Source organism: Schistosoma haematobium, chromosome ZW (assembly GCF_000699445.3).
Source record: "Schistosoma haematobium chromosome ZW, whole genome shotgun sequence".
Classification (NCBI taxonomy): domain Eukaryota; kingdom Metazoa; phylum Platyhelminthes; class Trematoda; order Strigeidida; family Schistosomatidae; genus Schistosoma; species Schistosoma haematobium.
In genome coordinates this window covers 35,013,420-35,157,598 of record NC_067195.1, presented here as the reverse complement: position 1 = coordinate 35,157,598, position 144,179 = coordinate 35,013,420, and the positions used below count along the sequence as shown (strand labels likewise).

General features: G+C 34.3%; 4 protein-coding genes across 7 annotated transcripts; 2 read left to right on the top strand and 2 right to left on the bottom strand.

Annotated features, from left to right (window-relative positions):
• The first annotated feature begins 584 nt into the window (after positions 1 to 584).
• MS3_00003394 (uncharacterized protein) lies at positions 585 to 2,783 on the top strand. Its single transcript, XM_051211172.1, has one exon. The coding sequence runs from the start codon at positions 1,323 to 1,325 to the stop codon at positions 1,956 to 1,958; it is 636 nt and encodes a 211-aa protein (XP_051071210.1). The 5' UTR covers positions 585 to 1,322; the 3' UTR covers positions 1,959 to 2,783.
• An 18,732-nt stretch (positions 2,784 to 21,515) lies between these two features.
• RUFY1_1 (RUN and FYVE domain-containing protein 1) lies at positions 21,516 to 49,099 on the bottom strand. 2 transcript variants are annotated; one of them, XM_051211171.1, is made up of 11 exons: positions 48,910 to 49,099; positions 46,458 to 47,303; positions 40,653 to 40,913; positions 39,535 to 39,608; positions 36,295 to 36,369; positions 35,079 to 35,247; positions 33,189 to 33,335; positions 29,773 to 29,870; positions 27,988 to 28,204; positions 25,496 to 25,717; positions 21,516 to 22,520 (listed from the first exon to the last, which is right to left on the bottom strand). In XM_051211171.1, the coding sequence occupies exons 2-11, from the start codon at positions 46,962 to 46,964 to the stop codon at positions 22,383 to 22,385; spliced, it is 1,908 nt and encodes a 635-aa protein (XP_051071209.1). In that variant the 5' UTR covers positions 46,965 to 47,303; positions 48,910 to 49,099; the 3' UTR covers positions 21,516 to 22,382. The 2 variants fall into 2 exon arrangements, with proteins under 2 accessions (XP_051071209.1, XP_051071208.1); XM_051211170.1 differs by having other exon boundaries at positions 21,516 to 27,950.
• Positions 49,100 to 81,405: 32,306 nt separating this feature from the next.
• B9D1_2 (B9 domain-containing protein 1) lies at positions 81,406 to 143,694 on the bottom strand. 3 transcript variants are annotated; one of them, XM_051211168.1, is made up of 15 exons: positions 141,462 to 142,370; positions 115,561 to 115,756; positions 102,358 to 102,553; positions 101,690 to 101,847; positions 101,241 to 101,394; positions 95,849 to 96,016; positions 94,946 to 95,037; positions 94,342 to 94,391; positions 92,852 to 92,979; positions 91,637 to 91,903; positions 87,047 to 87,117; positions 85,998 to 86,058; positions 84,374 to 84,522; positions 83,073 to 83,109; positions 81,406 to 81,632 (listed from the first exon to the last, which is right to left on the bottom strand). In XM_051211168.1, the coding sequence occupies exons 3-14, from the start codon at positions 102,481 to 102,483 to the stop codon at positions 83,088 to 83,090; spliced, it is 1,446 nt and encodes a 481-aa protein (XP_051071206.1). In that variant the 5' UTR covers positions 102,484 to 102,553; positions 115,561 to 115,756; positions 141,462 to 142,370; the 3' UTR covers positions 81,406 to 81,632; positions 83,073 to 83,087. The 3 variants fall into 3 exon arrangements, with proteins under 3 accessions (XP_051071206.1, XP_051071207.1, XP_051071205.1); XM_051211169.1 differs by lacking the exon at positions 83,073 to 83,109; XM_051211167.1 differs by lacking the exons at positions 81,406 to 81,632; positions 83,073 to 83,109; positions 84,374 to 84,522; ... (9 more) ...; positions 102,358 to 102,553; positions 115,561 to 115,756 and adding exons at positions 137,609 to 137,874; positions 143,225 to 143,694 and having other exon boundaries at positions 141,462 to 141,592.
• MS3_00003392 (uncharacterized protein) lies at positions 112,233 to 126,778 on the top strand (the record flags this gene model as incomplete). Its single annotated transcript, XM_012944050.2, has 2 exons — positions 112,233 to 112,606; positions 122,830 to 126,778. Exon 2 carries the CDS (start codon positions 123,053 to 123,055, stop codon positions 126,776 to 126,778), a length of 3,726 nt encoding a protein of 1,241 aa, XP_012799504.2. The 5' UTR covers positions 112,233 to 112,606; positions 122,830 to 123,052.
• Positions 143,695 to 144,179: the final 485 nt, after the last annotated feature.

Sequence of the window (144,179 nt, the reverse complement as noted above, 5' to 3'; positions counted from 1 at the left end):
CATCTTCTGATGACACAACAAATTCTGTTACATTTGTGTCTCTGAAAAGTGTAAACCTATAGATTCCGATTGTTCCATCAGCGCTAAATCCCGATATTCCAATGAACTAAGGTTGTTTACAAATAAAAGTAATCGTTAAGTGGTGATATGTACCCTGTAAAATGCATGCTTTATCGAATAAAATTACAAAACCATGAAACGTTTGAAAAAGTGACGATTACTGTACTATCGGCACATAAATATACTATGCAACATGCGCGTCATATACAAAAGTTAGAAACTATCATACACAGTCATTTTTTAGCGAACAATTTAAATGTGCTATGATTACAAACTACTGGACTTGAGGTAAAAATGTTAAGATGCAGTATGCTTTGCTGAAAGCCTCAAGTGTTAAGTTAAGATATGAACACACAGACAGCTTCTCCAATATACAATTGTAGTGACTCACATTTATCACGAGAACACGACTGGTTTAATAAAAACAATTATTATTATAACCAACTGTACCAGTGTTTGTTTTAATGTGCTTTTGTTTGACTGTGCTAATGACAGCTATTTTGTGCTTCCATTCTTATACTGACACTTCGATTGTAACTTCGCGCGAATTCCGTTACCTTCTGTAACCAAGGTTGTATCCTGGCACGATCTCGGTATCCTTTCGATGCCACGAGATCGCCAGCAAATATAACTCGACTTGGTCCATTAATTGCCTTCTGATATTTGGCTTCTCGGAGATTTTATGGAGTCATTTGGAACGAGCTTCTTACGCCTTCTGATCTATTTGGCACGTGTTTCTTGGTAGCGGTGTTCATGGTTAATCTCAATTCGACGCCACGCTACAATTGGTGACCCGTATTTTGGAACACGCTTCTGCTTCTGGTCAAATCTTCCAAAGAAGCCAATTCGGTGAGTCTATGATTTATCTATCCACGTCTGTCGTATATTTTCATATTTAATATATAATATACTCGACATGACGGATAACGATAAGAATAGTATTAATATAATAGACTCACATGTATGTGTACTGAATCCTTGTTACTTTTTTATTCGCGTGACGATGAATTCCACGCTTTATTCGAGAAATTTTCCCCTATTATTTATTCTCCTCGCTGACCCGGCTGCTTGGTACGGAATGCATTCGCATACGCATTAACGTCTACCTCCCAGTATCAAATGGTTAAGTTGAACGGTTTCATTGCCAACTTAAAAGTGCTCTATGAGCACACGAGAACGACAACTGGTACGAAACCTTATCGCTCGTCCCCTTAGGTATTCGAACGAGCTTGAAGGCAGATATACAATGTTCCGCCGCTGAAATGGTATACGGCACGACATTGCGTCTGCCCGGAGAATTCTTCACACCACGGAGTAGACCTAATTTCGGTAAATCAGACTACGTCCGTCGACTGTCTGCATTTATGCGAACGCTGTCTCCGGTGTCAACTCGAATACAACATCGACAGGTCGCTCTCCCTCGAGAGTTATCTACCTGTTCACATGTTTTCATACGAGTAGATTTGGTACTCAAACCTTGGCAACAACCTTACGAAGCCCTTTTTCACGTGATCGCTCGTCACGAAAAGACCTTCAAGGTTGATCGATATGGACGCGTCGAGATCGTCAGCGTTGATCGTCTCAAACCAGCACACGTCGATGACAGTGCCCTATCTGGTAACCTGAGATTCAATGCTAGACCTAGCAAACCTACTAGCGGGATCCTCAAACCATCTTCAGGTCCCACGCTAGATACATCTGAGACCTCATTCTCACGTCCCAGTCAACAGCACGCGTCATCTGCACCGTCTACGGACGAGACGATAGTCTCACGTCCAGATCAGCAGACTACGCCGCCTCTGACCTCGGATGAGATTACAGGCTCACGCGATACGAACGAGACTGCCGTCTCACGTTCCAGTCGCCGAGTACGGTTGCCCGTACGCTTCCGCGACTAGTCGCACAGTCAACAACCGATACGGTGTAGTGTTATTCCTATGCTACATGCATGCTACACTCTTCTCTTTTTTGGTTTTCTTTTTGTTTCCGGAGCCCACGCCTTCGACCACCTCCGTTTGGTTCCGTCGACTTCAGTCAACTTTGGCGAAAGCTGGACTGGCCACCCATGCTCTTGTCAACGCACTCAGTCGATATTTTGGTTTCGAATGCTTGGCATACGCTTGGTCTCGAACTTGGTCGTTACGGTCGCTTCTGGTCTTTTGGCTCAACGTGGTTTCGTCCTACGTCTGCAGCGTTTCTGGTCCGGACCCCTACGAACGCCCTCTTCAGATTCTGGATACAAACCACTCTGGTGTGGCATGCCAACTCAAGCAATAAATACAACACATCGCTCCTGGTACCGTTCTCCGAAAACGACCTTCGTTGGCAACTCGACGATCAACGATCGCTTTCCTGTTTGCCAATTCTTCCGTCCTACAATCGCTCGTCAGCCGATCAGTCCCACGATTCAAACCACTATTTATCGAAAGTATAAACCGTTTCTAGCAGAGGGCTCCTGTAGTGACTCACATTTATCACGAGAACACGACTGGTTTAATAAAAACAATTATTATTATAACCAACTGTACCAGTGTTTGTTTTAATGTGCTTTTGTTTGACTGTGCTAATGACAGCTATTTTGTGCTTCCATTCTTATACTGACACTTCGATTGTAACTTCGCGCGAATTCCGTTACCTTCTGTAACCAAGGTTGTATCCTGGCACGATCTCGGTATCCTTTCGATGCCACGAGATCGCCAGCAAATATAACTCGACTTGGTCCATTAATTGCCTTCTGATATTTGGCTTCTCGGAGATTTTATGGAGTCATTTGGAACGAGCTTCTTACGCCTTCTGATCTATTTGGCACGTGTTTCTTGGTAGCGGTGTTCATGGTTAATCTCAACTCGACGCCACGCTACACAATAATGACGCGGATGCTCACAAATACTCGCTTTATCAAAAATGAACCTAAATGTAAAATACACAACCCCCTTGAACACACGCATGCGTTACTGAGCATTCGTTTTAATCCCAGAAAATATTAGTGATACCTTTGATGTTTCTAATGAAAACATTGATTCGTAAAAACAGTTGCGAAATGGCATTTAGTTTCTTTTACAAATATGAATTTTGCATATTAAGGTGTTTATAAATACACTCCACTCACTCTAATAGCTCAAGTTTTTCGGACTCACAGTTCCAAATATACTTTAACTTTTTGTGAATGATATACTGGTGTTTGTTCTGGTCCTCAAGAAAAGCGTCCGTTGTTGAACTATCACACTGTGGCGTTGATTGAAAAAAAATATAGGTTGTTTTTACTTATGACAGAGCTCACAATTTGCAACAACAATATGAATCAAAGTAAACTTAACCTTGACTTCTCCTTTGTAGGATAATGAACTTTATGGATATAGATACCAGAAATATCCTTTAAATCTCAGAGTGTATTTGAAAATAATTTTACTCAAACCTTTATCATGACCTTATCCGCCTCTTTAAAACCACAGGTTTTGTGTGTACACCAAAGCATCCAATGAGGAAACCAGTGAAACAGTAACCGTAGAAGTCCGGCCGTTAGAACGCAACCAATAATCACACATATATACCGTACATATGAGAATTTGTAGCCTTCTATGTCCTTTGAATAGAAATTAAACCCAATATATAACATTTACTGATCTCGATCCTTCACACACTATTTCACTTGCATGTAATTTATTGGTACTTTTACAAGGCAATAATACCATACCCGCTTAGCGCAGTAACAAAAAGTGCGTTTAAATCTCTGTCTTTTTCTAGGTGAAATAGAACATCCAATGTCTAATACCATGTTGACAGATCGATAAACTCAAACTGTAGCCGTCTGGTGAATAAAAAGATTTTTTGTAATCAAGTAGGTAACTAATATAGTAAGTCAAACTTCTGAAGGCAAAACAATATTCCTCCAATATATCTGTTAAACATTTCTGAGAGTTTAATTCTAATAAAAATACAGTAAGATTGTCACAGTTAGAATTATTATTGATTGTCTGATCAGCGTACGCAACCGAGAGATTCTTGTCCACTGAAAGCTCATTTCTAATTTTTAATGAGCCTAAACCAAGAACGAGTAACCCGACTGATCCGTCTAAATCTCACACATGAAACGTAGAAATTTGAAATGAAGCCTAACCATTTCCAAATGATTCTTTATCTTAAACGAAGGAAACTCCAAGATGCTACAGGCATTCGGAGTTTGACAACGCCTTTACATGTAACACCTTTATGATCGAAGCATACCAACTCAGAAAGCTATCGATATATCGAGAGGCGTTTATTCTAAGCTGACCAACATTTACAAGAGCTGGGTAGTGCGGCGAAGCCACTCGCGATCCGGTGTGAATTTGTCACCGGGCGTCTTCAGCTAAGGTTTATCCAGTGAAACTTATGAGATCACCGTTTGTGTCGAAGACCCAAATGCAATGGTATGGCCGAGAGCGGGGTGGGCTCGCCCCCTCTCAAAATGCTCTCACACGGCCACGCGTATACAGCCTCTGCCAGGGAAGTCCTGATCACTGCCTTCTCGTGGCGGTGGTGTTGTTTACGAAAATGAGAGGACGAAAAGCGAATGTCCGGCGCTTTAACCGGATCCCAAACCAATGGTGCACATGGGCTCCAGTATCCTGCGAGAACAAATGGCGTATGGACCAATTTTTGGTCACCGGCTACCATGGGACTGCATCTCCTCACAATGCTCCACTGCCTTGTGGGTTAGACGTTTAGGCTAAAGACTCGGGGTGTGGCCCCCTAAGCAAACCATCTGCTTCGGTCCGGGCACCCGGGCAGTATCACAACCCACACACACACAAATATGGTGTGGCGCATATATATTTGGTGCCCTCTTGTACCAGTAATAATGTGTTCAAAGAAATAAATAATAACAGAACGATTTATATTACGGATTTACCGCTACAAATCAATGCAATGCAACATGAGATTGGTGGAATGGACAACACATCATGGCTCGAGTGGTTTTACCGATACTGTGATCTTTCTCTGCTCCGATTTTCTTCTGGAAAGATGCCATTCATTCCCCCAAAGAATCTCGGAATGTAGGATCTTCTGGACGTCATAATAGTGTATATCATTATGAAGAAACCATAATTTCTGTGATATGGACTTGCGATTTCGTGAGGTAAGTAGTCACATCAATTCACCTAAATACCAGTGAATTCAGTGTATAATAAAAGTTCTATGACAATATTTGCATTTTGAAAATCTACTTATTAACTTTTCAACCACTCAAAAAATCTTATTCACAGATAAATATTGCTAGGAAGCGTCACACATCCAATTAAACATAATAGTTGCAACAACATCTATATATCTTTAAGGATACATTGAATGATCTTGCAAAAGATAGATGAGTGTTGTGACGAAATTGATGATGTCACAGGTATTCAGTGTTTGACAACGCTTTTACCAGTAACACCTAATATAATTCGTCAACACCCAGAGAAATCAAAAGACAGAGTCGAGGAGATCGGAAGAGTATATTTGGCGATGACCAATATATCGGAATTCTCTGATCTAATCTGGCTAGCGAATGAGGTTGATGTTGAGCACAGCGTTACCACACGTGATCTGGTGCGGATGCCTGACCGAGCGCCTTCAGCTAGATGAGTCCACTAAAACATATGGTCAGCATCCAATGTCGAAAACTTAGTGCTATTCATTTTGGGGATTTATTTACCGCTACAGATCACTCCACCCCTAGTGGGGCAGTGACGACCCTAAGACGTGGCCAACCAGAAGTTTAAACCCAACGAGTTTCTCGTTGGTAAACACTCTTCTGATAGCTTGCTAGGTTTAGCAGCGTCTGGTCGTCTTTCCTTACTACATCGGACCGAGGTACAACTGTAATGGCATTGGACAATAGCCACACAATCCACAAAGCTGTGAACATGAGACTACTCAGAAAATAGATATTCAATATTTAACTCGGGGAAATACCTAACAATGGAGAAGGCGCGAAGAATGGATTGAATGGTCTGGAGTTGATCGAGTGGCATGGCTCGGCCATGCAGACGTGGTCTCTGCTGAATGTTACCTTATATCTTCTATTCATATTAAATATATTGTTATTTCTCTAGCCTAACCTTGTTCTACATCATGTATTGGTAATTGATGCGATACAGTGAGTTGGTGTAGTCGATGGTGTGACTTCCACGTAAGATCTTATAGATTAGGCAGTTATATCACGACAAATCTACAAATTTAGGATTAGGTCTATTATTAGAGCAGTACTAATATCATAGTAGACCATAATTCTACATTGGTGAGCCCAACTAAAGAAACGCAACCTATTATTGTTAATCTTTATTTCCACCTTAACCTTCTCAATCGGTTTTTATTTTTGTAAACCCAGTATTCTAATAGTCCTTTGATTAATGGTCACATATATTGTCGTAATGTTATATCTATTAGTTCACATAAGTTACTAGCCCAATCGATAATAAAAGTTGATCATCTATATCAACTAATTAGCTTTGATGGTTCGTTAACAAGCTTTAATAGCATTTACCTGCTTCAGCGACATAGACTTGTTTAAACATCAAGCTCTAGCAAATATGACCTGTAAATAGCGTAAATATACATTGACTAACAATGCAATCAAGGATTGAATAGTTATCTGGATCTAATTCTTAGTGTTCCTTCGCTTAACACCTCATCCTGTTTTAAACTATGCACTATCCTGTAATATCTTTTCTTCCGACCACTGCCTGCCTAATTTCATATTCTCGAGTTCCATTGCCAAACAACAAGGATGACACTTCTCCAAAAACATACGGTGAGTTCCAGCTATAAGTTTTCTGCAATCATAAGGTCATTTTTAGATGGTTCGTTCAATGACAACCACACAATTATCTGGGTTCATTCGATTGTTCTGATCCGAGCGAGTGGCAAAAACCTCAACAGCATCAAGCACCCTGGAATTAATTGCCATACTGCATGTTTTATTCTGGATGCTTTTGGATCAATACTACTCACGAATGGCGTTATATATGTCGTCCACTGAATAATCTAATTTTCAAAAATAATCAAGGCGAGTTCAACTATTTTACTGGATGATTTTTTTTGTACTTAAGATGTATATGTTTTTCAGTTGCTTTTGCCATATATTTGTAAGTGTCACTAAGCTAAATGCAGTAACTTCTTATGGAAGGTTTATAACGCATCATATTCCTGCCTGAAGTTTCATAAGCAGTCTTAACTTTAAAATTATTTATCTGGTCATGTTCATTATTTTTAAATCGTCATATACGTCAACAACCTGCTTGTTAACCTGGCCCGCACATACGTTACACTATATCTTCATGTCTCCTAAATTTAGGAATCATCTGAATCGCCTTTAACATTTATCAATAAACCCATCATAGTCGTTGTTGCTAATCGTATTTGGGTTTATGGATTGGTTTATCATATTAGCAGCCTAAAATGCGAACATAGTTTAGATAATAAGATTAAAAATTTAGGTACTATCAACTGCACTAGTAAAATAACTAAATCCCTAGGTAGCTGTTAGCTAAACAAACGTTTAAAATCAAAACTCCGTAGCCTACTAGAATTAACACTAAACGAATCTTTCTGAATTAAAATTTATAATTAAATTAGGCGTCTCGGATTCTTTAACGTTATAAATTTCTGATAATTTCGAATCACCTAAAGCAACAATACCTATTTTTCTACTGACTAATCCTCAATCAACACTATAACTAGTTAAACGTAATAGTTTCAGGATATCGTCATAAAGCATTGTCATGACTTGACAATCACGTAATATGATTGATAAAATTAATGAAACTATTAACAAAATCGGTCAGCAAATTGATTTACAATTGTCACTAGTGTTGTTTTTCTTTTATCTTCATTCACTACAGATGATTACAGTATGTTTCTCTATCGGTTGCTTATTCAGTAAATATCTCAAAACCTTGTCAGTCTAATTGATGGTTTAGCGACACAATCATGCATGCAAATAATCAGTATAAGCAGTCGAGCAAATCTCCTGCAAACTGAAAACATTAATGTCGAATTTACCCCAACACTGACTAAGGTTCAAGCCATTATCATAGACATGAGTTGGGAGTGTACTCCCTTGGTTACAACTTATGTACTCCCTGATAATCACATGAGCATCACTCACGGTTAATCATCTTGTAAAAACGTATTTGGCCGAGAACATCTTATAGCACCACATCACTTAGTAATGTGACACAGGCTTAACTGATTTCAGTAACTTATAATCACCATATCTCATTTAAATCGTATTCTGCCCGCATACGTGCAACTAACTTGTATGCCCATCAGCCGGCAAGTATAAATATAAATAAATAGTCTATCGCAGATCAGAACATTGAGTCTAGAGCATGTCTCTTACGAACACACTCATGTTTAACGATTTTTCCTAGCTATCTGTCCAAAATCCATATAATTATCACTCATGTATTTAAATTTTATTTTGATAACCATTCATGTGTATTAGTAGTATTACTAAATTCTATCACGGTCAAGTAAAAATGAGGTTGAGAAAATCTCCCCGTAACTAAATAAACCGTATCAAACTAACTGGAACACTAGTTGGAATTCTTCCCCACGGTATACTTTTGTTCCTTCAGTTAGCCTACTAATACAGATGCAATTGGAATTCAACTCTTATGGACAACTTACCGGCATAATCGTTATCTGATTTCATAATTTAAACCAAAACTAATACCAATATTAACATTTCTACAATATTCATTATTTTAATATTTCTAAACACAAAATAATTACTGCCTATAAGTTAAGTTATTAACACGCATCGTTTTATTATTATTATTGTAATCCCATTTTTTATAGTTCAAATAATCTTCAACCAAATTTTCATTTTAAGCGTGTTAATCATGAAAGCAGATATTTTAAGATTATTACATGTATTTCCCGACCAGATGCTGCCGTCTTTTTGATTTATCTTTCAGCTTATCAATACACGGAGGATCCTTATTATCCTTGGTAACCTCCGGCGCACGACGATCCCATCCAATTTGGTATCGAACCAACATCACGTTGATTCTGGTGGGAGAGTAGTGTAGTGGCATTGGAAAATAGCCACACAATCCACAAAGCTGTGAACATGAGACTACTCAGAAAATAGATATTCAATATTTAACTCGGGGAAATACCTAACAATGGAGAAGGCGCGAAGAATGGATTGAATGGTCTGGAGTTGATCGAGTGGCATGGCTCGGCCATGCAGACGTGGTCTCTGCTGAATGTTACCTTATATCTTCTATTCATATTAAATATATTGTTATTTCTCTAGCCTAACCTTGTTCTACATCATGTATTGGTAATTGATGCGATACAGTGAGTTGGTGTAGTCGATGGTGTGACTTCCACGTAAGATCTTATAGATTAGGCAGTTATATCATGACAAATCTACAAATTTAGGATTAGGTCTATTATTAGAGCAGTACTAATATCATAGTATACCATAATTCTACACAACATAGTAAAAAAAGAAAGAGTTACAGCGAAAATTTCGACTCCTTGTTAACTGCATCGTTCTTTTCCAGCCGTCCTGGAAAAGAAAAAGAAAGTGTAAGTGCATGTCGAAATACACTCGTATGTGCGTAGAAACACAATGTCGGCGAAAAAATGGAAAATAAACTCAAGCACACGTAACAGCGTTAAAAAAATTTTCGGTTTTTGTTTTGTTTTTTTAAATAAAAATATAAGTATATAAGCATATTAAGATTGTTTTTTAAAAAAATATTATATATCGTAAAAAGGAAGATCGAGATAATATAAAATGTCGAGTAGTGTCTTGCGTGCAGTAGTCGTTTCAATGTTCTGGAAATCTTACTCTTCTTCCAGAACGCGTCGTTTTAGGTTTATTTTCAGACACATTCGGAGTGTCATCGCTAGTGTTGGTTGTCGGTTGAGGAACTATGAGTGTAGGAGTCGCGTTTTGCGATTGTACCGAAGGAAAGCCGACGTGAATAGGATTTCCTTCTAAATACGCTGCTTTTAAGCGATCGATGCTGATGCTATCGTTGGTTCCGTTCTTATCGACTATATAGTACTTAGATTCACGTTGAAGAACTTTGAAGGGTCCTTCGTATGCTGATTCGAATGGTCGTCGATGCGAGTCTCGACGAACGAAAACGTGTGTACTATATCGTAAGTCAGGTTGAACGAAAACATCAGTTGATTGAGGTCGAGTGGAAGCAGGTTTAACTGAACGCATTGCGTTTGTAAGCCTGTTCGTGTAGGAGGTTAGATCCATGTTCACTGAAGAGAATGAAGGATCCACGAATTCTCCTGGAAGTCGAAGTGTCGTTCCACAGTGTATCCAATGTCAGCTTTCACTGCATTGTGAATACCTAGTAAGACAAGTGGAAGAGCGTCGGTCCACTGTGAAACGTTTGCAGCTGATAGTGAAGCTTTTAGTTGTCGGTGAAAACGTTCTACCAACCCGTTTGCTTGTGGATGGTAGGCGGTCGTTCGGAAGCGAGTGATTCCTAAAAGTGTGGTCAGACGACGGAAAAGTTCAGATTCAAACTGACGTCCGCGGTCTGTGGTGATGGTTGAAGGGCAACCGAAGTTTGCTACCCATCGTTCGACGAAGGTGTGGGCCACTGTTTCAGCAGTGATGTCCTTAATAGGTACTGCTTCTGGCCATCGAGTGAAACGGTCTACGCAGGTTAAGAGGTAAGAGTATCCATTTGAATCTGGTAAATGTCCTACCAAATCCAGATGAACATGGTCGAAACGAGCATCGGGAGTTTTAAACGAGCCTAGGGGACATTTATTGTGTCTGATAACCTTAGATTTTTGGCAGCTTACACAGGAGCGTGCCCACTCCCTCACGTCTTTATTCATGCCAGGCCAGCAAAACCGTTCTGCTATAAGCTTGATGGTTGCACGAACGCCTGGATGAGAAAGTTTGTGCAATGTATTGAAGACATTGCGTCGATAATGTTTCGGCACGATTGGGCGATCCCTACCTGTAGATGTGTCACAAAGTAAGGTTTCCTTACCTGTTCCCATCTGTTTGATGCGTAGTTTAAGTGTTGTGGACGATAACTCGTGCTGAAGATTACTGTCTTCTTTTTGAAGCCCGGCGAGTTTAAGAAGGTCGATTCCTTGGAAACTGTTCAAGGAAGTTATGCGAGATAAGGCGTCTGCAACTACATTGTTTGCTCCAGAGATGTGTTGTATATCTGAAGTAAACTGCGAAATGTAGTCCAGTTGTCGAGACTCACGGGGAGAGTACTTGTCAGAAGGAGAGCTTAACGAGAAAGTAAGCGGTTTATGATCCGTGAAAAGAGTGAATTCACGGCCTTCGAAATAGTGTTGGAAATGCCGTACAGCACAATACATAGCTAGGAGTTCCCTACCGAATGTGCTGTACCTCGATTCGGTGTCTAGCAACCGTCTAGAGAAAAATGCCAATGGTTTCCAGGAGTTGTTAACTCATTGTTGTAAGACGCCACCGATTGCCGAGTCCGATGCGTCTACTGCGATACTAATGGGTGCTTCGGTGTCCTGATGTGCGAGCATTGTTGCTTTAGCGATCAGTTTTTTAATTGTGGAGAATGCTTTTCGTGCGGTGTCGTCCAAATTGATGGATTTCGCATTTCCACGAAGTTGGTCGGTCAGAGGTTTCATAAGTAATGCGCATTTCGGTATGAAACGTCTATAGAAACTTACGAGGCCGTTAAACGTGCGTAATTGCTTGACGGTGGTCGGTTCTGGGTAATCCAGAATGGCCGCCACTTTGGTTCTAAGGGGTCGGATACCTTGAGCATCGATAGTGTGTCCCAGAAAGTCTAATGAGTCGGTTCCGAATTGGCATTTCTGAACGTTTACAGTAATGCCATGTTTTTGTAGTCGTTCGAAAACAAGATCCAGATGCTTGAGATGTGTTTCTCTGTCCGGACTTGCGATTAGACAGTCATCAACATACGCGTGTACGAAGTTGAGACCTCGAAAAACGTCGTCTATGAATCTTTGGAATGTTTGATCAGCATTCCTTAGACCGAAAGGCATTCGCAAAAATTCATAGAGTCCGAAGGGAGTTATGATAGCTGTTTTCTGTATGTCGTCAGTAGCCATAAGGATTTGGTTATACGCTTTAACCAAGTCGATTTTCGAAAAGACAGTTGTACCTTTCAAAGTAGCTGTCAAATCGTGAATGTGAGGCAACGGGTAACGATCGGGAATGGTTTTCGCATCCGATCGCCGATAGTCACCAGTTGGACGCCAATCGTTGCTGTCCTTTTTAGGGACCATGTGCAACGTGAATGCATATGGGCTACTTGACGGTCGTATGATTCCTAAGTCCATCATGTGATCGAATTCGTTTTTCGCTAACCTTAGCTTTTCAGGAGCTAGTCGTCGTGCTTTAGAGAATACAGGTGGTCCTGTAGTCGTGATGTGATGTGTAACAATGCTGGTTACACACGGTAGTTTCAGTTGAGTTTGTTGTATCCCAGGGTACTTATCGAGAAGTGGCTGATAGAGTGGGTCTATCATATGTTTAACTGTGACTGGGGATAATTTGCAACCAGTAAAAGAAGTTACGCAAACGGATAAATTAGTGTTTCCGTCTACTAGCCTCCGTTTGCGCGTGTCGATGATCAGATTATGGTGTTGTAGAAGATCCATACCAATGATTAGCATAGAAACATCTGCAACAATGAAAATCCAGTGAATGGGTTTGCGTAAACCCACGTTAAGGTAAACGTACCTTTTGCCATACGTAGCGATCGGTTTTCCATTTGCCGCCTGTCAGTTTAGGGTCGATTCGTGTAGTCGGTCGTTAGGATTTGCTGGGAGAACGCTAACTTCTGCGCCAGTGTCGACGAGGTAGCGAACTCTCGTTGTCACATCTGTGACGAATAACAGACGGCTATGTTCGCCGGCTACGGTTGCCGTTAACGCGTGCCGGCTTGGAAGTTTCCCGAATCGCTTTTCGAATCAGTCGGTTTCGTGTTGGGAAAATTGCAGGGTTTTCTGCAATTTCTGGAAAACTTTCCATACTGGTTATGATACCAGCACCAGTCGGGGTTATCTGTCTCTCGTGGTCTAGAGACAGATCGCTTACGAGAAATGCTTCTACGTGGTGTGCGCGATCTCTTACGGTCGGTACGAAGACTAAGATAACACGTGAGTGTGTGACATAAGTCGTTTATATCGTTCTGAGTCGTTTGAGGTTTTTCTTTGACTGAAAGTACCTCGGTAGTAGATTTCGTAATTTCTAAAATGCGGTCGGCAGATGCAGCTAGCTCGTCTAAGGCGTTGTTCTGGAACGAGACCAGAACTGCTTGCACCTGTTGGGGAAGTTTTGATAAGAAGAGTTGTTTGAATAGACCTTCGTCGAAAGTTCTTGGGCCTATTACCTCTCTCATCCGTTGCAACATGTCCGTCGCAGAACCGTGTTGCAGGTCGATGTTATTGAAGAGTTGATCTAACCTTTGTCGATCGGTTAGGTCTCCTCATTTAAGAATCGAGCGTTTTAAGATTTCGTAAGGATCGGAAACATCACTAGTAAACATACTAGGTGTTACGTACCTGTTGAATTCGCGCGGTAGTGCCTTGACTACTGCGAGGAATTGTGCACGTGTATCGATCACGCCGTGCTCGGAGAAGTCGGCTTCTGCGTAGCAAAACCAGGCTTCGATGTTGTCGGGCCAGAAAGGCATCAGTTGAAACGAAGGCGGGGACAAAGTCTTAAGCTTGAGTACTTTAGGTGTCAGTTCAGTCATGATGAAGTATGAAGTACGATAATGAACGAGGGGAAAAAATATATATATCCAAGAAAAAACACGAAAAAAAATCACAATGTTTAAAAAAAATAAAAAAATAAGGCAATGATATATAGAAATCCCAAAAAGGAACAGACTCACAGTTGCAATTAGGTGTACCAGATCACGTCGGTCTCACCAATGATGATGTCACAGGTATTCAGTGTTTGACAACGCTTCTACCAGTAACACCTTCTAATATATTTCGTTCCCACCCAGAGAAATCAAAAGACAGAGTCGAGGAGATCGGAAGAGTATATTTGGCGATGACCAATATATCGGAATTCTCTGATCTAATCTGGCTAGCGAATGAGGTTGATGTTGAGCACAGCGTTACCACACGTGATCTGGTGCGGATGCCTGACCGAGCGCCTTCAGCTAGATGAGTCCACTAAAACATATGGTCAGCATCCAATGTCGAAAACTTACAGTGCTATTTATTTTGGGGATTTATTTACCGCTACAAAATCATGGAGTAACTGAAAATATTCTTGTGATTTCGAGACGAAACGAAAATAAACAGCGTCTTATGTATAAATCACAAAATTCGCAGTTAATCGCCACTGTAGATATGATTAATAAAATTAAAGTAGGAAAGAAAGAACTAAGAATTTGCCAAAGCCCATGGAACAATACTGAGTCTTTACGTAGGTTGGTTGGACAGAGATGGCATCTGCCTACACAAATCCCTACGATGATCATCAGCAAAATAAGAACACTAGTTACTGAAAATAATTTATGGCAGAAGAGATTCTATAGCGAACCAAATGTATTTATTTGGCAACAATAACCAGAAAGTGGATAAAACTCGCAAGTAACATCATTTAGTGTGTTAGACGTTAAAGATGCTCAAATGCAATAAATAAAGACTCTCTTAACCACTTAATTATACATTTTTACCATCTCGACCAGAATGCACATCGACTCTTATAAAATAATATCGTCCTCGTGAACAAAAATTCGCTGCTGCATAAATGGAATAGAATATAATCAAATTAATTTATGGTACCAATAGAAGATAAACTTCGACACTGCCCATCGAATTTGTAGTCGCACTGAACCCTAGTCACACGACCTTTCAAGCCCATCATAAAATAATGAAAAGGATTATATTTGTAGCGTGGTGTCGAGTTGAGAATAACTATGAACACCGCTACCAATAAACACGTGCCAAGTAAGTCAGAAGGCGAAGGTTGAACGTAACCAAATAAATCCATAAAATCCCCGAGAAGCCAAATATCAGAAGGCAGTTAATGGACCAAGTCGAGTTATATTTGCTGGCGATCTCGTGGTATCGAAAGGATACCGAGATCGTGCTAGGATACAAGCTTGGTTACAGAATGTAACGGAATTCGCGCGAAGTCACAATCAAAGTGTAGGAATAAGAATGGAAGCACAATATAGCTGTCATTAGCACAGTCAAACAAAAGCACATTAAAACAAACACTGGTACAGTTGGTTATAATAATAATTGTTTTTATTAAACCAGTCGTGTTCTCGTGATAAATGTGAGTCACTACATATTCAAAAAGTGACACGAAGAAATGGTTAACTATGAAAAGTGGGATTATTGACTGAATTTGTAGAATTATGGTCTACTGTGATATTAGTACTACGCTAATAATAGACCCAATCCTAAAATTGTAGATTTGTCATGATATAACTGCCTAATCTATAAGATCTTACGTGGAAGTCACATCATCGTAACAACTACCAATACATGATGAAGAACAAGCTTAGGTTAGAGAAAGAACAATATATTTAATATGAATAAAAGATATAAGGTAACATTCAGATGAACCACGCCTGCATGGCCGAGCCATACCATCCGATCAACTCCAATTCATTCCACACATTCTTCCCGCCGTCTCAATCGTTCGGTATTTCTCCGCATTAAATATTGAATATCTATTTTCCGAGTTGTCTCTTATTCAGCTTTGAGGATTGTGTGGTTATTGTCCAATGCCACTACAAATTCATCGGATCGCATGGCTCATATTAAATATATTGTTCTATCTCCAGGCTACATATGTGTCCCATCATATATTAGTGATTGTTACAGCACGATGAGTCAATGCAGACAAAGATGTGACTTCCAAGTAAGATCTTATACATTAGTCAGTTACATCATGACAAATCTACAATCTTAGGATAAGTTTACTATTACAGCAGTTCTAATAACGAATTAGACTGGAGATGCCACCGGTGTTTGGAGTTTTGACAACGCTTTGACCAGTAACACCTAATATGAATCGTACCCACCAACTGAAATAAAAAGACAGAAGCGAAGAGGTTCGAAAATATATTTCATAGACTATAAATATATCAAGAAACTGATGTAATCTGGCTAGCGATTGCAGGGGATGTTGAGCACGGCGTTCCCACTCGTGATCTGGTGCGGATGCATGACCGAGCGCATTCAGCTAGGTGAGTCGATTAAAACTAATATGGTCAGCATCCAATGCCGAAGACATAAAGTTATTTACTCTGAAGATTTATTTCTCGCCACAAGGTCATAATTCAACAGATTCTTTTACTGATGAAATTTTAAACTACCCTCAAAATTAGATCAGTTATAACAGAATATCCAGATGAGTGTAATAAAAGTCACAGCTTCTCATTAAAGCTAAGACAAAGTCTCGTTTTTACAGTGAAGTAATGTAATCGGGAATTTATACAACTAACCACGCGCATACATTAAAAATCACACGGAACGGACCCTACATCTTATTGTACATCAAGTTCTGATCTAAAAGGAATACAAAACGTTTAGATTTTTCCAGAAAGCACGAGCTGACTTGGACACTACTAAATGGCACTACTTATTCGCGTTTAAATCGTTATCAATAAATGAACCTCGATCTATGTATTGTGTACCGAAGTCAAAGGACGTCTAAAACTACTGTTAAATAACTAGCTGCTTTATTCTCAAGTTGATTAGTTCATATAGGGATGGGATATAGTACATTTGTTTGCACACAACTGATCATATATTTGACATTTATTCATTTTACTCACTTGCTGTAGGGTCTTAAAATGTCACAAATATTCGGAGTTTGACATAGCCTTAACCAGTAACACCTATAACCAAAATATGTCAACCCAGTAAATCAGAAGCGTCAATGTTCGAAGATATATTCGATAGGATATCGATATATCGAGATATGACTGATCTCAGCTGGGTAACGGTTTTAAATATGAAGCACAAAGTACCTTTTCGTGATCTGGTGCAGATACGTGACCCAGCACCTTCACATAGGTGAGTTCTTTAAAACTAATGCGGTCAATATCAAATGTCAAAGACTTGCAAAGCTATTGATTCTGGTCTACCATTCTCACGGATAATAAACTACTATGCTCATTCATGTAACATTAAATCTGGTAAGTACATGCCACAAAGTTTTTGATACTTGGAGTTGAAACACTAGTTTACTATATGCATACGTTCCCTCGACGATAGTGAAAATGTAGAATAAGGTGGACCACGAACAACCAATGCCATTCTGTTTTGGTACTGATCATAACAAAGTGACTAAAGTTCAGCTAGTTGACCCAGAAATAAGTGTTTGCATAGCAAATCATAATTTATTTCATCAACATTGGTACTGCATGACCACTTTGCAGAATCAGAATCTGATTGGTACTTTATAAACTGTTGAGACACAATAATCACTTTAAATTATTATCGACCTTAACCGTTCAACAAGACAGAACTATAGAAAATGGATCATTAATCAATTCCAAAATGAAGCAAAAAGTCAATTACAAATCCTAATTGTTAGTCTATAGCACGTATGTACTTCTCACTCGTGTCACTTCGACATTGTCCTCAATGAATGGGAGCGAAGCAAGTATATTCGCATCATGGTCGCGTAATGACTAATCGTAAAAATAGTTCAATATTTACACAAAACCGTTTCGTTTCAGGATTCCACGATTATTTATAACATCTCAAAACGAGACAACAATTTACTGAAGCTCACTAGGTTTATGCTCAACACTGACCTTACTCGAGCTGTCAGTTAATTAGAATTTGAAACATTTGATATCGTTTGTCAGTACCACACCACAAGATATGCAACAGCCAAAGCCTGCTCCTGCTCATCTGACTATTCACCCTGAACAACTTATTAAACACATGGCACCCAGCAAATTTGTTGTAATTTTGGTTGATGATATCCAGAACCAGTTGATATTGCCTTACGATGGACCATTCCCTTAGCAATTACCATAAATCTCCAAAAGTGAATGTTTATCGACAATGAGCAAGAGAATATCGTCTTTGAATGCACATAACTATGTCCTTTCTTCCGATGCACCTGCAATTATGAACGAGATAATTGATCAATATATGAAGCAAGATACCACACCAAATTCTGCTGTGCCATTGGAACAGAAATAACTTACCAGTCGAAAAGCTCAATTCTTTGACAATAATGTCAAACGACAACAGAAATCCACAAAATTTGTAACGAAATAACAATCCAGAGATGAACTTATTCCTAATTCTATCGCCTTAACGTCCACTTAATTAGCCATGACATAAATAAAAAATTTGAACGAGCGGAATTTGACTAAACATACAAGATGTGTTGCTAGGTTTGAAGCTATTACGAGTTCACTTAGTATGCGAACGGAACAAAGACTTTTGACCGTAGACCAATAAGCTAGCTCTTTGATGCGTCCCAGCCCCGTTAACTAGAGGAAGAAGTTCAAGCTTGGAACGGGAAAGCATACTCCGTAAGCCAGAAGCACGAATGATTAATAACAGACACAAATCAAACGTATATATGCAGCATAAAACTGTCCTTATGAGGCGTAGCAAAAATAGCATGCTAAAATTACACGACGGGCCAATAGCATTAATGATTCTCCCAAGTGGGAAATACGACATGAAGGTGAAAAGTGCGCTAAAGGCGCGAAAACAAGCAAACTTAAACATCCAGAATAAGATTATAAAATTAAGGCATTTATCAAGTGAGTTCTGGGGGTCTAACATCCCCAACATGTGTCGTTAAAACAACTCTACCCACGGTACTATCAACACGTCTTCAAATACAAACTGTATAATGTAGGAAACTTTATAAATTTTATCGACTGAACTCCGCAAATTATTCCGGTTTGCAGCATTTTACACTTGAAGCATTATTCCAAACACCAGGTGATATATTTTTGTTTTTCTAAAGAACCTAAAGCACATTAAAAAAAATACACATACATTTAAAATTACTATGAATATCCATCCTCACTAAGTGGTATTACATAATCTGTGACGTAAGTGGACACTATTTTCGTTTCTATGCTATAGTTGTTTTGCATAACTACGATATGTATTCACATTAAATAAACAACGCTGTGCATATAACCCAATTTTATGGACCCTATATTTTTCCATGTATTTTGTACCAGTGATTCTTCAAGTAACCTGGTTTGTCTTTCATCAGATTTGTATGCCTTTCATATTTCCTTTAAAAGTACTTTCGTTCAAATTATATCGACCCTTTCCATGTTCTTGTGCACTTAATTATTGTTCACAATGCACCATAATTAGAAGTCCACTCATTTTTCTTAATTATGTTATTGACCGCTTAAAGAAAATCGAAATTGATCTTTTGCCAGACCAGTAATTCAGTGCCTCGTTACTAACTACTTACATTCAGGACGTGGAATGTTGAATTTGGAGATTTTTTAACAATGTCAACACTTATATTACTCAAAGCTGCAAATAACTCTGCTTTGTAATTATTTTTAGTTTGTTCCTATACTAACTTATAATTGATAGCTGTTGGAACCATTTATTTAGCCTGATCTTATTCGGTCTACTACAGCATTGAGTATCAGCCATTCTAGATAGGTGCTGAATACCAGCTAGTGAGACTCCACTTCTGTAAACATACATTCCAGTCACATGAAAACAGTGAATAGGAGTATCCCGGAAGAGGCTCAAAACGCGTGACTATATATGAGCAGTGTGAACGGTCACTGAAGGTAATATTTTCGGGCCGTTCTTCAAGTGAAACTATTCATATATCAGTGCAGAGGGTAATAACATAGGTACTAGCAACTAACTCATTTTATATAGATTTTGATAACTTATCTAAATTTGCAGGTTACTATCAGTTTACCTTTTCACGCGATTCACAGTCAAACGGTCGTCGAACAATATTAGCGCATTCACATAGCTTAGCTAAGTGAGAAAATCAGAATTCAGAGATTTCTTGCCTAATTACTGTTATACAGTTCATCCATGAACTGATAGAGACCCGGGTAAAATCTTCAAGTCTCGAAGACGTTAGACCCATTTAGAGAACATAGCTTCAATGTTACTGAATAACCACCAACTATATACAGGGATTATACCTTCAAAAGTGAAGGCTCAAGTGGTAAAAATTCTCGACTGAATTCATCCAGTTCAAATTCTTGCGATCCAAGTTCTATATTGCAGATAACTGTATAAAAAATGTGAATAACTAATACTTAAGACACGTGAATACACCAGGAGTGCACCATCAACCTTACTTACTTACGCCTGTTACTCCTAATGGAGCATAGGCCGCCGACCAGCATTCTCCAACCCACTCTGTCCTGGGCCTTCTTTTCTAGTTCCATCCAATTCTTGTTCATTTTTTCCATGTCTATTTCCATTTCCCGGCGTAATGTGTTCTTTGGTCTTCCTCTCCTCCTTTGGCCTTGAGGATTCCATGTGAGGGCTTGTCTTGTGACGCAGTTGGGTGCTTTCCTCAATGTGTGTCCTATCCACTTCCAACGCTTCTTCCTGATTTCTTCCTCCGCTGGGATCTGGTTTGTTCTCTCCCACAGTACATTGTTGCTAGTAGTGTCCGGCCAACGGATCTGAAGTATTTTGCGTAGACAACTGTTAATAAACACCTGTATTTTATGGATGATGGCTTTCGTAGTTCTCCAGGTTTCTGCCCCATACAGTAGAACTGTCTTGACATTTGTATTGAAAATCCTGACCTTGGTGTTGGTTGACAGAGAGTTGTTTTGAGCTCCAGATGTTCCTCAGTTGTAAATATGCTGCTCTTGCTTTGCCGATCCGCGCCTTCACATCTGCATCAGATCCACCCTGTTCCTCAATGATGCTGCCCAAATATGTAAAGGTTTTTACGTCTTCCAAATCTTCTCCGTCAATTGTGATTGGATTGGTGCATTCTGTGTTGTATCGGAGAATCTTGCTTCTCCCTTGTGTATGTTGAGACCTACTGCTGCTGAGGCTTCTGCCACACTGTTTGTCTTCTCCTGCACCTGTTGTTGCGTTTGGGATAGAAGGGCCAGATCATCTGTGGAGTCCAGATCGTCCAACTGCATCTTAGATGTCCATTGTATCCCGTGCTTCCCTTCAGATGTTGACGTCTTCATGATCCAGTCGATCACCAGAAAGAGAAAGGGTGAGAGTAAGCAACCTTGCCTAACACCGGTCTTCACTTCGAACGACTTTGTCAACTGTCCTCCATGCACGATTTTGCAGTGTAATCCATCATATGAACTCTGTATGATATTGACTATCTTCTGAGGCACGCCGTAGTGTCGAAGAAGTTTCCATAGTGTTGTTCTGTCCACGCTATCAAATGCCTTTTCGTAGTCAATGAAGTTGATGTAGAGTGATGAATTCCATTCAATTGATTGTTCCACAATGATCCGTAGAGTTGCGATTTGGTCTGTACACGATCTATCCTTACGGAATCCTGCCTGTTGGTCACGAAGTTGGGCGTCTACGCAGTCCTTCATCCTGTTTAACAATACCCTGTTGAAGACTTTTCACGGTATTGAGAGAAGAGTGATGCCCCTGCAGTTATCACACTTGCTGAGATCGCCTTTCTTCGGTATTTTGATCAGGAGTCCTTCTTTCCAGTCTTTTGGTACTTGTTCCTCATCCCAAATCTTATTGAAGAGGATGTGGAGTATCCTTGCAGTTGCCGCTACGTCTGCTTTTAGTGCCCCTGCTGGAATGTTGTCCGGTCCTGCTACTATCAACCTATACAAAGACAATTGACGTGTGAATGATCTGGTGAGAAACCCTTCAGTTTTAGAAGTGTTTGAGGGAGCGTCTTGGAATTGAAACTTAAATTATCATACTACAAAAGAAAACGGACCTGACCACCATTAATTTGTTCCAAATATGGTGCTAGAGGAAAAACTATAGTCGAGAATTATTTCACGTCAAAATAGAATGAATGGTGAAATGACGAAGGCGGGTTAATAGACTACTGAAGCATAGGAGCAATAAAAAATAACTACGATTTCATCTATTTGAAAGAATTAAAAAATTCATAGAAGTGAGCTATACGACAATACATACATTAGTGAAATTACATTTAAAAATCAAGAAATAAATGTGTTAAAAGAAATATTGATGATGGAACCAGAAACGAAAATGCGACAGAACATAATGAACATAAATGTCATTAGTTTAATGTATCACATTAGCTTATTATGCTCAGACCTGAAAAAGTATGTTTTTCAATTATTTATCCGAAAAGTGTGTTGTTACGACTGTTGCAAAAGAAAACCATTTATTATGGTTTATTTAGCATTATAGCGATGTAAAAGTAATCCATGGCATGTATCACAGACACGTACAGGTTTGGCAGAACTTGGTAAAGCCATTTTTCTGGATGAACATTCGTGACAAAATATCAGGCCGCAATTTCGACAGTGGTGCTAGGAAAATAGAAAATGGAACTAATTAAATCCTGAAATGCAATTTTAGAAGGGATAAGAGAGAGGAGAGCAAGAATCGTTTGATATTACTAAGCCATATTAAGAGCACGATGCGAAAAAATTATGACAGAAATCAGATAATCAAAACTAAACCAGTGGGGAGAACAAATTGTAACTTTCTCACGTGGTAGCCAGTTAACTGAATAGATCGCTTTTTGCTAACAACACGAATTCTCAGTGTGTTATACACTAGGAGTATAAATGGTGTGTTTTGATAGATATACCATTTCACTTTATTAGTCATGATTTTTCGGTTATTTATAAACGTTGACTAGATCTTTCGTCAGAAAACAAGGTATATGAATCATTTATCTTTAGCGATTTAGTAGTGAACATTTTAATGTTATTTATTTGTAAATCTACGTTGGAACAATAAACTTGTTATCATGTTGAACTTTATTCGAGTCTATTTGAGATTTATTATCCCATAGGTGGGTTATAATGTTTGGAAGACATTGAGAAAATACAAATGGTAGATTGACACCTTGTAATTCATATAATAGAAAAACGATAAAGTTATTTCATGATAGTTGATAACAGATACTATCCGAGTTAGATCTGATTGTACATTACATTATCTTCGTGTTGAACAATATGTACAGTGGATAATTAAACTGTATTTTCTGAAAATAAAAGGTAGTCAAAAACTGGAAAATATAAGGCGAGAATCGGAAAAACATATTCTTTAGTTATATGATAAAAAGGTCAGATTTTCCAAGTCGTCCAAACCATTTACGATGGAATCAATGAAGATATTTAGAAGTATGGGACTCCTCAGAACTACGTATTCATGGTCGCGCACGTGGGATTGCAGATGCGCACCGCTGAGGAGTCCCATACTAGGACGAAACAGCCATCGAGTGTTTCCAGGTTTTCAGAGGTGGTCTAACATTGGTTCATTCATGATCTCAATCAAAATTCAACAACCTTCACAACCCGATACTGAAATTTAGAAGTGAATCTAACCGATTCTAGTGACCAAATAATTAAATCCAGTCAATAAAATTTATGATACATGATCTGTTGTTAGGAATCATAGGTCACTAGTGTTTTATTTAATGTCATGTCTACGCCAACTAGACAATACATCGAAAGCAGCATTGTCAACATCAACAAGGAATTATTACAAAGTGTAAACTCAACAGGTTTAATGTTTAAATTGGACACAAAAATCATAAACTCAAACCTGGTTTAATCTACCTTAAAAATCATATATAAATAATATATTTGTAAAATCCCAATGAGTAGAAAATTACATTATCTGACGTTTCGTGACTTAGTGTAAGTCACTTCTTCAGAGAATAAATAACCAAAGTAAAATTAATCCAAGTTTAAATAGTACAACGGAACAATAAGAATAATATTTGATCAATCAAAAACAGGTCCGAACAAGTTAATGTCATGTCATTTCTGTCTAGGTGATTCATAAGTGATATGTATGTAGATTTGTGTGTATGTATGTGTACATTGTTTAAGAATGAAAAATTGTGTGACCTTTATGATGAGAAAGGATAGATTCGAACCCAGGACCTATTGGCTTCGCGCACGAGCACTTAACCATTATACCACTGAGCCGGCATCCAGTGGTGTTAATGTCTAACTTCAACCAATCCACGAAGTTGCGCCACCGTACACCATTGTCTTCAGTGAGTTCCTATCTCACAACAGACCTGGTTGAACTCCACTGGTAACTACTTCTCACTAGAACTCCGCTGGATGACGGCTCAGTGGCCTAATGGTTAAGTGCTCGCGCGCGAAGCCAGCAGGTCCTGGGTTCGAATCCCGCGGGGGGCGGGTTCGTGGATGCGCACTGCTGAGGAGTCCCATACTAGGACGAAACGGCCGTCCAGTGCTTCTAGGTTTTCCATGGTGGTCTAGCTTCAATTGGCTCATGATTTCAACTTGTGAGAAAGGATAGAGTTCAATTTGTAATATGGTAGTGTGAATTGTAAATATGATCAGACTGAATGGCTAGGATAGATGGTCCAAGTAGGATGTATGGTGAGGCCTTCCTTTCTATTGAGAGAAGTAGGATTAAGCATTATATGGAACGCTTCAGCTACCCTCCTTTCTTTGTAGTTGGAAAAGCCTTTTTGCAATATTTTGATGTTTTTAAAATCAATTTGGTGGTCGTTGAAAATGGCATGAACTGTTATCGCCGATTTAATCTGAAGTTGATCCAATTCTACAGGATTGTTAGGAGGTTTCTTTGTGTACCTAATATGTTCTTTGGCTCTAGTCAAGATTTCGCGGGATGACTCTCCAATATAGAAGGCATCACAATCGATACAACCTAATTTGTAGATGCGGTTCTATGTGGACAAGAACCGGATTTTTTCTTTTAGGCGAACTAAAGTATTTCGTAGTGTGTTCGTTGTTTTGTAATATACTTTAATTCTGTGTTGTTTCAAGATTCTTTGAAGTTCTTCTGTTGTGCCATGACGGTATGGTAGAACTGCAGTACCAATCCATAGCATTTCATTCGAATCATTATTATAACGTACTAAACTGTCTTGTTTTAATATACTGCTGATAATCTTCATAGGAGAATTATTAAATTGTAAGATGCTAAATACATTCTTTTGTTTGTCTTCCTCTGATGTGATGATCTTGTTAGCTCTCCTAAAAAGATTTAATGCTAGCGAGATCTTAGCATTAAAAGGATGTGCTGAATGAAAGTCAATATAACGATTTGAGTGCGTAGGTTTTCGGTAAATGGATAGGTTCAGAATTCCATTTGGATTTCTTTTTACTAAGCAATCCAAGAATGATAACTCATCATCGTTATGATTTGTACCGTAAATCAGTATGTAACTATCCTATCATTGGTCCCACAACAAGAAGAGATATTCGAAATAATTGTTTCTTACGAATAAATGGGAATTCTAATTATTATACATACAGAAACAACATACCCGACGACGACTAACATTGAACAGACTCTGACAAAGAAAACAGTTTGGATTTTCAGAATCATTTGCCCATTGAGCATCACTGAATGCACTATGTGACTCACGCAAACTTTCAGCTTCAAGCTTACTCGAATTCACAACCGCAGCCATTTCGGATAAACTATACTCCTGTTCTTCACACAGTTTACGCCAGACTTTAAGTTGTTTGTCTAACTCCTCAACTTCCTAGAAAGCAAAAATTAATGAACGATCATATGATGTAATGCTGTAAAATAACTTTGACCACAGTTATCAGTGAAAAATAATGAACTTCACAGTAAAAAGTAGAAAGCGAAAACTAATATTTCGAAAATCGACATAAAACTGAAATATCCATGTTGTGATTATTAATTGGAGTGACCGTAGCAATAAAATGAACCGGTCTATAAGTAATAGAACTGAAATAGTAAAGAAACTAAAATCTAACATCTCGCGAAAATTCTACATCGAATGAATATTCTTTTCACAGGTTGAAATCATGAGTCGATTGAAGCTAGACCACCATGGAAAACCTGGAAGCACTGGACAGCCGTTTCGTCCTAGTATGGGACTCCTCAGCAGTGCGCATCTACGACCCCGCACCACGCGGGATCTGTTGTGAGATAACAACTCACTGAAGACAATGGTGTACGGTGGCGCAACTTCGTGGATTGGTTGAAGTTAGACATTAACACCGTCGGATGCCGTCTCAGTGGTCTAGTGACTAAGTGCTCGCGCGCGAAGCCAGCAGGTCCTGGGTTCGAATCCCGTGTGGGGCGGGTTCGTGGATGCGCACTGCTGAGGAGTCCCATACTAGGACGAAACGGCCATCCAATGCTTCCAGGTTTTCTGTGGTGGTCTAGCTTCAATTGACTCATGATTCCAACCTGTGAAATTTCTAAAACTCTCCACAAAACCCATTCTGAGAATATCCTTTTGTTTGATCTTTAAATACAGACTTTCTGTGTCAGCAAAGTAAAGAATATTGTGGTTTGAAAAGAAAATTGACTTAAGCCATCATTTAGGTGACAGTACATAATACCATAGGAGGGTGGAACATGAAAACAAATTAAAATAGATTTTTAATCAATTAAGACGAAACTAGATGCAAAGTAAATTAAATTAACCTCCCAAATTATCTATACACTGAGAGGTTATGTGTCAAACTACTGAGATCACACAGTTCATCTATCTTCAAATTTTAACATTCTTCCAAGTAAATTGAAAAATATCTAAAGGTCTTGGTAAAAACACAAATACTACTTATGAAAAGAAATGTACGATAAATAAATTCGAAAAAAATGAAAGCACTGAGACAAATATTATAATAGTTCTTAAAACTGGATGTCTTCACTTAACGAGACACTGTCAGTAAAAAAGCTTTGCAGATAAGATTAAACTTGAAGATAAAGCCCGATGAGTTGACTTAACAAGCTGACTGAATAAATCTCTAAATTACCATAAAGCTTTTGGGAAGACCACTGATAAAGGATGAATTTTTGAGACTGATATTGATAATTTATTGTCATTACATACAGATCTCTCATTTGAAAAACATTGATAGATTAGAAGCCATCAAAATCTGTACGTAGGAAGAGAAAGAAACAACTAGTGTGCAGAAGGAAAACAAAATCTACAATGAATAATGAATGATAAGAACCACTACTGTTCTTTGAGAAAAAAAAAGTAAATCAAGCAAATCCTCAATTTGCTAATATTGGAAAACAACCCTAGTAGTTACGAAGGTTCTCTTAATTAAACCAAGGATATATGATCAAAGATGTCTTCAAGGAACTACTGGCATTTCATTGAAAAACAGAGTGAGTAATGTTGAAGTTACACAAAAGGTACTACGTAAAGGTAACAAACAGGTTGATGAGACTGTAAATTTTCGTATGCTGCCCATGACTAAGCACCACTTACCTCGATTTGTAATGTTAACTGGTGTAGGAGTAAGCTGGAAGAAATGTAGGAGTAGCTAAACTAAAACATGACATTATCCATAATCGTTTGTCTGGACCCTGTTGGCAGGTCCAAAATGCCTGGTTAGGGTTTACCCGGTAACTGGAATTAGTGGCTGGAGACTTTGAATGACTCAGAATCGATCACTTCCATTCCTTAGTTATTTAACGTGTTAACTTCATCTCCTTGTGCTAAAGTAGTGTAGCAACTTAATCAAACGCACATTTGAGCCAGGATCTAAGCTGAATACGGGTGACTTTATGGCATGAAAGGTCCACAATCCATCAAGCTTCAAACTATAACTTCATGCACATCAATTTTAGAAGAAAGTAATATACTTGTTTAGAACACAAAAGCAAAAAAAGTAAACAAACCGCATGTTTTTAGTGAAGTTTTCTCCTGACATTAGCATAACTTACACAATGAATGATCACCAAAAATCATCACTGAAGTAGGATTTATTGAATAGAAATAATGACTGTAATATTAAAATGTATACAATTAATTAATCTTACTAATTTACACAAAACTAGCTGGTCAGAAGCCATCTTTGAATTATTCAACTCGATTGTTTGCTCATTCAATTCAGTTTTTAATCTTTCGATCTGACTAGCTTGATTTTCAATCACTTTTAACTGCTCAACAGATTTTGTGTCTGCGTTTGACAACTCTTCGCGTAGTTTATATAAATCTCGTTCCTGTGAAACCTTTTCATTAGTAAGCTTAGCTATTCTAAGTGTAAACAAAAAGGGGAAAACTATTAAATAAAAAACGGAATATATATATATATATATATATATATATATATATATATATATATATATATATTAGTTATTAGGATTGCATAATATTTATTACTTAAGCCTTCATAAATACACTACTGTTTCGTCTGTTAATCATAGAGAACGTAGAAATAGACATAAATTTGCATTGGTTTAAGTAGTAACATTACGCATCATCAGTGTAAGGAAAATAAGATTTAAGGTGAAAGAGTTGAAATTGTGTTCTCGATGGAGTCAGTGAAATAAGATAGGAAATATATTTCGAAAAAAAAACAACAAAACGATAAGTAAGAAACATAAGTCGATGTTAGAACTCACAATTTATGGGAAAAATAATAAACGAATCTGCACTTACTGTAATCAATTTTGCATTATGTCAATCCTTAAACTAACGCGACTTATCTACCAACTACAGGATTAAGCGGTCAGCTTCGAGGTACAGTGTTTGCGTGAGTTTCTGATAGTATACAATTGTCGCAAACCAAAGTAGTTATTGCGAGGTTTGCATTTCAGAACTAGTGGTTAAAAGTTACTAGCTGTAACCAATAAATCATCATGTCTCATATCGCTTAACAAAGTCAACAGTAGATTAAAACCATTAAATGAGCCTAAAACAGTACGCTTAGTTTCCTCATACAGCTCAAACCGTCAGTTCATGACTTTATGGATGAAACAGCTGTATAATATTTCTTCGTACTCAGAGTTTTTCCAGATATTAACAAAAATTATAATCCAGGAAGCTTCAATTAGACTCAATTATGAGACCATGCGAATTGAAGGATAAGCTGAACATTTGAGTTGAGTATTATGAAAGAAAAGATGTCCAGTTTCTTATATCCTAATGGTGTTTCAGTTATCCAAGTTATCGGAGTTTAAATTAGAGTCAAATATAGTTTGGGAAACTAAAAATTTTGCTCACTAAGTAAGCGATAATTTGTGTACATTTAAATCACATATTGCAAGAGACTAATACATACTATCTGATTGCCCAAAAGTTATGCAAATGAAATATGATTCAAACATGTAAACATACTTGTTCAATTCCTAATCTATTGAATCCTAAATTCATACATAAATCCGGTATAAACAGACAATATATGCAGAAAGCAAATGTTGATCAACAACTGAGTGAACTGAATCTCAAAAACATAAAGGAAAAAGTGACAACAAAAATGCGTAGGATTAGAGAAAAAGACTTCATACACTCACAACCAGAAATTAGATGTTTACAAAAGTGCACCATAGTGTTTTAATAAAAATCAAACAGATGATTAATCAAGCTTATACATACATATTTCTTAACGGTAATTATCTTCATGAAACTCTGGTTTTAAAGAACCAGTTGTGTTTCTCATCCATCGAAATTTACTTTGGGTGAATCTATAATGACAAACCAGGGTAACATAACAATAAAAAACTAATACTTAATATAATTTTATTAACAAAACAATAGCTTGCTTTGAGTCCAGTAATTCATGGACAAAGGTTTAATAAAACAGATTTGTTATCCATATTTACCTCTCGTTCATCTGTTCAATCATATTTGTCATTCCTTTACACTTAGCTTCTAATTGTTTAATTATAGTTTGTTTATGTTCAAGTGACGACTGGGAATCCTGAAACAATTAATTATAGAAAAAAAGAAATAAAGTACATTTAGATTGCGAGTTCGTGAAACTGAACATGTTAAAAATGATGGTAGTAATAATATATAAACTCACGAACATTATAGGATGAAGTGAACTCATCTTACTGGATTCACTACACATTTATAACACGTATAGTTTTTAAGAAATTTTGTTTTAGAAACCAGTCCAATGGTCAAATGGTTATACATTGGATTAAATATAGTTACACAACACATGGATCTACAGACATTTATTAATATGCAATGATAAGCTTATGAATTTTCGGTTTAATATTCTAAATGAAAAATAACCTAACGAGTGACTTGTTTGCCTCTCTTTCACAAAATATGAGTATTTAGATAACAAAATGTATACTTTGAAAATAAATAGATAGTAACATTTATATACCACGACAGTGTTTTAAAACAATCATATTCCTGTACAAAATAAATGTCGGAGAATGAGTCCAAATTACTACAGTCCATAAAAATGGGCTTTCATAACCTAATAGTTTTATTAACTTTCAAATAGTCGATTTTTTGGTTGAAGGTCTGTACTGTTTAAACTATTTCAGGTTGCTAACGGGTCGAAATTCGGAATGTTGCCACCAAATACGGAATCTGGATCAGCATTTCTGAAACTACGTGTATTACTTAAACTGACCTCCAACGTTCCCACCTGAATGCAGACCAGATAACACATACGTTTGGTTATTTGTTTACAAAGTCGTGATGTCGACATCTGCTGCATCTTCGGGGCAGGTGTTCAAAACTCTAGCGAAGTAATATGAGTGATGACATGGTCGCTTTAGACTCCTTGAACAAAGTGTACTCCGGTATTGCCTGTCTTAAAAAGATGTAGATGACAGGTTTGTCGACATCTTGAAGGCTCTGTACACAGATAACTGAGATAAAGTGAAGACATACAACCACCTCTCACCATTTTTCCATTCCGGTAGCGGAGTAAGGTAAGCTTATCCAATCTCAGTATTCCTCCTCAGCTTTGCCACTGACAGGATTCCGGAAGCAGCTCTGATGGTAGTAAACATGTAGATCTGTTACCTGGAGCAAGGCTTTTTGATTTCCAGTATCTGGATGATATCGTCTTACTGTATGGGGATAACTAACATTCAGTGGAAACACCACGTTAGTAGTGAGGAGGTTGGACAGTGTGTGTTCGAGCACAGTGACGACGACTGACTTGGTGTCACTGCCTAGAGACACCAGCTACGGTGGCTCAAATGAGTGCCACGAACGTCATCAGAGCGACCTCAACATCTTGATCTGTTTACTGACGTTGGGATTGGTCAGAAAAAGAGGGTAGTCAGTTTATGACATGAAACTGTGAGATGAAAGAAAGCTTCATGGGCATATCACCTGCTGGTCCATAACGACTACCTTAGTTGGGCTCTCAGAGATAGCACAACTCAACGAATTTTGACGTTATCAGAGATGGCTCATAATAGGAACCATTGGAGGAAAGGAAACTCTCTTAACTGAGAGAATCCTTTCAGGTTGTTATCTAATTGAACTGATTCTTTCATTATGTACCAGTTTTGTTCATTTATTTTCACATAATTATTTTTTGGACTAGATTCACTTTTCATCATTTATCTCTTCGAGAATTCATTCACTTGTTTGTATGGTGAACAATTATTTTGATGCCCAGTTGTCGCAGTATTTATGTATTCAGATGAGTGACTCAATCAATAAAATAAGTAATGATGCGATTATAGAATTGTTAAAAATGTGTCATATTTACTAAATAACATATGGTAACACTTATTATTATTTATTTCAACACATAAATATTGGTACAAGAGGGCACCAAATATATATGCGCCACACCATATTTGTGTGTGTGTGGGCTGTGATACTGTCCGGGTGCCCGGACCGAAGCAGGTGGTTTCCCTGGGAGGCCACACCCCGAGCCTTTGACCTAAAGGTCTAACCCACAAGGCAGTGGAGCATTGTGAGGAGATGCAGTCCCATGGTAGCCGGTGACCAAAAATTGGTCCATACGCGATTTGTTCTCGCAAGATACTAGGGCCCATATGCACCATTGGTTTGAGATCCGGTTAAAGCGCCGAACATTCGCTTTTTGTTCTCTCATCTTCGTAAACAACACCCCCGCCACGAGAAGGCAGTGATCAGGACTTCCCTGGCAGAGGCTGTATACGCGTGGCCGTGTGAGAGCATTTTGAGAGGGGGGCGGGCCCACCCCGCTCTCGGCCATACCAGGGCATTTGGGGGCATGGAGCCTCCGGGTGGTAAGACTACGGGCAAAAAAACTGATGAAGCAACACGCGATTTAAAATAATGGAACAAGTTAAGGAATAATTGACATTACCGTCAGAATCAAGAAGATGTGGTAATGATGGCGTTTTGTGAAAATCCACAGTTGAATTATAGTCGTAATTCTAATTCACGTAAAATAAGAATCCAGACAAATTACTTACTGAGTAGTGACTTGATTCTTTAAAGTCGTGTATTCTGAGATTCTACTAGGTTAAGAAATCCCAGAGACTAAAGAAATACATTTAATGCTAAGCGATTAACGATATTTAACACCAGTGTATATGCATATCCGGGTGTTAGCGGGACATAGATTTGATTAAAGCATACTCAATGCACGATTGCGTTGCTGCACGCTGATTGGCTAATTCTTATCCAATCACTGCTAACCAATACTTGGAGAACACTACAATCTCCTAACGTAAAAACCATAAATATACTAACTTTTTTTCGATTGTGCTTCTTACTTCCATCCAACCTTGTTATTTGGAATATAATCTTTTCCTGTACAACCGTGTTCTGATTTAGGGGACTTGTCGAGTGAATCGATGTCCGAGAATACTAAGCAATAGGAATAGCTGGGTTATAACCGTAAGAGAGGATTATAACAACTCTACAATCTTCTCATGTAAGAACTATAAGTATACTAACGTTTTTTTAGTTGTGCTTCTTACTTCCATCCAACCTTGTTATTTGGAATATAGTCCCTTTCCTGTTCAACCGTGTTATAATTTGAGGACTTGTCGAGTGAACCGGTGTCCAAGAACACTAAGCAATAGGAATAGCTGGAGTGCGATAAGAGAGAATTATAACACCAGAGAACATCGTGTTACCTGTAGAGCTACAACACTTGGTTGTTCAATTTTGAATTCAAAAAATATAATCCAGATGGTATTCACAAAAGAGTAAGATCTGTGAACAAATCTATGACTTCCTTTCAACGATTTTTTCATAATATCATTCAAAGAAAAAGTTAGACTCTACTGTGCAGAAAATAAAGCAAACCACTTACGAATAAATATCGAGTTAACTGATTACATCTTTTATTTGATTCATCTAAATGACTTCGAATCGATTCAACAAGTTCAGCATTTTCTTCATTTGTCTTTTGGCAATTTTTTAATTCAGACTCTAATTGATTTATGCGACTCACTGCTTCCTAGATAATTGAAATACACAATAAGTGGATGGGGAATTAAATAACAGAGCATTTATTATTACAAAATTAAAGTACTTCTAACTGCTGGACTATAATCTTGCAGTAAACTTAAATGTAGTTTTCAGAAAAACTCATTAAATTTGAACTGGACTGCTATACATGTTTTATTTTAGGAGTCGTATTTAGTCATACACTCATAAACCCTGATGAGTTGGATTTAGAACTTCTACCATAAACCCATATATCGTAAAGGATTTATCCCACTTAATTTACTTTACACCAATTCAGACATACAGAAGAAGGAAACTTAAAATTATCTTATTGTTAACGAAATATTTCCTAATTCCAATACAGCGAAATGGAGGAGAGGATGATAAAGAAACACAAAACAAGCACCCATCTACTAACAGAACAGAAGGAAAAGCGACACTGGATCTCAATAGATGTGGGTATAAATCCGGCCAAGAAAAGAGAGGAACTTCGGACTGAAAAATTACAAAGGAGGTCAGGCAACTTTTAAACACACAACGTCACTAAGATCATCTTTCCTAGCCGAAAAAACCTCACTATATCAGCAACACCAGATATTTCAGAGTACCTAACTCATTTACCGACTAGAAATTTATACACTTGACTTCGAGTCACATTACATACGAGAGCTTATGAAAATATCCGGTTGTACATACTGAAGTACGTGGAGCAGGGTTCGGACATGTGCCTTAGTGGCTTAACTCCGGACACAACCAGTGGCCGATGATAGTTGTCTGTTTAAGTCAAATGATATGTGTGAAGTGCCTAAATAATGAAATGATATCGCAAATTGTTCAGTTAGCAGGAAATTTGACCAAATAATTTTCTACAGCTTAGCAGAATGGTTTATTAACAAAATCATCAGTATCATTTTCGAAACATTTGTCCGATATAAAGTGATAAACTAAAATTACAAACGTTTTTTTCGTATAAAGAGTCGATTCATTAAATAGGAAGTTAAACAGATATTTTAATTGAGTGACTAAAGATGCGTAACAAACAATCCAAATGTTATAGAAAGCTGTTTAGATTAGATTTTTTATCCGACCACTACTGAATCCTTATACTAGTAGTAAATCTTCTAGCACCCATTTGAATATTCTGTACAGCTAGAATGTACGTATAAGTCATGGAATTGAAAAACATTTTTACCACCCACACATTTTTTTCATCAGTGACGAAAAAACTAAAACAGAAGCTTAGTAGGACTAAGTATTAAAAATGTTCCATGAAACAAAACTAGTAAATAACATTTTGGGAGACTTGGAACAAAGTGATAAAACGAAGTTTTTAAACAGATCGGGGTGTACAGAAGTGAAGTATAGTCAGTCTATAATAAGTCAATTCAAAATTAACTGGTGGATATGTATGATATGTACTGAGTAATCGTAAGCTATTAAGAAGATTAAATTTGGCATTAAGTGGTGGTTACATTGTACCCTAATATCGGTGCTAAATGTCCGTTTGTTTTAAACTGGCAAGATTGTAGTTAAGACATAGTAAGAAGTTAATTTAACAGTGATTTACTTTTAAACATTCTTTAATATAAGTATAGGGTTGTGGAAATTGTTGAGTTCCATTTAAATTATAAACCGATCAATGTTAGACCACCTGGAAATTCCAGGTTTTTTTATAGTGGTCTAACATTGATCGGTGCATGATTTCAGTGAAGTTCTTTCATACAATTTATACAAATAAAGCATTGACATTTACCATATTTTCTGAATGCATGTTATTTAAACCAACTTGGTCCTTTTTCAGTTGTGCTACGGTGATATACAAACTCCGATTTTCAAGTTTCATGGATTCCATCTGCTTAGAAAGGTGTGTAATTTCATTGTTTAGTCTTTGATTTATTGTATTTTCTCGATCGATTCGTTTCCTTAAAAAGGATTTGATGGACAAAATTTATTTGGTAAAACAAAAAAATTAACTGAATGGAAGTATTTATTTGGAAATGATCATCTCGGCAAAATATTATTCATAAGTATGCTCAGTGATTCATCTGCTCCAATTGTTTATTTCAAAAATGTGAATAAACGTTTTCTGGCACGGTTTGAGGGACAAGCTTATGTACAGTTTCAACTGAAGAATATCACCGCAACTAAACAAAACTGCATGTGCTTACTAGTGACTGGATTCAAGATAGATTTCCTGGAGTTCTAGTGAGAAGCCGTGACCAGTGGAGTCCAGTCCGTGTCGGGTAGAGACAGGTATCTACCTCAAACAATGGATGAATGCTTGCGCAAGATCATGGATAGATTGAAGTTAGACATTAATACCATTGGATGACGGCTCAATGGTCGAGAGGTTAAGCGTTTGCTCTCGAGTCCCACATGAGGGATCGTGGGTGTTCACTGCTGAGAAGACCCGGATAAGGACAAAATGGCCGTCTAGTGCTTCCAGGTTTTTAATGGTGGTCTAGCTTACACCGACTCATGAATTCAAGTAATAAAAATTCAACATACGTGACAGGAAATATCTCAAACAAGGAATATACGCAAAATAAACAATAGAAAGGACTATGTTTGAAAAGAACATTTTTAGTACAATCTTAGATAACAGTTAGAATGAAAGCCTTTCAGAACTGATTAGAAATTTATTACACTTGCACTCATTCCTAGTTTCCAAAGGAATTCACACCAAACACTGAAATCAGCAGAGACCGGTGAAAGTTAGTTTGTAAAGCCAAACAAGAGAATGAAGAAGTGTAAAACATTCCGTTTTAAAGGCCTTTATGAATAAATTCTGTTCTTTGAACGGACCAATTTGCAAGGACCCTCAAAGTGATATACACAAACTGTAAAGTTCTACATTGACAATAAACCAGTGATTGACACTTATGTGCTTGGACCAATGAAACACGTTTGTGAATTCATAAACAATGAAAGCAATAAATGCTGCTACAAATTAAAATACCGAAACTTACTTCAGTACGTTGCATAAATCTTCTAAAAAATTCTTCTGGTCGATTGAAGATGATAAATCTGCTGGACGACATAAACTAAAATGAAAAATTCCTTCTCAGTATTTATCGCTCGAGTAATAAATAATATATCCACAAAAATGTATCACAACGGTTTTACAAATAGCCAACACTTAATCCTTATTAGATGTTATAGTCGATTAAAAATTAGTGGAAAATAATGTATCTGACTTGATGATGTAATTATGTAATCAGTACAGAAGTCAGTTGAGGATTTTAGTAATAATTATTAAGGGCTGAGTAAGAGAATGCTCAATGTAAAAGACATGTTAATAAGACAGTAACCTGTTCGGAGTTTGTTTCAAACAACGTTATGTTGGAGCAGACTGATTGGTCTATTTCTAACTCGAGAATATTTTTGTGTGAAATTTATATGTACACTGACATTTTGTAACCTAAATTATTGTTTTGTTTGAAATATATTTGTGCTTTAACCAAGATGTGTTTTGATGTAGAAACCAGTCAGATAAAGTCGATTGTCCCAATGCACTAGGTGGAATAAGGAGACTTAACAAGACTAATCAGTGAAATTTTGTAGTTTCAATACATGATTTGTTTGCCTATTTATTTATAGTGATATATATGTATTTCTGATATATGTAATGAGTTTTCCTACACAATATTTCTACATGTATACAAATTACAAATTCCAAACTTCACTGATACAGTCTAATCCTAGATTGTAAAAGGATTTACAAATTGATTTTACCATTTTATGAACATTTTCTTTCTGAGATAGCTTGAAAATTTAGGTTATAACTAACATTCCCTCCGTCGACTGGTCATTGCAGAGAGAATAATAAAATTTACGAATAGAATTAGGGTTTACTTCTTCAAAACAAATTAAATATGTATATTTTGTGTGATTATAGTTAAAAACATTCTGAAAACAGACATTACAAAGACGATCGATAAGAATAAGCAAATCATTCTGTTTTTATAGTAATTCAGTGAAACAGAGGGTCGTTGTCTTAATCTTATAGTTGTTAGTAAATTACAAATCCAGATGAGAACTGTGAGATAATTGGACAGTTCGAATCTACAAACTCTCCAGAATATATAATAGTTACAGTTAGTTGTTTAGAATGAAGTAATTCATTTCAGTTAAAAGCAGTTAGTCCGTTTTATAAATTTCTATAGAGTAATCAGAAGACGGAGCTATTTTAATCAACTCCGTCTCATTGCTTTATCGTCATTTCAATTTACCTATTGGAGGGTAACTAAATATAAGTAATCCGAATTTAATATTAGTTACCTAGTTATTTACCACCAAACTATCTTACGCATTTTATATATTTGTGTAATGTAGTGATTAATTATGCCGAAAGTGCCAGAATTTTACATATTAATAAATGACAAAACGAAAAATCTATGCATTGTTTATGATTGAGGACAAATTTGGATGATTTAGATTTCATCTGTACATCTGAGATCATGGAGTAGTTTTAAATGCACACAGAACAATACCTAAAGTAGTAATGAAAATATCAAACGTTCTACCCAAATTTTCTGTGAAATTGAGACATGATGAGTAGTTAAGTCTCGTAACTCAATTGATATAACAGAGAAATGGATTACCTAGAGGTCGCTTATCTAATTCCTGCTGCAATCCAGATATTTCTTCAACTTTGATGGTTACCTCTGTATACAAAACTCAGCGTATGATTTCAGACAATCTAAACTTAAATTCAGAAGCATAACTACGTAGTCCACGCTACACAATCCTGATCAAAATACTTATTTGTAAATATGGTCAGTGCTTTTACCAACTGAAGACTTACAAATGATGTAGATATACTAAATTAGTACACTCAGAAATCGTATCTAAAACATCCTGTGTTATAATTCTCTCTTATTACAACACAGCTATTCCTGTTGCTTAGTATTCTTGGACACCGATTCACTCGACAAGTCCTCAAATTATAACACGGTTGAACAGGAAAGGGACTATATTCCAAATAACAAGGTTGGATGGAAGTAAGAAGCACAACTAAAAAAACGTTAGTATACTTATAGTTCTTACATGAGAAGATTGTAGAGTTGTTATAATCCTCTCTTACGGTTATAACCCAGCTATTCCTATTGCTTAGTATTCTCGGACATCGATTCACTCGACAAGTCCCCTAAATCAGAACACGGTTGTACAGGAAAAGATTATATTCCAAATAACAAGGTTAGATGGAAGTAAGAAGCAAGTAAGTGCAATAGGGAAAACGTTAGTATACTTATAGTTTTTCACATGAGATTTCTAGTGTTCACTAAGTATTGGCTAACGCTGATTGGATAAGAATTAGCCAATCAGCGTGCACCAAAGCAATCGTGCATTGAGCATGCTTTAGCCAGATCTATGTCCCATTAACATCCTGTTACTAACCATTTTATTTACTGACAAAGATGTTTTATCTATTTCACTAAAGAACAACTTGAAAGTTATAACTGGACTTCAAATGGTTTGGATTACCGTGTTTTCCGTGTTTTAACTGAAATTTGTTCAGTCTCTTTTCGACGTACGTGTATCCTGTGCGAATCGCCTCGATAGAGCCATTGACAAAAGTTAATATAAAATAAATCAATTTTGCGAGGGTATATCCAGCTGATGAGACATAAATAAGAAAAGTGGGTCCTATATTACACTGTTAGTCATATTCTATTTATTTTATATTAACATCAAAGTTATAATTTGTAATCATAATGCAACCAATAAAACTTTCGTATGTTGAATATAAGAACAATAACTTTTCAGAGGAACCAAGGACTCACACTTTCTTAACCATCAAAATTACTATATCTGTAGAGATTGTAGTAGTATCGCAACTAAAAATTGACCGCATAATACCCCACGTTAGTCTTGAGATCTTGTGAATGACGCCTAATTCACCTTGAAGGGTGAGTAATTTAGACGATAAGAGAATATCACTTAGTTTAAATATTACCACCTCAAGTATTACGTGTATCAATCCATGGATTTGTAGAATAAACATATCTTTCCTAAACAACAAATCCTGTTGCTACTCTCCATTTGACGTTTATTTCACAGACACGTCACACTATCCTCATGCATGATAAAGTTGACTGTCTTAACAAACAACAGAAACGACGTTTTACTGATAACTAATTATACATACATAAAATACCCCTGAACATGTCAAAGCAAACACAGCCAAACTTCATCCAGAAACTTACTTTACTTTTGAATATAACTTTTCAAGTCTATTCAAGTTAGCCTGTAAATATATGTGGTACGGTACTACGTGTAACTGAAAATAAAAAGGGAATCGTTCAATAAGGAAACACACAAAAGGGTACTGTTAGAAAAAGCTCACATCAATAAAGGACAGGATTAATAAGGGTGATTCGAGCACGAGAGAGCATTAAAATAGAGATACGCAAATTCAAATTATGTGCTACTCCGTGTAAATAGTCAGGCATGGGTCTGTTTTTTTTCATAATCCCCAACAGCCAGTCTAATGCATGATCCTGCTCACTTGTACTTTATGTTTTATCACATGTTCTATTTCCAATGCGTTAGGCTGTTACTTTTTGTAGCATCAATAGATTCCCATATGCCAGGATGAGAGGCATCGGTGAGTTGTCCACAGTTCCTGTGGCACTCTTCATTTTAGCAAAATCTACAGAACAATTCGGGAAAATGGATTGCTGCGACCTTCTTATTTTCCCGTCATCCAACTCAGATGTTTTTTTAAAATAATTCGTTAACGATTTAATTTCTTTATTATTATCTGAGCAGAGCGATGGTCCCATTAGACTGTCAAACAGAGTTGCACGCTCCTTTGCTCGTGGCTTTATAGGAGTAAATCAAACAAACTCCTAACTGCAACCAACCAATTAAGTATAGACAACTAACCAATGTAGAACAATTCAAACTTATAAAAGCCTTTTGGAAATAAGTGGAAGACTGTTGAACAGAACAATTAAAGCATAAGATAGTCTGAACATCCAAAAAACTCAAAACTGTTCAACAGGTAGTTTATTCAAACTGTGAATATTTTTAATCAGTCTCTGAAATAAACCCCAAGGACTCAATTCTTAAAAATTTAACTAGTAAGCCAATGGAGCAGTATTAAAAATTTCCGCAATGATGGAATTTGAATGGCTCACAATAACAACAAAAGGTATTTATCTTCACTCAACACATGTAGCATTTATGCCGATGATCCGAGTAACTGAACACAAACTATTTAGAAAGGTGCAAAATCACAATTTTCCGATATTCGCTGTTACTTTTAAATTTATATATAGAAATGGATATTAAAAAACTTTTTAAACATTAAAAGACAAACCGGTTTATCCATGTAAGACAGATTATCTTTCAGTATGAAGCAAAAGTCTATAGACTTCAAAGTTGCTAACAAACCGGTTACGACAACTCCTTCGTTATTTAAAAGCAAAGCACCGGAGTGATAAAATGTAGCAAATGTACTGGAATTTTGTGTTACAGGAATTGCGTTGCTTTCACAGACTTTTGGAGAACTCTCAAAACTCCCATTTGAATTGGAAGAATCGATGGAATCTATTATGACTTGAAAAAACTCTCCTAGTTGCTATAAGAAATAAAAATGAAATTCCAATAAAACTACTGGATAACCACATAAAAGCAACTTAGGTTTTGTAAAGGATAAGTCGAGGACTTTTTTGGCGCTAGCGAATTAGACTTTTGTATTGGAGTTACCAGCTGGAAAATTTATTACCGCAATATCTACAGATTGATAACGAGGATGTGAGGAGTAGCTAATGACTCGGATTTCTGTCTGTATTTATCAGGTCCTTTTTACAGTCAAAATACCAGGATATCTAGGACTAAAGTGTCTAATATTTCACTTACCTCATCATGCATACTAGCTTGTAGTAATATAAATGGATTGCCCATAAAGCAAGAAAGTTAAATAAACGTTTGCGAAATTAGTTAGGAACCCTGCAACAAACATGGTTGAAGTATGCTCTGATTACACCAAGAGAAGATTTGTCAAAGGCAACATTGAGGTCTTGTGTATCGGGTACAAAAAAAGCTGAACGATGAAACTACAAAAGCATTAAATGGTATTCCGTATTGGCAACCGTATTTAAAAATTTAGGGTGTATCTTACAAACTAACTAGTCAAAGTCGTATCCCTTTTTCGGTGATTAGTCATAACTAGCGTACTACGTGGTATGAGTGTGAATCAATTCAAGCTGCTACGGTAATGGTAAGATATATATATATATATATAGGAAATATACTTCGAAAGAAACGAATAAAATCATGGGAATATATCACTGCTAACAGGTTTGTATCTCTAAAGCTTGACAGCACAGAGCCTCAATAAGAAACTGGACAAACAAAATTACTGCTTTTTTATTTTGAGCAATACGTAGGATACACCTAAGTTAGCTGGAAAACCCTGATTCCAAACCAATGGCCCACATTGGTTCAGAATCCTAGGACAGGAAATTTGCATTGCACTACACCCCACTATATTACCCTATTGTCTTGTAAATTGTAACTCAAAATTTTGACGACTGTCATCCGGAGAAGAGTATCTGTTTAACTTTGGTTACCCAGGTAGTATCCCGAACCAGACGAAACCATGATGATGATTACTAATGAAGAAAATGTTCATGTTAGCTCACACTATCCACACAACACTTGTTTACTTATCTGAATAAATAATTACTGAGATAAAGAGGTATCAAAATAGTAATACACTGTACAAAAAAGGGAGAGGATTCTTGAAGAGATAGACGAAGAGAGAATCAGATCAAGAAAACGATTAAATGAGCCAAAATAAATCACCCTTCATTGTCCCTGAAAGATAGCTAACATTTAGTGGCAGCACCATGTTAGTAATGAGGAGGTTCAGCAGTGTGTGTTCGGGCACAGTGACGACGACCGACTTGGTGTCACTGTTTTTTATTTGAACACAAACAGTTACAAGAGGGCATCAAATACGTATACGCTATACAGTTATCATTGATTTGTGTGAGGGCTGTGATACTGCCCGCGTGTCCAAATTGTAACACCTCGCCTTATCCCACGGATATCCGTCTCCGGTGGTAAGGTCCCAACAAGTACGGAGGTGACACGAAAACTCCTCACAAAAAGGTCGTGTGTGACCGGCCTCAAGCAGTTGTCCATTGGGCACTGCGGCCACACTTTCAGGTCAAAAAGACCACCTCTAACCCAACTTCCGTTTCAGGTACCTCTAGATAACCCTTCCAGGGTATGGGCAACCGAGAAGTGATAACCGCTCCCGTACCTCTACCATTTAAGATCACTGTATTCATAATCAATTTCCCTCTTCAATTCCTATTATTCCTCCTATATCGACTTTCAACTCTAAAGTTCCTCATCAAGTGTCACCTTGGCCAACGATTATGGTGCGCGAAACACTCTCAAGTCTACTGAAACTTCTCTCCAAACTACACATTGGAGCCATCAAAGTACTCACTCTATGTCAAATCGACCAGCAGGTCCCCTTTACTAAAACCCTAGAATCTCGTACCATTGATGTATGCTGTGTCTCTAAAACACGCATACAGGATCCCAGTGTGGTTATTAACTTGACATCACCTCGCCAAAATGTGGAGCCGACACACGTCGTTGCATTTTCGTCGTTTTCGCCTACGCTCCCACTGACTGCAGCCCGGATGATGTGAAAGATGAATTTTACAGAAAGCTAGACGTTCAAACATAGTACTCGTAGCAGGTGACTTTAATGCTCAGATAGGTAGTTTAAACCAAACAGAAAGGCATTTAGGTGGATATTTTAGTATTCCGGCACAACGAACAGATAATGGTGACCGTCTGCTGCAACTTTGCTCAGGCAATCGTTTATTTTTAACAAGCGCGAATTTTAAGCATAAGGAGAGACATCGTCTAACATGGCGACCCCCTACACCAAACCAACGATGGACTCAAATAGACCATATTGCCATCAGTCATCGTTGGAGAGGGTCGGTAGAAGATTGTCGCTCATTCTGGAGTACCTGCTTGGACTCCGACCACGCCCTAATACGGGCACGCATCTGCTTGCGCCTCACTGGACGCAAAAAAGCCACATTAAAAAGACCCACTAGGACTGAGTTGAGTAACGAGAAAACCAAAAGTAGGTTCCAGGAACAACTGAGTTCACAATTAGGTAGTTCTGAAGACGAGGCTGACCCAGATGTTGCTTGGAAAGCCATACAAGCAGCTGTGGAAACAGCAGTGACATCTATTAGCGACTTAAACCACAGAGTTACAAAGAACCAGTGGATTTCCTCAAGGTCTGTTTTACCGATGGATTCTCGTAAACTCATCCCATCAGGCTCTGAACACGATGAAGAGCGAAAACAAATTAGATCTAGGTTAAGCAAAAGTCTAAGGAACGATCGTGATCAGTGGTGGGCAACGAAAGCAAACGAGATGGAAAAGGCGGCGGCTATAGGGAACACAAAACAGCCTTTCGGGCTAATGGAAGAAACAGGAAATGAGACAATCTCGTAAAAAGACGGCAATTCCATCTACTCTCATCTCAGACGTTCGAAACGATGGGTGGAACACTTCAAGGAGCAGTTCAGTTGGCCTTCAGCTACTCTACAACTACCCATCATTCCCAAACAGCTTGAATGGATCACTGAAGTGGGTCCCCCAACTCTAGTTTAAGCTTAAAAAGCTATAGCTAATCTGAAACGAGGAAAAAAACTGGTCCAGATGGACTGGCTCCAGAGGTCTTTAAGGATGGTAGTCCAAGTTTAGCGATTAGATTGACTAATATTTTAACTAGGATCTAGTAGTTGGATGTAATCCCATCTGATTGGTTGCAATCACTGATTATCCCAATATACATAGGAAAGGGTCAAAATCATCCTGTGATATCCATAGAGGGATTAGTTTAACTAATATAATATCTAAAATACTAGCCTCGATAATTATCAGACGCCTAACTAAGACTCGTGAACTGCAAACACGAGAGAATCAAGCTGGCTTCAGACCTGGTCGTGGCTGCTTCGACCACATATTCACCATTCGTCAGGTTCTAAAACATAGGCATACTTATAGGCGTCCGACAATGGTGGTCTTTCTTGACTTAAAAGCAGCATGTGACTCGGTAGACCATGAGATTCTGTGGCAGTGTCTGTCATTGAAAGGCATACCTCAGAAGTACATAAACCTTGTGAAGGCTCTTTACTCGAACACTACCAGTCGAGTCAGAGCTTATGGCGAACTGTCATCTGCTTTTGCAACCTCAAGTGGTGTCCGTCAAGGCTGTCCACTTTCTCCATTTTTGTTTAACTTAATCATAGATCTACTGATGGAAATAACTTTCTCGTCTACTGAATTCTCGGGTATTGATCTTCTTCCAGGAGGTCCACTTATCGACTTAGAATACGCAGATGATATAGTCCTGTTTGGTGAAGACGCTGATAAAATGCAGAGTCTTTTGGTAGCACTAAGTAACAATGCCAGAATGTCTGGAATGCGCTTCTCTCCCTCTAAATGCAAGTTTTTGCTTCAGGACTGGTCTGCGTCAACACCTGAACTAAGGATAGGGAGTTAAGTAGTCGAACGCGTTGACAACTTCACTTATCTTGGAAGTCTGATCAGCCCTAATGGGTTGGTGTCTGACGAAATCTCAGCACGGATTCGAAAAGCTCGCTTGGCTTTTGCCAAATAATTACATCACCACCTATGACGAAGGCGAGATATCCGTCTATCAATTAAGGGACGAGTATACTGCGCGGCAGTTCGTTATGTTCTACTTTACGGCTGCGAAACGTGGCCATCAAAGGTAGAGGATACCCGAAAGTCACTAGTATTTGATCACAGATGTTTTAGAAATATAGCTGGCATCTGCTGGAATCACCGGGTTAAGTAATAGTGAGGTTCGATGCAAGGTATTAGGGAATGATGGTAAACCAGTTGATGAGATTGTAAATCTAGATCGACTGAGACGGTTGGGCCACGTGTTACGTATGCCTGAACACCAATTACCACGACGTACAATGCTGACTAGTGTTGGGGATGGTTGGAAGGAAGTTAGGGGCGGCCAAACCAAAACGTGGCATCAGTGCTTGAAGACACTAACGTTTAGTCCGAGCCATGTTGGTGGATGCAGACTACTTGGTTGGGGTCCGCGTGACTATCGTAACCAATGGTTGGAGACTCTTGGTGACATGGCTCAGAATCGATCACAATGGCATCTGTGTATTCACTCTCTGTCTTCCCTTAAACTATGAGATTAAAATCGCTTCATATCTTTCGTTCTACCAACTAATTCTTTCTTCCTGTACTATATCCTTATAATGAATCTTCCTTCGATATATTACTACCATTGAAGTGACTCCTATGAATTTGGTGTTCACCTTGTGCTAATGAGGTGTGGCAACTTGGGTCGATGCATATATGTGCCTGGTCCTACGTTGTAGGTGACTCACTGATTCTCTTAACTGAGAGAATCGTTTCAGGCTGTTATCTAACTGAACAGTTTCTCCTATTATATACTACTGTTTACTTATTATTATTCTTTAATGTTTTTGACTTAACTCTCGTTCCTTATTTTATTTTTAGGAAGTCACAGTTTCTTGTTTATGTGATACGTACTTACTCTCGAGTTCATTTTTGCCATTTTGTTTTGAAGGAATAAATATCAGTAAAGGTACGCTATAAGCATTCAGAAAGATTAATAATGGTTATAAAAGACAAAATAAGGAGAACTATACCAATATATCAAACAGGAAGCTGAAAAGAATTTGAAAACGTACACAACTTTGGACTAGAAATTTCGGAATTGACGATGAATCGAACTTTGCAAAATTACCTACCAGAAGCGCTAGGAGTGAAGTATTTCACAAGTCTTCATAACCTGTAAGCAAACTTATTGACTGATACACCGTAATTATTATTTTACAGTAATAAACGAAGAATATGAAAACTTTTGTAAGGCTCTGCTGCAGATGAGACCTAACGTAATACCCAAAGTCTTATACACATGAAAACTCAAACTTGAGAAAAAATAACCGATGCTACTCTTTCAGAATAAGATTGTCATATAAAATAAGTTCAGGGGAAGCAAATCCGACTTGATAACATACTACATTTAAAACAGATCGAAAACTGCGGGAAATACCTTTCTCATTAAAGCGTGCCTTAACCAAACGCGAGAGCGACCTAGTCCAGTCCGTATTTCGGTCATCGTAGCAACAGTTTTACTTATAGAATCTGTGGTCTTTGACAATTTTTCTGCTTCTAATAATACGGGCCAAGGATTTGGATGTGACGAATTTTTCATAAAAATATTTGCAGCGGAAACGGCATGATTACGTGCTCTTCGGACGACAGTTGTCGCATCCTTCATTAATCCTTTCGATGAAGTTCTTTCATTGTTGTCGTCAAAAGAGTCAGGCATTGTGTAATCTCGACGTAAACCATGACAGAGACAGTGCTCAACAACAGAAAGCAACCGCCAGACAATATTTAGAACCTCTTCACAATGAACAGTCCTAGATTCACCCCAGAAAATGTTTTCATCAAGAGAAACCTGATGTTGATCAAATGTAAGCTGAATTAGATCGTGTACAACAAGTTTGACGATAGCCAAGAGATTCGAGCGCTCATTCTCCATTTTCAAAAGCATTGAAACAACTAAAAGTGAATGTTTACTTGAAATAATCTAGTCATGACGACCAAAAACGTTCATAAGTATAAACCATGAATTTTGAAGGGCTTCACTTGTATTATGATGTAGAAATTTACTAAATGTGTTCAATATTTATCGATATTACGCTCATATTAGATCGATTTCCGTGAAATGATTGGATAAATTTTGGATTGCCGAGTGTCATCATAATCACCAAATCAAAAGCTTCATAATTGTACCAGTTATTTATTCTTAAACCTTTATTTCGTGATATATTTCCATTTTATTGTTTTCGTTCAAAATGGCTCACTATACAAAGTATATAGGATAATTTACCTATATCAAAAATAAGTAATCAGTAAAACATCAAACAAAACCTTAAAAAATTTTAGGTTTCTTTCAAACATCTCTCACTACTTAGAATATAAACCCAAGAGAAGAGGCCCATCATCTACGTTAGAATCGGAGAAAGAACACGTAAACAGTTATACACGCGTCCCTGAATTTACAAAACTCTTAAATATAGAAGTCCAAGTGACTTTGTTTTAAATTTCAGTCGCAGATGGGTAACGATATGGAGATATTAACACATAACACCCTTTAATACCCACTTGTTTACTAACTTGGACAATCTACCTGCATCATTTGATTACTGATGATTAGCTACGTATTTGTCATGTTACAAATCACGTACAACTGCGACCAAGTCTCTGATTGTGTGCACTAGATCTTGAACTATACTTGCCATTTGAGGTAAAGTCTAAACCTCCAACTCACTGGTTGCAAAGTTTCTACCAACTACTGTGATATGCAGATCAAAAACTTTGCATTCAGACCACGAAATTTCTTGCCAAGTTTAAATTTATTACGATTCAGACTCATTTGCTAACCACTAAGTTTCAGAGCGAGCTTGAATGGATGGTAAACAAATTTTGGTGTAATTTTAAGTCTTAAAGATGCTAAAAGTTAAAATAATATTCCACAACTTCCAAAGGGGTTCTTTATGAAATTTAAGATTATTTAACATTCAGTGGTAAACCAGCCTTTTCGAGTTATTAAAACAACTAGAATCGATAGTTGGAGTGCATGAATCAGAGTACTGAGGAAATCTTAAAATTCAGAAGGGGTGTTCAGAATGCGACAAACGTAGAGTGACAAATAGTAACAGCCAAAATTATGGGTAAAATATTATCAGCAGCACCAACAGAAATAAGTAATTCTCATAATCTAACAGATGTACATATATCATAAGCACCTCATCTCCTATTCTAAAACCGCCTAATTTTCTTTTTTTGGTGCTGAATAACCGAAATGTACAAATTACTTATTATGGTTAATTACTTTCTAAAAGCGGACTTCTTTCCATATTGTCTACTTTTTATGGAGAATGTAACCTTACCAAAAAGAGCCGAAGAGCTAGGAAGTTGTGTAATATTTACCAACCCTAATGTGGCAAATATATGACTTAAAAATAGCTTTAAAAAGGTTGAGTTTATTTTTATTGGTATTTCTGATGGTTGGTACAGTGTCAGCTTACATTAATGTATGTTCACTCAGTTATATGTCCTTCAAAGAACAGATAACTGAGGTTAGATCTAGCTTTGGTTTACTAGTTCATCCGTTCAATTAATTCAGACACACCAATAATTACGAGGTAATTCACTGACATGCCTCAAGAGAGCCCACCCATTTGAAGCTATGGCTATAGAATAAACAGTAGCTATACTATACTATACTGTACTATACTATATTATATTATACTATATATATATATATGTATATATATATATATATATATATATATAATATGTATTACATATGTGGTAACTATATAGCTACTGTTTATTCTAAGCCGTTGATAACGTCTGCCGGAATACGAGTATTAATTGAACAGCTGAGTGAAAATGAGATTCAGTAGCGTAGAAGTTATTTAACAACTTACACAATCATATCAAATTACCAACTGTCGCATACATCAGGCTTCGATGATTGGTTGCAAAGTAGTCTTTCGAATTACCTCTGAAAAACTCTAATACGACCTTTCAAATGGTTCCAACGGTTGTGGAAGTACTAGAACTAGCTTATGATTATCAATATTCCGTGTCTAACAGTAGTGGACCACCGATACGGATGACAAGGCGTATCGACAACCTCACAAATGTATCTTTGATCTCATTCATTCATGAAATCTGATATGGCTGGATTAATATCCTTTAATTATAGAGGTGTTACTAACAAAAGCGTTGTCAATTTCTGAATATCTGTAGCATCTTTAGTGATGAGTTCGATTTGACATGATACACCAAACGATAAACTGTGATTCCGTTCCTTGTCATATCATTAGATATCAGATTCCATTTTTATTTTCACATATCGTGATATGTTTCTTTCCTCGATTTTTTGCCTACTTATTTGTTTTACCCTAACTATGACGGAACAACCACTTAATATATTAGAGAATAAGACTCTTATGCCACATAACTTTCAACTCACACCACTTTGGATTGATGTTTTGACAACTGGATCTGCTACGCAAAAGCACTGCGTGATAGGCCCACGTGCGCAATTCATCTCAGTAGTGAAGGCACTACCGCGTGATTTTACCAGGCACATTAGGCCTAGAGTGTTTACTAGTGATGGTTCTGAGCCCTACGATACCTTAAAAGAGCTACCCTTAAACGAGGAAACCTAACCGATCGTAAAAGTTCAGACCAGCTCTTTCACGACATGAGATTGTAGCACGGTTCGCAAACAGAAATTTCAGTACTTATCCGAGAAGTCATTGGTCTACGGACTTCCAACAAAGTAACCTTTAGATAACTTTTCACTTAAATCTCCACAACAGGTGCAAGCGGTAGACGAAATAACTGCATCTACCAGTCGGATTCCATAGATCACTAGAACATCAGGCCCCGAGGATTTTTCTGCCGAATAAAGGCCTCAAACGACACGAGATGACGTTACAGACCTTTGTCATACTCTCGCATGTCATCTTAGTATGCATCATAATCACAGATGTTTCCAAACCCCTCGAAAAACCCCGTAACCAAAAAGATCTGTTTCTAGACCATAATAGACAGGTGACCCTATTTGGTGTTAGTATTACACTATGTAGAGCAAACATTCTAGAAGTTGCAGGAAACCTTACTGTTTCATCAATCTCAAACTTTCTGTCACGACAAACCTTCCGAAAAACTTCCTCGCCGACAAGTGTCAATGGCATTTGTGGCGGATAGACATAGCTGTCTACTATGCATCACTGATGTAATGACAAAAGTTCGCTATCTAACTAGCGTAGAAGTGTTCGTTCTTCCGTCTCCACCCCGAATGTTAATGAAACCCGAGAATAACTATATGTGTTTCAAGTTAGCTTTGTAGGGCCAGTGAAATGTCACTGAGCCATAACCAAACCATTCGGCATTCGAGTCACTGAATATCGAACAGATCGTCGACCCTTGTCAGGGTCAAGGACAACCAAACATATGCCATGGTCTGGCGCATGCGTTGGTGGTCTCTCCATCTTCTCTGTACTCGTTCTTACTAATATATTTCCGTAATAACGTCCTTTGTGTTGCACGGTCTTCAAAGCAGCAATAGTACTTTGATACGACGACGGGGTAATCCATGTATATGTTGACCACGAGCTGTGACTTCCAAAATAGCTCTCTCGTCACACCATTCCCGTCTAACTCGAATAGGCCTCCAATCGCTCGACATAGATCATCTACGTTAATGATCTACAGCTCGTGTCGTTTAGCTAACCTGCACTGTGAGGTCCTTTAGTTCTCTAGTTAAATGTAAGAGCATCCAGATAAACAGATAAGCACAGTGATTTATCTTTTAGGTGTGATTTTCTGTTTGCTACAGATCTTTCTTTAAGTTTGGTGCAGATGCTTCACAGATGATGACTTTCGTAATTTTTAAATGCTTTTTTGTTTGATGTTTTTCCAAGTCCGTATGCAATGGAGTGGATTAAGCTTACTCCTCCACGGCAGCATCGTCTTCGTTGTGGCTGAAGATGCAGAGTATAATGCTTGCAAGTTTCAACCACTAACATCTTGCTCTCGGTTATCTGTCACGTTTAAACAGAACCATATCCCATCTACTTGCTTCACTGTCATGGCTAAGCTTTTGCTCGCTCTACGATTACTGGTTCGATGGGAGTGCACATATCCCGAAATTCAAGCATTTTGACCCTTGATCCTCCCAAACTGCTGTAACAGCACTTCGTTACCTTGGTCACTCTTGTGTAGAGTGTCCTTATCGAGGTCTCATGGGTCTATTAATCACTCATAGGTCACTTTTTTAAGCCTCTGGAGATCGAACTTCGGTATGTGTTTCATACGACGAAACATCGCATATTATATGTAATGAAGGTATTTTGAACTCAACCATAAATGAAAAAAGTCGTTATATATAGAGAGAGCTTCAGAGATCTCGCATGGACAGTGGAATAATTTACACTTTACACAGTCACAACGGTGATGATAAGAAAAGTTAGTACCTCGAAAACATGGTGAAAAAACAATGTTTTGGTACTTTTATGCTCTCGAGTCAAATTTTTGTAAACTTAATCGTTCAAAACCAGGTTTGAAAGACGAGCATTCATACAATATGGAAATCCTGTTAGTTACTTTTTCGTGAACATTGCCTTTGGGGTTATCAGCTTCAAGAAAACTTTCCACAACGTCGGGGTGGTATTGTTACAGAGAGCTTTCGCAAAGTTTAAACAAAAGGTTTGAACTCAACGATAGTAGGTTTCATGGGTGCAAAATCTATACGCATCTTATACTTTGAAGGTTGACCGTTTATATGCTCGGGCGGACTGTGATTCGATAAGCGTTCCAATTCATAATTTCGTTCTAGGTCAATAATATATATTTAAGGATTGTTTGTGATAATTGAAGATATATGTGTGCCACTGTATTTCCACTTAGTGATCTGAAGGCCACGCACAATCCATCAAAAGGAGTCGTCGGTTAAAAAAACCCGGTTTAATTGTAAGTCAGCGATTTTTCAGTGCCCTCCTGAGAACAAACGGGCATCTAGTGCTTTTCAATTCGAATTCTAAATACAATATACGTGAAACCGAACCTAGAATATGAATTCAAGGGGCTTGCCCACATCCATCTTAACACGTATAGGCCCCTAAACACTTCTAAAGAGTAGATGCTGAATGGATTTCAAGATTTTCCAAAGTCTCATATAGTGGGCAGATAAAATGTTTAAAGCTTTGCTTCTAATCTCATCGCGGAACATATGGAGAATTATATTGTCATTCCGTACCTTTAATAACGGTTCATGTTGACATGTCCTATCGTTCATTTCTCTTTAGGATCGTCTAAAAAAGGTTGGAAAACCGTAACCAGATAAGCTCTAGTTGGGAATCTTTTTTCTTCATACTGTGGTGAAAATCAGTATCAAATCCATCGGTGAACACCTCTGCGGGAAAATTGATTCTTCTCTGAAGAACTAACAGCAATAAATATTACAAGTCAACTGGCCCGTCATTAAATACCTAGTTCCTAAATGGCGCATAAGAAACTTGGAACAAGTACAGATACATGTCACAAAATTGTTCATACGACTGAGGCCAAACCATCTGAAAAACGACCTCACCACATAGATTGTTGCCAACATATTACAGAAAAGGTATCACAGGTATTCGAAGTCTGACAACGCCTTTACACGTAACATCTTTATAACCGAAGCATGTCAATCCAACGAAATCAGAAGTCATAAATGAAATTGTTCAGAGACATATTCAGAAGACTATCGATATAGCTGGAAGCGTTTTGTCTAAGTTGTCTGGCGATTTCAAGAGATTTGTGACCGAGCACCTTCAGCTAAGTGTGTCCAGTAAAACTTGAGAAGTCAGCGTCAGACGTCGAACACTTACAATACCATTTATTTGAGGATTTATTTATTGCTACAAGCATACTAAGGACTTCTGATAACTAAAACAAAAATATCCTTTTTGGGCCTGTACTCTGCATTTCACGAGGTAACTGTGGTGTTTGAATGAACTAATGATACCTTGGTACTGGTTGAATGCTCGATTTCGAATTCTAAATACAATATATTCGTTTGTGCCTGTGTCTTCTTAATTCAATTGCGTTAATCCTGGAATTCCTAGTTCATACGATAGTTCGAATACCATATTGGCGTCGCGATGGAGCCTGCAATGGAAAAGTTAGATATTCATTCAACTACGGAAGCTTTTGAAGATTACTTTGAAAGGTTCGAAATCTGGGCTATGACCAAGGAAGATGATGAGGATGTTAATATTGTGGCACACTTCCTCACATTCATTGGAAAAGGAGCATACAGCTTATTAAGAACTCTGGCTATGCCAGAAAAGCCCATTTCGCTTTCTTATACAGCTCTCAAGGACCTACTGCTAGACTATGCTCAGTATACAAATTTCGAACGCAATAAAGGAAGATTTCGTGAAATGATTCATGAGAATATAAAAAAGTCCACTACATTACTACGTCATCCCAACCCAGTGCGTACTCAAGGTTATGCAGACAATTCATTGAGTTTGGATGCAGTTCACGAGGATGGGGACAAGTTTGGTCAGTGTTTGTCCTGTTGCAAGTTCCACTCTTCTAATTCATGTACATTTCGTAATTCTAAGTGCTTCAAATGTCGTGATACTGGACAAGTTCAGTAAGTTTGTAATGCTAATGTTCATCTTACTGCAACTAATATTAAGTCTTGTAATTCTGATTCTACTGAGTCGAGTATTCATGATGATCGTTTATCTTTATCAACGATTTCAAAAGACAGTGCAGAGTCATATGGCAGTTCAGAGTTAATTGAAATCCAGAATTCTTGTGAGACAACAGTTCCTAATCAACCGATTTATCAGAATTATCATGCTATTGTACCAGGTATGACTTTTCCTAATGATTCACATATTTCTAATGAAATTACTTACAATTCTGAGGAAAATATGTTAAATGAACGTAAGCATGATCGAAAACCTGATGTGGTTTGGATAGATGCTGATTTTTCTAACGATCCTACGCTCTTCAATGACAGTCCTAATGAATTTCATGAGAATATTTCAGAAAACTCAAATCCTGATGTCATATCATATATTACCTATCCTCATAATGCATTTGATCCTTGTGAAAAACCTGCTCAATGCGAAGCACGAGTACTAAGTGACCTCGAGTTTGATTACATTTCGGATGATTTCATATCAACTTCTGTTTACCCTTATCACAAAAACAGTTCTAATGTTTACTCTAAACAATGTGAGAAATATGTTTTAAATGAAGCCACATTATTCATAACTTGGGGATATAAAGATCCAACATTATTTCGTGGGGGACGATAGTGTTGAAAAATCTGTGGTTCAAATTCTAGATATTAATGATTTCAGTACAAAACCGATATGCTGATTGTATACAATTTCAGGTGAGTCTGTTCCGATTTCGTTTGTTAATTCCAATACTAATGAGCACTTTCTAGATACTACAAAGTTCTTATCTTATACAATGTCGGACAGACTCAGGATGAACTCAACAAGAATACGTACAACCGATTACAAACACCTAGACTCCAATTTAAGCTGTGGCGGATGTGGTGTTTGAATGAACTAATGATATCTTGGTACTGGTTGAATGCTCGATTTCGAATTCTAAATACAATATATTCGTTTGTGCCTGTGTCTTCTTAATTCAGTTGCGTTAATCCTGGAATTCCTAGTTCATACGATAATTCGAATACTATAGTAACCCACTTAGGATCGCATATCGAAGAGATGATATACAGGTACGACTACATTTTTCATTACGAGTTGATTATGGCTGGAACGACTGCTCAGCTGACATGACGACAGTTTTGCCCAGTACACAACCCTTACATTGTCGAGACCATCATTATTTTCTCTATTGCTGTTCCAATAGTTATTGGGTCATTTCTGTTTACGTCACCTGTTATCACTTCTGACTATCCGCTTCTCTATCCACAATGCTTGAACCTACTAAAGATTTACTGAATCTAAAATTTATATTCTCTTCGCCTCTCTACACTCCAGTTTTATAGCTTTTTATATTGCAATTAACTGATTTCCTGATCATTAATTTTTAGCAACTCCACTACACTATAATAAGCACTATAATAAAAATGCTAATCTTCTGTTCATCACCAAACTCACTAGGATTGGAGCAACCAAGCGAAAAAGCTACCACTATTGAATGAAAGCAAAGACCTTGATCAGCACCGTAATATCAAGAAGCGAAAAAAAGAAATCAGTGGTATTCTACAAGCTTGCTAGAGAGATTTTAGAAGCAAGATATCCTGAGCATTGAAGATGTAATTTCGAAAGTGTGTAATCACTATTCCACGGCAGCGACACTGTGATATTGCGACGCATTTTAGAGCCAAAAACGAAAACGGCTTTAAATATAGTCGTTCACTGGACAACTGTCATCGCAAAAGATGTACAGAACTATGCTCTTTTGTGCAAAGACGGTGGTGCTTGGTTTTAATTGAGGTAATCTTAAGCTTATTATTTACTGCACGGACCCGAAATACAGAATGACAGTGAAAATATTTGGACCAGTTCGATATATTCATTTGAAATGAAGCATACGAAGGTGGCCGACGTCGCACTCATTGTCTAGATTGTGGTAGTGAGCTAGAGGGTGCATGCTCCCCGGAAGAAGCATCTATAGATCACCAACTTAGATTATCTATATCGACCGATTGGGGGTCTATTAGAGTTATACAGGAATGGTGTGATTAAGAGCTAATTTCGAAGTCACATCTCGCGGTCAGAACCTAATGTCATTCACCCCTTCATCTTATAAAGATACTATTGCTGCTTTGAAGACCGTATAGCACAACGTACGTTATTACATAAATATATTAGTTAGAGTGGGTACAAACGAAAGTAAGAACACCATATGGGCCAGTACATAGCGTACGATTAATTGATGCGTGTTGATTGTCCTTGCCCTTGACGGGGTCAGATGAGCTGTTCAATATTCATTGACCCATTAGCCAGATGAACTCGCTAGGGATCGGTGATATTTCACTAACCCTACACATCTGATTATCATACACCGTGTTTACGTTCACAAGTACATAAATATGTAACGAAAAAATACTTTACGGTTGGGTCGTCATTGTTCTTTTTACATGCTAGTATGACATAGTGTTCTTACACTGTAAAAATAATTACCAAACACAGAAGTTCTATTACCTAGTGTACTTCTTTCAAACAGGTCTCAAAATTGTCACAACCTGTTGAAGATGGCACAGGTATTCAGTGTTTGACAACGCTTTTACCAGCAACACTTAATATAATTCGTATCCACCAAGAGAAATCAAAAGACAGAGTCAAGGAGATCGGAAGAGTGTATTTGGCGATGACCAATATATCGGAATTCTCTGATCTAATCTGGCTAGCGATTGCGGTAGATGTTGAGCACAGCGTTACCACACGTGATCTGGTGCGGATGCCTGACCGAGCGCCTTCAGCTGGATGAGTCCACTAAAACATATGGTCAGCATCCAATGTCGAAAACTTACAGTGCTATTTATTTTGGGGATTTATTTACCGCTACAGATCACTCCACCCCTAGTGGGGCAGTGACGACCCTGAGACGTGGCCAACCAGAAGTTTAAACCCAACGAGTTTCTCGTTGGTAAACACTCTTCTGATAGCTTGCTAGGTTTAGCAGCGTCTGGTCGTCTTTCCTTACTACATCGGACCGAGGTACAACATAGTAAAAAAAGAAAGAGTTACAGCGAAAATTTCGACTCCTTGTTAACTGCATCGTTCTTTTCCAGCCGTCCTGGAAAAGAAAAAAGAAAGTGTAAGTGCATGTCGAAATACACTCGTATGTGAGTAGAAACACAATGTCGGCGAAAAAATGGAAAATAAACTCAAGCACACGTAACAGCGTTAAAAAAATTTTCGGTTTTTGTTTTGTTTTTTTAAATAAAAATATGAGTATATAAGCACATTAAGATTGTTTTTAAAAAAAATATTATATATCGTAAAAAGGAAGATCGAGATAATATAAAATGTCGAGTAGTGTCTTGCGTGCAGTAGTCGTTTCAATGTTCTGGAAATCTTACTCTTCTTCCAGAACGCGTCGTTTTAGGTTTATTTTCAGACACATTCGGAGCGTCATCGCTAGTGTTGGTTGTCGGTTGAGGAACTATGAGTGTAGGAGTCGCGTTTTGCGATTGTACCGAAAGAAAGCCGACGTGAATAGGATTTCCTTCTAAATACGCTGCTTTTAAGCGATCGATGCTGATGCTATCGTTGGTTCCGTTCTTATCGACTATATAGTACTTAGATTCACGTTGAAGAACTTTGAAGGGTCCTTCGTATGCTGATTCGAATGGTCGTCGATGCGAGTCTCGACGAACGAAAACGTGTGTACTATATCGTAAGTCAGGTTGAACGAAAACATCAGTTGATTGAGGTCGAGTGGAAGCAGGTTTAACTGAACGCATTGCGTTTGTAAGCCTGTTCGTGTAGGAGGTTAGATCCATGTTCACTGAAGAGAATGAAGGATCCACGAATTCTCCTGGAAGTCGAAGTGTCGTTCCACAGTGTATCCAATGTCAGCTTTCACTGCATTGTGAATACCTAGTAAGACAAGTGGAAGAGCGTCGGTCCACTGTGAAACGTTTGCAGCTGATAGTGAAGCTTTTAGTTGTCGGTGAAAACGTTCTACCAACCCGTTTGCTTGTGGATGGTAGGCGGTCGTTCGGAAGCGAGTGATTCCTAAAAGTGTGGTCAGACGACGGAAAAGTTCAGATTCAAACTGACGTCCGCGGTCTGTGGTGATGGTTGAAGGGCAACCGAAGTTTGCTACCCATCGTTCGACGAAGGTGTGGGCCACTGTTTCAGCAGTGATGTCCTTAATAGGTACTGCTTCTGGCCATCGAGTGAAACGGTCTACGCAGGTTAAGAGGTAAGAGTATCCATTTGAATCTGGTAAATGTCCTACCAAATCCAGATGAACATGGTCGAAACGAGCATCGGGAGTTTTAAACGAGCCTAGGGGACATTTATTGTGTCTGATAACCTTAGATTTTTGGCAGCTTACACAGGAGCGTGCCCACTCCCTCACGTCTTTATTCATGCCAGGCCAGCAAAACCGTTCTGCTATAAGCTTGATGGTTGCACGAACGCCTGGATGAGAAAGTTTGTGCAATGTATTGAAGACATTGCGTCGATAATGTTTCGGCACGATTGGGCGATCCCTACCTGTAGATGTGTCACAAAGTAAGGTTTCCTTACCTGTTCCCATCTGTTTGATGCGTAGTTTAAGTGTTGTGGACGATAACTCGTGCTGAAGATTACTGTCTTCTTTTTGAAGCCCGGCGAGTTTAAGAAGGTCGATTCCTTGGAAACTGTTCAAGGAAGTTATGCGAGATAAGGCGTCTGCAACTACATTGTTTGCTCCAGAGATGTGTTGTATATCTGAAGTAAACTGCGAAATGTAGTCCAGTTGTCGAGACTCACGGGAGAGTACTTGTCAGAAGGAGAGCTTAACGAGAAAGTAAGCGGTTTATGATCCGTGAAAAGAGTGAATTCACGGCCTTCGAAATAGTGTTGGAAATGCCGTACAGCACAATACATAGCTAGGAGTTCCCTACCGAATGTGCTGTACCTCGATTCGGTGTCTAGCAACCGTCTAGAGAAAAATGCCAATGGTTTCCAGGAGTTGTTAACTCATTGTTGTAAGACTCCTCCGATTGCTGAGTCGGGTGTCTACTGCGATGCTAATGGGTGCTTGAGTGTCCTGATGTGCGAGCATTGTTGCTTTAGCGATCAGTTCCTTAACTGTGGAGAATGCTTTTCGTGCGGTGTCGTCCAAATTGATGGATTTCGCATTTCCACGAAGTTGGTCGGTAAGAGGTTTCATGAGTAAAGCGCATTTCGGTATGAATCGTCTATAGTAACTTACAAGGCCGTTAAACGTTCGTAGTTGCTTGACGGTGGTCGGTTCTGGGTAATCCAGAATAGCCGCCACTTTGATCCTAAGGGGTCGAACGCCTTGAGCATCGATAATGTGTCCTAGGAAATCTAATGAGTCAGCTCCGATTTCGCATTTCTGAACGTTTACAGTAATGCCGTGGTTTTGTAGTCGTTCGAAAACAAGATCCAGATGCTTGAGATGTGATTCTCTGTCCGGACTCGCGATCAGGCAGTCGTCAACATACGCATGTACGAAGTTGAGGCCTCGAAAAACGTCGTCTATGAATCTTTGGAATGCTTGAGCAGCGTTTCTTAGACCGAAAGGCATTCGCAAAAATTCATAAAGTCTGAAGGGAGTAATGATGGCGGTTTTCGGTATATCGTCTGTGGCCATGGGTATTTGGTTATACTCTCTAACCAAGCCGATTTTTGAAAAGACAGTTGTACCTTTCAAAGTAGCTGTCAAATCGTGAATGTGAGGCAACGGGTAACGATCGGGAATGGTTTTCGCATCCGATCGCCGATAGTCACCAGTTGGACGCCATTCGTTGCTGTCCTTTTTAGGGACCATGTGCAACGTGAATGCATATGGGCTATTTGACGGTCGTATGATTCCTAAGTCTATCATGTGATCGAACTCACGTCGGGCCCACCAGTGTAGATCACCAACGTAGAGGATCTATGTCGAAATGATTGGAGGCCTACTCGAGTTAGACGTGAATGGTGTGATGAACCAACTAACATCGAAGTCACACCTCGTGGTCAGCACCTTACGTGGAATACCCCCATTGACGTATCAAGGTACTATAGATGCTTTGAAGACTGCACAACACAAAGGATGTTATTACAGGAATATATTAGTTAAAGTAGATACAAGCGAAAGTAAGACCACTGCTGCATGGGCCAGTCCATGGCATACGATTAACTAATGCGCGTTGGTTGTACATGACCTTGGCAGGGAGCGATGATCTGCTCGACATTCAATGATCCAACTGCCGGATAATTTGGCTAGGGCTCAGTGACATTTCGCTGGCCCTACACTGTAAATCCGAACAACATAACTGAGGATTCGTTTTATATCATTCATCATTAAGATGGCACCACATTGGTTACTATAAGGGTGGAAGTTAACAGACATAGTGTGGCTGAACCACAATAAAATCAATAAATGCCTTGACCTGACAGCTTCATTAAGGCCACTCACCAGTCGTTTTACGACAGTTCGAAATTCAAGTGCTCAGTGACCTCCGTCAGTGAACGATACCACTGAAGCGCTGCCTAAGATTCTCGAAAAAGTGGTGTGAAATTGACGCTTCTTCGTCTTGTGTTCATTTGACATACCAAAACAAAACCTGGACGTTGGTACTGTAACGGCAACTGAACTTCATTATCATATTAAAAATTATTATGAATAATTGTAATTTCGTCATAAAAAGCGAAAAAGTACACTGATTGGTAAATGTATTTTTGGGAATCTGAACAACACGGATTTGAGAGATTCTTTCCCGAAATTTCTCCAAACATTAAGAAACATACTGACACGATCATTGGTCTGAGGGTTAGTCGACTATTTATTTCCATTTGGCAGGAACCTTGAGTGCTCTCTTCCGGATATAACTGATCCAAAGACTTAAGAAGGTGAATATAAGACCACCCCAATACCGTCTAAGGGTCTGAAAAGTACTAATCTAACGTTTGAAAAGGAAGTAATGAAATGAAGACTATGTCATCAGGCTATGGCAAAGCCTGCCCCACAGTCTTGATGCAGTGCTCAAGGACCACATCTGTGGCCCCTTGAAACCTGTTTCGTCACTCTTTAGAACACTGAAAATTCCCTCATTTTATGATATCAGACTGCCTTTTGGTTATGAAGCGTTTCATTTGTATTTTGCTCCTGTTGTGTTCCATTAAGTTTGGTAATACACCGTCTCTATATGTTGTTCATTTATTTAGTAAACCACACCGTCATGAAGTTAACTAATGTGTAAATCAAGTGGTGATGCCGCAGGCATTCGGAGTTTGACAACGCTTTAACCAGTAACACCTAATATGAAGCGTACCCACCAAGTGGAATCAAAAGACAGAATCGAGGAGTTTAAAAGATATACTTGATAGGCTCTCAATATATCGTGGATCACCTGATCTAATATGGCTAGCGATTGCTGGGGATGTTGGGCACGGCGTTCCCACTCGTGATCTGGTGCGGATACATGACCGAGCGCCTTCAGCTAGATGAGTCCATTGAAACTAGTGTGGTCAGCATCCGACGTCGAAAACATACAGAGATATTTATTTCGGGGATTTATTTACCGCTATACACGAGACTATGATCGAACGATAACTTAATTGGAGAGCATGAGGATATATAGTCAATCAAAAGTGTGAAATAATATAGTATGGGATTGTCAAATCTATAGAGAAATATGTAAGTAAGAGAATATAAAATCGCCGTGCCAATAAATTTGAGTTATGGCAATTTTCACACTGACGGAAAATATACTAAAGATTTTGTATTTTCCCTGTTATAGCTCATAGATTCATTAAGTTACTTGTCTACTTCATAAAAACATGAGAAAGATAAATGTTACTTCAGGGGAAAAATAATCTGGACTTTTCACTCAAAAATCTGATGTAATGGATTTAAGCATATAAAGGTGACGCTTCTTGGCTAATAATAGGAAGAAAACTATGTATTTTATTAATGATTCATATGTATATGTGAATGGCAGTAGATGCAAGTTATTTTTGTAAATAGTCAGCAGTTTTCTAAAATATAATTCTAGATGTTAGTTCGTCTATGGAAAAGTGGCACGAGGTTAACTGATGGTTCTAGGAGTAGTTGATACAACCCCTCAGAATTTAAGAACAGTGTGATTTTTCACTGGAACTTAGTGAATACATCACATTTACAAATAGATAATGACGATCTGTTTCACCTTACATTATATCTAATTGTTAGAAGCTTACTGCATACACGTTTTTTGATATTTTACAATTAGTAGTGTGGATGCGTTGTTTCTGAATGTATAAACAGGATCGCTGAGCACATTTTAGCAGGACGTTGAAAGTGGGAAACAATGTATTGCTTCGTAGAAGAACATCTTATTGTTCATAAACCGGCGAGCTATAAAGTTCTGGGGAGAGCTTTTTATGTCTAACTGTATAGTTGAGGGTAGAGTTATATTCTGGTAATCGACGTTTGAAGCTTCTTTGGATAATTTCCAATCATATTTTATCCATGGTATTCATATTTGGGAAAATAAATGAGCATTACTCAAGAGAAGACCTAATCATAGGTGATGAAATTTCCATCTAGGAAATCATTAGCCATCTAGATTTAAAATTAGTTGAAATATACTCTGCTTCCTGTTTAGTTTGTAGCGTGGCGTCCAGTCCCAATTGACTATGAACACCGCTACAGAGAAACACGTGCCAAATAAATCCCCAGGAAGCGAAATATCAGAAGGCAGTTAATGGACCAAGTCGAGATATATTTGTTGGCGATCTCGTGGTATCGAAAGGATACCGAGATCGTGCCAGGATACAAGCTTGCTTACAGAACGTAACCGAATTCGCGCGAAGTCACAATCAAAGTGCGTGAATAATGGATGCTTTTTAGCACAGTTAAACAAAAGCACATTAAAACAGTCACTGGTACAATTGGTTATAATAATAATTGTTTTCAATAAACCAATTGTGTTCTCGTAATAAAAGTGAGTCACTACAAGTTAATACCTAGGTTGTGTACTAAGTTGAATATCTGGAATATATATATTTAGGCAAAATGATGGTTTGTAGTGATGTTTTTCGAATTTCATGATCTCATATTTGCTATGGTTACACAAAAGTTGCCGCTTTTTACCACAGATCGATAGACTAACAAGGTCATTTTGAATCAGGGATATACCTTCACTTAAAGCTTCCTATTTAAAATTGTATACCATTGCAATTCATTAGCATATAGGTTTGGTAATCCAAATTTTATGGATTTATGCATCATTTAGCTGCATGATAAACGAAAACAGGACTAATGATTTTCATTGAACAACACTACTTATTGACCTTGTAGATGAGAAATCGTTGTTACTTACCATTCCGTTAAAAACAAGGCAAACCATGAATATAATGTGTTATCGATTACAGAGAACCTTAGTTTGACGAGACGTCCCTGTTGGAAAGCCTCATTTAAAACTTTCTTGATGTTGAAGAATAGAACTAATACAAAGAATCTGTTGTCCGTTTATGGATTTGGGTAATCTAGTAGGGAATATCTAATCCTTAAAATTCTTTGCAAATGGGCCGAGAAGAGATTAACGAGTAAACATTGATACATCATTGCCTAAACTATATCCATCATTACTATATACACTACGTAGATAATGCTTTCGGGACGATAATTTCAATATTTGCTATAGGTTCAGGTTTAATCTGAAGAATCAAATGTGTATTATTATTATTATTATTATTATTATTATTATTATTATTCACAAACAGCTTATGAGTAAATAAGTGTTGTGAAGAAACCGTTTTAGGTTTCTTCAGAAATGCAATAATACACAAGTTTCAGTAATGTTAGCCTAGTATTTGCCATCTTAAAAAAAACAGGTTCTGTGTAATTGAGAAGAATATCCAGTTGATTTTAAAAGAGGAAAGGGAGAAAATAAGGGAATAGAAATGAAGGAAACACGAAATACGTAAATAGGTTAATAAGCATGTTTGTGAACACAGAACAAGAATAAACGACTATATATGTATCGCCGAATGAATAAAAAGAGAGAAGACGAAAAAAATAAATAAGAAAATAAATCACTATGGCAGTGAGATTTGATGGCAGAATAAGTGCTTGTGCAATAATGATTTGGAATGGTGCTATGAAAGTCACAATTAATTGCAAACGATAAGCAAATATCAATTTCCATATATATATATATGCATATATAGAAAATCCAAAAAGTTTATTTATTTGAGTGTACCACAAAATAATTTGGCATTGGTTATAGACTTTGGATGTTTACGAATAAAAATATGTTTAAAAAGAAAAGAAAGGATGAAAAGAAAATCTAATATGTCGGGGGCCAATCATGATAATAATAACAATAATCATAAGTATGAACATAAGCAGACTTCAAATATTAAGGTAAATAGAAAGAGAAGAAAAGAAACGAGATATGTTTCAAAGGTTCTACTTCATTTTTCAGTTAATTAGATAGATGACGGACCTTGTTTGTATAAATCCCTGTTAAACACATTTATATTTAATGAGTGACACAATCCACTTCTGAAAAGAAAATCATCAACGAGACTTCTGAACCGGATTATAGTTTCACTGCAATGGAGGTTCACAGGTAGTCTCTTCCACATGATTGAGTAGCGAATAACGAAAAAATTCTGGCTTACGTTTGTATAGGTTCTCGGAATCGATGGAATATTCTCTTTATTGCATTGTTTTTGGGATGATAAGAGTACGAAAGGGTGGGTACCGAAGAGAAGAAATACCAGTTATAAACCTGCAGATAAAAACAAGGTTTGATTTAATACACTTGATCCAGAGAGGTTCCAGCTTGAGTTGTTGACATCTTTGGTGATAATCATTGTTGTCGGAATACCCCAAAACAGCTTTAGTTAACCTTTTTTGAACACTTTTATTTTAATCAGGTCGTTATGCCTGTAATTACTGTAAACTAAAATACCATATTAAAGAACCGGTAAGATACATTTTTTTGTATAGTAACAATCCCGATTCGATATTACTGAAGTTTATTATTATGAATCAAATGAGCTTTCTGGCTTTGGATACTTGAGATACAATGTGCTCAGAAACGTTCAAACCGTTGCTATATCTCAAACCCAAGTAACGAACGGTGTAGTTTTCCAGGTAATATGGCAACAGGAGATAAAGAGTGATGTTACCGTGTCACAAGAACTTACAGAAGTCATTAACACGAGTTTCATCAACCATTCCTAGAAATCCCATCAAACCCCGAAACACTTTGTTATAGACCACCTAAAATCTAAAAAGGGAATGAATTCATCCGACTCCCACTATCATTTATATATATATGATCCAACGGCAAAATATACGATTTTCCTTCTTTTGCCCATTATCAGTCATACTTTTATGATACTATCCTATCAACTAAGCAGATAACTCACCAAACCCACAGATGCTGCCCGACTGTGACCGACTGAATTATTGTAAGCTTCTTCTAGTTCATGTTCCACCAGTTCGAAAATATTTAGCTTCCCAAACATACTAGGATTCAAATGCTTTGTTCCTTACTTACTTACTTATCGTTTCACTTATAAATTTTGAAATCTTATTCTATGTTCCTTTAATATGCTTTGATCAGCTATCTGCCCTTACCACCTCTAAACCACATACCATTTGACATGTATCTTATAATTTATATAATTAATTAGCTCCAACAAAGAGCTTAGATTAAAATAATATTAAAATACTGCTAATCTAAGAGAGCCTAATACCATAAAAGGAGGTAGAGTGTTGTTCCTAACCAGCAAACATGGTGGTGGGGTGACAGTCCGAAGCCACTCATGTCTGTAGGGCAGAACATTTTCTAAAATTACGACTCCTTATGGTCTGATGAGATGTAACCAACCAACGGTATTGATGGTAATTTTCTGTGTCAAATATATCTTTAACTCATGTATGTAATTTCGAATTGAATTTTACCACCAAACGAGAAATCCTATTACAGGCAAAAATGGACAATTACGCTTAAAAGGAGTCCACTCATGAATGTATAAAGGTTATAACAAAAACGAGTTATAATAGTTTAGACGAAAAAAGTCATTTAGTATCCAAACGCTGTGTTTTCCTTACTACGTTTTAGAAATATACAAAGTGTTAAACCTTCACTTTTGTTGAATCTCTTCTATTTATTCCGTCCCCTATCCTCTCGTCCCCATACTATCGACTCATTTTCTTTGTCCTATCGAAATAAAGTTGCTCAGAAATTGAACTAATAAAAGGAAGTATGAGTAGTTATACCTCAGCTTTTCATCATAAATAACTGAACTTCACCAGCCAAGAACACTATCTATTCTGTTTCAGCATTCTCGTGATATACAAACGAATATATATATATACGATTTCGTTTAACGCCTTCATTAATATCTCTAATATTTCAAAAGGATTTATGGTTATATTTCCTAGAAGCTTATCAATTTTTTATATTGGAACACTTTCCAAAAGCATAAAATAACACGTTAAAAATGGCGTTTTTAACTGACCGATTATACATTTACTGTATTACTTCTTATAAATAGCTCTGAACTTTACTTGCATCCACTCACGACCGCCAGTTGCTCGTAGCAATGCAACCACGATTAAGTGCGTTAACACTTCAATTAAATTATCTAGTCTTATTAACATTGTCTTTATTCTTATGTGCGAAAATGCATCCTCATATTTCCGTTACTGATGTGCAATATAACGTATCAACCTGAGTAACTTAATACAATAAATCCCGCAGTATTTGTGACAATTTGATCTTGCCATTAAACTGACGCGCTTCGTGTAACATATTGTTATTGGAAAATAAATTATTGTCAGTTGCTGGTATCCCAGAGCTGTGACGTGTAAGAGGTGTGTTTGATATTCCCATTCTTGTTATGAATCTGTGACCAGAAGTTGGTTGTTCTTGTAATTGTTTTCAGTTTTGTTACTTATAGAGGTTGGAATAATATTACATGATACCAGGGGCGAGAATCTGCTGACTGTTGGTGAAAGAGTCATATAAAAGTTAGGTTGAGCAAATATTCCTCTGTTTAATGGCAGGTGTACAATCAAGAAAATGTAGGAGGGTACTACTCTTTTCGTCAGCTCTTCGGATACAAAATCTAACATGCATACCTCTTTGGTTAGATGTTTGAGTAGTTATCATTATACTGACCCACTTGTAAGTGGTGTGCACCAGGTGATTGTGTTTGTTGTTAATTTCAGCAATAGCGTTACGTAACAGCTGTACATCGCTACTGTTACGAATTTTCGGTGCATGTTTTGCGCAATTCTTTACGCCTATGTTTGTGAACGTTTGATTTTAGGCCCGAATAAGTAAGGCGGGCGGTTAAACTGTATTGACTTTTCAGTGTAGATGGGTATTATATTGTTTTGTCAACCAATTGTACTGCTGGAATTCCACATAAGGAGATGGAGAGGGTGTCGCATGGTGAATCAGATAATGATAGTGATACTTGTGAATAGGAAGGATGAAGATCAAAAATTATTCGTTAAACTTTGTCAAGTACAGATTCGTCAGACCTGGGGTTATAGATTTTCATCTTTTGGCTGATTTCGAAAAAGGTGGTGATACTGCTGTTTCAGTAAAACTTTAGGCTGAGTGAGAAATTCAACTGCGGATAGAACTACTGTAAATTACTAACTGGGTTTAAACTAAAGTGAGTAATTGTGGGTACGCGGAGAATTTTAAGCAAAAAGGTATTCGGTCATTAAATAAAACATCTGAATACAATATTTTCGAGCTATAAATGCCCTTAAATTCGGTACGTAATACGAAAATAGAGATGAAAGACAAACCATGTAATAATAGTAACAGCCTTTAAAGTTCATGCCTGATAATGGATAAGACTAGCGTAAGTATCTTGAACAGATTACAGTATTAATCTACAGTACTATGTAGTGCGAAACAAGTTTCACATTGTCTATCTCAACAGGGAATCGTCGGAAAGTACCTGTAAACTGGTATCGTATGTTTCTGCAGTACACAGTAATTACAAATCAATCAAGAAAGCAGGTGTATTTAAATTTTATTCGACCTCCAAGTCTACTACGAGGTAGATGGATATTTACGAAAGACATTAATTTTAAAAGAATTCAAATATGAAATGAGGGACAATGAAAACAGTTGATGTTTGGCCACGACAGTCCGTCACGATCTCTTTAAAGAAATGCATTGATGAAAATGAGTTTTGGCTTACTGAACGTTTGGTAGCAGATGTCCCAGCATGGCATTAATTAAGTCTTATTTCACGCTTGTTTTTAGATCTAGATCAACTGAGAGAAACAAGAAATTTGAAGTCCGCTACTACTAATATATTAGCCACTACGAAAAATTTTTAAAATCCCAATTTTTTACTGTAGTAGTGCTAAATTGCTGGATTTTTGTGAATATATACAATCTTTGGCAAGGAGCTCCTTTTAGTTACTATAATTTCAGTTAAACGACTTATCATCAGAGTCCTAAAATTCAAATAGCCCAGCCTTATTCGTACAGTGAGAGTTATTGAAAGGCTGTTATTTCTAGTAGTTATAAGAAAACAGTTTATAACAACCCTTTAATAATAGGGTTTCCAGAAGCAAAATTCAAAGCTCCGAAAAAAAGGCAAGATAAAAAATCAAAAATTCAAGGTCGAAGTTCTAAACAAATGAAGTTTAGAGTTTTAGTGAGACGAATATATTCAAAACTATGAAAAACAGGAGATATGCATATTAGTTGCGCAAAATGAATGAAATACTTTGAGTTGTTCCTGTGACACACACATTTGTAACAAGATGTGCGCAGTCAAAACGCTTGTACAAGTAATGATAATAATATTTTACTCTCAGTAACCTTAATTCACACGAGGCATGTCAATACATAGGCAAGATCAGAGTTTGTGATACTAACTGAAGTAAACTGGATTGTTCAGTTTGATTGATGTGTTATAATGAAAGTTCTGCTGCAGAAACAGGATAACAAAACGTTGGTGCATAAAAACACGATTGTCGAATTAAAACTGGACAACGTAAAATATGGCGTTTTATGTGCACGATACGCCATGACGTATCTCTGTGCGTAGAGATGAACTTCTGATAATGTATATCACATGTGTTATACTGTCACCATAGAGTTACGAAGAACAAAGTTTTGCATATGTATTGGCGTTTCGTGATACTGATATCCAGTTAGCCGCTATAACCGACCTAATTGTAGAAATATTTTCTGTCAGAATTACGAAGTAAGGTGTACACCTTACTGCGTACGTACGTTAGAGACATATATATTTTGGATACGTAATTTATATCTTGTATCATGATATTATATTCAACATTGACCGGTGAGACATTCTGAGTATTGTTTCTTCCAGTTTGCATTGAGTTTGTGGGAACATCCCAAGCAACCAAAAAAGAGCACGATAGAGTAAATAAGGAAGAAAAATCGATTTTTCCCTAGAATGTCGAGCATTTAGTTAAAGTGTCAATTTTTCTCCAGTATGTCATGCTTTGAGGGGGAATTTGTAGACAAATATATGTAAAGTTCCCTGTTTGAATATGCCGCTTACCATACTTATGTTTTAATAAATCTCAAAAATAATGTCTTTTTTAATAGCATGAATAAAACATATATATATATATATATATATATATATATATAACTATATAGACACAGGAAATATTTTTATACAATATTGTTTTTTCTTGTCAATTAATTTAGTAATATTTCTACCCGTTAGTTTGAATATGTGTTGATATGGATGTATTTATGATTTCTGGAGGAATAACAGGTACGACAACAGAAGACTCTTAAAGTTTATGAAGTTCAAACGGAATTATGTTTCATATTTAGAAGCTTTTTAAACTTAATCAAGACAAGAGAGAACATCATCATCAAGAATAGCTCCAAGATTGTAGTCTGTCGAAATTTCACAGTACCAACATCAACCATTCGGTGAGGACAAAGTATAATAATAGTTTATGGATCAAAATAAAGCTTATAACAGTAAAACATGAATTTGCATAGTTTAGCTACTTAACAATTATACAATAAAAATACATGTATGGTATTGGTCCATAGACAGTTCTCAAAAGTTACGTTTCATAATTCTCATCGGGATATAACAACGAGATCATTTATATACATGTTATTACATATTCTGCTGGAGCTTGAACCACTCAGATCCATAATTAGCAACGGATTCGGTCAACACTGAGTAATAAATAGTAACTAACGTGTGCATTACAATGTTAATTTTTCGAAGAAAATTCTTTTGAGTGATAGATATTATAGCGAGTCTTTGGTTTCACTCCAAATGATTATGAGGTCACAGAAGAAAACTTCTAATTTATTTCTTCTTGAATATGAGATCACGATGGTCTGAAAATGGGTTGGAGCAATAGGTTATCAACAAGTTTTGTATATAATACTCATCCTGAAGTCTTAATCTGGCGCATACTACTTATGTCGGCAGACATAAGTAGTATGTAACACCAATCGGAAATGGAAACTGGCAGCAAAAGGCTAAAAAGATCAAGTTGTAAAGAATAGAAAGGGAAATAGAAAGGAATAGCGAATAGAAAGAACCATACGGGATGTGAAGGACAAGTGATAGAAACTTGTGAATGTATTATTCAACACACGGTTCTTATATTTTGTAATTTTACATTCTGTAATTTTGTACTAATAGTTGTCCTCAATTGTATTCTTGTTCATTACACTATTAATTCACTAGCATATGAATATCATATATTCATTTTCAGACGATTCTTCACAAACTTAATGTAAGGCTGTTTCCATAATTTCATTGCATAATGTTAAAGAACACTGTGATGCATTGGAAAAACACTAAAATTGATTGTATGGGACTAACTTTTATCTACTGGTTTTGTAAAAGCATTTACTTTTTTTAAAAACTAGTTTATAATGCTCTTCAAAATGATCCTGAGCGTTAATTACAAGTAAATGATTTAGAATAGTAGGTATCTAATAAACAACTAGGTTTTTGTACGTATGAAAAATCCAATGTCTTGTATTAACTTTCAAGATTTATGAATAACATCGGGTACATATGCGTCGACTTTGGGATACAGAAAATACCAGAGAACTATTATTGTACTGTAAAGCGATATTGTCTTTCCTTAAGAGTATAGATTTAAAATTGTATGTGCAAACATCGGTTCGCCTCTGATAGTTTGTTTTCATGATGCCAGTTACATAATAAGATGTCCAAGTTATCAAATGAGAAAATTACCTGTAATAAACACCATTTGAATGTCATATGAAAATGTTAGAATGAATGGTATTGATTATTTGTACTTAAGAACACTTCTATCTACAAGTGTGATTGTTTTCTATTGAGTCTGTTAACCAGATTATCACACAACAACGATACCGACAGAAATGTGGTTTATTTTTTGTTTTAATTTAAGAAGAGGGGTTCCAAACTTTCTGTTTTATTGTTCTCTTCATTATTATTCTATCATTTATTTAATAATTTTGGCAAACCCAAGTTGTTTTAATAATATTCGAACACTTTTGAAACACTTCTACAGTGAGAAATATGATCTTTTAATTATAAGTTTTTAGGGTAAATATTACTAGTTAGTTTGCCATCTATTGGTAATAAGCCAGGCAAAGAATGCTTATCTTCATTAATATTTTCTGCCTGGTACTGAAATACAAAATCTCTAAAAAAGAAGCTTTGTACCTGCCATTCATTGTTTTGTTACACTCTGGTAAATAATTTTCAATAACTGTAAATGTTACAAAATAAACTGAAAACATGAATTTTATGAATTACGATATTTAACGATATGGTTCTTTGACTAAGAAAAAAAACAGTTATTATCCTATTTCTTTATTGACCAAGACAAGATTAGGGATAAGGAAAATTAATACTAATACTAATATTTTCGGGAAGAGTTTCATCATCAATCAAGTACTTATGTTATCTGGTTACAACTTATTTTCATCGTGAACAATTATTCTGGAGTAAACTTAGTTTCCTGAACCTTTTTAATTGAAAGTCGACCAAGATATATTTTAAAAAATCCGGTTCAATAAGCAGGTACGTTAAAATACTTCATTTTATTTCGTTAGAGCTGATCAATGTACGTATTCTTTAGTATGACTATTAGATGTGAGCAGCTGAAATCTCCTCTAATGATGACTAGCTAAACAAGCATATAAATAGTCTTTCATCACTTAATTTATAATTATCGAACCTTTAGTGGCCCTCGATCTGACTTCAGTTAGATCGGACAAGTGGTCGTTATCGAAGGATTGCTATCGAAATATATATATGTCGTCTATCCTCGACATAATCCGCGTTGGTGAAAAATGAAATTAAATAAGCCAAATATGAGAACGGATTTTGAATATAAATATTTCAGGCACTCATTATTGGTTGAAACAGGCAATTAAGGGGATGGAATATGGAGTGAAATGCGAAGCAGATTTGAGAAGGCAAGTGAGTCAACTCAATATCATCAAAAGTTAATCACTATTTATAGTCAGATGAAAATAAGTTACAGAGATGTGATAAATGGGATAAGAAGTGCATACATATACGCTCATATGAAAGCAGTCAAGGTTGATAAGCGAATAACTGACATGGTCCAAATGGGATTTAAAACGAATGAAAATAAATTAGCTTGTCCGGAAGCCAGAATACGCTTTGAGGGCTTGACATTGTAACCGACACTACATACTCAGAGTATACAGAGAAAATTACAGAGGTACAATACCCAGATTAAAATTGCTGTATCTTCTATATCAACTTTATACGATATTTTTTAAATTAAATATCATGCATTCATTTTTGAGTTCTCAATCAAATGAATTATTATGAAAAGTATTTTATTTAGCATTTTTCTGCTTTCGCTCCGAGTTCACCTTGTTGTGGCTAGTATAGCGGTGTCCTAAATCGGTCATTCAGGGAACCAAACATAATGATTGATCTGTTAGTAAGATTAACCGTATATGTAACGAAATATCAGCATTTTTTATGAAAATTAAAAGGGGCTGAAGTTTATGCAGTGGCTTATGAAATTAACTGTAGAAACCAGAAATCAGAAGTGTAGGGGATTAGCAGTATGCTTCATGAAAAAAAAGTAATAATTACTCCTTCAAATTTCATATTCCTACCATTTGCTATATGTTTTGGTATAAATGGTAATTAATTTACGTGCTTGCTATTGTAGTTAATAGAGCTGGTGCTATTTACTCATATTCAACTTAGTTATCCAACCTTTACCTTCATACACGAGTACCACGATAAATGAATAATTTTAGTTTATGAAGCAAATCACCACATCAATTTACTCTTCCTCTGCTTAATTAACTACTGTGACTAATTTCATAGTTATCTGGTAAAATTTGGCGAAGGATAACTAGAATAGTGGAATCTAAGATGCAGTTCATTATTAACACGTTATAACTTTTGTAAAAATGCTAAGCTTATTACTTTGAATACCTTAAAACGACAGCTTTTGTCAGTGGCTAAATTGCTATTTTTCAATAATGAAATCCTTATATTCTTATTCTTGCATGAAATTAATTTCATTACGTCAGAATAGTAGTCTTTAGATATATATGAGTAAATTCCGATGATATTTTCATGATATCGTCATGTTTTTATGAAGTGTCACAACTGGTCAAAGTAGATGCAATGTACATTAATTGAATATTTTTAATCAAAGTAATAATAGATAACTTATTTATTTTATATTTTATAGAAGTAATTGAAGCTTATGGAGAATGAAGTTAAAAGTATGAAGAAATCTGAAGCTAAAAAATCCGCCGAAATGAGTCAAAATCACAAGCTAATTTTAGATTCAGGGACATGTCTGAACGTTTTTTCTGTTCTCATAAATATGTGATCATAAATTTAGCAACTACTGAAAATCTTATCAAATGTATACATTAAGTGCAGAGAAATTAGTTATAACAATAAGACCTACGATGGATTAATACAACACTTTATTAAACACTTCCGTATCAATTCATATTTCTATACGTGCTTCCTCCCTTTTAAGAAAAAAATCTTAATACTTCCCTTTAGCTTAGCAAAAAGATCATTTCCCTTTCAATTGAGATACTCTGTGTTTTTCACAATGAAACGTTGCTCTGATAACATTCAAAAATAGACAAAAATCCACATGTATAGTCTGTTAAATATCACTAATAACTGTAGGCAAACAAAATGAAATGTTTAAACAAAAAATGAATCCACTTCATATTTAGTCATTGATTTCAAGTGTTAATGCATAAATCAAACTGTATTTCCCTGAAATTTCGCGTCAAACAATTGAACCATTTACTTCAGCTAACTTAACAGCTTTATTTATGAGTAGCAGGCTTTAAATATTTTTGATTCAGTTATTTTCAACAAGGACTTAGTAGTTTTCTATAATAAGAAGAACAAGGATAAATGTTCATTTACTACTATTCCTTTATGTCAACTCCTGTATATTTTTGTGCCACTAACGTGCACAGTTATTTCTCGTATTGGTCTTTCAAAAACTCAATGTTTATTTGTTTAAGATGGATGATATCAAATTAAGCACAATTAACTATTTCGACAAAACAAAACCTGTTAACCAATGAGATATTGTGTGTTATAATTAAATGAAAATCTATTTACCCCTCATGATATTTTACCTGGTCACCATAAAAAAAGAAACAAATAAATACAATGGCAATTGATATTGTGATATTACTGAATATCTAATAAAATGTTGACTCTACAGGACAGTTTCAAAGGTTACATTTTATAATATGAATTTTCTGACTTTATACAAAAAAGAACTGAATGGAATTTCACACATGATTTACAGCCGATTTCATTTTGCTTTGAAAGTCATCATCCTAAAATATATATATATTAGGTATGAGAGTGAATTTCAGTTTGTTTCTTCGTAATGGAAGGCATCTTTTTATTTGTTTACAAGAAGAGAAAACCATTTATTTAACAGGAAATCCTTTAATTGTTATCATATCCAAATTACGGATTTTCAGCGCAATTTTGATGAAAAGTGCAACAAACAAATGATAGCCAGTGTACAAAATAGTTGAGTAAATGTAATGATGGTTAACAAATATTCAACAGCGTCAGCATTTACTCGTTTTTGTTTAAAATCATTACACATAAGCTTAGAAAATGGGGTCCGAACTCTTTCGTCCAGTTCGGTAAACCGAGTGTAACAGTCAAGCAAGATTGTTTGATATCACCATATTAGTTTCTTCACGGTTTTGAAAATTCTACAAACTTCATGATATTAGTCAGGAGCTAACCTTTTAATCTTTGAATCAGGGGATATTTTGTTTCTTGACTAACAGAGTTCTACTAATAGTTCAGGTACATAGAATATCATCATAAATGAACTGACTATGATGTTTCTAAAAATACAGTTATTAGTTCACTGTGGCTAATTTAATAAGTTCCGAGTTTAAAGTTATTAATGATTCTGATAAACAACATTCGATTACCAAAACTTGTAAAAGTTATTAATTAACATCTGATTACAGTTTTAGTTGAAGATCTTTCACATAATCTATGCCACTAAGATATTATTCAGTTCGTATAAGTACTTTCAAAGAAAAAAACAATATTACGTCATCGCGTTGCTGTTTTCTACCTTACTGAACAGACAAACTGAACGGATAGCTTAGCTGAAAGTTTTAAATTAACAGTAATAATTTTAATGTAACTGGGGAGATTAAACATATTTTAATTGCAGAGGTACTGTATGAAGACGATATTATTCTGATTAGTATCACCCAATAAACTATTCTTCATTTTTGCATTATCTTTATAAATTGAATTAGGCTCATTGAAAAAGTTATAAGATAATCGTTGTGATATGAAAATATTTTATGTTTTGACATTCATCTTCAAAAATATACTGACTGATGAATAATTTAAATTACTATTTTACATCAATCACCGTTTGTAAAACACTGTTACTATTGCCTAAATTATGCTTATTGATTTATTCAACGGCACTTCTATGAAACGATTAATTACTCAGTTTTAAATTATCGAACAAATAGTAACAGTTAGATTTGGGAATCCCTTTTGTCTACAAGTCGTTAATGTCATAAATGTTTAGTAACCAACAGTTATTGATTAGTTTAATCGAACGTTTATTTTACCAGTGTATTGGTAAAAAGCACAACTGGAGACAATTTATCCAGTATATATCATGCAATTTTATCACCTATAAACTTTTCTCTGATGAATAATGCCTATTCCAGATTGTTTAACTTCTAGACTTCAAACTTTCATTTTATCGAATGAAATTAGATATGAATTCAGTTCATCACATTCCTAACTTGATGACATTCATGATTTAGTTTAACGATTATACCATACAAATTGTAATAACTGTTTCTCTATCAACATAGTAATACTTTCTTATTTATTGGTCCATCCTAAACCTTCCTCAACCCATCTCAAATATATATGAGACAGCATTGCCAATATGAATTACATATCTAACTGATACAATGTCGTCGTTAAAGAACTGGCTTTATATTGTTAATGATCATGGAATTTCTTCAGATTTACACAGTGATTGCTTTCCTTGAACATGTTAATTATTCCATCGTCAATAGGAAGTAACTCGACCCCATAGAAAAGAAAAAGATTGGAGGTGGAAGTATATTTGTTCACACTAGTTTATGGTTAGATTTTGAGAAAAATTGGTTGAGTAGCACTCACCACCAATAAACAAATAATTGTACAGACACATTAAAGATATCGTCAGATTGAAATGTTGCAAATAACATACGTAACTGACCAACTGAGTTTATCACTCTCAACAACCATTTCAGTTCATGCTGAGTCTTACTAGAAAAGGTGTTGCATTTTATCGTCAGTCGAGTTTCTGATTACGGTAAAGGTTTTTAGTGACAAACAATTGTTGTCTACATAATTTAAGCTGAAAATACGTGTTTCACCATGATTATAATACAGTGTAAGCTGATCGATGGAAATATGCCTAATGCTAAACACCATCTGTAGCCAGCTTATCTGTTCTGTTCCGTAGCAATTTGGTTTGTCGATATTTCCCTGAAGAAAAGTCCGTTAAGACACCTGAAACTCCATGAGAGGTCAAGAGACTAATCGCCTAAGTAGTCTAATACTAAAATGACTCTATGTTTTAGATTTGATTGGTTCCGTTGTATCGGACGAAAACACAGATGGGACGACCATATGTACCTTGATATACCACTACAGAGTGTCCTGGTAAAATATGAAAACCATACATTTAATTCTCCATGTACAAAATGTACATTAAATGTCTCAGACTTGATTGTTCCTTCATTTTCATACCAATTACTCTCTATTTCCCTTCTTTTCATTCGACCTTCTTAACATTCTGCTGCCAGGTTTTTCAACTTTCGATCGGCGTTACATACTACTTATATCCATCAACATAAGTAGTATGCACCACATCATGACTGAAGAAAACTGGTAATGAAAACGATCAGTTTAATTAAGTTTTTCGAAAGGACCCAGTGGTTTAAAATCCGATAAACACAACTTCATTCACTACAAAGCCTCATGAAACCTCTAATCCAATAATAAAAGAAATCTTATTAATTAGTAAAATTTATTTCAGGGGTCACTTTATAATCTCCGTAGTCAGTTTGAATATCAAATTTGCTTAAACATTCAGAAGCAAATGCTTTCTTCCAAAGGAAAGAAATATATATCAGTCTTAGCTTTGTTTACGGAATTGTCTAAATTTTTCTATCCAGTTTATGTTCATCTTATATTGTAATAAATTTAAGTTTAGACGCCTGTTATGGTTGAGAATAAATTTTGAAATTACCTGGTGATAGGCCTATATTGTGCAGATTTAGTGCACTGGAGTTTCCGATTTTAATTTCATTGTTTGAGAATTTCACCAGTATGGGAATCCTTAAAATTTAGTTTTAGTAACAGATAGTTTTATCTGTTCGTAGTTGTTCTCTACTAGAGTCTTTTCAGCTCCGTGGATAAAGAGTAGGTTGAAAGACCATTGTAAACTTATCTGTCATTTTAATTTTATCCGCAAATGACCATAGAAAGTGAACATTGAAAACAAAGGACTATAATCACGTTTCTTTTGACATCGACAACGCATAAACATAATGTCTCAAGTGTCAAGGTATATTAAGACTCAGTAAGTTTGAAATTTTCGTAAAACAGCAAAATTATTATCAGTATTTCGCCTTTTTTTTCTCAAAAAATAACGGAGTTTGTTCGCAGGATCTTTCTGATTTGATCTTTACACAGATATCCTATGATATATATGTTATAATATGGTATTTCTGACAATCATGTTTCGACAAATGTTATGTAAAATAAGAGAACGTTGATAAAAGTTAGCAAGTGATACTGTATGAGTTTTGGTCTGGATACTTACTTACTTACTCCTGTTACTCCCAATAGAGCATAGGCCGCTGACCAGCATTCTCTAACCCACTTTGTCCTGAGCCGTCCTTTCCAGTCCTATCCAATTTTTGTCAATTTTTGTCATGTCTGTCTCCATTTCTCGGAGTATTGTGTTCTTTGGTCCTCATCTTTTCCTTTGTCCCTGAGGATTCCATGTGATAGCTTGCCTTGTGACACAGTTAGGTACTTTCCTCAATGTGTGTCCTATCCATCTCCAGCGCTTCTTCCGGATTTCTTCCTTCTCTGAGATCTGTTATGTTCTCTCCCACAGCAGGTTGTTGCTGATAGTGTCTGGCCGACGGATCCGAAGTATTTTGTGAAGACAGCTGTTAATATACATTTGTATGTTCTGGATGATGGCTTTCGTAGTTCTCCAAGTTTTCGCCCCATACAATAGAACTGTCTTGACATTTGTATTGAAAATTCTGACCTTGGTGTTGGTTGAAAGTTGTTTTGAGTTCTAGATTTTGGCACGGATAGCAACTATCATTATTTTGTTTTTCTGGTAATTTGTAAAATCGATTGATTTAATAACCTGTTTCAGGTATGGTGTATAAAAATGTTAGAAATATAAAGCTTTAATGACCGATGCAATATATCTACTTCCGAGTTTCACTTTAGCTTCAGAGCATTTTAAAGTTATACGATTAGCTAGATAATAAAATCATGCAAATTCACCAGTTTACGTTATTTTGGGTCGACGATAGAGCGATTATACATTGATTTCTGCACGTTTGCAACTTGAATATTTATAGTCTTTAATAATCACTGAAGTGATTCTAAGCGCTTAAGTACACTTTACGTGTTTCAGGAAAACGCAAATAATTATCTGACAGCTTGCAACAGTTAAAAACTGCCTCCATGATTTGTAAGGTTCTTCAGTGTTTGAATAACCATATTATTAAAACTTTTACGCTTGAAAATCTACATATTTGATTGTTCGTAGAGGTATATTATTAGAGTGGAAATGGAACAAATTTCATACTGATATATTTTATTCCCACCTTCGATGTTCAACTTTATCAAAATACTTTTTTCTTCCGATCGTCGTTTGATGGTCTCTTAAAAATTGTGATGTATTAGATCACGACGTTTATCGCTAATCGTTTTACAATTCACCTCTTTCTCGCACTTTTATTTGCGAATACCATCTTTTACATTTTATTTTTTATTTTGTATGTAATTTAAATCATTCGTATAAAATTCAGTTGAATATGTACGTTACGGCACATGTAAATTGATATGTGACGATAGATTTATCAATGTATGTTGATTTGTTTTTTACTTTCGATATCTTCCTTAGGGTGTTTTGTGGATGATTATAGGTAATTTTTAACGAGAATGAAATTGCTTCCCATTTCCATATTTATTCGTAAACGTAACGTCCCACTTACTTGGAATACTGATTTTCAGATTTTTCATCTCTTGCCCAATCAAACATTTTCAAGTACTCACGACGTTACAGCTTTACCTTTTTCCTACGGCCCTTAAGATCTTTTCGGAGGCCTGCTTCAATATCTGCGCTACCTGTTACTGCCATCTAGATATTTCAACAAGTTAATTATTTATTTTTGTTTTAAAACAACATTATGTCGATTAGTCGCATAACCTATTCGGGTGAGTTTCTAAAAAGTGTGCAACCTTTCGTTGTACAAGTTACAAAAGGCCCAATCAGAGATATTGTGGTTGCTGGCAATATGCAGCGAAAAGAATGTACATTTTTTCGATACTGATGTACTGAACTACTGACATTTAACTGGCGATCACTTAATATTTATTGTCAGTGTCGACCAAGAAGTAAGAAACGGAAACTTGCTGAAATACTTTGTGCTGAGAATTCTATATTGTACCAAAAATATAATATTGGATAAAGCTAATAATAATAATAATTAATTTCCTAAAGATAACTCAGTGCTCACACGGTCTATGACTCTAAATTGCTCTAACTTCTGATCATTAATTTTCCTTGTATAAATTACTTCACACGATCAGTGTCTTTTTAACAAATGTTCTTTCAAAACAACTTATTAATAGCGTATTTGAAAATATATTCACACTGGCATTTTTAATGTTGCAACTGTTGCTTGACGCTTGATAGTACTACTTTATTACTATTTCCGTTTACATTACAACTCAGGTTTAGTTTATTGGAACAGTGAACGCTACAAATTTGGTCACATTTTGGTAAACATAACTTTGTATGTCGTATGTGATGGAAGTTCATTTGACGTAGAAGCTGTAATAAAATGATGTAACTTAATGGTAAGTAATAAATTTTGGTTTTCAACGTGTAAATTGAGGTGTTATTTGAAAATTGTTTGTTAAATGGTGACAAAACTGTTCAGATTTTGAAAATACATAGTTTTTCTAATCCAATAACTCATTAGAGTTGTCGTATAAAATAAAATGCTTATGTTTCACAATATTGTATATTGTCTAGTTGTACTCTAATACTGTTTTATAGCATCTTCTACTCAATCTGATATTAAATAAAAAGAAAAATTAAAAAAAACAGGTAACGAAACAAACTAAACGACTTCTGTTCAAAATATTTTCTGACAGAAAAAGAAACAACTTCGATTTTCAGGTTTTCAGATGCGGTTAAATAAATTTTTTTAAAAAGTCCAGATGATACAAACATTCAAATTGAGGAAATCGTTACCACACAATATTTAAAAGAAAAATAGAATAAAAAATATTCGTCCAAACGACTCTGAACACTTTGTAATATAGAATTAACGACACTACATTACTATTAACGTTTCAAATATTCAGAGGACAAATCAATAAATGAAGGATAACAAAAATGCAACTTGAATAAAAGTTATTCTTGGTGAATCTTTATCGATAAACTCAGTAATCTACGAAATTTGAAAATTAGTGAAGTTACAATAATCGAAAAATTAAAGTTTCTAGGATGATTGACTAAAACTCTTGTAATATAACTTATTTCTAATCCAGTTCATCTAATCTTTCTACGCAATATAGCAAATACATACTCAGTCGGAATCTTATAATTTATTTATTCAGCGTAGAATATCTCAGTAGCAAGTTAAGAAGAAAACATACTCTACATCTATGTATATATATATATATATATATATATATATATTTATGTATTGAATGTGACGATGAAAACTTTATTCAAACAAAATTATCATCTTTTTTCAAAATATCAAAGTAAGTTATAATTTCGTATGATAAAACATTAGTTCAATGGCGGAACATTTTGTGGTGGTTTAATTTAAATTTTTAAAATATTAAATTTATTCTCCAATAGTTCCCATTGATGATTTATTTTATAATAGTTTATAAAAAATAGAAATATAAGCAAAACATATACACTTTTATAGAATCAGTATGAAAATCAGAGGAAATTTAGTTATTGCATATATATTAATTAAAAGTTATTCATTAATTGTAATAAAACTAGTTATTTACAATGATCTTCCATGATGAAAAGGCGGAGATAAATTCAGTTTGTTAAATTTCTGGAAGTCATTGCTATTCATTCAAGCAGTTCACTACAAATAGGAAGAAAAACAAAAAGAAATAAAGTGACTGTGGTTCTACTAGAAAAAGCATTAAATTGGCAACAAACTAATCATTATTTAATAAATCAAGACAGTAATTAATAAAATTTATTTCACCTGTTCTTAGGTAGAATTCATGAAATAAACTTGAAAAAGTATCGTGAAGTAATTGGTTTCAAGTTATAGGATAGTGTTCACATCAATTTGGCTAATAAATAACTGTATAGTTATCATCTAAAGTGTTGTATTATTGACAAATTTACAAACACAAATTCCTAAAGTTCACTTTGAAATTATTAAATCATCCGGATAAATCTGAGTTTAAAAACTTTACACAGTGTTAAACAAAACAATATTTCTAGGCAAACAATATTGTTTATATACGTGAACAACATTAAACTAATCAGTTTAGTTTGTTGGTTAATGTTAACAGTGAAAAGGATTATATTGTAAATTCATAGTAAGTTAATAAGTACAGTAGAAAATATTAAGAATAACAAATAGCATAATAACAGGAAAAAATATATTGACGAACATGTAACTGAAGACTTGAAGAAATTAACTTAATAACACGACAATCATTTAAGATTTTTGGATAGAAAATGTTTAAATAGTCAGTTTAAGCACCGATATGGTAAATAGGAGAAAGTAGACAAACAAATGGTTTTCTCGGGAGATTTAATAAATTAGTTGTAATCATAGAGAATAGAACTGTCGATCCGAATTCTAAAGCTTTGTTTATATGCAAGAGGTAAAAACAAACTATATTTGAGAATCCTAAAGATACTTGGAAAACTAGTCTAAATGTTTTAGTTCAATTAACTTTATGACCACTATCAAACAGGTGACAAATAACTGAGGTATGTACTGGTTTTATCTGACCTCTAAACTACGAATAGAGGTGCTCGCTAACTCATTTGATACATTGTCTGATCGTATACTCAAAATAACCTTCTCCAAGAAAGCTGCTGAATTGATATGCTAATTGGAATTGGTTACCCATACGGTTTTCTGATGAGGAGTATATATAAAGCGTAAAACATGACAGTCACAAAAGTTGTTATTAAGAAACCTATCTTCTTGAACTTGTAAATTAGTAAAAATAAACCTGGTCCTATCCTACACAGTAGACAACTGAGAAAGGTGTAGTCATTTTGGTGTAGCTTATTGCTGTTTATATCATCACCTTCGTATAAATTTGTAATTTTGCTTATTTTGATCGGTTACATAATTTCTTACGCTGTTATTATTGACTCATTAATGACCTTAACTAGTTTAATGTCAATCATATATATATAAATATAACCGTATATTAGAGTATTTGTGATGAAGATGTAATTGAAAAATACGGTTTTGTTGTAGATATTCAAATCACGTCTATTGTTATACGAATTAAGCACAGATATGAATCAGCAATCTAAATAAACTCACATGTATAAAAAATTCTCAATAAATACGATTTCTGCTACTAAAAATACATAAAATAATTGCAGGATCTTTGTTTCTAAATATTAATAATTGTGACTAGTCATTATAGTGAAAGCGTTATTACATATAAAATAAGGTTGGCTTTCATTACACGTTTATTCCACACGCTTGAATAAACTTTTGACAAACACGTTCATTTTAGAAGCAGTTATATGTTTTAAAATTTCGTTTTCTTTTTCCTTTAAATTCCTCATTGTTAAGCATGACCCAGTCATACTACAAATTGCATATTTCACACAAACTCGTACATAGATGATTACTTTAAAATGTATCTCTTTTATAATCAACATTATCTTGAATATTTATACGTATATGTATTACACACCAAAAATTACGATATCTTAAGTATAAAGTACAATAGTGCTATTTCCGCATTGCTATACAATGGGACAGTCACTTACCTGGTAATTCCAACTTCTCATTACAACTAATAATAATCAGTCCAATGTTGGTATGAATGAAAATGTCTCAAACATCTTATGGAGATTTGAGAAACAATATGTCACTGATGTTCCGTTCTTAGTAAAATACTAATGTTATGGATTAGTGAAAGAACGAACATCATGTCAAGAATATGAATAATGGAATTCGATAGTCTGTGCTGTCGAACAACATAGGTGACTTGTTGAAAATAAGCACGTAGTACACATCATGACAAGATTTTATTCAATAGTAAGTGAAAAGATGCGCTGTCTAAACCATATTATTGTAGGTCGGTATACCGACTATTAAGCGGATCAACTAGATTTTCAGCCTCGCTGTTCGAGACAAACGTAAGGGATTACATGATTGGAATAATAAGAATAGCAAGTTGTTAATAAATTTAAAAAATTGACACATTGATTGAACATAGACTCTTCATTCGACATTTAGAAATCGACCATTCGATTGGTTATAGAGGTATGTTATTTTTATTTTACTCCCACCTTTTATGTTAAACTTTATCAAAATACTTGTTTCTTTCGATCATCATTTGAAAGTCCATTTTATCGAAATGTGCCGTTTTAGATCATGAAGGTTATCACATGTCATTTTTTGGACTCCACTGTTCGCTGTTTTTGTGATGTCTACAACATCCACTTTGACATGATGTTCACTTTCAGAATTTTTATTTCGTTTATTTATTTGCATTTGTGTCGTAATTAAAATGTAATTCGGGGATCATTTGTCAATCAGTATTTAATTTGTGATATTTACAATAAAAATACAAGCTAGTAAATACAAAATTACATTTTTATCCTTACCGAGCTATTCGAACAATTATCATGGATGTAAGAAGAATTACTAGTAGACAGACTCCACCAAGTATATATACCGCCCAGTTCAACAACTTCTTGTTGCCTTGAACCTTTTGAAATAATGTTTCTAATGTTTCTACTGGAGGATATATTTCCTGGAAAACCAATAACAAGTGACACATTTTAAAGGCATTGTTTGATTCACATATTTCTTGCAAATTCTAATTTCATTCAAAATATACTATATTTAATAGAAGTTACCATTACAAATATTATGTTGAAATCTTGATTATGAATGTCATGAAGTTTATACGTAAAATAATTCGATTTGCGAATGCTTGTAGGACGCATTTTTCATCTTATCTGTGTCTTGTCAGGTTTTCGGTCTGATTATCATGCAGAAAACCGATTCTTCACATGGCGTTGTATAATAACATGACCTTACAAGTAATGCTCCATAAAAAATACCGCATGCTTGCGTAATGTAAAATGCTTTCCTTGAAATATAAGTCCCATGCCGCTATTTCGTCTAATTTCTCTGAACTATTAACTATTTTTTAAAATGCCTATCAATATATTTTTCTTCTTCGTAAATAACCAAATCGATAGAATGTTAGTCAAATTTTACTTCGGAGATAACAGAATTTACTAGTCAGTAGTAAAAATAGTTCCTCATCAACCGTCTCCTATAATTATTCATCACAGAGTTGAGCAAAAGAGTTTTAGATAATGATTGTTCAATTATTTTCTTTTATTTACTAGACTTTTCACTAACAAATTTTATTACACGTGGAAGACAGATATTAATGTCTACTGAAATAGTGTATAAAAAGAAAGATATAGTTTAAACGAGAAATTTCAAATTTCAATAACCTTAACACCTAAATATCAGTTAATGCACCATGATTGTAAGATGTTGTGCTGACTAGCGATGTTTACAAACATTCTGTATAAAGGCATAAAATTTAAGGTTCATAATAGTGATATAGAATGAGGTTGATTGCTTAATAAATTATTTTTGTAACCGACATCTTTTACTTTGACAGAAATCTGAATAAATAATCTAGTTGACAAGAAGTGTCTAACTAGTCACTTTGAAATCAATGTAGCTAGTTAAGTTAATTGCATCTGGCTTTTATATTTATAGTTTGTATATTAACATTACAAAAATAAGCTGCATAACATTCACTTTTTAGTTCAAGAACTACCGGTGCATTATTTGAAATTCTATTGATATGAAATGGATTTGATTAAACTATCAGTTGATTATCACATATAAATCATTAATCCTACAAGTATGAAGAGTTTTAATTAACTACAAATACAAGCGGAAATTCATCAAATCCAATTTATTCATGTAGTAATGATATTTCGCATATTAAGAGATTCATTATTTGTAAATATTCCCTGAGACAAAGTTTACACATTTAAATACTATAAGATTTCTGTGTCATACATTTTTACACTGAAAGGATTTTATACCCCTCAGATGTATATCAAACAGTTATAATTTATATTATTTCCCTTAAGATCTTTTTTCACGTATATCTGTGTAGGTATGTGTTTAATTCAATATAATAACTAAATACAAAGTATTAGAATGTTTTTAACACAGTTCTTTGGAACGCACATTAACAATTCTGATAATAGGGAAGAAATAGGGACCCCTCATCATTTTGAACGGCATACTTCTAAATAAACGATTAAACAGAAAGTAAAATTGAAAATAAATACCAAATATTTATGAAAATTCATCACAAGCTGATTGTTCTATAAATTCATCGTAATCAAACAAACTAATTTCGACAAGCTTAGTATTATTCAAGATTTATTTTAGTATAAACCATGTAATGAGAAATAGATTGGTCACATGTGAATTGGCGCAAGCTGATACAAACTATACTTAGGTCTCCAAATAAAATGAGTTCGCTTATTTCAGATAATGACAAATATGTATTTCTACTCAAATAGTTTGTAATTAAAGATAACGATCAAATTGGTAAGACTGAATTTCTTTGGAGCAAATATTCGACTTTCATCGATTGCTTATAGTCTTACGAATGAGATGCTGGTTTACAGATATTTTTTTGAAGTCAAAGCTATTGCTTTAAATGATTTAATGATGCAAGACTAGAGATAACTGAAACAGCCAGTGCTCAAATCTTTCGCTAAGATGAGATTATTGTGAGGTTAATTGATTTAAAATCAACACTACTCTTTAAATCCACACTGTTCTCCAAAGCATCATGTTTTCGAGCGTTTTATGAGTTAAGGCAAATATTTTAATTGAAATTCATTTTATCAGTAACCAATATCATTGAAATCACTGTTAACTCAGTAATTCATATCGGTGATCACAGTCATAAATTTATTTATTCTATTTTCTTTGCTCATATCTATAAAACAAAGTACTTTCGCTCAGGATATGCTTAGAGGTATACTAAAGTGAAATATAATGTTCCGTCATATAGATTATAGTATTTTAAATGCTTTTCCAGATGGGAAATAAAATTCGAATAATTTTTTCCCTATGCTTGGAAGTTTAGCCTTTTCAATAAGGAAATGATCCTAATCAAAATGTTAAGGGAATAAACTTTTAACTTATACATACATATAAAACTACATACATATAAAACTGCAGTTGTGAAAAAGTAAATCAATAATGTTATTTATGCTTACGATCTCTTTTCATTGTCTATATAAAAATTGATCTGCATGGACTGATGAGCTCCCAGAGCGAGTCCAGTCACCTAAATATGTATCAGAAGGTAATTAGTAAAATTATACAAACTATTATGAGTATTAAATTAAATAAACTGAAAATGATAAACTTTTGTTTATATTTGTTATTTTAGAAAAGAAAAGAAATTAATAAAAGTTTAAAGGAAAATCAGCATAATACAATCATGATTTTAACGTTCAAATGTCAACTAAATTATATTTCAGTTTTTTTTTATTAATTTCAAAAGAATTATTAGAGATCACTTTCTCACTAAGACGATTGATTTTCGTAATATATTGTGATGCTTGAATGAAATAATGATACCATTGTACTTGTTGAATGCTTGATTTCGAATTCTAAATACAATACATTCGTTTGTGCCTATCTAGTACTTCTTGATCTGATTACCTTATTTCTGGGGTTCCTAGTTCATACTATAATTCAAAACATCAAATTGGCGTCGCGATGGAGCCTGTAATGGAATTGTTGGATATACATTCAGAGCTCGATGCTTTTGAGGATTATTTTGAAAGGTTCGAAATCTGGGCTATGACCAAGGAAGATGCTGAGGATGTTAATATTGTGGTACATTTCCTCACATTCATCGGAAAAGAAGTATACAGCTTATTAAGAACTCTGGCTATGCCGGAAAAACCTATCTCGCTTCCTTATACAACTCTCAAGGAACTGCTGCTAGACTATGTTAATTATACAAATTTCGAGCGCAATCAAGGAAGATTTTGTAAGGTGATTCATGAGGATATAAAAAATTCCACTACATTACTACGTCATCCCAACCCAGTGCATACTCAAGGCTATGCAAATAATTCATTGAGGAGTTGCAATGCATTTCAAAAAGATGGGCACAAGTTTGGTCAATGTTTGTCCTGTGGCAAGTTCCACTCTTTTAACTCATGTAAATTTCGTAATTCTAAGTGCTCTAAATGTGGTGATATTGGACATATTCAGTCAGTTTGTAATACTACTGTTCATCTTGCTGCAACTAATATTAAGTCTTGTAATTCTGATTCTACTGAGTCGAGTATTCATGATGATCATTTATCTTTATCAACGATTTTAAAAGACAGTGTAGAGTCATATAGCAGTTCGGAGTTAAATGAAACTCAGAATCCTTGTGAGACAACGGTTTCTAATCAATCAATTTGTCAGAATTCTCATGTTATTGTACCAAATATGGCTTTTCCTAATAATTCATACATTTCGGATGAGATTTCTTACAAATCTGAAGAAAATATGTTTAGTAAACATAATTATGATCGAAAACCTGATGTAGTTTTGATAGATGCTAATTTTTCTAATGATCCTTTACTCTGTAATGACATTCTTAATAAATTTGAGGAAACTATTTCAGAAGAATCAAATCTTGATGTCATATCAAATATTATTTGTCCTCATAATGCATTTGTTTCTTGTGGAAAATTTGTTCAATGCGAACCACAAGTACTAAATGAGCTCGATTCTGATTACAATTCAGATGATTTCATATCAAATGCTGTTTATCCTTATCACAAAAACACTTCTAATGTTTACTCTAGTCAATGTGATAAATATGTTTTGAGTGAAGTCACATTATTCATAACTTGGGGATATAAAGATCCAACATTATTTCGTGGTGGAGGATAGTGTTGAAAAATCTATGGTTCAAATTCTAGATATTAATGATTTCAGTACAAAACCGACATGCTGATGGTATACAATTCCAGGTGAGTCTGTTCTGATTTCGGTTGTTAATTCCAATACTAATGAGCACATTCTAGATACTACAGAGTTTTTATCCAATACAATGTCGGACAGACTCAGGATGAACTTAAGAAGAAGACGTACAACCTATAACAGACAATTATATTCCAATTTAAGCTGTGGTAGATGTGGTGTTTGAATTAACTAATGATCCTTTTGTACTTGTTGAATGCTAGATCTCGAATTCTAAATACAATACATTCGTTCGTGCTTGTGTCGTGATTCTTGATTGAATTGCGTTAATTTTGGGATTTTTAGTTCGTACTATAATTCAAATAATTCAAAACATCAAATTGGCTTCGCCAGCAGGATCCTGTGATGGAATCATTGGATATACATTCAGAGCTCGATGCTTTTGAGGATTATTTTGAAAGGTTCGAAATCTGGGCTATGACCAAGGAAGATGCTGAGGATTTTAATATTGTGGTAAATTTCCTCATATTCATCGGAAAAGAAGCATATAACTTATTAAGAACTCTGGCTATGCCGGGAAAGCCTATCTCGCTTCCTTATACAACTCTCAAGGAACTGCTGCTAGACTTTGTTTAGTATACAAATTTTGAACGCAATAAAGGAAGATTTTGTAAAGTGATTCATGAGGATATAAAAAATTCCACCACATTACGTCATCCCAACCCAGTGCATACTCAAGGCTATGCAGATAATTCATTGAGGAGTTGCAATGCATTTCAAAAAGATGGGCACAAGTTTGGTCAATGTTTGTCCTGTGGCAAGTTCCACTCTTTTAACTCATGTAAATTTCGTAATTCTGAGTGCTTTAAATGTGGTGATATTGGACATATTCAGTCAGTCTGTAATACTACTGTTCATCTTGCTGCAACTAATATTCAGTCTTGTAATTCTGATTCTATTAAGTTGAGTATTTATAATGATCATTTATCTTTATCAATGATTTCAAAAGACAGTGTAGAGTCATATAGCAGTTCGGAGTTAAGTGAAACTCAGAATCCTTGTGAGACAACAGTTTCTAATCAATCAGCTTATCAGATTTCTCATGTTATTGTACAAGACATGGTTTTTCCTATTAGTTCACTTATTTCTGACGAAATTCCTTGCAAATCTGAGGAAAATATGTTGAATGAACCTAGTCATGATAGAAAACCTGACGCAGTCTTGATAGATGCTGATTTTTCTAATGATCTTTTACTCTGCAATGAGATTCTTAATAAATTTGAGGAAACTATTTCAGAAGAATCAAATCTTGATGTCATATCAAATATTATTTGTCCTCATAATGCATTTGTTTCTTGTGGAAAATTTGTTCAATGCGAACCACAAGTACTAAATGAGCTCGATTCTGATTACAATTCAGATGATTTCATATCAAATGCTGTTTATCCTTATCACAAAAACACTTCTAATGTTTACTCTAGTCAATGTGATAAATATGTTTTGAGTGAAGTCACATTATTCATAACTTGGGGATATAAAGATCCAACATTATTTCGTGGTGGAGGATAGTGTTGAAAAATCTATGGTTCAAATTCTAGATATTAATGATTTCAGTACAAAACCGACATGCTGATGGTATACAATTCCAGGTGAGTCTGTTCTGATTTCGGTTGTTAATTCCAATACTAATGAGCACATTCTAGATACTACAGAGTTTTTATCCAATACAATGTCGGACAGACTCAGGATGAACTTAAGAAGAAGACGTACAACCTATAACAGACAATTATATTCCAATTTAAGCTGTGGTAGATGTGGTGTTTGAATGAACTAATGATATCTTGGTACTGGTTGAATGCTCGATTTCGAATTTTAAATACAATACATTCGCTTGTGCTCATCTACTACTTCTTAATTCAATTGCGTTATTTCTTGGATTCTTAGTTTATACTACAATTCAAATAATTCGAAACATTAAATATATTTTAACTGTGAAGTTCTTTTATTGTGATCTTATAATTACTGAAGATATAATCGTTCAATATTAAGCAGATTTCAAGTAATTCTGTACTCAAACTAATTTGAAATAATTTAGAAACAATAACTTATATGTGACTAATTTGATAGCCGTCAACAATCTTAATAACTAGAAAATATTTAATAGAAATCGTATTGTTGATTAATATTTGAGTTCCGATTATCTTTCATTTAAGTTACAATGAAACTGACAAATGTTATTCGAAAGTGTTTGGTGTTTCTCTGTTGATATCACTGAGGATTGTATTTGGTCATTCTTTATTTAACTGAGTACTTCAACTGATGTCGTTATGTATTATTTTTAGTCAATAAGTTTTACATATTTTTAATTTTCTTTCATTGAAGACTAATCAATTACATATACCTTTTTCACACTGTAGACATTTATTCAGGTTCATGAACCGTGTACTTGTTCGGTCAAACATAAGAGTTATGATTGCTGAGAACATGTTCATATGATTTAGTACTTATTAATATTCAAAAAAATTGTAACTACCATCGACGTTGACAATTTGTATGTTAGATTAGTGCATACTAGGTAACCTCAAAAATGATTATTTTCTGTCGAAAAACAACTTGAGAATGTATTAAGAAGCATCCAGAATTTAGATGATAAACTATTGTGCTGATAAATCTGAATTACTCCCCTAACATATAACCAGCACAGTGGTAAGGAATGGCTACAATGTATATCCAGCAAACTGAACGTGAACCCAAGGGATTGTTATACAAAAGTAGAAACTGTTGAACCTCATTTATACGACGCAATAAACCATTACGATAACAAATAATTAACACTAGGATAAATTAACTTATTAACAACATTCATTACTTACGGGATCTACATACAAAACGGTATTGTCATCAACTTCATCTGGCTCACTTATGCCACCAAACTGATTTCTGATTTTAGGATCCGCACCAGCAAAATGACCTTGTGAACCGTATAAAGGCATATAGTTGTCGGACTCTAAACATGGAGAAAAAGAAACAAAACCTTCTGGTGCACACTTTGGTTCGTAAGGCTGGCCTTGACAAAACTCCGAAGGTGATGGGTAAATACTAGAGTTCTCTTCAACTTCTACCGGCGCAAATAGTAAAACCTAAATGTCATTGGCAAAGCGATGAAATATAAAAACAAAAAGTACATATATATATATATATATATATATATATATATATATATATATACACAATTGTTTCTTCCTAAAAGAACATAAATGTCTCAGCATCACTATTGTTACATTCTTATTAATATTTTTCATATAATCTGGAGATATAAACAGTTACATAATAATAAGCTGTGATTAGATATTCAGTTGAGTCAGTTATCCAGATAATGTATCACTGCTACCCTCATTTGTTCCAGTTAGGAAATTTACTTAACTACTCACATTAAAACATTTATTAGCACTTGATAAGAATAATCTTCTGAAGATGTCTCCTGGAAACAGAATTAAGTGCGAAGATCAAGATAGTTACTCTAAGAATTCCATCAAAACGGTTTTTGAATCTGAGATGTGTTGAATATCAGAATAATTAGTCCATATTCAATATCATTTCAAGAAGTTTCGTTTTGAGAAATAAGGTATTCGCCACCAAACCATTGTCCGTTAATGGTACATGCAGATGACGTACTCACAGGTCAGGTGGAGTCATCCGAACACAGGCTAAATCACCATTAAGGATCCAGAAGTAGACTAACCAGTGCCAGCATGGATGGGTTTTATACCAAGAAAAATTTTGTGTAAAAATTTTAATGCATGGTAAGTCAACTTAACAAGTAATAATTTTGAAACCTTTGACCATCTTTATGATGCAAATGAAGATTCTTAAGTTTCCCTATTAGTTGTGGCTATATGATTAGGAGCTATGAAATTCATAATTATATCCTAGAAGTTCTTCCGTCTCCCGAATGTAATGTAGTGTAATGAAGGTAAACTAAAATTTGCCTTGATGCAAACATGCAGTTATTTAAAAAAAACGTGCGAGTTCATGTAGCAATCCTATTTCAATAATAACAGTATAAAAAAGGCAGGATATTTTCACACCTGTAATTTTGAAAATTTAGGATGTGGCACTAATTTTTTTGCCTCCATTATTACTGAGCGACAAATACCCGGAACAAAAACGTGCCTCCGTGCACCAACACTGAGATCGAAGCCTATGAATGCCCCTTCTAAAAATGTAACAAAAGAAAAGTCTTATAAAACGATAAATACACTTTTTCTTTTGTTTCTTTATTTTCATGCGATCAAACTGTCAATATATTTACATTTAATCTAATTAAAAGTCAATAATCAACGCACTGCTGAACGTTCAGTAATTATCTTTACGATGACAAACCGTGGAAGCGTAACAAAGGAGAGCATCTTATTTATTGCCCATTATAATATGTACGACTGAGTTTACCAAATGTGGGTATTCCGTTTATATTTACTATGATACATGAAGGCTCAAGATTTTATCTGAATTTTATTTAGAAATAGAATACTGCTGCGTCACGGATGTAAAATGTAAACATGTCAAATAAATGTATTTCTTTCTTTAAACTAACAGAACTAGTTCAAGTGACCTTAAAATGTAATACTGAGATATATAAGCTTATAGTTATGTAAGATGTTAGACCTTAACACCGTTGGCTGCCGGCTCAGTGGTCTAATGGTTAAGCTCTCGCGCGCGAGGCTGATAGGTTCTGAGTTTGAATCTCGCGTGAGGTGGGATCGTGAATGGGCACTGCTGAGATGTCCCGTCCTAGGACGAAACGGCCGTCCAGTGCCTCCAGGTTTTCCATGGTGGTCTAGCTTCAATTGACTGATGATTTCATTTATTTAAAATATATTGTTAGACAAAAAATGAGGAGTGGCTGCGCAATATCGTGGATTGATTGAATTTAGACATTAATGCCGTTAGATCCCAGCTCAGTAATTTATAGTCGTAGTGTTCGCGTGCAAGATCGAAGATTCTGGGTTCGAATCTCGCATGAAGGGTCGTGGGTGCTCACTGCCAAGGAGTCCAACACTTGGATGAAATCGCCATCCAGTTTGTCCGGGTCTTTAATGGTAGGCTAAAACTGATCGATCCATAATCTTAATTGAGGGAAAAATAATCTTTCTATTTAAAATTGAAAGATTTGTTTTGTAAGATTTAAGCATCTAGGCTTAACAATTGGTTCATTGAAGGGGTTCAGTTGATTATCCTAAATATAGTATGAATACATCTTTGAGGAAAAGTGCAAAGTTTGATAACTATTAAGTTGTGTTACCAAGTTTAATATTCATGGGTGCTGTCCCTGACATTTATCACTGGAAACAGTGATTAGTAAATGACGCCTAACACAGATGAATAATGTGTACAAATTGAAGTCAGTGATTCAGCTTTACTGTATAGTTGCTATTGATAGCAATCACTCACAGTTTATTGCAATAACCCAGTAATAAATTGTTAAATGATTACAGAATCAATATCAAACATCACAAAATCATTATTTCATCTTGAAACAAATACTAAAGTGGTTTAATAATAAGATTAATTTCCTCACCACTTCCATTAATCATATTCGCATATTTACTTTTCCATACGTTTAGTTCTCTGTTACAAAATTACAGAAATAAAAAACTGTTATTTAAGCTTTCTTAGTATTACAATTTAAGTAGAGATTGGTCCAGCATATTATTAAGTTTCTTTAATACCTCAAAGTTAAGATTTTCAATAAAACATTTAACTTCAATTAATCATAGACATTTTTCATGTGTAAATAATTTCTGAGCAGTTTTGTTGCTATACGATCCGTGTTAGATAAATGTAGAATTATTGAAGTATTTACCAGTTGAGTACCTTAATCTTAAACTTTATTATGTAAATATTTGGAATTGAAATAAAATACAGTATCTAATTGCACAGTCTTCCTACATACCGCAATTTACAGTTTTTTTATTCTTCAGAAAAATGCATCTTCTTGTTGAAGTATGACGTCTATTAAGTATTTATGAAATAGACTGAAGCTTTTTTAAACTAACTAATTAAATTTGTACCCCAATCTCTCAAATATATATAAACTTTGTCCTTTCTAGAATCTAAGATTCCACTGAAGTAGCAATTTATCGAACTAATAGATACTAATATACAATTGGGAAATGTCTTACTTTTCTCCTTGGAATTCTTCAACCTTTCCTCTTTCATTTATATCGTCGACACCTGTTTTGAGCAAAAATTCTTCAGTGCTAGTGCCGTTCTCCTGAAAGTAAAAAACTTAATTTTTACAAGGACTACAGTAATTACATCAATCGTGGAGTAGAACATTTAAAGAAGAAATGTCCTTCATATGTTAATAAAATGATATTCAAATAGGTTATAAACACTATTGAAGTTTCTTAAATGTTATATTTTAATATTTCTCGTAAGAAACAATAACTCACTGTCTTATAAAAAGTTTGAAAAGAGAATTAAATACACTAAACCAAAACTTGTAGAGGATTTCTACTCCATTTGGTTTACAATCATTCACTACGGGCTAGCTAAGCAATATGAAAATCACAGCTCAATGGTTCGTCGATCTCAAAACACTTTGTTATTCAAGAAGAAGTGAAGATAGTTCAGAGAAGAAAACTTTCTTTTCGACAGTTTCATCGACTGAAGCTGCATAATTTTATGATTAATCGGAATACATAAATCCATAAAAAAATGAAAATGTCTTTGAAGGAATATATTACCGTCGCTTTTTTTTAAACTACACACTAATATTCAGATATTACGACATATTTCGGTCATTTTGGGCAAAATTGTCACAGTTTAGGAAACAACCGTGACTGTCATTATCACGTGCTAATACGAGTCCTGTAACTGATTTTCAAGTCCTTTAACCAAATAATTGACCATTCAATCTAAAAGTAGTAGTGTTTGTATGATCTCCTCAATTCTGAAGTTTACACATCCTTCTGTTAACTACGCATTTAAAACCTATTCTAGTTATTACCAACTATAGCTTTACCCTGTTGTTGAATAAACCTAGTTCCCTCAGTTCCTGTAGTTATAAGCGACAAACTCACTTTGACAAATACAGATATTTTTTTAGGGCATTTGCCGAATTTGTAACATGATTCAATGTTTTCATGTGTATAACCCCATAATATTTCGTTTGGGGTTTTTGTGACGAAGGGTTTGGTTGTTCTGTAATAACTCTCAGTGAAGACACTTTTTTCCTGTAATATTATCCCCTAAAATCAATGTAAAACAAAGTGTACATTTTTGTTTGTTCAGAAAGGTATAATAAAATGACTGACTCTTTATAAATATATCGTTGAACGAACAATCAATTACTTGTGAAAAATGAAAAGAAGGGATAACGGATTAATTTCCGATAATTATTCAAATTATTAAAATAAGTTAACACAAAGTTGGTCGTACATAACACTGAATCATTTACCGTAACACTACGAAATGAGTAAATCAAAATGCATTAACAAAATATATATCATTTAGTCAGGTCTCGTATACTGTTCTTGTTAACCAGTACAATTATTTATATCCTGATTTTATGTACATCTAAGTAAATCTAGTAGAAGGACTTAATTGCGGATTAAACGAAGATAAACTAGTACTTTAAATATTTTAAAAGCATCGGACTAACGTAAACCTGAAATGTGGGGTGATTTTAAGTTTGTGTTGGTAGACTGTTTTCAGTAACCCCAATTATTGTTCATTTAAGTGTTTTCCAATTTCATTACTTTGATTGTTTAGTGCAATGCTAGAAAAATATTTCTGAACAAAAATAGGGACCAACAACCTATTAAAACATTAATTTTCCAATTAGTTTCTAATAGTTAAAGCAAAAACTATAGTATCTTGTCATCTATCATATTTCACTTCATAATTTTTACGGAACACCTTATGAATCTGACAGAAAAGTCGTGATTCAATAATACTTGGGAATGAATCCATATAGTCGTCAGTATCTTGATTTTGTTACTTGACACATACACAAGGACACACATGATTGTCAATAATTTGAATAGCTTAGACAACCATGTTTCGGTATGTAAATGATTTCTAAAAGAATCAGACTGTGTAATTAAGTCACTGTATTGTTATCAATTAATTTTGCACCTAGGTTCTAGTTGCTTATCAAATTTTCGTGATGCATCCGTAGATATTTATAAGAATAATCACGTTTCTGTTTGCCTAGAATAAAAGTGTAACACTTATCACCCATTTAGCTGCATTAAATATAAACACTGACTAAATTCTAAATAAAACAACATGAAGGCTTTCTAGTTCACAGCTGAAGAATAAGGAGATATCTTTCGTTATAATTAAGTACTCGAAAAACTAGCGTTTTACCAATAACTATTAAAACTGTTCTTTTCGTCTTGCTGTAAAACTTATGCATTGAAGCTATGTTTCAACTAAGTCAAAATTTTGGATCTAATAACAGTGATAAGATATTCTAAATGAATGTAGAAAAACATGTCATTTGTATGGAAGATGTAGGTAAGTGACCGGTAAAGAGGTGGTTTTGTACATGACCCCCGACAACTATCTAACCAAGTAATCTTCATCAATTGTCTCATTACTTAACTAGTTAATTAAAAGATATTTGTATAAAAATACAAAAATAGGCTTCAGATTGGTAGTTCTACAAACATAAATGACTTTTCTTTATAAACTATCACAGTGAAAAGCAATATTTTAAAATGAGCAAAGTAGCACATCTTGTTTAATTTTTAATTTTTTTGAGTAGTCAAACACTCTAATATGTCTTAAGGCTTAAGATCACTTGTTGAAACTACCATTTTTAACAAGCTAAAAACGTTTATGATATCTGATCGAGCTTACGCTAGTTTCTGTTTGTAATCAATGAGTAATGTGAAATAGTTATTTTTTCTACTCACGGATAAAGTATTAGTTCCTATATCGGAACTCTTATATAGAAGTGATGAAATTATGAAGTGTAACGTTATTGTGAGTGCTCACACTGTTAAGTTAAAGTAATATGACTAATGTGGTATTCGTTTAGTTTTTTTCATGAAGTCAGTGACTGGTGTAAACTGCATGAAAATTTATTATAATTATTTTTCATTTGCCAGTCAAATAATTATAGGTCAGTAAAATAACCTAATTCTTCTTTCGTTTATGGTCTGTTGCGTTATCTCATTGTTATTACATAATACTGTTATTTATTATACTTCTACTTTATTATAAAATGGTGGAACCTGATCAAGAAAGAACTTTCACGCTACTCACTTTATTCTGATCTACACTTCGGCTTCAATTATTTCTCTTATTCGAGAATATTCGTAGTGAGTTTTAACATGAAATAGCTATTTAGATAATAAACTTACAGTAATAAGACTTAGTAAAAACCATAATTCTAGCAAATCCAAAAAGAATAAACTCACTCATGATACAAAGGTACTTACATCCTTAACATAGTTTACTATCATGGTAGCAACTTATAAGATTTTAATTGTGATAATTAATTATGATAACTGAAGGACTGTATAAGCATTAATGTGTACTAATAATTGTATGTTCAAAATTAAACTCATTTTGAATGTTGCCTAAAGTCCGATTATTTAATTCGTTTTTTTATTTCAAAGAAGGGACCAAAGTGTACTTCAGAAGATATAGATACTATCCATTTTTGTACATAAATTGTAGTAATACATGCAGAACAGTTAACTCAATAGTTCATCACTTGAAGGGGCAACTTCAAAAGTTTTGTGCGGTAGTGTAAACTACTGATAAAGCTTTGATTGTTATAAAATATACATCAACTAATTCCGAGGGATGTTTTCAAGATAACCGATATTTGTTATTAATACTAGTTAACCCTGTCTGATTTAATTTTGACTTCCCATAATGTTTTCTTCATTAATTGTTTATTTTCCTATTTGTGCATTCTTTACATTATTTATCCAAATAAAAATAGGATAGTTACCTAACCCAAATTGTGACAAGCAATGATTTTCCTTTGTGGGGTTAATTGCTGTGGAGGACTATCATTCATCTTCAAATGAACAACATAATTTTCGGACAGTCTCAGTATTTCGACTTGAGTGGAGATTATTAAAATTTAGCAATTACATTTTAAAAATATTTCAGGCAGGTCAGTCGTTTATTTTCTAATGTATTAGTTTATAGATTCTAAAGAGTATTTCCAGTTCTACAGAGAAGACGTATGTTCCTAATATCTTGCCTTCAAAAAAAGCCGTAGTGAAATACCATATACTTATTACCCCTTGTTAATTCATTTTCATCTTATGCTCTAAATCTTTTAAACATTAAATTTGTTAATATTTACAGCTAATAGTTGACATGAAGTATCATGATAAATAGGCAAAATGATCATTAGAATAAAAACGATTAAATCGATAGTGATAATCATAACTGACAAGTTTAAACTATTTAGTGTGACCTTTTTGTACTGCAGTCTAATAAGCACATTCTAAAATTATTACTCCGATGACGTTTACTAACCCTCAAGCTACTGATAAAACCTGCTAAGCAATCTATGTTTCAATGGTTGCATTATTGTGAATATTACCAATTACACCGTGATAAAAAATTTTGTACAAAGTATGATTGAAAACTAATTTAGTTACCTAATGAACAGTAGCCAATAATATGTTGCATAATCATTAGTACAGTCCAAATTCTATAAATCATGGTATAATGTGGTTATAACTCTAATTGATAAGAAACCGTCCTATCTGGAGGTAAATAATGAAAAATACCTCGATTCTGAGGACCTCTGATGTCCTGGGTAGCTAAATGACAGTGTCTCTGCATACGTAAGACGTGATTGAATCTTATGAACAGCATCAGTTCCTTCAAGGTTGCAAATGCGAATCACTGATAGATACCAAAAAAACAGGGAAATTAAGTTCCAATCTAACTTCCAACCAAATAGCAATATCATAAATTAGGTTTCCCAAATTATCAACAGCTGACTTTTCATAATAATTTCTATTTTGTAGTGTTATACAAAATCAATCGTCCTTAATCTTCATGAAAACCTATTAGTTTACCAGCTTTTCTCGCTTCACAGAGGAATGTTTTGAAAATCAGTCACCTAATATTATGTAAGATATCTTGTTAAAAATTATGGTATTTATTTAGAATAACAATATGAGTTAAGTAATTGCACCCTACCCAATTCGAATATCAGTTATTTTCCCTGTTTATAAAGCTATGACGTAGATTTCATGAGCAGATTGTCCAAAGTAAATCTGGTTAAGGACATCAGTTAATTAAATAGACTTAACAAGCTATTGAATTTTTTAAACAGCACACGTGTTTTACAATATTCATATCTAATCACCCATATAGTAGAGTAATCGATACGGGAAACACCATTATTCGTAGTAATCCACTTAGTTATTTCTTTTGTGTTTTAAATCATACTTCAACTGAGGATTATTAACGCTCAATGTAGATAATAGCATGTGACACGTGTAGTATGAAATCATGTTTCAGTAACAGTGATATTAGGTAACTACATTCAGGGCTACAGACGTGCTTACACATCTGAAACCCAAGTAGCAATAATTGGCTTTAATTATCAGATTTAATGCTCACGCATGAAGAACTAAGTTATAACTGCTCATACTTTTAAGTATAAACGTCTATACTGAATTTCTTAGTGGCTGATAAAAGTTCATCATTCTAAGTCCAGATGGTAATCTCTGGTGTGCCAAATATTATGGAAAATTACATTTTTACTTTAAAACATAAATAAATATAACCTAAGATGAATGGTGACTAGCAGTGGAAACTACGGCAGGCGTTTCGTCCTATTTAGGACTCGTCAGACGGTGTCCGCATCTCAGAGTTGTTGATCTTTCCTAGACTCGAACCCAGTACTGTTCGAAAACAGTACCGAATGAATTTAACATTCATCCCATTGTACAAAAGAGTGGCCATAATCTGCAAAATTTCAGTAGATTTCATTTTTATATATATATATATATATATATATATATATCGTCCTATGCTTCATTAGCAGTAACAGGCCTAAGTAGTATATATATATATATATATATATATATATATATATATGATTGGGCGGCTAACTTCCTAACACCTGGATGGCTGTTGCGTTGAATCAACGATGAAAATCTTACTCTACAACATCAGTCACTTGTTTATTTTGCACTTGACTGGAAATAGTTTGGAACGCATCAATATTGCATACTTTCCGTCTAATCACAAAGACAAATATAGTTCCATTGAAATTTCAGCATTCATGTAAGCTGCTTATTTTAAAATAGTTACTACAGCTCAGTAGGATTACACTTAAGTTTCTGGATAGAAAACTATGTATATGTATGTAATTCCGCAATCATATAAGAAATATTTGACCTTTATAGAGTTTTTCATAAACAATAATAAAGATAATTAAAATCAATATTTAAATAATCTAAAGATTTCATAGCTTACTCCAGCAAAAAGATCAAGTGAAGTTATTTGACGGCTGTGAATATCGGACCGTGAAAGATTTTCATGTGGGTAATAATATGTTCTCTTTTTATGGCGAAGATATTTTGGAGGTGTTTCGTTAGAGAACGTAAAGTCCCACCTATTTATTTTTTTCCTATGTTTGTTTTCAATATTTTTTATCAAAAAATAAAATAAGAATGTTACATTTAGCTTGTTGAAGTATTATTATGTATAAATAAAAATGAAAATAGGTATAAGAACTTCAATAAAATAGAACGAATACAGGGTGAGTTTTAATTAAAGATTCTAGTTCAAATTTCATTTTCATTTTTATCTTGTTTATTATATCTCATCAGGAGAATGATAATGTAAAACTCTTCGTTCTAAGCTATAATTCAATGGATTACAAACTAAAAATCCGTTAAACAGTGTACGTAGAAACATCTTACCAGTAAATATATGGTCCGACTTCCTCGAAAAGAGGTTTGCCACCTTTAAGAACTTCTTCTTCGTTTAGTAAATTAAAAGCGTAAAGGCGTGTAATTATTGCTGTATCGTCGTTAGAATAAGCTTCGAAGACTATGCTACCAGGAGTGAGCAACATAAACTGAAAATGAAAATCAAAAAGCGATTCTCTTATTACGTAATTGTTGTTTACGTGCAGAGTTACGTATATCAATATAAAAATCAAAAATGGGTTGTATCACCTCTTAAACAGTATATTCATAAAGCTTTGAGATGCCACAAAGTTTTCCTCCTTAATAGCAGTTTACTTAAGCATAACATTAGAAACCGAAATGAAATCAGTTATATTCACAATAAATAGTTTAAATCAAGTCTTCTTATCTGAAACTACAGGTAGGTGATGTTTCATATAATTCTGATAGTCAGTTTTATTTAGTTAGTGGTCTTGTTATGTTTCAAATAAACTTTTATAGCCTTCTGGAAATTATAGAACATAATAAACATCAGTTCCAAAGACACGAAAAAAGTATCACAACTATGATAGCAAGTTGATAGTCAGTGTGTATGGAAAATTGAACTAAAGTAGGATAACATTTATCACTTATATATATATATATATATATATATATATATATATATATATCAAACCTACCTTTTTCATTATTGACATGAACGCCTGGTCAACATAAAAGTGCACTATTACACAGCCTGTAAATAGTAATAAAGATACAGCAAAGAAAATGTATGCTGCGATCATACATCCCTTCCCCTTACACATTATAATTCAAAATGATGGTAATTAAGTGATGAAGATTTCCGTTTCGTCGCCAAAGATTTTTAAGAAAATGCTAGAAATGTAAAGTAGTAAAAAAATACCAATAATAAGAGGAGGTCATTTAGCATCACATTGAGAGTATCAGACAATTTCAAATAATACTAGTATAGAATATGAAGGAAAAATAACATGACCGATAATCACTTGAGTTGTAAATTGTCATCTAACAATTTAACTTTCGGATAAGATTATAAAGGGGATGATGATGACCAATCAAATTATACTTTTGGGAATAAATTATTTATAGAAATATAAAAAGAAATACTGAACACTCCTTCATAATACTGAACTAATAGTCAAATATTTTCAGGGAATATAAGTGAATGATAGCCAAATGGTTAAAACCAAATTCATATTTACCTTAAACAGCGATTCACTAAGACCAATTTGATACAATAAATACGCAAGCTAAATTCATCTAAGATGTGTTTATATATATATATATATATATATATATATATATTATATATATATTTGTAAACTTAGTTGAATGTCTGATAATAAAAGGTAACATCTTAAGAAGAAAAAAGAAGTGCTGATAGTGGTATGATCATACCATTGTACATACTAATAAACTTGTATGATGAGACGGTTATCATTAATTAGATTGTTACATTTATCACTTTGATTTCTAATTAAAAGACTACAATAGTCAGACAAACAAATATTGATGGCCTATAATATGTTCTTTTGTTTAGTAAATTTTATAATATGCTCTAAATAAAATATGGAATAGAAAATGTCACGCCAGTTATTTAAAATTTTGTTTTGACCATGATTCTTTTGTTTTTATATTCAGACTTTATTTGAATGAAAACTAAGATGATTGAATTGTTCTATTTTTTTCTCTCTTTAGAAATAGTTTACATTTAGCTTCATAAAGAAAAAAAGAAATCTGGATTTACTATCAGAAATAATCTTGATCATATGTTATACTGAAAGAAAACTGATCTTATACTGATGAATGAGAATAAGCTTGGAGGTCTATCGCAAAGATACTCAATATTTGCATTTAATTAGCCTATAGTTAATTGAATACATGGGTTACATGTAATCAATAAATGAAGTTACGGTCCTTTTTCAGGGTTCATTTCCTTTCAGATGTTTTTCTTCATAGATGTATAATCGTTTAAACGTTGAAATAAAGTAAATACTTGTAAACAACTAGATGTAACCCTTTCAATTTTATGAAATAATGAGCATTAACAGACCAGTAAATTTTTTATAATGACACTTTTTTGTATGACCTTCTGGGAATAAGTGGTTTATTTTGAAAATTACATAATAACTGGTTAGCCTCCATATAAATTTATTTACTCTTCGAAAATTAATACCACAGTTCCTAGTGCAACCGTGTTATAACTTTCCTGAGTTGTAACTTTTATGAAACAAATAATACTACCAAAGAATGGTTTTCTGGTTTTCATTTGGTTTCCTATATTTGTTCAATATACCGTTATTCAGGACTAAAACTTTTCAAAGCTTATTTATTGAGGCTTAGCTCAAACGAAAGCCAATGGATTTCCAATGACTTTAAATCAATAAATATAAGACTATTTTATATGGCAACGTAAACGTTCTATTATTGCCTTCATTATGGTTTAACCATCAATATTATGTGATTCTTATCAGTTGTTACAAAGTTGATAGCACCTTATGATTCAAAATTGTACAAGTAAACTTAATAAACAAAATATTTTTCATCAACAATTAGGGTTACTTCAAAAATAGAAAAATATATGGTAAGAAAATATTGCTCACGATTGTGAACTCTTTTCAACTAACACCAAATCCAACAATCATAGATATGGTATGAGCAGCATGCTTAGTCACCCTTGTAATTAACTTTGATAACTAAACTTGTGACATAAATTGTCACACAAATTAGCTAGTCTAGGATCTACGAAGCGTGAACATATTTATCTCCAGTAAAAGAAAAAATTACATAAATGGGACAGTACAGACTTAACTACAGGTTTCTAATTAATAATAAAGTTCTGTCTAAAGAATTGCAGTGCATAGTCTCACAAATTATAAACAAGTTCATATAAAGCATAATGTAGACTAAATGTCTCCCAATACAAAAACGTATCATGATAAAGTAATGAGAATAGAAAGAAATAACCTAAGTTTAACGAAACAGATTTCAAAACACAAATACAAATTTCATCACTAATTGAATCAATGTAAATTCCAGTACTACTGTATCATAACCAAGGTGGTAACCCACTAAAAGGGAAATTGTGCAAGATAATTTACATCTTTTTTAATTTCAGACTTATCAACTTTAAGATGTTAGCTACACATTCTATAAGGAATCCTATTTGTCTCTATTCATCGAAGGTTATATCCCAACATAGTTGTAGAGAACCACGCACCAAGCATCAGAAAGCGATATTCACTCTTATCAAATTAACAGCAAATAATAGAGTATTAAAGATCTATTGCAACCAATCAAATACACCAAAGGATAGCCGATGACCATGTCAGTATTCAGGTGACCTAGCATATATTTAAACACTTAAGCCACTTCTTATAGAGATAAAACTGAATTTCAATTAAAACTGTCAAGGCAAGTAGACACAGGTAGATAGCTTTAACAAGCAAATATTTCATCTAAAAAAATATAATACAAAAAGTAAAAAGTGGTGGGAAATAGGAGAACAAATGTCGTACAGTAATTTAGCAGAACTGATGCGGGATGACCTTTTGAATTTACATAGGTTGCCTAAGAGATCTATAATCAATTGTCCGTTACACCCTAGTTTGTTTGAGACTTTTGCTCACAAAAGGACTTCCGGAAAGCATCGTAAGGTTCATTAATCAAATCATAAGCAACATACCTAAGTTCTCACTATTATTGGTACGGATGCTACGTTCAAACCCGTGTGTTATATTTAACTCACATTCTTTATTTATTAAAGTACACTAAAGAATTTTCATGTTCTTATATTATTAGTTAATATTGCTTTCATTCTTTTCTGATAAGCTGAGTTCAAGATTTTTATATAAAAATACATTTGATTTGACCTTTAAGGATGGCTGTCATTTATTTTTCTACTGTTACATATAGCAACACTGTGATCTACAGTACTGGTCAAGTTTTATCAATCAAGCTGCTATGTAACCACTTTTCAAAATTACTCAACGTCGTGTACGCTGCACAGTAATAGGTTAATTTAGATACTTCAGTTTCACAAGATGCTAATCGTTGTTCGAAGAGTTCAGTGATAACATCTGGAAGTGTGAGACTGGGTAGTACGGATTTGCGCCTCACTAAGAACATCAGTGTTCCCATAATTACCTGTGAGTATTATTAACAAAGTCCAGAGTTTCTGATGCCTACTTCCAATCACTTAACAGTTGATAATGTGAGAACAACCGTAGTTTCCATTATTGCTTGAGCTTTGATTTGGAAACAACTTTGGTTTCTTACTTCTCAAACTTATCTCACCCACAGTTAATAGGATCGTCGTAAAAAAACAATTTTTTCAAATGTTAATAATGTTTATTTGTCGATCTTGAAACCTAAACTATAATATCAACCATATGAAAGATTTGAGTTACCGATTTAATATCTCAACATACCATCGTAAGGTTTAGTGCTTGACTGCTTAATTTCTTACATTCTTAGTAGTGGTTTAAGCAAGCGTATTTCGGATAAATATAGTGAATAGATCACTTAATGTCAGTAATTCATAATGCAGCATGGTTCCATAATATTGAACATAGAACCTCAAAAACCTTTTCTGGTTACAAACGTTAGACATGGAGCAAACCTTTGTAACCAAAGTCGAAATCGTATATTGATAAAGTATTTGTTTTCTATCAATGTATAGGTGCTGGTAAGCAGTTGTTTTTATTTTATATTGGGTGAAATTTGTTGTATTAATAAGGTTCAACCGTTAACCTTTTGATAACCCTTAGCAAATTTCAGTTGTTAAACCAAGCACTGAGAACATAAACTGCTAATTTAGAGAGTTATAATTAACCAAGTAGAAGGCGATCTGTTCTGTATTCTTAAGGAATGTCTTATGCAAAACGTTACAAAATAATATTTACTGGCTTGAGGAAATACATTGCTACTTTTATGGTTGAGAGATATTTCGCTACATTAGGATTTAGGAATCTATACAAAATACTTTATTTAAACCCAACATATAAACATACAGTAAATTTGTGTCAAAGGATTTTATTTTAGTACGTCTTAAAATTGACTAAATGAATTATAAAACGAATATGGTTATTTTACACCTTGACACCAAATTATGATATCACACTCATGATTCAAGTCATTGTTTGGTGTTTACTAGATCTCATGTTAAACAATATTTAAGTTAGGCCCTTAGTAAATCACTTATGAAATGTGGAAAGCTGACATTATAATGTTTAATGACACTCAAACTTATATATAAGTAGTACAGCGGATCCCAAGTAAATAAAACACAACAATCGTTATTATTTCTAGGCTTCTTGAAATTAGTTTCTGAGTTTTAAAACGTTTCCTTACCTAACTTTATTATCGTCAAACTGAACATTGAGGAAGTTCAAGACAAGCCTAAGGTTGAGGTTGTTAAACAAAAATGTGTCAAATAAATAAAGAACAACACAACAATTTTGTCTTCATCAGATTATGCAACGACGACTAACGAACCTAATTATACTGATCTAGGAATCCTGAGAAGATCGTTATAAACTCATTCGTATACCAACATAATTTTTGCAATATAAACGTTTGTCTTTTACTGACGTACAGATTTACCTTTTCTCTCTACTTCAGTCTCGAAACGTGCCGTAAGAGGATAAAAATTGAAGCTGATGTGTATTATGTAGATGTGAATTGTTCGCAGCAAATTCGAACATATATTTAAACGTCTCTGTTATACCTTCAGTCTTTTGTGGGAACCTCCTCATCGACATTTTGTTATATAAATAAACTTTAAGAAAAGAAATTTACTTAACGTGGCATAAAATGATCACATTTTAGATTACATTGTCTAACTGTTCAGGCTTAAGTTATATTTGTCGTTCTTTAGAACTTGAAACCCTGAAGAACAAAGAACCATTGTTATTATTTAAATAACTTTTTATTTTTAAAAAATATGCTGAAACTTAATATAAACTAGTCTAGATAATGGAAAAACAATATCACCGCTAGGTCTAAGTAACCGTAACTATGGTGATTTGTCAGTTGCTATCATAGTAAAGATCCGAAGCAAGTAAGACATTGTTCACTATTCAAATTATATTTAAGCAGTACTACTTACTTTAAAATATCCTGAAATATACTCGCTACTGCAAAATTAAGTTTAAATGGCAGGACGAATTAAATAATGCAATATCTACAGTAGATAAATTATGAGAAGTAATTTTTGACCTACTCAGAGGTTTTATTAGTTTCCCAGATTACAGATTGAAAATATTTTGAAAATTAATAAAAACCAACGTATTTATTAAGTTTAAAATTATAGATCCCATAAACTTTCAACCTGAAACTAAAGTTTCCCTATAGTAGTAGTAATAGAGATAAACTTTCAGAAAACTATCAATTATTTAGATACTGAATGAAAGTTTTGCTCAATTTACTATGTGGTTGTAATATTTTTATTTATTTGGTTTTATTAATCACTATCAGTATTTCGCCTCACTTCTGTTCTTTGGCTTTATCATGTTAGACTGACTTTTCAAAAGCTTTTCTTTCAGAAATAATTAGATAAAGAGGAGTTAAAACTGGAAAAATATCCTTTCTGAAGAACTAAGAATTCACCGTTGTAACTGTTGGATATAAGTAATTACCTGTTATGGAAAACCGTAAATTGGTTGACGTAATTAAGAAAAAAAAGGTGATAGATGAGGATTTACTTGACACAAAAAATAAATTGAAATAATCCTTAAATACACTACTTTTTACATGGTTTATTTACAGTCATATTATTAGTCAGATTTATATACAATAAACTAAGTAGTATTTGACATGAATTATTCCACAACTTGCTACATGAACAGATATTTACAATATCATAAAATTGAAAAGTTGTAACCAATAAGTATAACTAATTCACTGACTTACATAGTTACTTCGGTGAGACTATAATTTATGGACGACCTTTGAGTGACACTAAAGTGACCTTGAGAGTGTCTACCTACTTACTAGGGCTAAAATGAGGGTTATAAAGCAGTTTGAAGAATAAGGATTATGATTTACAGTTGATGGTTCGTGTTAGGAATTAGATTTATGGTTTTCATCACGAAATGACATCAGCTATAATACCAAAACTCTATTTAGCCAAATTGGTGAACGAATTTAGCTCCAAAATCTCAGACCTGTTATTGTAAATCTGATTAGTTCGTCCATACATTATAGTCTCGCCGTTACTTCTTATAAAGTGGTGACATTTTATAGAGAACTGGGAAAACTCAGACTATGATCAACCAAGTCTTTGTTTACCAAATCATTCACCTGGATCAAAAAGTGATCATACTTTAAGGACATAAGAATAACTTTTCATATTCATTATGGGAAATCAGTATAGTATGACGTCACAGAAATACCTACCTTATTTACTCAAAATAATTCAATTAAATGTTTACTGTTTAGCTTACTGACTCAAGTATTATTTGTTAGGAATTCAGTTAAATTATTTCAAAAATATTCATTTATCTGAAATTATGATCTTATTTCAATATTGTTTATATTCAGATGAACTACACGTTTTACTCAACTCAATATTATCTTCTCGCAAACATACAGATTCTAAAAGCACTCCATCTAGTCTCCATAATTAACTTTATATAACTGAAACTCATACTAAAATTGATCCATTTATCATAGATATGAGCAAAAAATGGAATAGTTCTATTATTTACAAAGATTGACGTAATTCGTAATCAGATAAAACTTTCAATAAAAAAATAATTAAAATTTGATTGTTCATTAAATCTAAACAATAAGCGACCAACAAAAAGTGATATACTTGTAATATCCCAATGAGTAGAAAAATTAGATTTTCTGAAGTTTTACCATCCCTCCATGGTACAACAGAGAAACTCCAAAGAATTTTAAAACAACACAGAATTAAAGTATATTACAAAAGAACGAACACAGAAATAATTTAGTTCGCTTAAAAGGAACCCCCTCCCTTCATGTCAAAACAGAACTGTGTCTACAAATTAGGATTTATCGATTGTGATGCACTCTATAATGTAGAGTCATCTCACGAAATCTTGACTCGAGCCAAAAAACATATTAGGTACACAAAGAAACCTCCTAATAATCCTGTACAACTGGATAGACTTCAAATTAAATCGACAATATTAGTTCACGTCATTTTCAACAATCACCAAATCGATTTCAAAATTATCGAAATATTACAAAAAGGTTTTTCCAACTACAAAGAAAGGAGAGTAGCTGAATCTTTTCATATAATGCATAATTCTACTGGCCTCAATAGAAAAAAGTCGTCACTGTACATCCAACTTGGACTATCTATTCAGGCTACCATCTCTGATTTCATTCACATTTCACACTGTTATCGTACATGCAAATTAAACTCTATCCTTTCGCAACACAAAGCTCACATTTTTTCATCCCATGCATACATACATACATGTCGCTTATAAATCACATTGACTGAAATGTAATTTTTCTACTTATTGGGACATTACAAATATATTATTTCATTTATAACAATCTACCCAATCCTCAATTTATTCGAAATTACCAAGTTAAACCTTGCTAATGATACCTACAAATAAGCCATAAAGGACATTAGTAGAAGTATAGTAGTTTTTCAGTAAGTGTAAATGTTGAGAGTAACTACTTATGTCAGTGTAATTTACTACTGTGTAGTCTTTTCGTTAACATATGACTAAACCTTTAAACTTTTGACCACAGATCTGTCACTCACCTGAGCCAAGTATTATTTCAACACACAGCGGAAGAGTTTACTTTTAAAAACGAACCGCTTGCTTATCAAAATATTTTAATGTTATTCCATTCTGTATAAAATAAGAACTGTATTATTTAAACTGAAACAATAAAGAAATCCAGCTGTGTGAACTTTAACAATGAAACATTTATATGACTTTTGTCTTTTCTCAGCTAGCCGCCTTTAGGTACCTTATGTAATTTGATTTCAATGTATTTCCCAAAACAATAGTTGTTTACAGAAGTAATCAAATGCAAGAGAACATTTATGTACACAATTTATACTGTTTTCAGTTGGGTTCGAGTACAGTTTACAAACAATATCTAAGGATTATGAATGATAGAGAAAGTTTTTTAAAAATCATTTAAAAGTACGATTTTCCTGAACTAACTAAGCACTGAGTTCGAATCCCTCATGCGGGATCGTAGATGCGCACTGCTGAAAAGTCCCACAATAGAACGAAACGGCCGTCCAGTGCTTCCAGGTTTCCAGCGGTGGTCTAACATCAATCGGTTCATGATCTCAATCAAAAACTTAATAATCTACATAACCTTTATACTGATATTTTGTAAAAGCTTTAGGAAACTTCTATGAACCTTACTAAGATTGCACATGCAAACATTTTCATGGAACTTATTACTGTTATAGGTAATCTGACTGCTAAATTTGGAAACAATGATTCATTACAGTGACTAGTTATCTTATATTTCATCTTTATCACTAAATTAGGTTACACCATTTTCACAGTAAGTATACAGATAGTTTAATGCAAATTATCCACTAATAACTTGATTATGCTTATTTTCTAAAAACGTCTTTATTTTACTGTCTATATTCGATATTTGAGATTATCTAACATATGAATATGAAGTTTTACTATTAAAGTGGAATATGAAAGCTTAAAGTTACATTCTATACTGAATTAAGAACAATGTGTTACACTCAAGAATTAAAAAAAGTAATTCATACAATAACATGATGTCAGGGAGAGTTAGAGCAAGCTCAATCGTTGAATTACATCACTAGCAAACAGTACATTGAAAGATTTTACACAGAAGATATGGTTTTAGGGAATGTGGAAGACTCTTAATAGATTATAAAACATTAAGGTTAAATGAATGTTTTGTTTATAATAATAAGCTGAATCTATTTATCTGCAATGTGTTTAACAAATAATTAAAAGCAGCCTTTTAGGTATTATTGGTTCCTTAATTATCTAGTGAACATAAGTAAAATAATCATTGAAAATCATATGATCTGTTGGAAGAAACTTTGGCTTTCCCAACTTTACTATTACTTTCTTATCTGTCTCCTTCCCTAATTCCTGTTCATATCAAGAAAAAAACATGAATGATGTCATATTATGAACATCCAACTAAAGGGAAATATAGAATACTGATCTGTAAATTATGTAACAATTGAAAATGGCAATATTGTTAATAAGCAAAGATTTTATAGTAAATGAAGGAAATAACACAATGGTCAGTGTTCTTAAGACTCACTAACCAATGTTGGTGTTATGCATACGCGCAAAGAATGTAGATATAGAATAATGTAATCTTTGTACACATACATACTTTTATCCTTATGCATATCTACCAAAATTACAGACATATACAAACCATACTGTGAGTATGGGCGTTGACTGTATTATACTTTAGTAAACATTTCATATTGAGTTTACTTAGTAGGAAATCATAATGTTTTGTTAGTTAGTTAGTTAGTTAGTCAGATGGCCGTTTTAAGTGATGTTTGTTGCTGCGTCATTAGCAACCAGCATGGTTATACAAACGGTATGTTTATAAAAGACTTTAACACAAAATCAAGAGTTGGTGAGATAGAAAGAAGGATAGTTTCCTTATCAGTGAAATATAAAAAAAGTTTTCTAATTTTAAGAAAAACATAATCTACTGGATTAACTTTAGTTATGAATAATATTCTGCCTGTGCATACACAGTACTACCTGTTAATCCATACTCAAATCCCTGGAATAATAAGAGTATATTGTTAATTTAAATTGAAGAAGAATACTGTTCAACTATTTTCTTCAGAAACACAGAACATATCAAATTAACCCTTCAAACTCAAATTCAAAAAACAAAATAATCAAATTTACTATTCTTCCAGTAAAACAACAAGTGAGTAACTGTTTAATATTTAAGTTTTGTTGTCCTGTCAAACTTTATGCAAATTGATTTATCCTTTTTGATTCGAGGCTGTGCAAAGTGTGACAGGTTTCTTGAATGCTGGTAATCTCAAGCTTTTGTACGTTAGTAACTACATGGAAAAATTAAAATTGTGCAGAAAAAATAGGATATTAAAAATAAATTAATAATCATTGAATTTTTAACGATTTTCAGTTCATGGTCTGAGTAAATGTATGCACATAAACCTATTAAGTGACCTAAAAAACGTATTAAAGGAAGGATGTTGACAACAATCACAATCGTTACCATAGTAACAACGCAAAATGATGGCCAGTTACGTTTATACACAGAGCCCTACTGAGCTTATATTAATTTATTAATGGTGACATAAAGCTTCAGAGTAAGCTGAAAATAAGAAAAAATGGAAAACCAAAATGATCCATAGAATAATGAGTGAAACATTTTTACAACTTTCATATGTTTATTTTCTTAATTATTCTTTATGAAATTAAGTTTTGTCCTTAAATCAACTGAACATACGATAATATAATGCCCACATATCAAGAAAGTGTTTCAGTGATTCAATTTCGAGTCAGACTGAGTGCCTCACTATTTTAAGGTGATCAGGTTAATCACCTTCATAAGATGTAGGTTTTCAAAGAGATCAAAGAATGAGTTCCAGCTCTCAAAATAATGGTATAATAACTTTGACAATAATGATTGTCAGACTGAATGACAGTCTACTAAAACTTTTCACCCTCATTTTTAAACTGTTCTACAAAAAGGGTTTCCAGATATATGACTCTAAAGAAGTGAAAGAGAAGAAATACAATTTTAATATACCTCACATATTCAGGAAACTAAATATGATCTCCTGAAGCATGGATTACATTTTATTTTACATTTTACAGAATGTCTCAAAAGTTTCCTCTTTATTAGATAATAATAATGATGCCGATTCTCAAGATAATTACAGAATTCAAAGCAATTTAGAAAAAAGGATTAGTTTGATACTAAGTGGATTCAACAGTAAAAGTAGGAATAGTTCTATAAAGTTACTTTTTATTAGCTTCTAGGAATGCAGTGACATCTACATTTTTTTCTAAGGGTAACAAATCCGCAAAATATTTCTCCTACCTTATGGAGTGTTAAGTTCACCTTAGTAGGATTCAAGTGAACATCCAAAATATCAGAATAATTCATTCGAACCGACATAGTAATCATAACTAAAGAGTATAAGTATAAATATAAGGTATAGCATTGCGTTTACAGATCCAATTCTATTTTAAAGGACATCAAATACAGTTGAACTTTTAGGTCAAATGTTCAATCATTCCCTTTAGCGTAGACACGTCTGATGTTTTATCACGGCTTGGATTTTAAAACATGAAAAACATATTGAAAAGTTAATCTACTTGTTTTATTCAACGAATTTTAAAAAATTACTCAGTCATACAGAAATGCCAAATTTTTAGATTGCATCAAAAAACAACTGGTTTATTCAGTATTATGTTTACAGCTCATTACCCTTAAACAGTAGGTGAAAACTCTTGAGTAGCTTATGCTATATTGTATTCTCACAGTTAGCTTAATTCTAGCATTTATTTATTCCATGGGTTATAATATAGAAGTGAATTATAGTTTAAGGCCTATCTGAACTGATTTATGTGAACTTATTTAGGAATCGGTTCTAGATCTGTTTCCTGGTCATTCGTATCTGAAATAAGATTGATGATAATATCCTTAACTGTTGTATTTCAAGTCAATTAGATCTAATTTCTTCTTCCATTTATGAAAAAAAAAACAATTTGGTTGGCTGCAACTTGTAATTAACACGTTCACGGATGAATAATATTGAAAACCAGTAGTAAAAATAAAGATACTTTAAAAGACTTTTCATTTTTTGGGATTATGAAATCTACAGCAGGACCTTGGTGAGCGTGTATAACGTAATGTTTAGTCATTTATTAGGCACATAATAGAAAATTACATTCAACTTGAAATATCCATAACCTCTTTGTCTCCAAAAGGTATTTATAATTTCAGACATGTATAACATAATACACAATGATTGTTCTAGCATATAGCCTATACTAATGACCTTTCGGACCATACTGACATAAGGGGTAAAAATAATAATAAGAGCTTATATATTCATTGCAACCTGAGTCTGTCTGTTATCTGATAACGAGTAGTTTATACATATGTCATTTTACTATGTTATCTAAATATCGAGTAGGATAATGTTTAATGTCAACATGGAATGACAAGAAACTGGCTTTTAACTTGATGTGTGCAATATTCCATCAATTTTTCACGTAAAATCAATCGTCCGTTAATTGAGGTCATTTAGAAATCTTGAATATGCACCATGGTTTTATTCTAGAACAGAAAAACATCATTTGACTTTCACTATTAAGTGACTAGATACAATCAAAGTACTGGAAATTGGATTTCGATTTTCACAAATCAGAGGACAAATGCTTCCCCTAAACCACGACTAAATTATGTAATATATCCGAAGTTTAAGAAATGTAGGATACATCAATTTAATTTCTTTTTAACTACTCTCCATATGCGGCAATACATTCAATCCATTTCTCCTCATATTATTAACAGTAAGGTTTTGAGTTATCCTGTTGTTCACATTATGGACAGCGAAATTTAGTCCTTCATATTAACAGCGGAATAGCCTAAACTCTTTTAGTAACCCATTGAACTCCACATTTCATTAGTCATCGGTACGCATATCCCGGACTAATTTCGTTTGTCTCTTCATATTACTGTTGTATTGTTAAGCTAACTTCAACAACGAAACATACATAGGTGAACACAAAATTTTATTGAAAACGATTTATTTCAGGCGAACTAGTTCAACAGAACAAGAGTAAATGCGATAATCTTTCATGCAAAAGGTTAATTTAAAAACATGAATATATACATACAAATATGTCATAAATTATTCGAACCCGCGTCATCCAGCTTCGTAGTCTGAAACGTTACCACCGAGTTCTTAAAGCCATGGCTGACCTTCTGTAGGACTGAGATATAGGACTGATTTATCACAGTGAAGTACATGCCATATGAAGTCATTTAGACTGCTGTCCATACTGCAGCTTGATCGATAGAATGCAATTAGCACTAAAGGGATAGAAAAACATGATATTGATCAACCAATTATAAAAATCTTGGTCCTACACGAGGTTAGTAATAAGTAGTAGTACAATTACATACTATTTTGCAAAATTTTTATCTATCCAAAAAAATGTAGATTTGTATGTTTGTGTATATCATAAGGCTTGTTATACCTTTACTACTAATGACGTTATGATCGTAAACCTTCAACAAGATTCTACCTAACTAAACTCAGAGGACCAATTAAAAACTCTTTGGGTGTTTGAAACCAAAGTTAATGGGCTCGACTTTTGTTGTGAACATAAAAACTATGTGCATCCAGCTAACGAGTCACCAATAGTAGTAAACACACTTTCTGAATTCTACTACAAGCAAAATATCCATCTATTATAAACATCTCTGTTTCTATTATTTGAAACACCGTAGGAATTCATAGAAGTCATACACCTCAGATATCTCATGGTTTTATGATTTATCATCTCGCAGTTTCCCTGCGGCGCCTCTTGATAAACATTTCATAGTTTGAGAGTAGAAAGAAATTCTAAGGGATAAGGCCTGATAGGTAGAAAAGAGGGATTTGATGTGGTGAGCGAATTGCTCAAATCTTTGAAAAAGGTTAGAACCTTATTTTCCATATTTGTTGAACAGACTAAGTAAATTACACCATCCATCGATAAGTAGTTGAAAAAAGATCGGCCACTATGTTCTTACTGACCCAGTGTAGCGTAGTAATAAAGATTTGTTATTTACTTCGTTGTGTCCATAGCTAACAACAATACAGCCTCAGATAGCAATTTTCCTGGATAGGCCATGTTTCTATACTTATTGACAGATAGGTGTTTCCGATATTAACATCAATGGGTAATGACTAAGTTTTTCATGATTCACTTTAGTGATGGTAAAAGTCAACAAAACAAATAGAAAACAAATCAGAAATAACGCAGAAACTCAAAACTGTGAATCATAGTATTCTCAGTTATGTTTATTGAGAAATTTACAACTTAAAGGAAGACAAAAAGCAAATTCATCTGTGGCAGCCCAGTTGGTTTTTCATATCGTCACGTAAAGTCTCTAGGCGGGATACAGTTATTTCTTAATTTGGGTTAAACAAAATGTTAATGGCCTCACTAATTGATGCTGTGACTTTATTTAGTATTCTAGGTTTAATTTTAGCACTGTTTTGAGCACAGAAAACGCCTACTTATTTGCAAAGTCACCTCAAAAAATGATAAATGTGTTGAGACGGCGATCTCATAGTGTTAAGATTTTGTCTTTTCTTTTGTGACATCTCTCTTGAAATCATTACTCAGATGAAATATTTGGGTTAAAAGTCCTAGAATTGATGTAATTTACACTCAATGAAAAGTCAGAAATATTCGTTCATACATTTGACTTAACCCAATGTGTGTAGTCTTAGAATGTCAGACTTGCCCTTGATGCTTAATATTTAGTAGGTAGAAATACCTTATCAACAAACGAGAATTACTGGAAATATACTAGAACCTGGGAGTTATCTTCTCACACGTTACAGGCTAACAGAATAAATACTAATTTCTTGTTGGCTTTGGCTTGTGAATGAAAACTACATACTTTGTTTGTTCCGTCCTGCCACTTACGCTATGATGTGTCAGTAACCTTATTATTTAGCGAATAAATAACTTCTTTACTTTATCTTCCTTTCATTGTTCCTGTCCAGTTTGTTTTCACTAAACTTAACACTGGAATCAATGTAACAGGTTAATCCAATAGAATTTTATATATATATAAGATAGATTGTGAAGCCATATTCATTTAGCACCACTTTTTGGAATAATTTTGCTGTGTATCACTCAGGACCTGGCACAAAAAACATTCACAAAGGGAACTGTCAAATAACGGTTCAGTTACCCGGAAGCTTGTTTATAACACAAACGAAACAAATATAACTATCATAAGTCTTCAAGAATATGAGATACATCACAATTAGCAATGAATCTTCAGATTCTTTTCACTAACTACAGAGTAATGCTTCTGGAGATGTGTTTAGCTTTTTACTTTTAAATTCAATTAGTTCTTTTACGACTACGTAAAAAGCCTCGAAATAAAGTTTACGAATTTATTTTCAAATGATTTCAGTGCTCGTGAAGACACTGATTGCCTAAACTTTCTTATAATTTCCATAAATACCAATTACATTACAGTCAAGTAAATTATAACTTTTTAAATTATCTGCTAATAATACATTTCTATGTAAAAACTGTCTTATCAAACTGTAACTGTTAAATTATCATTAAAGTCATATTTTAACGGGTAATTACAGTTAACTATTGTTTCTTCAACCTTTCATTAGTTTAATGTGAATTCCTAAACTTAGACTCAAAATAGAGAAAACAGTTTTGTAGATCAGTTGTATACTAATATGGACTAGATAACTCGTACATCTAATAGTAACTTCAATTAACCACTTATTATCAAACGCTTTTTGCCTCTTAATGCTCTATATCTTTATATCAACAAACCCTTATCTGATAAAAAATCCTTTTCAAAGTGGAGCAACTAGTATTACCCTAATTATATATATAAGATGTAATGAAACATAATTCGAATGAATTCGCTAAAACAAATTACACATCTTACATGTTAATGATTAATCTGCTAGAGATAGTTGACCACTATGAAATAATAGAGGTTGACAAATTCGTATATAATACTTCATATTCCCAGTGAACTATACATTCTTTAAAGATTAAGTTATTATCAGTAAACAGAAAATACAAACTAGTTAAATATTGTCATGACGACTACAGTAGTAGTATTCTTGTCTAGTTCCGTAAAAAGCATGCGATTTTATCAGAATTCGAATTTATATCTTGAGCATTAAGAATATGCATAACTATGCTTTATAAAATGTCGAATAAACGTAACATGATCTGATCATTTGTTATTAGTAATAAAATTAGACTGGAATAAAACAGAAAAAGAAAGGTTCACTTCCTGGATAGTTAAAAACGAATCCCCAAATTAATCATTTTTATAAAATATTACATTGTTGATTTCGAAATACCTAATTAAGTTACGTTCATTTGTCTAAAATGTTGTTTGAAAGTAAAGCTTTTAAAATGCTTTCCTAATATGGATTAGTGTCTTTTGAAGGATCGAAGTAAAACCTCAGATAAATAGAAAGACGTTATTCTGTCTATTTTATTAAGTAGCTTGCAACATATGTTTAGCTTGCTCATTAATTTTCCCCTTAAACTAATATGGATAAGAATCATTCTGACAGTTATTTCTCAAGGTGAACTTCCTATAACGTGACGTATTCATAGCTTATCAGTCAAAGAAGCTATGGACTTATCTACTGGATGTTACTTTGCACTAAGTTTTAGCATTTATAGCATTTCTTATTGACTGACATTGAGTAATAGGTGTTTTTACCTATTATAATGAAGTTTCACAGGGTAATTTTCCTTCCATTTTAGCGACATTATTTCATATCTAAGTAAACAGATTCAAGAAATGGTATGAGACGTAAGTCACAATCTCATCTCTATATTGCAGACATAAATAACTAGATACTTTAATAAACTTTAAACTCATTAAATATTGATCATTATAGTTACCGTGACTGAGATTAAGAAAAATGTGGTAACTATGGTACCGAAAGGGTAAATAATTCTAATACTTTTGTAATTGAATAGGAAGACAGGTGATTTATATTACATTAAACTAAGTTCTTATTTATTTTCATATTAGAAATAAGCTCTACTGTCGATTTATTTCAGACAACACTGAAAATGTCAGTGCAAGGTTAGAATACTATCAAATAGCTAATGAACATTTAAAACCCTTTCTGGTACTATACGTAATATATGCAAGTATATCACGAAAAATAACGAAACTATTTTAAAGAATAGTTCGTGTTTTAATGTAACTGTATTTCATGTTCAATATTAAGGGTAATGTGAGCATACGCTGTGTATTTCCCTTACATGTGTTCTAGAGTTGTGATAAAAGTAACAATTTCCTATTGAATCAGTGGTCACAGATTACGTTTACCTACTTAGATTAAAAGCATTTAAGCTTAAAATTTACGACACATCATAAAGTATCTTTAGGATCTGAATGTTCAAACTTATGACTAAAGTATTTAGACGATGAGTTCCAAGCAGACAAGAAAAGTAAATACCTCTGTTTAAAGGTAAAAACCTTGTTTGTTTGTTTTATTGATATATACACTGGTGAAAACCTGTGTTTAAAGTAACCATTATCTCCATAAATACACTGGCAAAAACTTAATTCGTCTCTGTCAAGTATGGAACCACCTTCGAAGTAATTAGTATACCGGACTATTTATTTTATTTGGACAATCGACATATACTACAAAACAAAGTATGCAAAACTAGGAGTGTACATAAACTGCATCACCAAAGTTAGACAATAATTTCAGATAAATTGGACAGAATAATAATAATTATGACATATTTGTGATATTCCAATGACTAAAAGCTAGAATTTTTAACGTCACTTGACCTAGTGTAAGCCACTTCTTCAGAGTAGAGAAACTAATAACCAAACCCATTCAGCACAAGTTTAAATATTAAACAATCCAAACTTATTGAGACATTACAAACATCATTATTTTATTATTAGGAGTGCACGTATTCATCAACAAAAAATAATCCTACTTTGATATAAGACTCTCTTTAACAGTGAGTTGTTTTAATTCATCAGTTCTGAAAACAAATTTAAATACTCGTAAGTCACATTTTAAACAATTTTTTGGTTTAATTACTGTAAATACTATCTGTTCCAAGTACGTGTCTTGTTGACTTGATTGTTTGAGAGTAAACATTTTAATTGATGCCAAAAGACCTTATCTAGCTGGTAACCTAATATATAATTTGTGCCAACCTAATAAATTTTCAATTAATTATCCATAAAATTGTATCCCTAACATAACTTTACATCCGGTAATACAAATAAGCACGTATGCTAATTCGTTTGGTCTTGTTGCTAAAGTCACAACACATTAATCATCTGAAAGTCATTGAACTTGGTCTCTCAGTTCCTGTTCTTGATATAAATTAATTGTGAAATGAATCAGTAGTATAAAGCATGGTAATGAATTGAAATTACAGCAATCCAGATCTGGTAAAAATTCAGTTCCAGATATGGGTGTGTCACACACCAATCTTCATTTGTTAATATTGTTATTAATTGTGAAGTAGACAGGTATTTGTATACTTGTTATTTAACATGTTCACCACAGTCCATTTCCTTGCTTATTTACTCTGTGCACATCTGGTATTTTTTATTGGTTTTCACTTGTATGACTTCTTCATGTTATTGTGATCTTATTAGTTTGATGTAAAAATGTTGTTGAGTAGTAATTAAAGTCGTATGGTCTTGGGCTTATTTTGCTAGACTGAACGCCAATTTTAGGTTTCAATGTACATGATTCTGAGTGACTAGTTTCTTCCGGTTTTCTGCTTGATAGGTTGTTGATCAAACGGTCCAAAACCTCGTTTTCTGATAGAATATGTAGTGGCAGCACCAACTTATGTCGTACATTAGGTACAGTAGGATAGTTCATTGATAAATATAACTTGTAGACCTCAGAAGCAAATTAATTACATCCATAGTAAACTATTTTCATGGAGTATCTATCATATGATGATTCTATTGCGAAAAACTTTAGAGATAGTGATAAATAATAAGTAAGCAACTGTATATCTTCAACTGACAGAAAATAACTTCACAATAATCAGTAATTTAAATAGGACTGAGAGCTAGGTAAAAACTACATTTTCTTAACACTCATTTAGTCGCTGTGATGATGATAAGACTATCGATCCCTTTAATCTGTTGGTCTTCATCGATACGTTTTATGTCTAAAATGTGAGGAGCATAGTTCTAAACTTCAATTGCCCGTCTGATAAGTGAGGCAGTATAATATTACTCCCAACAACCAAGTTCGAAACCACATCACTTGTTCTCATGATGGATTACATGATTTATCTTCTTATTTTATTTTCCCTAATATATCAGGATGAAGAGAATATTCTATAAACTAAACTATAGTTCCTCAATAGTAGTAGTATTATTAATCAGAAATTCTTACATCTCTTACAAGTACTCTTCTGAGTAAGGTGATTCATTGGTAGTTAATTAAATAATTACCAATATCATAAAGCTTTTGCTTCAGCTTACCCGACGTATTGTTCGTTTTCTCAACAAAAGTGGTTATAATTGCACAATAAATGCCGTTCATATAAATGTACCCCCCCAGCAGTACGAGCAATTGAATAATGTGCCTACAAACATTTAGGTTTCTATGAAATAATTCACCACAGAAAGCCAAAACAGAATGATCGCTTGAAAATGACCAACCAACCAAACTGAAATAGTTAACAATATTTAAAACCTTCAGACAACATTTTCACTAAATATTTGGACAACTTTGTTTACACCATGATACTATGAGATCAATATTAACCTATATAATAAGTGTCGCTCATTAATTTTACCATACAAATTTCATAGCAACAGAAATTTTAGCTATGAATGTGTAAAGTTTTCATTTCGATCCCAGAATCTTCTATGAGAGAGCAAGACTTCTCAAACTAAGATCATTCGTCCTCTTTATTTTAAAATCATTAATTTCTCTTGAAATAATAGTTTTTTCTCCATGAAAAAAACAAGTAACTTGCCACCATAATATTAATAACCATTGTGTACTATAGAAATTGACGGTTTAATAAGTTTCCTGATTTTTAATCTCTTACTGTGATAAAAACTTGAAACCCATCAGTGTTGAATACAGAAACTGGATTTCTTCCAGGCTATAATCGGGTAATCCTGCGTGGTTGAAAATAAATCCCATTAGCTAAATGATTTTGTGGATATATAAATATGATATACAACCAAATCCTTCCTTGGACCAAGAGACTTGAAGCAATTTAAAGTAAATCTGAAATATAAACAATTTTTCGTTTGATTCATAGTAGGTCGACAGATTTTGTAGAGTCATTATAAATGCGTGTTTCACTTCTTACAATTTTTCTCCACCAAAGTGCAAAGTAATTCTATTTTCTTTTCAGTTCCAGATTGACAGTGTAAAGCATAACAGAAATCGCCAAGAAGTAACATCGTTCTGGAAAACACTAATTACCAAGTGGATAGGGTTTAGAGTCAGAATTATTCTATTTCTTCACTTATTTCTGCCTAACTTGAACTTTAATAATGAATTTTTTTGAATATCTTCAATATAAATGCTATTACTGTTCAGTCTGTATGGCTTTCGTACATAGTCCTGTTTCATAAATGTCAACAGGGTTTTCTGAGAATCCAATTAGTGATAATGACATTGTAGAATCTAGTCATTCACCTATTGAAGAGACTGATTTCACTCAGCAGTCAACATCACCACCATTAGGAGACAAAACAACACAACCATCAACTCCCCCTCATTCATCATCGCCAATACTACAACCAACAGCAACAATACTAACTGACACACAAGCAGAAATTCAAAAACCGGAAGAAACTCAACCTATTCAACCAGAATTTACTGAGATAATAACAGACAGAAATAAATTAGAGCATTGTGTTCAGTTAGACTCCTCAACTAATTTTGTGTCAAAAGAATCCAGTCTAGATAGAGAAAATTGTGATAACAATATGACGAATCAAGATGACAGAGGAAATATATCACCTAACTGGATACCTGAGCAACACTATAATGTTTATACATGTTCTACTACGACGCCAAGTTCACAAACGGTTTTACGGCTGAAGCAATATTATACGAGTTTAGAAGAGTCAACAAAGCCATGTGAAACTAAACTTACAGAAACGAACAATAATAATAGAAATAGTCGTAATGGAAGATCACTTCGCAAATTAAGACGCAATACATTTGACAGATCATCACACCGATCAAACTCAAAAAATAATGGAGAACAAGCTGATCACATCGAAAACTTCAGTTCATTTAAAGATGAAAAGGTAAATACATCTGTAGAAGAAATGCGTAAATTGTTTGAATCTGGTCGCTTTACCGATCATAATAAAAAACAAACGGTAGCTGAAACAGTAGTGACATCAAAAGAACAAAATGAGAAATCTAATGATTTAAATAGTTCCAAACCATTTAAAGTGATCAAATCACTTCCTGAGAATACCGTAGAATTTCATTCGCGTCCGCCAAAGTTTCGGACTCCTAGTCCTAAACCTTTTAATCTACCGACACCACCTCCACTACCTCTACCACCAGCTATTGAATCCGTCAACAAATCTTATGAGATTAATGGTGTTACTAACAATAATATAAGTAGTACAAATAAAGTAAGGAATAAAATGAAATGTAAAAATAAAAATTATTCATCCTGTTGGAGTCAACCTGCTAAGCCAATATTATCAATGAGTTTACCATTTCGCTCACGATCTTTGGCGATTGACAGGAAATCAGACCTAACTCATGGTAACAGAGGAGGTTCTTTATCTCGTTATCGTGCTTGCTCAATTACTCAGCGATCACTATCACCATTACCCAATACACTATCCTTTAAGGATGATCAGATTGATAAGGCAGCTAAAACTAATTTCTCAAAATCTTCAGATTTAAAATGTTCGAGATTAAATAATTTTACTGACACTAATACTAAGAATACAGAGTTCGGAAAACAGGAGTCTAATCACTCTACAGTCCATTGTAATGTTTGTAATGTCAAGCCTGATCAAATCGTTTGTATGAATCCTTCATCTACCGATGGTGTGTATGTTAGATCTGCTGTAGTCTATGAGCGTGTGAATGGAAAACCTCTTTCGAAGGAGCCCAAAAACTTCATTACGACGTATGTAGTATCTAAGTGGCCAAGTCCAAGTCAAGCAACTGTTCAGGCTACAAATTTATGGGTTGCAGAACAGTCTCTGCAACAATATGACCAGAGGTTGCCTACACCTTACAGAACACAAGCGTTGTCAAAACTCAATACTACAGCTCAATCTAGTGAGTCGAAAGAAATCCAGTTATATCATAGTAGTCCAGTCGATAATCTAGCCAAGCCGAAAAAAAATACTATGCAGCAAAAAGATCGGAGTTTGGTAGTTCAGCCAAGAATTAAATTTGATCAGCATGATCATACACGTACATTCACTCATACTAGGAATAGATCTTTGTCTCCACAACCGTTACCCACTCCACCTTCAACTGAATTACACCCACATATATTACGTTGTACTAGTGGTCAGTGCAGTCCATCCCATCAAAGTCGTATATCCCAATCTTTCGTGGATAAACCCAATAATCTAGATAAAGTGCAACGATCAACATATCACAGACCTTATTTAAGTCGTTCGTGGTCAGTAAAATCACTATCCCCACCACCACCTTTCCGAAGTCAGTGGCTTAGTTCTATGAGTGCATCAAGAAGCAGACAGAAAATATTTGATAAATTTCACAGTTTAACACGTGATATGCATCCCAGAATCAATGCAGAATCATTTTGTAAACATCATAGAGGTCGGGAACCAAACCGAATAATAAACTGCACCAAACACAGAAGTTGTATTGAGTCATACCGCAGGGAAAGCGCAAGACGTTTACGAAACCATGAAAAGAGGGATTGGGTAAAACGAGCAGAAGAAATCAGTGATGATAGACAAAAATACCATGAACTTAGAGGAAGTTGGTCGCCACCAGTTATGCGAAGTCCACCAAGTGCAACACCAAATAATATGGAGGAACGTACGGAGAAGGAAATTCAGCGATACATAAGACAGCATTCCCCCCCAGCTCGGTCCCCTCGTGTCTCAATTCCTAGGTATTCATCTTATTATCCACAAGAATATGTCAAATCGTTAGATAAAGGCATACAGTGTGACAGTGTTGAAGCAGGAGGATGTGCGTATCAAGCAATTGATAAGTATGCTGATGACTGCATAGACACTACCCCAATCGCAGAAGATTTTGATAAAAAACGTGCATATTTTGAAGAGTTGATCAAAATAAATAGAAACTTAGCTCAGTGTTCATTTTGTTCTGACTGTTATCACTGTTCACCTGGCCAAACACCAAAGCTTAGCGCCTATTCAAGCTGGGACTCTGAAATCAATAATTTAAACAGTCAGAACAATTTAGTCACAAAACGAGATTTCTACTCTAAAGACCAGCCAAGTCACTACCAATACAATCGTCACCAACAAGAAAATCACTACGGAAAACATCATCAACGACATATTAGCCATTTTCAAAAGCCTAACAAAAATTCAGCTTATAATTGTCACGAGTACAATCATAATCCTTATCCTGGTACAAAACACCATTATAACATTTACGGTACCAATAATAATAATCACCACTTTGCTCTGGGTGAACCTCAACAGTATGCTTCCAATACATATTTACCTTTCGAAAATCCGGCCTCTGTAGAGCATGATACAAATTATTCCCATTTAGATAAAACTTTAATGAACCAGCCCACCGTTAATTCAATAAAACATGACTATTACGCAAAGGCTATTAACGCTATGCCTAAAGTTGCCCCAAACCCACCTACGTACAGTAATAATAATGATAATAGTAACTTTTACAACTATCAAGAACCCTATGAATCATTTGTCAGATATCGAAATATTTCTCCGTTACGTATAGAGCTAGAAGATTCACCAAACCCCATTTCACCATATAATAATCAGTTTATGACTCAGCGCCCCCACAAAATTCGGAAAACAATTCATTCACCACCGTGCAGATTTGCCAATTATACAGCAAATGAAAATTACAACTTATCAAATTACCAAGAACATGAAAAACAACGAGGTGAATCTTTAGAAAGTTTACATTGTGAACAGAATGAATATATAGACGATCAGCCAAAATTTTATGGCAGGGTAAAACAAATTGTTCAAGCACTTGATAAACAAGCTGTAGAGTACAATTCACGTATTGATTCAGTTGAGTCAATAACTAGTCCTGATAGACATCAACCATTAAGACGCAGTCACAGTGATCGTTTCTCTTATTTTATGCCAAGAACATCATGGTAACGTAAAAAAAACTGGAATAATTTGTTTTATTATCAGAAAGTAGAATAACGCTAATTATCAAGAATTTTTCATTGAATGAATTAACCTCAAATAAGAACATATATTTTCCTCCGTATACGTTATTGTTATTCTTATTTAATCTTTAATATTTTCTAACTTAATATTATTTAAGAATGACAAAGCTAAATAATAATAATTCAGGAATTCTCTAACTGTTAACATTAATTTTATGTTGATTGTTTAGTGTTTACTATTTAATATTTTTTATTAGTTTTAATTAATCAATAATTGGAAAGTTATTCAGTGATATTTTGTTCTATAACTGAGAATAATCTAATTGATACCTAAAAGGAAATAGTTTATTAGCAACTAATAATCATTAAGCTATGGAGAAAGCGTTGATCATTTTAATATGCATTTAATAATTATTAATTATGTTGACTAATTTTCTTTATTCATTTTCTTTGGTGTTGCTTTACTGATAAAAGTCTTTCTAGTTATTGACTTTGTTTTTCTTAAAACGAAAAGAAGGAAGAAGAAGAAGAAGTAAAACTTTAATAGAAAATTGAGAACCGTAATTTTATTTGAGAATCAAAAACATAGATGTGGAACTATGCATGAAACTGTTATCTCAGCATCCAAAACTAACTACTAATTATTAACTTAGATACATGATATATTCCAGCAGTTATGAGTCTTTTTCTTTCGTACATGTAAACTAAAATATCTGTATTTAGTAAAGACTTAGTGTACCTGCTTAAGCCTAAAATCACTTGTAGGTATTATATAGTTTAAAGAGTAGATTCAATACCAGCACCTTTTCTCTATTCACTATCATGTTAAGAATAGTGATTAGTTAAATACAATCATAGAATATTTTCATCTGTAAGAGCATCTTTCCGAACCAATATGTTATGACACATTAACAAATTACGAAGAAATATTTGTAAATTCAACAAAAAATCAAATAAAAATGACTTTAAATACAAGTTTACCAAATATTCAATGTATATTTAACTCACGTCTTTCTACTTTAAATTGTCTTTTATGCTAGGCTTCATCAGTTTTTCCTAGACTACCATAACAGAAATATACTGCATTTTTCCCTAGTTAACTTTAAAATAGCTAAGTATGAATAAATAGTTATTCATTATTTTTAACAACTGAAATATGTGCAATGTGCTTTCCAGGCAGTTTTCAAGAGATCTAAGAATTCATATTTTTGAAAATCTCAAGTAGAACGTTCTCAGACAACCTCATCGTTTTCTATTTTCAATGGTTTGCTACAATTTATAGTATAATGCTCAATTCCTTTCGTCTGGTAAGCTTAAGCATCTGGATTTTAGTGTTGGCAATAAGCTCATTATGGCATTGTTAATTACTATGGAATGCTTCTTTACCAGATTTATGTAAATGATCTATATCATTTACAAAACGCACAATATTTATGTCAATTGTGGAGAATATCAGTTCTGGTTTATTAGTTTATTCGAAATTAGATTTTGAATGTGAATGTGTAGACCAGGCAGTAAATTAACCTTATAACATCGCTTTAATAGCATGCATCTAAACGGTCTATCTCTCTGCAGAATATTACAAAGACATCAGTAGATTGTATTTGAGGATAAAATTTAAATCCAGTTCACAATTTCTAGTTTCTGCATAAGTATATGTATACGAACTGAATTATAACGAATACAGTCTTCCAAGCTAACAATATTAATAAACATGGTGAATCAGTTTTATTGATGACATAAAGTAGTTTGTAATTCTCTAACAAAATCCAAAATCCTTCCATATATTTGTGATCAAACCAACACTCTTGATAGACATCATCCAACAAATCCTATCCACCTCTTTTAAGATAAATCTGTTTACTTGTATAATGCTTTAAAGACTATAGTACATTGCACTTTACCAAATGGCATAAATGTCAAAAACTGTTATCCACAATATGATAAAAATGAGCAAACCCATCATGTTATAGACATAATATTGTTATTTATCACTACGTCAAAGAATACGAACAACTGAACTAATTTTGCTAAGTCATGATAACACACCGAATTTGTCAATTTTAGTAAATTCTAAACGGTTGTATTTGTTATGTTCATTGTGAATTTTTCAGGCTCTATCGCTTTTATTCTCAATGAGATAGTTTTCCTTGACAATTTTATTTTTATACAAATCCATAAACAATCATTGAAAGTTTGAGGAGGGCGTTTGTTTTTTACTGCTTTGTTAATCAACATCCACCTTCAAATGTTTATACTCGACAAAACAAAGCTGTTGCAACGACTACACTATTTTTTTTAATTTAGACTAAATCTAACAAATTCACTGTCGATCATCGTAAAGAAATAGATAATCTTAAACGATGATTACTCACAAAACTGGAAAAATATATTTACATTACCTAATTGGATTGTAGCTTTAGAAATAAGTAAATACTGAAATACAGGAAACACCTTACTAGTTCGAGATTTCCCGTCAAAAATGAAACAGAATATTAGCTTTACCATAGAAAATTAAAAGTTCTAATTTTGCACTGTTTGCCGTTCCATAAAATATGTTATCGAGAGCTTATAGCTAACACATAAGCTGCCTTGATTTCGAGTACTATGTCATACCCACATGAGTTATTCTAGATTTCGGACAGACCGATTAAATTATTACTCCTGAGACAATGTTCACATACATATTGGCAAGGTCAAAATGTATTTAGCTTATTTTTGTCTGACTATAAATGATGCTTTATCAAATTGTGTTAGTATGCTTGTTATCTCCATTTCACTTTCCAGATTCTGGTCTCCATGTCCGTCTGTTAAAATGAGTGCATGAAATAAACTCATCAAACTTAATCCGTATTCGTCGTCGCTCAAATAAAGTTAGCATAGGTGTAGTATACGGAACCGAACTACTGATTTACATTCATGGAGTATTCAATCGTTCATCTAAATCAGAGCTACATCAACGGGCCACTAAAATACAACAAAATTATTCCTATTTTAATTACCTCAAACTATCAGTAAGGTAATTACTTTGACATGGATATTACTCTGATTGATCCGAATCCTGCTTAGTGACTTAAAAGTTGTTTGTTAGTATACGGCGACAAACATGTTGCGTTAGTTTTAGTTATTAACTTTTGTTTAGAAAAGACCGACTATCTTCGACATCAAAAAAAATATTTGACGGAGTATTTTCAATTGATGAACATATAGTTAGTGATAAAATGAAACATTACATTCAACGTAATACTACTTGCATCACATTATCAACTATCCATATAACGTATATTGTATCACAAAATGTGAAGACAGTTAAGTTGAAAAATCTGAATAAATACTAATGATACAACAACGAGAGTGAAACATTATTTAAAAGTGAAATATAATGGTCTGAATAGTTGAACTAACACCCAAAAATTAGTTATTTTACCTTTAAGAGTTCTCATGCTCTTATCTCCAAATTATAATAAACCAGAGGAAATAATGATCTAAGTGCTAGTTCATATAATGTACTGCATAAATTCTGAGAATTCCAAAAGTATTAGATATGACAACATTGAACCAGAGATTGATTGTTTCATAACCAAAGATCTAGGCTATTCAAAATCAGTCTTTTCTTATTTATAACTGTATGTTAAAATAATGTGTAATGGTAGCAGTAATATTTTAGTTGACCCCCAGTGATGCAGAGCTTTCAGTACCATTTTGATCTTTTCCATTGTGAACTGAGAATGTAAAGTTGGTAATCTTATATGAGAATTTTGATTACCTGGAAATATATTCAGACATTATCAATAATTTTAGCAGTTAAATTCCATTAGATGAATTAAATGATTTACCCAAATCTGTACACATTTAACTTATGAAGTTCAGTGATCCTAAAGTAAGGAGTTCGTAAAGATCCGGCATTTCACTAAACTGGTATCAAAAACGAAATAAATTTATTTTTGCAGTAGATATGGACAGAATAGTAAGAATTCAAGCAAATAATCAAAGAAGAAGGTAATGACTGAAAAATCTACCATGTACACTTGTGACTTAATGATGGTTAACAAATACAGTAGTGTTATATAAATCATCTAACAACTAGGAATAAAAGTTTGTAGTTTATCCATTTTACAATAACAGAATAGTAATTGTTGAATTTTATATTATAGAAAATGAAGTAAAACAGTGTTGATAGTCATATATGATTGAGATCATGAACCGATTGATGTTAGACCACTATTGAAAACCTGGAAGCACTGGACGGCCTTTTCGTCCTATTGTGGAACTCCTCAGCAGCCCCGACCCTGTTTGCGGGATTCGAACCCAGGGCCTTCAGTCTCGCGCGCAGACGCTTAATCTAAGTAGTCCCACAATAGAACAAAACGGCCGTCCAGTGCTTCCAGGTTTTCAGAGGTGGTCCAACATCAATCGGTTCATGGTCTCAATCAAGAACTTAATAATCTTCACAACCCTATACTGATAAAAAGTCATATTTATCAAGGGAAAAAACAGATATCCAAAGAAATTAGCAACAATTGTTGCAGATAAAGTTACCAATTAAACAAAATTTGAAGAAGTTAAAATCAAAGAACATAAAGAAACGATATAATCTACTTACTGATCAAGAATATTCATCGGAAGATTATTTTCACTCATGATGGTTTATAACTGTCAACAACTAGAGTATTATTGAAAGCTCTTCTCGAATACTATCATTTCAGTAAATTGGTTCATCTTTGAGCTAATAATGACTAGGGGTTTTGTTTAATACTGTCATATCTAATAAGATGTTCAAGAGCAATATCAACTTTCACATCGAAACAATTTTATATCATAAGTCATCACGATTTATTGTGCAAACTCAAAACGAATTTCACAATTCATTTTGATTAATTTAAGGTTATATCATAAGTGAAGTTCCAACTTAAGCTTTTAATATATTAAATCATTGTCTAACGAAGTCATTTACTGAAGCAACACAAAACTATAAATAATCGCTTTTCCAAATAGAATTATTATTTGTTTTAGACACATTATCTTATTCATTTATTCCCCTTTGGTATGTCTACTACTTGAGTCCGTCTACCTTCAGCTGACGTTGATGATAAATTTAGGGTCAACAAGTAAAAGATCCTTGAAGTAATGTTTCTCAAAATATATCTTTCCATTTCCACTTGTTCCGTAAACATTCTCAGTCTTAAAGCACTGACAGTTATTTCATTTTAAGAATTCATCATTATAAAGTATATTGTGAAATTGTAATAAAGCTACTTATATTTGAAATAAACATTCCTAACTTTGGTAACAAGCTTTCCTCCGCACAATTTCGGTCATAGATGAACTCACAGTATTAATCTGATTGTTCTGTATATTATAATTTAGAGTATATATATCCATTACCCAAATAAATGATTGAGAAATTCATTATCCAGATATTTTTTTCTTTTCCTCAGCTTTTAATTCATTTGCTGCTCTGGGACATTCGATCAGCAATTTTTGTGTGGAACTCAAGGATCGAATAATTTGAAAGCTTTCGTCTCAGTATGCATATAAATGATTTACCAAACAGAATTAAGAAACTCTTGTGGCGTGAATAAAATAGGCAGTTGGGGTTTAATAATTGAGAATATGTAATTTTTATAAGCTGATGAAGTATTCTATGTATCTTGATATATTTTATACGATATCTCTCAGTCCTGGCTGAACACTATCAAATAAAATATTCAGAATGAATAATTAAGTTGATATTACAACTTTTTATATCCAGTACTAAATAGATAAAGTAGAAAGAACAACGAAGTGAAATAAATTTTCACCCATGGACAACATTTTTACTTTGAAGAAATCAAATAAATATAACCTATGTGACGTAATGTTGAGTTACTGACCATAAAACACTTAAGCGTTAATGAGGTATAGGAAAATGAAGATTAAATCAAAACGATATCTCTTGCAATCTCATTATTCTAATGAATATAAGAGAGAGAATAGTTTTAATTCAGTAAATGAGCTTTACAGTTTTACTCAGAAGGTAAACTAGTCATGATGATGTGGTCATCAGTAATGAGCGAACTACGTGGAGGACTAAGTTACATGCATCAAACAAAGTCAGACTAAGAATAATGGACTAACTCACTGGTAAAAGACAAACAGATAAGATTTGATGTGTATAAAACATATGTTTGTATTAACATAAAATACAATAAGCAAAGGTGGAACTAGATAATTATTTTGTGAGGTCTGATATTTCTGTTCCAGGTGTTACATCATTGAAATGTATCTGTCGCACAGTTTCATTTTACGTAGATGACTGACGACTCAGGTATTCGATAAGTAGTGTAGCTAATTAGAGAGTTTAATTCAAAAAATCTGTACTTGTATGTTTATATGTTTATTCGATACAGAAAATCTCCGTTGCTGTGTAACTTTCAGCAAACTTGTAACTTATGTGTCACACTTTTTCTTGATACTTCTAGTAATCTTAAGATACTCCTAAATGATTGAGAGCATTCGTAGCTCAGGTGGTTTCTTTTGATCGTGCTGAGTTCTCTAATCTAGATCGTTTTAAATAAAGTATCTGCTGAAAATGTCCAAAATGATTATGAAAGTTCCTCAGTTAATTCATCTATCTCAGAGAACTCAACAACCCGGAGAAATTTTCAAAATATTCAAAGCTTTTTAAAGTTATATTTCCAAAGCATAACACTACAGTAGTATAAAGATACTTTGTGATTGTATTACCTACCGCCTAATAAACATATAAGAATGTATAGATGGAAAAAGCTACTGGTTACGAGTAAATTACATTTCTTATCGGAGGCGATTTTGGACGCTTTAGTCGGCTACTTTTAGGAAACTTGTCTAAGAGAATACTGATGAATTGTTTAAAACATTCATGGACCGTTAAACAAGTTAACAAAGCTTTGATTATAATAAGTATCCTCAGTTGTTCTGCTCATTTAGACCTTAACTAATGGTTAGTTAATAAGTTCTCCTCGCTAATTCAATGTTTAAGCTTCCATTAGTTTAAAATTTATCAGCTGCTAATTCCATTTTCAAGCAATTAATTTCCCTTGGCTTTTTAAAATAAATCTGTTTGGGAGAATGTAATGAACAACAAGTGGACTGACACAAACCCATACTATCAATTTTTTAAACTGAAAGTACATGATATTTAGATCTACCAAACAATGGAAACAGTTAAGATATAAGATCACGAGGACATTGTAAAAAGATGGACAAATTTCACTTCTCCATCAAGAACTCACTTAGCTGAACAATAAAGATTTCGAAGTTAACCCTAAATCTGATCAAAAGTTATTGTCTAATACTCAATATTTCAAACTCTTATTGAACGAATGAATGTATTAGGTTGGAATTTAGGAGTTATTGTAGTTACCATAAACATACCTATTTTGGATTAAATTAAATGTTGGTTTTATGTTGTTAACCAAACTAGTCTTCAAATAACTAATACAGTCAAATTAGGACTTCTAGAACCTTCAAAATCCAGTGACTTAAAACAAAATTTGGGAATTTGAAAGCTGTTGATTATTTCATTTTTATATGAGTACCACACTTTGAAGATGACTCCTAATGTTCTGAATTTCTCAGTTCTTAAGATTGCCATTTCGTTACAATCAGTGAAATGACAATAGCTGTCAACGTAAAATTAAAACCAAAGATTTCATACTGTAGTACATAACAGCTTTCAGTTGCTTATCAATTTATTGTTGTAGGGCTAATGAACTACATGATTTTTGGCAGACGCGTTAAATATGCTTGCACTAAGAAGTATTTTTGTCTGATATAGAATGCTCCTTAAAGTCAATAAACTATTCCTTTAATGAAATGATATCCCTATTCTAAAGGGTTTTCCTGGAGGAATAACCTAGACGAAAGAATGGACAGTAATTCATGCAGTTGATAATTTTTGTTCAGTTCTCATTCCTAGTACAGCAGTCAGTCAGTCAGTCAGTAACAACGTAGAACTTCGTACGTACGTACATCAGTTCGAGTTGCCACACCACATTAGCACAGAGATACAGTGGTCGATTCAAATCCCATAGTGGTAGACGTAATAAGAGTATAAGCAGTAATCGGGAAGATTAGGGTTTGGAGATGTAATTTAAAGAGTACAGCTGTAACCAATAAATTGGACTCCTGATTAGTTTTTAAATATTACAACAATACAATGATAAAATATACATAAGGTGAGGAATGTATTAAAATTGATTGTTACTTTTGTTCTGAAGTCATTTCCAGAGTGTCAGTTGTTACCGTTGATCGGCAATAAAACTTATGTGACATGAAATTAATCGCCAATATGTTGGTTAAAACAAGCGTATTTAGTAGATCTCTTTACACTGAACAGTGTTGAGTTAGATTAATTAAGAAAGGCTTGTTAGCTATTCATCATCAGTGTTGTGGGAAAAAATTAGCTGTTCAAATCCTGAATATTATAAATATTTTCCTAGATGTGAAATAGTGATACTAGTCATAGCTGTCTGTGTAGAAACAAATTACTATACTCTTTGAAATATCTGTCTTGGCAATCATATAAAGAAAATATGACTAGGGTTTTCCTAAAAAATAAAATAGATTATATATTCATTAATAAAACAAGAGGCCATGACTCACTCAAAATTTCTCCATGATTACAAACGTTTCTTTCGCATTCCCATACTGGTCATTCTACTTATTTATTAATTGGATGTGAATTGGAATACCAAATTAAATTGCTTAACAATATGTCATAGTTAATTTCTCATGAGAATAGCACACAGCCAAATCAAAATATTTATAACCATTACATTACTTATTTTAAACACCTGATAGGAGTTTATTATATAAATATACCAATATCATCTATCACGAAGACACTTTTTTACCTAAACTAATATCAAGATGTATTAAAAACCTACTTATAAGTAGTAAACCGTTTTTCGTAAAAACATAATGCACACAGGTAGGTGGAAAAAAAATACGAAATATCCAACTGTTTCACATATGAAGCATATTTAAACATCTGAACAGTAGGAGAATTTTTAAAGGCCAAACAATAGCCAAGACAAGTGAACGTTTTGAAACAAATCTTTTTTCTTCTATTCCCACTGTCATCCAAACGTGGTCCGACAGAATTCAAGTCAAATTGTAGAATCCCATTTCATAATCTTTAAAATTCGTTGGATAGGAAAAGATCTAGAATTTTTCGTTAGGAATATGTGTTAGCTATATTAGTTTATTAAAGAATTTCCAACTATACAGTTACCGAAATAACAATGTAACTGTTAATTATCTTGATCAGGAATATAGTTGCTTACAAAATGAGAGAAACAGGATTGTCTCCGGCACTTAGATCCTCAAGAGTACTGACAAAGATTTTACAACATCCCGGTTAAAATATTGCGCCTAAATGGATTTATTGTTTAAGAAGTGTCATTCATCACTGACCCTATCATATATATACCAACAATACATTTCGTAGTGTCTTACATTTAAATGTTTTTAATTAATGTTTAGTAGAATGAAAAGATGGATTTCGCCAGCTGAATATACCTGCATTCCAGAGTTGATGTTCACTCCGGGACTCAAACCCAGAACCGTTCACTTCAAACGCCATCACCTTATCCATTTAGCTAATGAGTCCTGATCGCCAACTGCTCGTGCAATGTGGTTAAGTTTAAATTCACTTAGTGTTGCTTGCTCCTATCTTCCCATTGTTGCTTAGGATTGCAATTGATCAGTCTCTTGTTGGCATATGTGCTTCCTGTGAGGATCGCCCCGCTTCATCTTAGTCTACATAAACGTTCGGGCCACCTATTTTTCAATTGTGCCAATAATGCAAATAATGATCAATTGTTTGCCTAGTCAGACTAGTAAATAGTCTGACAGGTGTTAGATTGGTTATATATTTTCACACCCCTATTATTATTACTGTTATTATTATTGTTGTAATTGTTGTGCGTTGTTGGAGTGGAAATATACTTACGTTCTGGTCAGGCCAGTCACGTGTTCTTGATCTGAGTTTTGTTGAAGTCCTGTAAAATAGATACTGAGAGGGTATCTACTGTATATGTTCGTCTAGGGCAAATTAGCATCCCATTCGTGTAAAGAAGAAAACCGAGAGTCATTTCAGCAATCAAATAGCTTCTTTCAGATTTGTTCGAGCTGAACAATAGTGAATTCCAACTCTGTATGCACTCATACGCTATCATAAAACAGTCACAAATTATCGTGATGCTAAATACAGAAAAAAAGTGCAGACGGAAGCACTACAGTTCTTGGTAGGTTTTTTCTTTACCTATTTTTTGATAAGATGAGAGACAAATGTACTGAGGTTCAAGCAATTTATTTATGATGAATACAAAGTTAATTGTAGCAGGTAAACTGATAGAAATCTTTGGGAATTGAATATAGGTAGGGGATATTGAACGTTAAAAACACTTTTAAGCATGTTTTAAAATAATTACAGTTTGAATGTATGTTGAAGAGGTATCTGGTGTAATATTGTACAATAGGTGCTGATGATTCCTTTATTCACTAAAATTTATAGTATTGAATAAAGCTATTATTATCACTACTATTATCATTATTATTAATATTGGTGACATTGTGTTTTATAGCCTGAATGTTTGCATGAACAATTCTGTTTATCAATTTATTTTAAATTATAAAAACTTATCTAAATATTCTCAATAATGCTAAACTGTGGTCTTACCGATCCGTTAGAATAAAGATATTTCGATTTATCAACAGTCATTCTTTGGATAGAACTTACCAATAGTTTAAAGTAAGCTAAAACTGTGAAAAATTAAAGTAACAAGAGAGATTACAACAACAAACTAAATAATTTATTGTTTATCAAGTATCCTATCAGATTCACTTAACAAAGGGAAGAGATTTATGTAATAATAATAATAATAATAATAATAAAACATTTTCATAATTTCTATATTGGATCTTTATTTATTAGCATCAATAAATCTTCTGTTAAAGTCTCCCTTTTCTTATCATTAGCATAACCTAAATTCTGTAGATTTTTTACGGCGATATTGAATATGATATCTACGAAACCTTGGGTTTGCACTTTAGTTACTGAAATAAAAGTAAAAAGATAGTAAAGATAAGGTAGAGCTTTAAAGCCAAAAGAAATTTTATGTAGTTATATGATGAAATACACCACAACGTTGATGTAAACATTCTTACCCTTTGTTGTTACCGATGCCGAAACCACACCACAGGATCAATAGAATGGTTAAGGCACCTTAACTTGATGTCTATCACTCATTTGCTAAAAGACGCCTCAACGGTGGCTGAAAGGAGGTTCAGCGACTCTTCTAATCTAGGATAAAGTGTATCAGAAGAGCTTTCGAATGTGTTTTTTTTTCTAAATACAGCACTACCAGACCAAACCAACAGAACCGAAACTTTAAAGTAAATAACATTAATTAGGTCTAATTGTTGTCATCATTAATTTCAAGAAAGATTATGGAGGGCTCAAAAGCCCTTTTACATTGACCTGAGATGTAAGCTCTACAACCAGCTCTGACAGCTTTTAAATGAAACACTAAGATTACGGACGATATAATGATTACACTGCAAAAAGCACTGAGCTAAAAACGGGAATGCTAAGAGACTGAAACCCTTATTTCCTTCCAACAATATTGTTATACATGGTACCATTATCCTCCACAAATGCATACATAGAGCTATGAGTTTTACTAGATCACACTAAAGGGAACTGGGTCGGTCACACTTGTATCAGTAAAAAATCCTCAAGATCGACTGATGACAAATGAACAAAGTAAGTAGCTGATATATCTTCACATTGCCACCTAGTGATGGTCAAGCTAAAGATAAATCGGGCAACCAAATTAGCGAAACTACAAAGTTTAACATAGTACTCCTAAGAAATTCTAACAGATTCAATGAGGTAAAAATAACTCTAAATAGCACGTTTCAAGACTTATGATATCTGTTAGAAGCAGCTATGGAAAATGGTTGGTAAGGAACTAAAAGAGCAATGACTTAGAAATAGCAGGAAATGCCGCATCGTAACAAAAAACAACATGAAAATAAAGCTCTATCAATAACTTGGTAGGATCCAAGATAGGGAAAACAAGAAGACGGAAGTCAGTGATAGCTGAATAAGAGTAGAGAAAGCCAGGACACAGGCCAAAAAGACAGAAGAAAACTAGAGAGTGAAGAAGAGAAGTAAAGTTTAAATGCTAAAATATGTGCCAGGTCTAAGAAGGACAACAGAAGCTGCAGGAGAAGGTAATATGAAAGAAATATCTAATGTAATCAAGGAGCTGACAGGGGAATATAATTGACTACAGTGACCAGTCAAATGCAAAGAAGGTAAACCAGTCAGTTAGGACCAAAGGCAGTAGGAGAGAGTTTAGACATCAAGAAGAGCACCTGAATAGACAAGTCACAATGAACCCACCAATCTTCGACGCAGCACACATAAACCTCCCAATAGATGTTGGCGCAACAACACTCAAGAAAATCAAAAAGGTTATCAGGCAAAGTTGGGTGAAAAATGGCAGAACTAGACAGCATGCGGGATAATGCACTGAATTCGGACGTAAAGACAACTGTAAAGGCGTTACATAGTAACTTTAGAAAAATTCGAAAAGACGGATAAATACTAGCAGACTAGAAAGTACAGTACTTCATCAACATAACAAGAAAATATCCCAGTAACTGTGAGAACTACTGAGGTATCACACTACTACCGGTAACAAGCAATATTTTCGACAAAGCGTTGATCAGTCTGACTATAGATTCAGTAGACTTTCAACTTTAGAATCAACAAGCTGGATTTCGTAAAGATTGACCATGTACTGTTCAAATCGTAACACTACGTATTATTGTTGAACAATCAATAGAATAAAACTCACCACTATACATCAATCTCCCTGACTGTGAGAAAGCATTAAACAGGATAAATAAGAGAGCTTTGCGAAACTTTCTTCGACACTTCAGTGTGTCTGGGAAGATTCTCGCCATCATGCAAAATTCTTACGATGAACTGCACTAACAAGTCGTGCATGGAGGGCAGCTTACAGATGTATTCCAGATGAAGACTAGTTTCAAACAATGCTGCTCACTCTGACTTTACACAACTGGGCGGCACTGTTGACAAACAAGAGAGATCTGACACGGATGTGAAGGAACAGATGGACAAAGTAAGGACAGGATTTCTGAAATTGATGAACATCTCGAACTCAAAATAACTGTCACTCAACACCGGTCAGAATTTTTAATATAATCGTTAAGACAGTCCTAGCTTACGCAGCTGAAACTTGGAGAACCATCATCAAAAAGGTATATGTATTCATAAGTAACCGTTTATGCAAGATATTCCAAATCCGTTGGCCAGGCACCATCAGTAATGGCCAACTGTGGAATGAATCAAACCAACTTTTAGGTAAAGAGGAAATTAGGAAAAAACTCTGAAGGTGGATAGGAGATATATGAGACTCCTAGTTGGTGGTCTATGCTCGATAAGGGGTAGCAGGTGTAAAAAATTAAGCCTGTGAGTTGATTGACCTAACATATTCGAGTTGGATGGTATGAATAAAAATCCTTAGAAGCTCGTAAACGGACAGATGAAAAATTCAATCAATCTATTAGTTGTTAACGATGGTTAGGCAAATATAAGAAATAAAAATGTAAATATGATTTTATATCAGATATATGGCCATGTTTTCAAAATTCATAAGCCATCCCTCTATAGTTAAAGATTAAGTTTGAAACGATTGATTCCGAAGTTCAATTCATTCAACATCTTAGAATATGTCTAAAAAGAGAAAATGAGCATCTCAACTATTATTCCGCAATATTTTGGCTTAGTACGTATAATATTAATTGTTTCCATCATGAATATACCTGCATTGAACTGCTCGCCATGTGAAATTAACTTTTGAACAATTCATCAAGAGAATGATTTCAGGACAAAACGTTCAAAATAATCATTTAAAAAATTTTTACGAAGCCTCTAGCTATTTGCGAAAAAGGTTATGAAGTTGCCCACTAGAAAACGTACTTTTCTCACAATTCTTACCACAAGCTACTAGTGCAAAACTTTAGATTGCATTTATTGTAACGCATATTCCTACCTAGTGTACCGCATATAGCCAGGATTGAGGTTTCAAACCGTAAGCTGTATACAATTATAATGAAATGTCAGATATTTTCAAAATTCCTTCGCAATTAATTTAGTTTCTCACCTTTCCTTTAATACTTTCGCTGAACTACTTATATTCATTCTTAGTCCGATTTACACTCTAATTTGTTCGATTTTCCAATAATATACAAATATAAGACATAACAAACAACAAAATAAATTTAAAAGATGAGTTCCTAAATGCATTAATCGAGATTTAATTTGCATTTGGGGAATATAATTACTAGGATCATCTATCAGCAGACATTTTAAACAGCATAATTTTGAAGATGCGGCACAAAATACTGGGTTTATATATTACACTTTTTGTGTTTAACCATAAGACTGAGTGAAGTGCACCATATTTGTTTGAGATCACTATTCAATAGTGTTATGAATGATAATCACTTTGGAAGACAAGTTAACAAAGATAGATTCTTTTATCGTAAAAATTAAGTTGGTTTAATAGCAATCAAATAACCATAAGAATCTGTTTTCAATAACTAACCTCCACGACCCTCACCATAAGCTATTACTTTTGGATTAAGAAACTCTGGTCTTTTTCCAGTTAACCATGCATTCAATTTCATTAACTGTGAAGAAGATTGAGGCACAAACATGGATACTCTTTTTCTGTGGCTAAATGACAACAGGATAGTAATAAACATTTACATCACTCATTTTGGTATTACCTTTATGTTAATAAATAACCATGTTCAAGTAAAATTATATTAAATGGCAATATCATATGTAAACCGCAACTGTCACTTTAAAAGAAATTGGTCATAACCTTAACTAGACATTGAAAACTTTAAAAAATATTTGGTTTCTCGTTACATTTACTTGCAGTCAATGTTCTAGAATTTTTAACAGCCGTCAATCAAACAAAAGATTTTGCGTTCATTGGATATAACTTCGCTTTATTCAAATTTTAACATACCCTGTCCATTTACAAGAAATCAGATCACTTAGTTAAGTGAATAATTGTAGATAATAGTAATTAGCTTTATATAACAAAAATAGCTAACATGAAGATATATAAGAACAAATGGTTAAGATGAGTAAGTCTATTCACATAAATTAGAAATAACCTAGTATCATCAACGGATGTGACGTCGTCTGAAATAAAGCAGATAACAGTTTGTTCACCAGAACAGTTATAAACGTGTTAAGAAGAATAAAAATTGTAAAACTATATTTGGCAAGTCAGTTGTCAGTATTTTAAACAACTTAAAAACTAAAATTCACAGTCATTTGTTAGGTGGAGTAGATAACAGGAAATTATATTTAAAAGCAACTTTAAAATAATCAAAATGCAGACAATGACACAGTTCTATTAAATTTCAAAGTATAAACACTAATTAGTTTAAAGAACTGCTTTAAACATGTCTTAGTACCAATATGCAGGTAATTCGAGAACTAACACTTTCTTATACGTTAAGTTAACCTAGCTGTAGCGCACAGTTTTCGAGTGTTATGGACTTTAAAGATAAATGGTGAACATTCACAAACATTTAGACATAATTCATGTGTGGTTCCAATATTATGGCAGAAACAATCTGTAAATAAAAGCAAACTACTGATGAAAAGTAGGTGAATTACATATATCTTCACCTCTCAGTTAAAAATAAAAAAACACTGAACTTGTTAACAAAACTTAACAAGAAAGTTTGATCTCATGTTTGACCCATCAATTTCTGAATATATCATCGTGATTTCGACATTTTATTCAACTTCTTGAATGTTATCACACCGAATCAAATCATATTTAGTGATTGATGTGCGGTAATTAAAAGAAATAATGAACTTCTGAATATAGATCATTTCAAAACATGCAGTTTAATGATTGTTTCCGATGAAACATGTTTCTACACAATGATATTATACATATATCATCATAGAAATACATCCGGTGATGTGTGTTGGCTGTCGATGGTATACATTTGTCCAAATGTTTATATGAGCAAAGATTAGAACACAATAATATTCTGAGCACGGTTGAACAAGTCCTATACTATCACGGTGCTCCTTAGCAGATAATGAACCTAGCAGAAGACTTCATTGCCCAAGATAATACAGGTTTGTCAATCTTCTACCCAAATAATGTTAAACTTAAGGTTCTGTTTGAATATCAGCGATGCAAAATATCTCAATTGTCACATGCAAAATAGTGATAAAACAGATTAGCTCAACTTGAGGTTTTCAAAAACAAATATCCATTTGCATTAAACTAAAACGAAGTGAAAATATTGATTAATCATAATAATGTACCTTCCGATCTTCATTGGAACGTGAACGGCACCGTAACCTCGCAAAACATCCTTACCAAAGACGTCAACGCCATAAGCATGAAGGACGATTTGAGGCCCTTTAAAATTCAGAAACATGAAATAACGTACAACCGAATGGGTTTGTAGACTTCCATGAAATGTCAATTGGAAAGTTGAAATTGTTCTGATCATTGCAACCAACACCTTTAATAGAAGTTTGAGTCATCCCTTCATCGAGGCCCTGTCATATTTCTGTTGTATAGGTCATTTTAGAATCTTACGGTTAATTTGGTCCAGTCTTGACCAGTTGCGAAGCAGTACTTGCACCATATATAGTCATGGAGTGGAAACTATGGAATACATCAATAGCTTTAATATCTTACGTCAGCCTTTTCAATCTGTCCAGTGACTGACAACAGAAAGTAACCACCTAAACTACCATCAGATGACATTTTTGAAATACTACGGTGCTATGAGCATAGGATTAATGCCCATCTGATGTATACAAACGCCAGATATTCGATTTTCAATGTCAAATTGGGGAGCGTGTGAAAACTAATGCGTATCTCCGAACTGATAATTTTATATCGCTAAAGGACTTTTACAACCCATTGTTCTCCGGGCTACTGATTCATGGGTAAGCCTCTTAACCTTAACTCTTCACGCTTAAATGTAAAACTTGAGTTCTAGATCTTCCGAAACTATAGTTATCCTGCTATTGTTTATTAGGCATCAAAACTTAATCGACACATTTGAATCAATTCTCTGTGTGATGGTTCCATCAAAGAAGAGGAGTAGCCAAACATGTCAGACCTGGAAAACGGTCGAGATTTTTTGGGGGAAAAAAGAGTATAGAAGAAATAATATTCTCGCACAAGTTCTGTCAACATTTGGAAGGACAATAATAAGTTCAGAGCGGCTGGAAAATACCTACCACCTCTTGATATAGCGTTAAA

Bases quoted from the DNA above. Each gene is read 5' to 3' on its own strand.
- RUFY1_1 (XM_051211171.1), bottom strand. From the start codon at position 46,964: ATGCTTTTGAAAATGGAGAATGAGCGCTCGAATCTCTTGGCTATCGTC. The intron at 33,336-35,078 runs GTAAATGTCAAT...TCAATTATCTAG, and splicing joins ACATGCATTCAGAAAATATG to GAAGCAGTGAGTCGCATAAA. The intron at 25,718-27,987 runs GTAAGATTAATT...TTTGCTTTCTAG, and splicing joins AGCTAGTTTTGTGTAAATTA to GAAGTTGAGGAGTTAGACAA.
- MS3_00003394 (XM_051211172.1), top strand. From the start codon at position 1,323: ATGGTATACGGCACGACATTGCGTCTGCCCGGAGAATTCTTCACACCA.
- B9D1_2 (XM_051211168.1), bottom strand. From the start codon at position 102,483: ATGTGTAAGGGGAAGGGATGTATGATCGCAGCATACATTTTCTTTGCT. The intron at 87,118-91,636 runs GTAAGTAATGAA...ATACATATTTAG, and splicing joins CCGTTTTGTATGTAGATCCC to GTGACTGGACTCGCTCTGGG. The intron at 84,523-85,997 runs GTGCGTTCCAAA...TTGGTTTTCCAG, and splicing joins CTATTATCAGAATTGTTAAT to GAAATATATCCTCCAGTAGA.